This window comes from Bombina bombina, chromosome 3 (genome assembly GCF_027579735.1).
Source record: "Bombina bombina isolate aBomBom1 chromosome 3, aBomBom1.pri, whole genome shotgun sequence".
NCBI classification, from domain to species: domain Eukaryota; kingdom Metazoa; phylum Chordata; class Amphibia; order Anura; family Bombinatoridae; genus Bombina; species Bombina bombina.
In genome coordinates, this window is record NC_069501.1 from 428,624,939 (window position 1) to 428,769,117 (window position 144,179).

The window sequence follows — 144,179 nt, forward strand, 5'->3', positions numbered from 1 at the left end:
CCAAAGTGTGGGCTTGGCACAGAATGTGGTAATCAGACATAAGGTCTTTGTTGGTCTTATGTGTATGTTTGCTTGTATATTGGGGCAGCAGAGTCTCCTGCACATAACAACATAACAGCAGAATTTGGTATACTGGCATATATTCTGGTATACAGAATTTGGTATACTGTTCAATTTACCTCGAGTATTTTGGCATAGAATTGAGTGGACGGAGCTAAAAAAATCATCAGTGGAGATTGTCAGTATCAGCCTACCTGATTGCTCTGCTGCAAAGTGTCCCTGCAATTTATTTATTGTATTTTATTTCAATCAATGGCAACTACAATGTGGGACTGCAAACCCTTGTTTCCTATAATTTTCAGTGTGCTTACCCATTCTGAATATAAGAAAAATGGATGTAACAGATTTATTATATATGTAACATCACTGTTTTTAAATAATTACGGGGACAGTCACAATCTTTCCAAAATTTTCATCCACTATAGAGTTTTGAATTTCGTCCACAACTGTCAGCATGTTTTTCAAGTGTTCACAATCCCAAATTGCTTCTTGCTGATAGAAGTTCTCAGCCGCAAAATAATTTTCTACCGATAATCTCCTAAAAACTTGCTTTTAGTTCTTGTTAACGGGATCAAAAATGGAAATCCAAATGAAAAGACAAAAATGCAATGGACATTGGCAACACTAAAGATTCAAGCTGTTTGGATTGTTGCCTTTGTACGGAGTGCCGCTAGTAACAATTGACATGTTCCTAAACCTTAGCAATATTTGTTAATGAATAATAAAGTCATTTGAATAGAGGCATAATGGGTATAGTGTGCATGTGTCATGGATGATATTTCTATTTATAATGCAGTACAAGTGCTTATTATTAGGACCACTAAACGCAGTAGAATAGCAAAATCAATAAATGCATTATAAAAAGAAAATTCAAAAGCACTTTGTTTGAATTTCAAATGAGTCGATTTTTTTCTGACAAATTTCAAATTTCGCTAAATTTCCTTTCCCACTGCATCATGTGACAATCATCAGCCAATCACAAAATGCATATACGTATATTCTGTGAATTCTGGCACATGCTCAGCAGAAGTTGGTGCCTCAGAAAGTGTCAATATAAAAAGACTGTGGACATTTAGATAATGGAAGTGAATTGGAAAGTTGTTTAAAATTGTGTGCTCTATCGGAATCATTAAAATTAAATTTTGACTTGTTTCTTTAATATTTGTTGATTGAAAAGAAAGTGTTTTTTAGTTTTGCAGAATTTGTCTACAATCAAGAAGAACGGTGCTGAGAATGAATACCTTGCAGAATAAGAAGCACTACAATTTATAACAGCTTAAATAATGGGATTTACATAAAAGTTTTATGAGTTTTGCTCCTTACAAACAATGAAGCTGCTACATTGTCAACAAAAGTTTATATTCTCATTGTACAGAACAGGGTTTTACTTTGCAAAATAAAAGCATTTAAAAAAAAGAAAAGAAACAAAGGAATATTCCACCCAAAATTGGAATCCACACGGATGCATTTCAGTTTTGAATAAAAGCATTTTTGTAATATAGATGTACTAGTGTTAAAGCCTGTATACATGGGCCAAAAAGTCTCTCCTGCGTGCGGGGCCAGGTATGTATGTCTCGTCTCGCACAGTCTCTACTCACACTGATCTTTAAGGCCAGGCACGTGTCTCGTCTCACGCACCGTCTATTCACACTGACCCTTAAAGGGATAGTAAACCCAAAAACATTTTAAATATTTTTTTAAAACTTCATTATGCATATGAAATATTTCAAATAGGTACCTGTTAAATGTTTTCATTCGTTTTCTAGATATTGCTCATAAAAAATATTTATTGCGCCAAACCCATTTTTATCTCATTATGTGGACCCTATAATGATGTTCTACCTAGGTAGAAACATCATGGCGGCCCGCATACGCATATAATTATTTTAATAGTAACGCATGCGCATCTTGGCCCCTCAGTCCTAACGTCACTAATGCTTGCACAGGAAGCTAGGGCGGACTTCATGTTAGTGACATCAACGTTGGTGGGAGTGGCGCACCAGAGTGCTGAAGATTCATAGAGCTCAAACATGGGGAATCATCTGTATTACTTTGATCGAGGTAAGTATAACAAGTATCAATAAGTCTGAGAAGTGTGCGCAGAGCTAGTTTACCAAACTCCTAAAGATCCTAAGAGATCCCCTACAATTAGGAAATAAAGTAAAGAGCCAAGAAGTGTACTTAGGAGCGCTCAAAGGCTAAAGGTAAAGGTTAGTATTTACAGGATCTGTGTATTCTAAAAAAATTACGTATTTAAAAAATGATGGGATTACATTTATTAAACAAAATAAAATAAAGCAGCAATATTATAGCAGTTGTTACTTTGTATCTAAAATCACAGCAGTTGCAGAAAAGTAGACACTAAACAGAAATAGAGCAACAGTTATATGGCATTCGTTCACTAAACAGAAATAGAGCACCCCTAGGCGAATGAGCTAGTTGATTAGATCTCTACAGCTCTTGCGATTAATCTGTTGTAAGAACAAAACAACTTGCGTGTTAGTCTAGTGGTCAAAAAAAATTGCTGATTAGTCCCTCTATGTATTTTCTGCCTTATCATAAGAAAATAACATGCTCGTTTTTTCAGGGGTTAAAACAAATTATCGTTAGTCTAAGCAGGGAACTTCCTTTTACTTTGATCAAATCAACTAGCTCATTAGCCATTCTCATCTGGTCCGTGCATGCGATGGAGCATAATTTTAAATATGGCCTCTGAGGATTTTTGATAGTATTGCGCAGGCGTTTCCCTTACACAATCAGTGCGAATGCGAAGTTTCAATAAATGAAATGGGCAGAAACACTTGCCTATTGGATGAGGATGATTACTACATCTTGCATAAACTCTGCCTATTTTATGGGCAGTCATTACTGCTCGTTGTATGTGGATTTTAAAGATAAATTTAAAATATTTAAAAGCTTTGATTTTATTGTAAGTTGATTTTATTGTATATATATTTATAATTATAGTAATGTATTTTATTTTGGTACTATTTGGCAAAGATTTCTAACCCTCTAAGGCCAGACGCACAGTCTCAGGGCCAGGTATGTTTGTCTTGTGCAGTCTTTACTGTGCATGACTGCGTTGGACAAACATACCTGGCTTTTTATTATATAGGATTAGCAAAAATGCTTCTAATAGAAGCTGTAGCGGTTTCAAAAGTGTATTTAAGTATGCACCGTGCACCAGCATTTTAAACACAGCACTTCCTCAGAGAGCCTAAGGTGCTTGTACTATCTGGTAATGACTCAATTTGCTAATTGCTGACATGATTACAAGTCTCACTTGCACTATGAGCAGCTGCAGTATTTAAAATGCACAGAGGAATCTCTAGCTATGCTTCACATGCACATGCATAGAAAAATGCTAACACTAAAACAGTTATAAACTTTACTAGAAGCATGTTTCATGTATATTGCAAATAAGTTTCTTTTCAAAAATGTAATTCATCTATGTGCATTTAAATTTTGAGCGGAATGTTCCTTTAAAAAAAAAGTTATATCATGTATTTCACAATCATTTCTGTTTCTGTCACCAGATTGCAACTTCATAAGAAAACCATTGTCTTTTAAAAACATGATTTTTGAACTCAAAAATACCCACGCAAAAGATTTTGAATACCACAAAACAAAATGATACACCCAACAGGCACGTCAGCCTGAACAAGATGTTATTAGCACAAAATGCGCTCACATACTGTAACTTAATATTACAAAAATGTGACCATGAATTAAAGGGACATTATACACTAGATTTTTCTTTGCATAAATGTTTTGTAGATGATCCATTTATATAGCCCATACAGTTTGTTTGTTTTCTTCAAAAAGTATAGTTTTGCTTATTTTTAAATAACTTTTCAGACTCCTAGCCAAGCCCCAAAGTTTTAGGAGAATACTGATGTATACCTACTCCAGCTTTCATATGCAGAGGAAGAGGGAGGGGGGGTGTCTGCTTTTTCTGCTTTAAAAACACTTGCAGTGGGTGTCCCAGATAGCATTTTTAACAGAGCTAAACTGGGAGCTTTTAAGTAAGTTTTTAAACGGTTTTATACTGGATTTTTAAATCAGTACCTGTGCATATTCTTCTTTTTAGTAGTGTCTATTACATGCAGTTAAATTAAAATTGGTGAATATAGTCTTTATAAAAATAAACATTTTAAGAACACAATTGTCAAATGGTTTTTCTATATGTTACAGTTGAGATCTCTAGTTTCTTGTATTTCCAAGTACAAGATATCACATATGGCTACTAAATACATTTACATATGTAAGTTTCAGAAATGCAAATAGCAAACAAATAAACAAGATAGAGTAAAAAAACTGGTGCACGTACCCTCATAGTATATGCGAAAAACAGTATATTGCAAAAATGCTTCTATATCAAATTAAAATGCACCTATGCACGGGGCGTGTCCGTGCAGCGTTCTGATGAGGACGCATCTTCTGAATGCTCCGACAGAAAAACTGATAATCCGCCGATTATTGTTAATAGCAGCAGGATTAAGATCATATCACACTAAGGCATCACACTGTCACTGATTGTGACCCGGCATTTAATTTCCTGTTTGCTTTTATGAACTCGGAGACTCAGATCGGAAAAAGGAGGCCTAGGGCGGCGGCCCATTGTTAGGCATACACCTCCCCCCCTGAGAAGAAACAGGGTGTCAGCGCTGTCGGTAGACTCCGACTTGCTGAAATTTCTTCACCGCATACTAGAAACGGGAAAGCAACCTGTACTGGGGGACAGCAACATCAGCGCCCATTGAACAACTCTTTTTTCTCCCCTGCTACGCCCGGAAGACATCTGATATAATGGACGCAGCAGAATTGGGACATACGCAGCAACCTGACAGCCACCTACGGAAACTTGAGCAACTTATGCAAAACCTGATGGATAAGGCACCGTTTGACTTCCTGATACAGCGCATACAAATAAGCCCGTACAATCCTCCAGAAATGGAAACCATGCTTAATATAATGATGCAGACGCAAACAAGTACCTCCCAAAGCCAGCATGGCCACCCGCCATTACAGAGAACCTGCATGGAGTACAGCAACAATTTTCAAGGAGAACTGATTACGAAACCTCTCCCACAGCTCCTGCCTTCGTCTGCCAGCATTTCAAGGAAACACAGTGATCACACCTCCCAGCCTCAGGGGGTACCTCTGGCGGAGGCGCCGAGCCTTCGGGCAAGCAAGAAGAAGGTATCATACACTACGGCAGATGGGGAGACAGGAATGCGCAACTTATTAATGCTGGCTATGCAGATAACGGACCAAATAGCGAGGAGACCCGCAAACATATCTCATGCCAGTGTCTGGCAAAACGTCCCCTGCTCGCACATAAGCGGTTGTGCCCGGAGGAAGGGAGAGGGGTAGTCGGCAGATGCTCACCTCAATCGGCATGTGGCCGGTTTTGCCTTTAGTTGCAACATTTCCCTTCAGATAAAGCCACATGTAATGGACGCTGGTAACTTTAAAGCAGCCATGACTAACTTGCCTTTTATTGCTTTTCCTTTATGAACTGCTGAAAAGTTTGACGTTTAAGCCTTAGTTAATGATGTGCCACTTATTTATCCTCACTCTCCCTCTCTCTGTTCCGGGGATGCTTTAGCAGTAGTTTTATCATAAAAAGGCCTGCTTGTTACTTACATGGATGGGGTAAGCCAGCAAAGCCCTAGGGAATGAGGGTGAACGCATTTACCTAAAATTATAACACCTATGCTATTGTAGTATGCACATACTAGTGCCCCCTAACTGCACATTCACTCATCTAAGCAAGCGAACAGGATATATCATTTTAGTCCCCTGATCTCAGTCTTTATATAATATTCCCGCGATTAATTGTTAGTCACCCACTTTACTCCCTATACCCTACAATTAAGCTCCTACAAATACGTGAATCAGTATTGAAAAATGCATGCCTGATACAGCCTTAAAGCACATCAGTCCTGAGTTACCCCAATGTTCTGTTTTGGTTATATTATAATTGTTGATTTTCCTTTCCTCTCAGCTTATCCTCACATCTTTATATATACCCAATACGTTTTTTTTTTTATAAGTAATCATTTCGGACCCAAGGGTGGTCTGCATAACCAGATATAGGGGAACAGTTATAGCATACATTGAATTTAGAAGGTATCCTCAAGTGATGAAATGAATGTACATGACTATATCTCACACCTTTATACAGTTTTTATAATGGTTTATTGTGACAAAGCTTCCTAATGTTAAAGCTTAAATTTATGATGTGCACACTTAACCTATGACGTGTATGCTTAAAGTACCAAAATAAAGCTCTTTTGAAAATAAAAAAAAAAAAAAAAAAAAAAAAAAAATGCACCTATGCACATTTAATTTTTCATTTTACTATGCCTTTAACTATTAAAGAATAATAAACATGCATTAGCTTTTACTCCTCTGAAATCTGTGCTGAATTTTTTTCTTTTGGAAAATAAAATGCCACTTGTGTGTAGCTTCCATGAATTCAGAAGAAACTTACATCAATATAAATATCACCATAGATTACCATTGCATAACATTGCATCTTTCTTAAATCTTATTAATTAAAATGCATTATTATTAATATAGAGAGTCAATATACCTAATAATAATAATCTGCTTGCTTTAAAAATTTAAGCTAAAAACATTATGGGGCCTATTTATCAAGATGCGAGCAGACATGATCCGATATTGCGGATCATGTCCGCTGCACATCAATAAAAGCGGACAGCATACGCTGTCGGCCTTTATTATTGCACCAGCAGTTGTTGTGAACTGCTGGTGCAATACCGCCCCCTGCAGAGTTGCAGCCAATCGGTCGCTAGCAGGGGGTGTCAATCAACCCGGATCGTATTGGATCGGGTTGATTTTCGGCAATGTCTGTCCGCCGCCTCAGAGCAGCCGGACAGGTTATGGAGCAGCGGTCTTTAGACCGCTGCTTCATAACTGGTGTTTCTGGCGAGCCTTCGGACTCGCCAGAAACACGGGGCATCAAGCTCCATACGAAGTTTGATAAATAGGCCCCAAAGTAAGTAATAATGTAAAGGTCCTAATATAACTAAGTGGGGATAAGTTCATACAATATGGCATTTTCAGTGTGTATAGCCATAAATATCCGTTTCATTTCAATATGTCTGGTGATTCTCAAATAAGTTGAAAAGGCCAGTTTGACATTTTTAACAAGTACTTTTAGCTGTCAAATTCAATGGGGCCAATTTATTAAGTAGCGTATGCTGGACATTTGCCGGAATCAGGATTTAAGAAGCACATCTAAAAGGTGGCGGACTGCAATGATCCCGATCAGGTACGATCGAGATGATTGACACCCCCTGCTAGCGGTCAACTGGCCACAAATATGCAGGGGGCGGCATTGCACAAGCATTTCTTGTGCAATGATAAATGCCGATAGTGTATTGATGTCATTTGTATCAATGCCATTTGTTAAATCTACCCCATTAAAGGGACATTATACTGTCCATTAAAGGGACAGTATACTGTAAAATAGTTTTTCCCTTAATGTGTTTACAATTGCTTTTTTACCAACTGCAGAGTAAAAAATGTATGAAAATTAGCTTTTTAAGGTTTATTTGTGTATATTAAAGCTCTGATTTTGTGTTTTTGAAGCCACAACCTAATAAAATAGGTTGAGCTTGTAGGTATAATCAGATCGCATTACTGTATCACATTGTGCACATATACCTGCTTCTTTATATTATATCTGTCCTTAAAACAATCACCAATACTTTGAGAGAACAATGGAAAATCAACATTGTATTATCTTATCTCTGCTTTATCACACTGGGAGTGTAATTTCTTCTGCTGGCTGTGTTTACAAAGCTTATCTATAGCTGGTACGCGCGGCCACAAACTTTCTGAATAGGTGGGGATACCACATGCTAAATTAACAATTTCAAATGCCAATATAAGGGTAAAGGAGCTACTTGTAAACAATTTAATACACTCCAGCAGGTAAAGTGGATCATTGGGAACAAATTAAAGGGGAGAAAATGTTTGAGTAAACTGTCCCTTTAAGTTAAAAAATGCCTGAAAATCTGTTGAAAGGGATTAAGAAATTGTATTGTGATCTCCTTAAACAGGACTGTCCCATGTAATTAATAGTGCCTTTTATTGGTTCAGATAATGAGATTTTGGTGCAGGAAAAAAAAATTGTAATATGACTTATTGTGAGGGTCTTGAATTAAAAAAAGTGCTTATTGGTGTAAAAAAAAAAAACATACCAAAAAATATAGGACAATCAATTGTGATCAACTGCCAAATTAGACTGGTTGCTAATATATTTGAATATCATAGGGAAGAAAAAAGCCTCTGGAGATTTTAAACATCATATTGGGATGGGGGGCTTCAGAGAGGGACAACTTGGGAGCTATGGTTATTTATATTATCTTCACTGGCTAGCTGTATTATTACTAATACTGTATACAACTTGCAAAAATAAAGCACCTTACTCACATAACATTTACTGTAAAAAGGGTAAAGACAACCTTAAACAACAAAGAGGGGAGTTTTCACTTGCTTTTACAAAGGAAGAAAACCCAGCTATAGCATTTTACATGCATCACCTCTCACAAAAGCCTTAGTGTGATTGTCAGCCTTTCACACATGTTAAGTGGTCCCATTGACCTCCTAAACAGTGTAGGAACAAAGGGTTGTTTACATCCCCGAAGACATACATCTCATTGCCTTACTCTATTATCTGTGAATAAAAGCTTATCACTGATTTTGTACCCTAAAATTAGTAATAAAGTGTAAGACTTTTCTTTCCTGTAAAATTTCCCAGGTAACAATTGCCTAAAAATAGATTCCAGCCTTTAAGTTAAAGAAACCTCTATTGTTTCATTGCACCAAAACCCAAGGATATGATAAGAACAATATTTCAGACCAACTATTGGCCCTTAGTCATGTCTAAGGTCTAAAGGTTCTTTTAACTTAAAGGGACAGTATACTATAAAATTGTTTTTCCTTTAATGTGTTCCCAATTACTTTTTTTACCAGCTGCAGAGTATAAAATGTATAAGATTTGCTTTTTACTGTTTATTTGTGTATATTAATTAACTGATTTTGTGTTTTGAAGCCTCAACCTAATAAAATGGGTTAAGCTTGTAGTTATAATCAGATCACTTTACTTTATCACATTGTGTACATATACCTGCTTCTTTATCTTATATCTGACCATAAACCATTCACCAATACTTAGGGAGAACAATGGAAAATTAACATTGTATTACCTTATCTCTTCTATACCCCACTGGGAGTGTAATTTCTTCTACTGGCTGTGTTTATACAGCTTGGCCTTAAGGCCAAAAACTTTCAGAATAAGTGGGGATACCACAGGCTAAATCAGCTATTTCAAATGCCAATATAAGGGCAATGGAAATACTTGTAAACAATTTAATAGACTCCGGCAGGTAAAGTGGATCATTGGGAACAAACTAGAGGGGATAATTTTTTTGAGTAAACTGTCCTTTTAAAGGGACAGTGAACATATTGGAATTACATTTCGTTTATGTTGCTATAGAATAACACAGTAGTGGACCTACTCAATAGAGGGCCCTGGTGCACATTCTATTTTTGGCCCCCGAAAATAACTCCGGAGTAAACAATAGTAATAATATACATGATATGTATAATTTTAACTATATATTGATAGATAAGATGGACCTGCAAGTCTCCCCTGCATTAGGATTGTACACATTGCGCACACACCTACTGTATGTATAGACTGGCTGCTATGGGCCCCCAAGCACTTGGACCCTGGTGCCTGGAAAGACATATCAGGCAAGTCTTATGATTTATAAACAAATTTACATCCTTTTCACTGCAATTATTTTTCAATAGCCTTATTTGGAGGAGCTAATCTGGGCTTTAGTCCACAGACAACAAGTCTAGCCACTGTCATAAAGTTAGTATAAAATGCATTATTTTGCAGTTGTTAGCTAATAAAGCCGATTAGGAACAGATATGTAACAGATTTAACCTTGAGAATAGTCAGCAGGGTGCATTTTAAGTTCTGAGAATTTAAGTTCCAGAGCTAAAATTACATGAAAAGGGGACAAATTAAATCATGAAAACAATATTTCAAATTTGTTTCATTACATTTTATATAACAATCTCAAGGTGGTGTATGCTCCTGGATTCTGTGTATAAGCTTGATGTGGGTGTACTGTCTTCTCTATATTACACAAGTGCCTAAATACAATTATTTATAAGGGGAAATAACTATAGACAACAAAAATGAGATGTACTTATTGCCACTATATATATATATATATATATATATATATATATATATATATATATAGTTGTAGTGCAGTCTTAAAATAAATTAAAATAACAAAAAAATCCAAACTAATTACATTTGTTTATTAATATGTGACCTGAACATGAGTGAATACTTTAAAAAATCTCTGCAAATTATCAGGATATAGAAAAACTGTTTAAAAATATTTTTTGGGGTGGATTGTTATACAAATACTGACTTCAATCAAATCTGTTTATTAGAGGGACATAGTACCTAAACTTTTTTTCTATCGTATGTATGAAAGAGCAGCAGTTACAGATTTGTTAAAATATATTTTTACAAATAAAAAAGTTTATGTTGAAACTGTTTAAATTGAAAGTGAAACTAAAAGGAAGTGCAGGCTTGTATGCAACTGATACATATGTGTCTATTGCTCACTGGCTGTACTCTTACAGAAAATGTTGATTTATTCAGTATAGGAGCAAACAATAAATAAACATTGTAATAAATCTTAAAACATTATCTTTTAGATGTAATATTATTTTTAGTACAATGTCCCTTTAAAGGGACATAGAAATACATAAATGACATGCCCTAATTCATTAAAGTGTGTAATTTCTGCATAACTCACTGTTGGATTCTGCGTTTAACGTGATAAATTAACTTGCTCAGATTGGTAAAACACATACATAAATGAACTCATGCAAATAGGTTAAACACATAGATAAAGTAACTCTCCAGAGTCACAATTATTGCAGCTCCTGAGCACATATGGTGATTAGCAAGGTTGTGCAACTGCCAGTGTTGATTTGCTCACTGGCTGTTTCCTGTTCAAAACTAGCAATTTTCTGCAACTCCATAGCCAAACTGTATCTACATGTTAGAGATCCTAGGTGAGTAGTTCACAAATGACGTGCTCTAACAAGTCAGAGCATGAGCATGTTATGTTCCACTACAATGTCCCTTTAAGTTAACATGGTACAAAGCCATTGTAAAAATCCCACAATAGCTTGTTTACTTTTGTATTGGTGTGACGTCAAATATGAAAACTCTGCAAAAGGTTATGTGAGACACACAGATGTTTGGATTAATTAGAATACACTTCATCGTACAAAATTGTTTGTTTTTTTAAATAAGATATTATTATGGAATAGAGCCTTTTTATTTTAAACTAGACAGTCCCTTTAAGATAAAATCACTGCTCTGCAGTATTTTATTACTTATTTTAGACTGAAACAACAGGCTAATGCACTATGTATTGATTCCATTTTTATTAGATTAAAGGGACAGTCTACACCAGAATTTTTATTGTTTTAAAAGATAGATAATCCCTTTGTTACCCATTTCCCAGTTTTTCATAACCAACACAGTTATAATAATATACTTTTAACCTCTGTGATTATCTAGTATCTAAGCCTCTGCAAACTGCCCCTTTTTTCAGTTCTTTTGACAGACTTGCAGTCTAGCCAATCAGTGCCTGCCCCCAGATTACTTCACGTGCATGAGCACAGTGTTATCTATATGAAATATGTGAACTAACACCCTCTAGTGGTGAAAAACTGTTAAAATGCAATCTGAAAGAGGTGGGCTTCAAGGTCTAAGAAATTAGCATATGAACCTCCTAGGTTAAGCTTTCAACTAAGAATACCAAGAGAACAAAGCAATATTGGTGATAAAAGTAAATTGGAAAAGTGTTTAAAATTACATGCTCTATCTGAATCATGAAAGTTTATTTTGGCCTAGACTGTCCCTTTAACATTTCACACAGATTTCTCTCTTCTTCAAGTCTTGTGCAAAGCTGATAGCTTATTTCTAACCATAGAAAGATCATGAAACTTCACAACATTTTTACAGAAAAAAACCCTCACAAACTTTTTACATTACAAATAAACAGGGCTTTTTTTGTGGGGCTACTCACCGGTACTGAGTACCCCCACCTCTGCCATCTCATAACAGGTAATACTTGTAATCATCATGTAAATACTCTAGTTTTCACAAGAGGGGGCTGCAAAATACATCAAACATTGTAAATAATCTTGTCCCTTTGCTTTTGTCAAAGTCACTGAGCAGAATATATCAATCAAAAAAACAATGAGCATTGGCACCTTTCTTTTTTTTTTTTTTGAGTACCGGCAACTTTTCTTTTACAAAAAAAAGCACTGCAAATAAATATGCTTAAAATGACAAACACATTTTGATGAGTAAAAAAAAACCAATATATATATATATATATATATATATATATATATATATATATATATATATATATATATATATATATATATATATATATATATATATATATAATATACTAATGACTGGGCTGTTTTGTGAACATAAGCACGTTTCTTTAAATAATCTACCATGTGTTGAGGATCATATTACAAAGACACTGGGTACTTTCAAGACCATTTTTTTTTTTTAACAAATCCCGCTCAGTTACAGCTAATTTAGGAAAGCAGTGGGTGTGTCAAGAAACATTGATCAGTACATGTCAGGATATGACCTGCAAAACGGGGGCGAAGGAACACAGATGCCATGCCTTCTTGTGGCAAAATGCCAGTTTAGCAATAGTGCAGACAAGTGATTCAGGGACAGCTCATTAGAGTTCAAAAAAACATTTAATGAGACAGCACAATATGAGCCCTGCTTGTGAACAAGAGAGAACGGACTCATCCAAAAGACAAATTTATGATTTCACAGGACAATTATGTGCTGTGTTTAAAGGGATATTTTTAGTGCAAAAACCTGGCTATGAGACTGCCACTGCTGATTGACTCACTGGCCTCTAGTTATCAAGGTCTGGCGGACCTGATCCGACAGTGCGGATCAGGTCCGCCAGACCTCGCTGAATACGGCGAGCAATACGCTCGCCGTATTCAGCATTGCACCAGCAGCTCACAAGAGCTGCTGGTGCAACGCCACCCCCTGCAGACTCGCAGCCAATCGGCCGCCAGCAGGGGGTGTCAATCAACCCGATCGTACTCGATCAGGTTAATTTCCGGCGATGTCTGTCCGCCTGCTCAGAGCAGGCGGACAGGTTATGGAGCAGCGGTCTTTATGACCGCTGCTTCATAACTGCTGTTTCTGGCGAGCCTGCAGGCTCGCCAGAAACACGGGGCATCAAGCTCCATTCGGAGCTTGATACATATGCCCCACTGTACGTATCAGCTCGGGATCAGCAGTTCTCAGCAGCTCCCAAGTGATAATTTATCTATGTGTTTAACCCATTTGTAGTGGTTAAACATATTGGTTACGGGGTCAGTAATGCTAAAATGACACACTGTAACAAATTAGAGCATGCGATTTTTGCAGAACAGCATACCTTTAAAGTCATTTATAATTGACATTTTCTCTATTCCATATAGAAAGGGTATTTTGAAATATATTATAGTCGCTACTGCTTTTTAAAACTAATGTTCATGTGCAATTTTTTTTTCTGATTTGTATAGGCAGCTCCCTTTCCACCAATACATTTGTGGGGGGGTTGTAACATTTGATACCTTGGAATCAGTTGTGAACAAAGATGCATTTCCTGATTTAAATTAAACTTTCATGTGAAAAAATATGTTACATTGCTGCTTTTTCATATGCACAATGGAATATTATTTTAGAACAATGTCCCCTCAATAATTATTAAAAAGACAATATTTTTAATTAAAAAATGTAATAGTGTTTTAAATGATAAAATAATAAACACTAATTACATTTCATGCACCTCCCCCAAATCATGGGTGCTGCCATACTGGAACCTAGGTTACATTGTAGGTATCTGAAAGAGAGTTACTGCACATGTGCAAACAAGTCAGCACTAGAATTTAGTGAAAGATAGATTTCAACATGGTGTCAATATTATTCTTATAAAATGTATTAAGTTACAAGTCTTTTCTGTTGTGTTGCTATAGAATGACATATCAGCCAAGTCTAAACATATTGGCCTGCAGAAAACATGGCCAACCACAGTCACTCATAATGTTAGTATAAAGTATAAAGTTTTGAAGTTGTCATCAGTTAAAGCCAATTAGGGAAATATATGTAGCAGAGTTAGCCTTGGGAGGTCAACAGGGTGCATTTCAAATTCTGAGAATTATAAAATCCTCAATTTTCAGAGATAAATTAAATAAAAGGGGTACAATAAATAATGAAGTGCATTGCAAAGTCGTTTTATTATGCATAATATAAGGACACTAAAGTTGAAATTAAACGTTCATGATACAGATACAGCATGCAATTTTAAACAACTTTCCAATTTATTTCCATTAACAAAATGTGTACAGTATGTTTATATTTACACTTTTTGAGTCACCAGCTCCTACTGAGCATGTGCACAAATTCACAGCATATACGAATATGCATTTGTGATTGGCTGATGGCTGTCACATGATACAGGTGGGTGGAAATGTTGTCTTTTTATCATGCATTTGTTGATTATGCAAATCTACTGTATTTACTGGTCCTATAACAACATTTTATCTCAAGGTATTTACTTCCTTTTAAGTACAAATATATTATGATATATAGAAATAAAGATAATAAAACCATTCACATATAAAAAGTCAGGGGTTTGTATGTATGGTGAGAGGATGTGATATCTATGCTCAGTGGTCTAAGTTATAGAACTACCACAATTCTACATTGTTAGAAAGAATTGCCAGTTTGGAAAGAGTTTTTGTACTGAGCCTTCATGTGTTTATATCTTTTATAAGGAATATAAAGTCAAAATTAAACTGTCATAGATAGAGCAAACAATTTTAAACAACTTTCCAGTTCACTTCCATTATCAAAATGTGCACAATCTTGTTATAGGCACACTTGCCTACTGAGCATGTGCAAGAATTTACAGTATATATACGTACATGCATTTTGTTGATTGGCTAAGGACTGTCACATGATGCAGGGGGTAGGAAATATATTTATTACACATTTTGTTGATTATGCAATTGTACTGTATTTAATGTGCACAAAGAAAATGCTCTAATATGTTAGAACATTTTATTGTTACACTATAGCTTCCATATAACAATGGGGTCAATTCCAATTCTTTAGAAAAAGAAAGTAATGATTTTCTACATTATACACTCGATTTTTCTTTGCATAAATGTTTTGTAGATGATCCATGTAAATAGCCCATACAGTTTATTTTTAAATAACATTGCTCTGATTTTCAGACTCCTAACCAAGCCCCAAAGTTTTAGGAGAATACTGAGGTATACCTACTCCAGCTTGCTTTTGTTTGTGTAAAGTGTCTTTTTATATGCAGAGGAAGGGGGAGAATGTCTGTTATTTCCCACTTAAAGTGGGTATTCTAGCTACCTTTTTAACAGAGCTAAACAGGGAGCTTCTAAGTAAGTTTTTAAATGGTTTTATACAATATTTTTATATCAGTATCTGTGCATATTATTCTTTATAGTAGTATCTATTACATGCATTTATATGAAACTTGGTGTATACTGTCCCTTTAAAGTTTTAGGTGAATTTTGTAAATACATAATTTGATACATTTATCTAAAGGATTGTGATTGACCCCCATGTTTTTAACCCATGCAAAAGGATAAAACGCATGGATAAAGTCAGCTCCAAACTGTACTACTGGGAGTTAGCTGAACACATTTGGTGAACCAATAAAAAGAAGCAAATGTAGGTAGCCACTAATCACCAGCTCTCTTCCAGTAGTGGGCTGCTGCTGAGGATATGTACATATGCTTTAAAAAAAAAATACTAAGACAACAAAGTACATTTGATAAGTTTAGTTCAACGGCACGTGATGCACTTTTGAAAAAAAACTGCAGAGCAGAAAAGGACAGCGATGAAGATAAGATGATAAACTTTGGGGGTTAAATCTTTAATATTCTTTATTATTATTTTTTTACAGGTACCGCTAAGTTAATATTACATTATTCTGCTCACATAATAAGCATGTTTATTGTCCCTTTAAATATATTGATGTATTGGTGTTTCTGTGTGTCTGTCTGTGTTAGTGTCTCAGTGTGTATGTGTTAGTGTGTGTGCTAATGTTTCTGTGTGTTAGTGTTACTGTGTGTATATGTATTAGTGTCTCCATGTGTGTTACTGTTTCTGTGTGCGTGTCTGTCTGTGTTAGTGTGTTTGTCTATGTTTATTAGTGTCTCTCTGTATCTAGGTTGGTGTCTGTGTATATGTGTTTCTATTAGTCTCTCTGTCTGTGTTAGTGTGGGTCTGTGTGTGTCTATTTTTCTTAGTATCTCCCTGTATCTGTGTTGGTGTCTGTGTTTATGTGTTAGTGTGTGTTTCTGTTGGCCTCTGTGACTGTTAGTTTGGGTCTATGTCTGTGTTATTGTAAGTGTTACTGTGTGTCTGTGTGAGTGTTTCGTGTGTATTTCTGTATTTGTTTCTGTGCACACATTTAGTTACTTAGCCAAAAATTGTACGGGGGGGGGGGGGGGGGGGGTGATCAATGGTTTAATAAGGGGCCCCAAAATTTCAAGTGGCTGCCCTGCCAGAAAAGTAATTAATTATATCCACTTTCTTTTAAAGGATTTTTTTTACTCTAAGTAGTAAAATGCAAATAAAATAAATGTGTAGTTTCAATATCTGAAAAAAGTAACTCCTGATTTTCATATCCTAGCAGTGGGAAGGGTCTAGCTCAATTTAATAGAAGTAGTGATTGAAAATTATGACAAGCCTTAAATTACCTGACACCTGGCAAAGATGAGACTTTCAGAATAACGAAAACAGGATTATCTATCCCCCCCTTCTATTCTAATCTCTAATTCCCTTCTATTCTAATCTCTAAATGAATTCCCTTCTATTCTAATCTCTTATTTTGCATTCATAAGCACGTGGTGTGTATGTATTATAGTTAGAAAACATGCATTATCGTCAGTGGGAAAAAAATCCAGCATTCAAATTGCTCAGAAGTGCATTAAGTATTCACCTATAAATAATAATATGTATTCACAAAAAAACGTTATTAATGTACTGTCCAAAAACAAACCCCCAAGAACATACCTCTTTTCTTCATCACTTCCATAACACTGATTCCTTTATGTGTATAATTCAATTTAAAGTAAATATTTTATTTTTTGCTCTTTTTGTTATAATGTTAACATGTGGGAATCGTTAGATGCAATGTATATGTACTATATATATATATATATATATATATATATATATATATATATATATGTGTGTGTGTGTGTGTATAAAAACTATGTATATACATCAGTAGATACATAAAACGGTGGTGTTGAGGAAATAGTACTAGAACCCTGTAATAATGCCTAAGCCACTGAGCAGTACCCAATGCTGCGGTCTCCCTGACTCATGCTGGTAGTGATCAAGCAGACAGCCCTCTCCTGTAAGGTGTGTCCTGTTGCCTTCAGCCATGTGACGTCACGGTTACCTGCAGCAGGCAGGCAGGAAAGAGAAGGCAGACCCGAGCAATTAGTTAGCACAGGAATCGTTTGGAGGAGGCGTGCGAAGGGGGAAATCAAGGATCAGATTTTACAAATCCAACAAATAACCTACACATCGCGACATTAAGGATTCCATAAAGTGCTCCTGACATACAGCTGGATCCTAGGTGGAGAGGTAAGATCACAGGGATCCTTACGGGAAACTGGCAATCCTATTTCCTGGTTGTGAATGTTTGTGATCCCCAGGCTGGGTGTGCTCCTGTTATTATAGTTGACTGAGCCTGATGTCTTATTACAGCGGAGTGCTTGAGGTAATATAGCCCAGATCAGTATCATGCCTGCAAATACTGCTTATTTACTGTCCGCGTACTGCCCTATACTAAACACTAAGCTTTATCAGGTACCATCTGCACTCATGTAGGGACAGGTTCAGGCATTCCTGATCTGTATATTCCCACTATAAAGTTTCCCCTCGATAAAAGCATTTTGGAGTGGGAGTGGAAAACTAACCTTGTCCAAATATATAGGTCTGTTTAACCCATTGGTTAATAGATATGTGCTGATGCCCTTTTTTAGCGTCTATAGGGTTAACCATACAACCTCTATTTCTCCAGAAGCTAAATGTTTAAGACCTCTCTCCCTTTTTTAATACTGCAGACACTTTAGCCCAAAAGATCTTTTGTTACATGATGGCTGAGAGATTCAATACATACACAGTAGAATTGCATATGAATAGTTGTGGGGCTGGGTGGGAGTGTGCAGCTGACGTTTAAAAGGCGACTGGAGAGTCTACAAAGTGATTCAAAGTATAGGAAGGAAGTTGCAGACTTTCACAAAGCTTGCAATTAATATATACAATGGGTTAACAAAGGCATAATATACAGCCTACCTGGCCTAGGCATTTACACTAATATAAATATATATATATATATATATATATATATATATATCATCCTATTTTTACTATAGCATACAGTGCACACCTAAACTAACTGAAAGTTTGTATACAATGAACGTTTATCTGTTGCTTATCTAAAAGGTTTTTTTTTTACACTGTTAATGAGTCTTCATAGTGGCCCTTGCTAAGAAGTCTATTGAAATAGTATTAAATCAAATGAATTGTATTAAGCTTTGTAATCAGAAAGAAATGCCATTGTGAATTTGTGAAGTAAATCCAATCTCATTTGTGAATTGGTAAAGCAACTAGTCATTGTATATGCAAAACAGGTGTCTAGATGTAGCAATGTGTTTTTCTACTCAAAACTACAGTTGCAACACATTGTTATATTTATTGGTGTATACATGGGGTATTTATTTTTATTAAATTTATGTTCCTGAAAATCTCACCCAGTTGTCTAAAATAATTCCTACTTTAATTTTATTGTGTTTATTTTTATATTTGTATAATATTCAACAATGTTTCCTATCTGCTTATAATTTTAAGGCATCAGACATTCTGTATAAATTGGGTTATCACAGTTTTTTGGAAGATGTGCATTTATTATTATTATTATTCATCAGAACAGCAGCACTTGTATTTTAAGTATATGCTTGTGTAAGACACAGGGAAGTACAGTAGTAGAAAAAAAGTTCCCTTGGGGAGAAAGAGATTAACAACTAATCAAACATAGTTCAAGTTGAGGGTAACAGTGCTGTAGCCATAGATAACAACAAAGCAACTTTATTATAAGAAAATAAATGTGTATTTGTTTGGTCAGAAAATCCATGTTTTGATTTATTTTTTGTTATGAAAAAAGTGTGTGTGGGGGTGGGGGTCAAGGGTTTGATTATTTCTATTGTTTTTATATATATATATATATATATATTATATTATATTATATTATATTGTGTGTGTTTCCATGCAAGGTTAGGACTCTAGCATAACTTCTTAGAGCCTGAGTCACAAATGAATATAGGTATACAAGAAAGACTCTTCTCTCTTTTTTTCCATAGGGTTTTCAACATTTATTTAGAAAAACCTATGAAAAGGAGAGAAGAGTCTTTCTTGTGTATGTATGTATATAGTTTGGAGAAGGGATGGAACAAGTGTAAGCAAAAATATAATTTAGGCAATATTTACATGTCATAGTACAGCTTATACATGTAACCTAGCTCATAAAGATAGTACTGTAATCATAAAGGTATAGTTGTTTTAAATAAATATAAACTATTCATTGCATTTTAGAACTAAAAAAAAAAGAAAAAAAACAGTTGGAGAATATTGACTTACTGGCAGGGAAAATAGTAATTTCTCATAATATAAAAAATAACATAATAATTAAAAAGTTTGGAAGTTCAGAATAAATTTGGATTTGGGTGTGTGTATGTATGTATGTGTGTATATATATATATATATATATATATACAGTACAGTGTATATGTGTAAATATAAAATTTTAATGTTTGATAGTACATGCCATTTTAAAAGACTTTTCAATTTCCTTCAGTTATTACATTTCCTTTTTTTCTCTTGGTAAAATTTCTTAAGAAAAGCATACCTACGTAGGCGCAAGAATGCTTTGCTGCAGCTATCTGGTGATTAGTGGTGGTGAGACGTGTCTGCCTCTTGTCATTGCCTCACCAATTATGCTCAGCTATCTCCCAGCAGTGCATTGCTGCTCTGGAGCTGACTTTAATTATGTGTTTAACCCCATAAGCCCATAGTTAGAACTTTTCACTATTGCAATATTACTAGCATATAACACACTTTTCTTTTTTGTTTTTGCCCTTTTATGTCCCTTTTTAAGTGACATTCCACTCAAAAAGCCTTTCTTTGTTGTGACAAATTAGGAGAAAATATAATCAAGCTCCTGTACTGATCAAGCAGTCACTGTGTTATATGTTGTAGGTTGAAAGTTCAGAATATTGTAGGACCTACCATAGCCTTTCTGGGGTGAATGTGAAAAAAATTAAATACAATTATAGGTTAAAGTGAAGGTCCATTTTGATGAATTTGTGCCCGGTTTTTAATAAACCTATTAAAACAAGGGCACTTTAATTAATCAAAATTGAAATTTCACTGCTTTCTTCAAAACCTTACCTTTTTTATCCTTGCAGCAGCTCCAGCTATTCCCCCGGCTGTTGGAAGCCTCTGCACACGTCAGAAACGACGAATCAGGCTTCCTCCAATCATAGCTCCCCCCCCCCCCGGGGGAATCTTGGCCTGATGCAACGCTGTGATTGGGGGAAGCCTGATTCGTCATTTTGGACCCGAGAAGACTGCTTGTGACAGGTGGAGGAAGTGCTGGAGCGGCTGCCAAGATTAAAAGTTAAGTTTTTGAAGAAAACAGTGAAATGTCAATTTTGATGAATTAAAGTGCCCTTGTTTATTAAAAACCGGGACTAATTCATCAAAATGGACCTTCACTTTAAGGGGGAAATAAATAATGTAAGTGCATTGCAAAGTTTTATTTTATACATAATAGAAATACATATTAGTATCATTAATATGTCAGTTTCCTTTTAGTTTTCCTTTTGCATATAGGTATTGCAGGATATATTGCTTGCTATATAACCTTAATTGCAGAGAGTCAAATATTAATCTGTGAACTTTTGTACAGAATAAGGAAGTAACATGGAATTTAATTCCTCCTCAAAGCAACTCATGTTACGTTGTAAATATTGCGCGCACACTAACCATATGTCATACAAATATGTACTTTTATAAAATTGATAACAGAATCTGTCTTTACAATCTGTTCATCTTTTCATAGCAAAAAAAACCAGTAGGACCATGTGATATAAATATTTTAAAAACATACGCAGCATGTTGCGTAGAAAGTTCCATTTTAGTATATTGTGATGTAAAAGAGGGTAGTTATAATACTTAAAGTGAAGGTCAAGTCCGGGTGACTCGTTCACGCCGTTTTGCAGTTGATTTGAAATTAGTTAGACGCTCATTCATCATTTAGCTTACATTTTAATCATACCGTCTATTTTTTAGCTTTTATTTATGCTCCGTTTCCCTTTTTTTGTCCGCCCGCCATCTTCCCTACATTGGAAAATTGAATATCACATTTCTGTCAATCAATCTTCGTTTCCCTCCCGGGGCATTCAGCCCCTTTTCTCGCAACGTCATTAACTTATGCGCATGCATTACTCCCTCAAAAGCGTCATATAGCTATCGGACTCATTCGTGAGATGCATGCGTATTTCGCTTTCTGCTTCTTTATTGGATACATATCATAACTGAACAATCACAATACAAGTTATACGCAATTCCGTTGCAGATACGCATGCACAGTTTCTTGTAAATCTTGTGCACAAGTTTTTGACTGACGTAGCGAGTGTGTGGGAACGCTTGCTACGTCACTTATGCTGAATAAGGAAGTGGTGGAGGGGAGGAGTCGCAATGGAAACAGAAAGTATACTAATTTTTTTTTTAAAAAAAGTAAAATGTTTGGTGAAAAATAAAGTTAGCGACTAGAATTCGGGTACGTTATTGAATACATTTCAGTAGTCCATTGGCTGAAATTGACCTTCACTTTAAAGGGATATGAAAACCAAATTTTTTCTTTCATGGTTCAGATAGAGCATGCAATTTTAAGCAGCTTTCTAATTTACTCATATTATCCCTTTTTCTTCCTTCTTTTGGTATCTTTATTTGAAAAAGTAGGAATGTAAGCTTAGGAGTCGGTCCATTTTTAGTTTAGCACCCTGGATAGCGCTTGCTGATTGGTGGCTACATTTAATGTATTCGGTATAGAAGCAAATTCCAGATGTGGCCGCATGCAGTGCCATTCAGCTATTTTCATCTCCAGGTTTAATACTGTAAAAGCGCAGCACATGCTCGTGCGCATTCATGATATAATACTCTAGGTATACTTTTTATTAAAGGAACATGAAACCCACATTTTTTCTTTCGTGATTCAGATAGAGAATACAATTTTAAACAACATTCCAAAGTACTTCTATTATCTAATTTGTGTCATTCTTTAGATATCCTTTGTTGAAGAAATAGCAATGCACATAGGTGAACCAATCATAGGAGGCATCTATGTGCAGCCACCAATCAGCATCTACTGAGCCTATCTAGATATGCTTTTAAACAAAGGATATCAACAGAATGAATCAAATTAGATAAGAGAAGTAAATTGGAAAGTTGTTTCAAATTGTATGCTCTTTCTAAATCGTGAAATAAAAAATATGGGTTTCATGTCCCTTTTAATTCAATAGTAAACTATTACAATGACACATCTCAACAATTACAGTGGCATATCTCAAACATATAGACACATTTATTTTCTTTATTAAAGGTATAGGAAAGTCAAAATTAAACTTGCATGATTCAGATAGAGCATATATTTTTTTTAAACCTTTCCAACTTACTTCTATTATCAAATACACTTTGTTCTTTGGGTAACCTTTGTTAAAAAGATGATGTACATATCCTACACTACTGTGAGCTTGTCATTGGCTCACCAGATGTGTTCAGCTATTTTAATATATATATATATATATATATGGTGCCCTTAAGTTTGGTGTCTTACTTTAAAAATATACTGAATTGCTCCTTTATGTCCGAGGACTCTCGCAAATACTCTCAACCTGCCTTCATGACTGGAACAGTAAACAGTGAATTTGCTATAGTATAGCAGAAACATTGTTTGTTTACTTTTTTTTTTCATATCTCTTAATGCTAATTAGTCTTAAATGACCAGTAAATACAGCAGATTTTCATAATCAACAGATGCATGAAAAAAGACAATGCAATAGCACTTAGTCTGAACTTCAAATGAGTAGCATATTTTTTTTTTTATTTCCGACAAATTTCAGTTATGTCTATTTCCACTCCCCCTGTACCAAGTGACAGCCATCAGCCAATCACAAATGCATATACGTATATTATGTGAAGTCTTGCACATGCTCAGTAGGAGCTGGTGACTCAAAAGGTGCAAATATTAAGACTGTGTACATTTTGTTAATGGAAGTAAATTGGAAATTTGCATGCTCTATCTGAATCATGAACGTTCATTTTTGACTTGAGTGTCCCTTTAAAAAAGCTGCACAAACGTGCGCTACTGTTGAAATACATAGGGCATGTGGTGCCTCTGTTATTGGCTACACTGCGCAACCGTTAGTTAAAATAAAGAAAATGAACATGAGGCGGCCGGGTAAAGGATATGAGGTTTTATAAGAAAATGTCTTTACTAACTTTACTAAGAGGTCCTCTATCTGATACTAATATGTAGTAGCGTTGTATTTGTCATCACTTTAATAGATTTTTTTTTTAACTACCAAGTAGTAATGTAAACACTATCAAAGCATTATATGGTAATTGAAGGCAGTATTTCAATAAAGATAATTGACCAGTACATTTCCCTTTTATAAACTAATGAAGAGCAGCAAAGGCTACTACCAAAATTCCCTTGTCTAAGTAGATTCGGGATAGGTAGCTGATAATATTGCTAAGAGACTCCCTACCGCTAGGGATTGTGCCTAGTTATCTGATTTGCCCACTGGAATGCTTGATTGATACAAAGTGCTGTAGCAATAACCAGAAAAATAATGTGTTTGTTAATATCCTTCTGGTCTCAACTGTAGTAACAATAAAGTCACAATCTTAAAGGGACATTTATTAAAGCAGGTCATTTTAGCACCAGTGCAGTTGCAAGTCCATGTATTTAGCACCTGTAATGGTTAAACACACAGTTAAAGTATAACCGGACAACTGTCTTAAAAAAAAAAAAATTCTTTGTGTAATAATAAAAAAACGTTAACATGGCTTAACATTTCTGTTTAATATTGTAATATAAAACATTTTTAGTATAATGTGAACCCTTTACACCTCATGAGTCAGACCAAAGCTCCATTAACATAAAATCACATCTGGCACCTGCTGACAAGGAGACTGGTAAATTGGCATCCAGTTCAATTCTCTGCCACCAGGGTAAACCCACTGAGCATCTCACTGTGGCAATGCAAAGACAAAGCAACCCAAACACACTCATACACACTCTCTTATCCTGTTCCCAGTTAGGTCAAAACTCATTCCAGCAATGTTTCATTCTCTAAAAGGTCTTTTTCTCTATACATTCATTAGCATTCCACAAAGCAGCTGTGTCTGATGTTCTTTTCTTTTGCAGAACATGGCCTTGCACCCTCGCCGGGTACGATTAAAGCCATGGTTGGTGGCTCAGGTGGATAGTGGAATGTACCCGGGACTTATCTGGTTAAATCGAGAGGCAAAGCGGTTCCAGATCCCATGGAAACACGCCACTCGGCATAGTCCGCAGCAGGAGGAAGAAAACACAATTTTTAAGGTGAGTAAAAGGAAACTGTACTCTTGTGGTTATATGAAATTAATTTGAAAAAAAGATGTCATTTTTGTGTGTGAAAATTACAGATCAATCTAGAGGCAGCACACAGATGCTGAACATGAAGGGGTGGCTGTTCTACATACAGTAAACATATTTTCAAATAAGAATTAGCGCGTTGTGCCGTAATTTTTCCAATCGGCTTTGCACCCAGGCTTGTCTGGGGTTAATTGCCCGAGTCCCTGAAAGCTGTTCTGGTGAGCACCCAGGGCTGTGAGTTTTGCAAGGTCATGGAATGTGTACCTAGTCCAGTTTGAAAGAGCAGTCAATTTCTGTGTTTTATAGGTGTCTAGGGCCAGTGACACCCTTGTTTGGTTGAAGACCTGCATTGTGTGGCTGTAGGTTAGGGATATGGTTGCCACCTCAGTTATTTTTTCCTGGACACTTATGAGTTACACATGCTGCAGGGTATGCATGGAGGAACATGAATAGTGCTGTCCAGGATCACAATTCGTGTGCTGTCCAGTGGTGCAATTCATGTTCTCTGCATACTCTGCAGCATGTGTAACTCATAAGTGTCCAGGAAACATGGCCGAGGTGGCAACCCTAGTAAGGGACCCAGGAAGGAAGAGACCTTGACGCAATCCTGGGCCTATCACCATTTGGTTAAACATGCTGTAACATACTCTCTTCCAGTTAGCTTTTAATCTAGCTGTGTGCTTGCAAGAGAGTGCCAGACTTTCTATGTGGTGTGTGTATACCCAGTAAACAAAGTATATATGATTATAAAAGTGTCCTTTAAAGAAAATAGCTCTCTGTAGGTTTAAATAGTGTAAATGTTTATCACTCAAAAGCTAAAATTTCCTGACATAAATAGAATTTTTTAATATTCATGAGAGCAGTCAGGATATCATGGCAGCCAGTCATATGCAGGACAAGCACAATTACACAAAAAGTATTGAATTCAGTCAGACTCTTGACAGTATACTAGGTAGGTAGGGAGCTTATGTCGGGAGAACTATACAGAAGCCGTTTTGCAAGGAAGCTTGGGAGCAGGGTCGGCTCCAGAACAAATGAAATGGGGGGGCATTTTTTTTCACGAGGGGGCGCGCATTTACAAAGCTTGTATGAGAGTCAAAATAAGAGCAGACCTACATATTCTGCAGGAAAGTGTAGCTTCTGGCTGGCTTATCCTGCACTATTAACATTTGGAGAATATGTGCTAAATTACTAGGTAAAAGAATGAAGTCTAAATCCTATGCAGTGCACTAAAACAGAGCCAATAAACTTGAGACCCCCTGTGCATTAGCTCCTTAAGAACAATTCACCCCTTAATCACCATGATCCAAAACCCTTAAACTCATTCTCAAATCTCAATCATGTCCCCTAAACAGCCATGCACCCCAAACCCCCAATGCAATGAACCCCTTTGTTTGCAATAGCAGTGAGGATAGTAGGTTTTCAGGTACTGGTAATTTTGTAGATTAGATTTAGCTATACCTGTTTCGCAATAACTAACGGATATCAGGCTACTTAATACAACCTATGTACTGTGAACCTATAAGAATAAGATTGTATCCTATAAATATAAGTCTATAAATTGCTACTGGCTTCTATCAACGCCTCAAAAGTGCACTGTGATCTATGATACAATCATATTCTTATCATGGTCTATTGTTTAAGAAAATGAGTAACTCCAGATAGTTGTGTAAAAGGTTAAAGACAAGTCCAAAAAGTCTCAAATTAAAGGGACACTGAACCCAAATTTTTTCTTTAATGATTCAGTTAGAGCATGCAATTTTAAGCAACTTTCTAATTTCTTCCTATTATCAATTTTTCTTCATTCTCTTGCTATCTTTATTTGAAAAAGAAGACATCTAAGCTTTTTTTCTTGGTTTAGCACTCTGGACAGAACTTTTTTTTATTGGTGGATGAATTTATCCACCAATCAGCAAGGACAACCCAGGTTGTTCACCAAAAATGGGCCGGCATCTAAACTTACATTCTTGCATTTCAAATAAAGATACCAAGAGAATAAAGTAAATTTGATAATAGGAGTAAATTAGAAAGTTGCTTAAAATTTCATGCTCTATCTGAATCACAAAAGAAAAAGTTTGGGTTCAGTGTCCCTTTTAACTTCCAATTCCAAATAAGAGGTTAAGACATGGAGCTCCTTACAGATGTGTGATGCGACCTCACAGTTCGGCAGCTAACTCTTCCCCCAGCATGCAGCATTACATAATAATTCATTATTTTATTTATTATTTTTAAAGCGTATGATCATATCAATATTTTTTGAGGGGGCACAGCATTCCATTTGGGTGGGCATTGCCCCCCAATGCCCCCCCTTGGAGCCGACCCTGCTTGGGAGCACTAGATGGTAGCAGGATTTGCACAGTATATAACATTGTTAATAACATTCTTGCAAGACTGCTGCCATATGGTGCACCAGACATGTGCACACTCCTGAGCCTACTCACCTGCTTTTTAAACAAAGGATACCAAGATGATTACATTTATTTATTTTGTTTAAATTGTGTGCTCATTTTGAATTATGAAAGAAAAAATGTGGGTTTCATATCCCTTCTAAGTAAAATATGTTTTATCATTTTATCTCTCTCTCTAAATAAATTTAAAAAAAGAAAAAAACAGCCAAAACATTTTCCAAATTGTTTAATAAATTACACAACTATATAAAATAAAACCTCGGGGTGGTTTTCTTTCTATCCGCTCCAATTAGTTTGAGTGTTGTACAATTGTTTGCTCAGACAAAGCTTATCGTTTACACTTTCTCTGTTGGTGGATTAAGTGGGGGTAAAAGAGCTTGATTTGTCAAATAGTATAACAAACACTTGACAGACTATTGTTTAGGCGGCTCACACAACCTGAAGAAATCCAGTCTGTTTGTGCATTTTGTTTTTAATTGTAAGGAAACACTTTTGTAATTAACAGTAACAAGGTATGTGTACCCTTAAAGTGATATTAAACAGTCTGTTTCATTGTTGTAACAAAAAAAAAACAATAAACAGTGACTTATAATTGATAAATAATACATATTGCAATGATTTTACCTTTTAAATATATTTCTTTTGTAACACTTCCTGTCTTAGCCCCTCAAGGAGAGGAGGAGGCCTCAACAGGAAGGCACAGGTGTAGAGTTTCTTTTGAAGCGTCGATAGGAGACACCATAAAATAGCTCCAGGCAGTTTATTGTCCATGATCAATATAGGAATTTTGCTGCAAAAATCGTGTGACCTAAAACTTAAGTTTTGCCATGTCTGCTTCATTGTTTAGCTGTGGGCAGGGGCTAGACTGAGAATTTCTAAGTGCTCATTTTGCAAGAATACAAATAAGTGGTTTTGTGCTTTGAAACCACAACCTATTAAATGAGTTGAACTTGTAGGTAAACTCAGTTTTCTTTATTTAACACTTTGTGTACAGACACACACTTCCTTATCTTATATTTGTCTGTAAACCAAAGACCAATACTTGGAGAGAAAAATGAAAAAAATAAAATTTTATCACTTTTACACCACACTGGGGGTGTAATTTATTCTTCTAGTTGTGTATGCATAGATTGTCAATAGCCTATACTTAAAATGACAGTATACACCACTTTTCATATTACTGTATGTAATAAACACTAATATAAAGAATAATATGCATAGATACTGATCTAAAAATCCATTATTTAACCTTCTAACAATTTATTTATAAGCTTCCAGTTTAGCTCTGTTTAAAAGGTTACTGCAACACCCACTGCAAGTGGGAAATAGCAGACACTCCCCCTCCCCCTTCCTTTGCATATGAAAAGATCCTTTACAGAAACAGAAGCAAGTTGGAGTAGGTATACTTCGGTATTCTCCTAAAACTATGGGGCTTGGTTAGTAGTCTAAAAATCAGAGCAATGTTATTTAAAAATAAGCTAATCTATCCATTTAAAAAACAAAACAAAAAAAAAAAAACTGTATGGGCTATATAAATGGATCATCTACAAAACTTTTAGCTTCAAAAAATCTAGTGTATAATGTCCCTTTTAAGCATAGACATTTTTAGTATAGATGAGGATACCACATGTCAAAATAAGGGTAAAGGCACTACTTGCAAACTATTTAATACACTCCAACAGGTGAAATGGATGATTGGGAACACATTAAAGGGGTAATAAAGATTTTTTGGGTAAACTGCCCCTTTAATATAAATCATTGCAATATGTATTAGTCATCTATTTAAATGGATTTTACCTTTTTATTTTATTAAACTGTATTTGTGCAGTGTCCATTGTTTGCTCAATTAGTTTGTCCCTTATTGTTCTCCGCAGAAGAAATTAGATAAGGTAAACCTAGGTTTCAACATGACAGTGACAATTACTTTTTAGAAACTACAACTCTATACTTCTTCATTGTTTAACCCCTTAGTGACCAGAGCACTTTTCCATTTGTTGACCATTTGGGACCAAGGCTATTTTTACATTTCTGCAGTGTTTGTGTTTAGCTGTAATTTTCCTCTTACTCATTTACTGTACTCACAGATATTATATACCGTTTTTCTCGCCATTAAATGGACTTTCTAAAGATACCATTATTTTCATCATATCTTATAATTTACTATTAAAAAAATTATAAAATATGAGGAAAAAATGGAAAAAAACAATTTTTTCAAACTTTGACCCCCAAAATCTGTTGCACATCTACAACCACCAAAAAACACCCATGCTAAATAGTTTCTAAATTTTGTCCTGAGTTTAGAAATACCCAATGTTTACATGTTCTTTGCTTTTTTTGCAAGTTATAGGGCACTAAATAAAAGTAGCACTTTGCTATTTCCAAACCACTTTTTTTCAAAATTAGCGCTAGTTACATTGGGACACTGATATCTGTCAGGAATCCCTGAATATCCTTTAACATGTATATATATATTTTTAGAAGACAACCCAAAGTATTGATCTAGGCCCATTTTGGTATATTTCATGCCACCATTTCACCACCAAATGCGATCAAATAAAAAAAAATGTTCACTTTTTCACAAATTTTTTCACAAACTTTAGGTTTCTCACTGAAATTATTTACAAACAGCTTGTGCAATTATTGCACAAATGGTTTTAAATGCTTCTCTGGGATCCCCTTTGTTCAGAAATAGCAGACATATATTTACGTTGCTTTTTGGTAATTAGAAGGCCGCTAAATGCCACTGTGCACCACACGTGTATTATGCGCAGCAGTGAAGGGGTTAATTAGGGAGCATGTAGGGAGCTTGTAGGGTTAATTTTTGCTTTAGTGTAGTGTAGTAAACAACCCCAAGTATTGATCTAGGCCCATTTTGGTATATTTCATGCCACCATTTCACCGCCAAATTAAAAAAAACTTTAAATATTTCACAATTTTAGGTTTCTCACTGAAATTATTTACAAACAGCTTGTGCAATTATGGCACAAATTGTTGTAAATGCTTCTCTGGGATCCCCTTTGTTCAGAAATAGCAGACATATATGGCTTTGGCGTTGCTTTTTGGTAGTTAGAAGGTCGCTAAATGCTGCTGTGCATCACACGTATATTATGTCTAGCAGTGAAGGAGTTAATTAGGTAGCTTGTAGGGAGCTTGCAGGGTTAATTTTAGCTTTAGTGTAGAGATCAGCCTCCCACCTGACACATCCCACCCCCTGATCCCTCCCAAACAGCTCACTTCCCTCCCCCACCCCACAATTGTCCCGCCATCTTAAGTACTGGCAGAAAATCTTCCAGTACTAAAATAAAAGTTTTAGGTTTTTAAAAAAATAATAATAATAATTCTTCTGCTGTGTAAGACCCCCCTTAGCCCCCAACCTCCCTCATCCCCCCTCAAACAGCTCTTTAACCCCCCCCCCCTCTGCCTTTATTGGGCACCATATTGGGTACTGGCAGCTGTCTGCCAGTACCCAGTTTGAAAAATAATAATGTATTTTATTTTTTTAATTTTTTAAAATATTTTATTTATTTCTGTAGTGTAGCTGCCCCCCACCCTCTCCCTGATGCCTTGATTTCAAAATCCCACCCTCCCCAGTCCTCTCTCCCACCCTCCAGATCTACAGCATATTGATGCTGTTTTGATAGACATCACGTGCACGCGCGCGCCCGTGCACGCGCCCGTACCCGCACTAGATCCCTCCCCCCTCCTCCACCAATAACTGCCCACCCGCCTCCCTGGATGAGCTCCCACCCACCAACCATAACGGCCATCGGTAGCCGATGCAGAGAGGGCCACAGAGTGGCTCTCTCTGCATCGGATGGCTAAAAACAGTTATTGCAGGATGCCTCAATATTGAGGCATCACTGCAATAACATGAAAGCAGCTGGAAGCTATCAGGATCGCTTCCACTGCTTTCAAAGTCCAACGACGTATGGGGTACGTCCTTGGTCATTAACTGCATTTTTTTGCAGGACGTACCCCATACGTCGTTGGTCACTAAGGGGTTAAACAAATAAAAATAAAAAATAGATCTACATATTATTCTTGGGCTAATATTTGCTTTGAATGCATCATTATACTGTATCTAGCATTTGTATGCTATGAAATGTCCCTTTTTAAAGAGACATATTAATGACAAATATCACACATTTATTTGTTAAAGGGACATTATACACTCATTTTTTTTCTTTGCATAAATGTTTTGTAGATGATCTACTTATATAGCCCATAATTTTTTTTTTTTATTTTTTTTTTATTTTTTTTTTGTATTGCTTATTTTTTATATATATATAAAAAAAAAACCTGTTGAATTCTTGTGGAAGTCATTTAAAGGGACATTAAACCCAAATTTTTTCTTTCACGATTCAGATAGAGAATACCAATTTAAGCAACTTTCTAAATTACTTCTATTATCTAATTTGCTTCATTCTCTTGATATTCTTTCCTGAAAAGCATATCTAGATAGGCTCATTAGCTTCTGGTTGGTGGCTGCTCATATTTGCCTTATGTGATTGGCTCACCCATGTGCATTGCTATTTATTTAACGAAGGATATCTAAAGAATGAAGCAAATTAGATAATAGAAGTAAATTGGAATGTTGTTTAAAATTGTATTCTCTGTCTGAATCATGAAAGAAATTGTTTGGGTTTAATGTCACTTTAAAGTGAAATGAAACCTAAAATGTTTTTGTGATTCAGCCATATCTAGGTAGGTGTTTGGAGCAGTATATGACAGGAAACAGTGCTGACATCTAGTGCTCTAGACACATGCACGCCCCTAAGCTTACACCCCTGCTTTTCTTTAAAAGATACAAAATTTAAATTGTGGGAAAACGGCACCAAACGCTTCAGGCACTGAACTGAGGAGTAGCTACTTCCATATATATGAATAGAAAAATTGAAGAATTGGTTCCAGCCTTGAATATATTTAAAAAAGGACCTTTTATTATCACTGCATATCAGGGTCCGAAGTACAGAATAATTATAATTCTCTTGTACTTTGGACCCTGATATGCAGTCATAACAAAAGTCCCTTATTTAATATATTCAAGTTGGAACCAATTTTTATTTTTCTTTTTTTCATCAAAAGATACCAAGAGAACAAAGAAAAGGGGACAAAATGCAAACTCTATAATGTACAAATGCTGCTAATCAAAAAGCTGGTGTAGGCAATGTGCAACAGTTTGAAAACCCAAGTTACAGATTTTGCTTTTTGAGAACTCCTAGGGAGCGCGGGACAAAGCACAATTTTTACATAAAAAAAACAATGAATGTTTAATGTCCCTTTAATGGGTGATCAGCTAACCCACTGATGTTAGCGGATTGATATAAAAAGATATTGCCTTTTTGGTGGCTGCTACATTATTCTAGATACAGGGGAATATAGGTGGCCACTTTGTCTATTAATCAACAGAAACATTAATTATAACAAACAAATACAGTGTATTTGCATTAGTGCAACGACCTGAAACAACATACCTACAAATGAGGTTAAATCTTTATATATTATAAAGCTATATCTGAAAAGGGACTGGCTTTAGGGACAGATTATGTTCTAATGCAAAAGCTCTTGTTCTAGTATACTTTACTCATAGAAGCAGTACTGCAATAACAACATGTTCTAACTCCTGTAATAGGGTTAAACACATACTTAAAGTGATGGTATATTTAGGACTATAAGAATGTTGCAATGAAAAAGTGTGTTTGATATATATATATATATATATATATATATATCTCATACATACACATACACATACACACACACACACACACACACACACACATATATTGTCTGTTCCTTTGCTTTAAAGGGGCTGGACTTCAAGAATGTCATACGACACACATGTTAATTGGATGTTCACTGTAATAATCACTGAGTTCACCCAAGTGGGCCGGAATAACATTGCAATAGAAGCATTACTATATGAACTAATTTAACCATTTCACAGATGGATTAATAACAAAAAAAGGTACACATTATACTTTTTTTCAATGGCAAAGACTACATATATGGCATTTGATTAGTTAAAGTTTACCATCACTTTAAAGTCAGCTTCATAGCAACAATGCACTTCTGGGGACTAGCTGGACAAATCAGGTGAGCTAATGATGAGCTATATGTGTAGCCACCGATCACCAGCTAGCTGTCAGTAGTGCATTGCTGCCCCCTGAGCCCACCTAGGTATGCATTTAAAACCAACATTCATTTTTACATTCATGTCCTTTTTAAAGCTAAAAAAAAATCACAATTCCTTCTCCTTTTGATTATGTACCTCATCAGGCCTGGGCGGTGGAAACTGGGAAATACCAAGAAGGAAGTGATGAGCCAGATCCAGCTAAATGGAAGGCCCAATTGCGTTGTGCACTTAACAAAAGCCGGGAGTTTAAACTGATGTATGATGGTACTAAAGAAGTTCCAATGAATCCCATTAAAATCTATGAGGTTTGTGACATTTCACAGCCCCAGGGATCCATAATCAATCCAGGTTAGTGCTAAATGATCTTAACCATATCTTATTTTATTTATGTATTTTCATACTGTGTTTATGGATTGTGGCTTTTGTGCTTAAACGTTTACCGGTGTGTTTGTTTTTTTTTTGTTAAATGTGTATTCAGATTAGATATTCATTAACTTTTTTTATTGGTAAAATATGTTTGTTTGTTTTTTTATGAATAATTTGGGATTGAAAGAAACATTTAGCACATTTTATATGTTTACATACGCAGATTGTTCAAAGTCCTGCAATCTTTTAGTGATAACTGTGATGAATATTTAGACTTACTTCAAAGGTCTCTCCCTCTTTGGTTGTTTAACAACATAAACTGTTGTATTTTTTGTTAGGGGAATTTGTTAAAACAAAAACAAAACTAAGAATTTAATTCCTGTTCACTGGTTAAATACATAGGCAAAACCTTGTACCCTATGCCCACCTGCTCTGTTCCTGCTGTATTGACTGGAGAACATATACTGTATGTATGGTTCTCTGAGTGCAGCAGGGGTATTTGACCCCTTAACCAGGGGGTTAATGCTTAATTTTTCAACTGTTCTAGTATGGTATAACTTCTTTTAATACTATGTCCCTTAAAAAGGAGATTATAATGCAATAATAAAATGCTTTAATGGATTACAGCATTCTGCTGTTTCACACATGGTTGCTGAAAACTAACACCTGCAAAGGAATTCAACACAAAACTCTCTCGCACCACCCGGCTTACTGGTGAGCTGACATGGTTGATGATTGACAGCAATGTTCGTACGCTATTGCTGATTGGCTATCTCACCATGCTCTGCTCAAAAACAGCAATGCACTGTGGCTCTTGAGTTTACTTATCTGTGAGTAACCCATGTGTACTGCAAATATCAGCAAACATTGGTGCAATAACAACAAAAGGATTACAGCATTTTATTGCATTATTATGTCCCTTTAAAGTGGTGAAGAGCAACGTGCAAACATGGATAAATTACTGAACACTAAAAGGCATATTTTAAATGCCTTTACATTTTAAACGGACACTAGTATGGTGATTACAAATGCTAGCATATGAAATTATAAAGGGGATTTTTTTTTTAATAATGTGTATGTGTGTGTGTATATATATATATATATATATATATATATATATATATATATATATGTGTTCTTTCATGTAATTAGCAAGAGTCCATGAGCTAGTGACGTATGGGATATACATTCCTACCAGGAGGGGCAAAGTTTCCCAAACCTCAAAATGCCTATAAATACACCCCTCACCACACCCACAATTCAGTTTTACAAACTTTGCCTCCGATGGAGGTGGTGAAGTAAGTTTGTGCTAGATTCTACGTTGATATGCGCTCCGCAGCAAGTTGGAGCCCGGTTTTCCTCTCAGCGTGCAGTGAATGTCAGAGGGATGTGAGGAGAGTATTGCCTATTTGAATGCAGTGATCTCCTTCTACGGGGTCTATTTCATAGGTTCTCTGTTATCGGTCGTAGAGATTCATCTCTTACCTCCCTTTTCAGATCGACGATATACTCTTATATATACCATTACCTCTGCTGATTCTCGTTTCAGTACTGGTTTGGCTTTCTACAAACATGTAGATGAGTGTCCTGGGGTAAGTAAATCTTATTTTCTGTGACACTCCAAGCTATGGTTGGGCACTTTATTTATAAAGTTCTAAATATATGTATTCAAACATTTATTTGCCTTGACTCAGAATGTTCAACTTTCCTTATTTTCAGACAGTCAGTTTCATATTTGGGATAATGCATTTGATTTAATCATTTTTTCTTACCTTCAAAAATTTGACTCTTCCCTGTGGGCTGTTAGGCTCGCGGGGGCTGAAAATGCTTCATTTTATTGCGTCATTCTTGGCGCGGACTTTTTTGGCGCAAAAAATTTGTTTCCGTTTCCGGCGTCATACGTGTCGCCGGTAGTTGCGTCATTTTTTGACGTTATTTTGCGCCAAAAATGTCGGCGTTCCGGATGTGGCGTCATTTTGGCGCCAAAAAGCATTTAGGCGCCAAATAATGTGGGCGTCTTATTGGCGCGAAAAATATGGGCGTCGCTTTTGTCTCCACATTATTTAAGTCTCATTTTTCATTGCTTCTGGTTGCTAGAAGCTTGTTCTTTGGCATTTTTTCCCATTCCTGAAACTGTCATTTAAGGAATTTGATCAATTTTGCTTTATATATATGTTGTTTTTTCTCTTACATATTGCAAGATGTCTCACGTTGCATCTGAGCCAGAAGATACTACAGGAAAATCGCTGTCTAGTGCTGGATCTACCAAAGCTAAGTGTATCTGCTGTAAACTTTTGGTAGCTATTCCTCCAGCTGTTGTTTGTATTGATTGTCATGACAAACTTGTTAAAGCAGATAATATTTCCTTTAGTAAAGTACCATTGCCTGTTGCAGTTCCTTCAACATCTAAGGTGCAGAATGTTCCTGATAATATAAGAGATTTTGTTTCTGAATCCATAAAGAAGGCTATGTCTGTTATTTCTCCTTCTAGTAAACGTAAAAAATCTTTTAAAACTTCTCTCCCTACAGATGAATTTTTAAATGAACATCATCATTCTGATTCTGATGACTCTTCTGGTTCAGAGGATTCTGTCTCAGAGGTTGATGCTGATAAATCTTCATATTTATTTAAAATGGAATTTATTCGTTCTTTACTTAAAGAAGTACTAATTGCTTTAGAAATAGAGGATTCTGGTCCTCTTGATACTAATTCTAAACGTTTGGATAAGGTATTTAAAGCTCCTGTGGTTATTCCAGAAGTTTTTCCTGTTCCTAATGCTATTTCTGCAGTAATTTCCAAAGAATGGGATAAATTGGGTAATTAATTTACTCCTTCTAAACGTTTTAAGCGATTATATCCTGTGCCGTCTGACAGATTAGAATTTTGGGACAAAATCCCTAAAGTTGATGGGGCTATTTCTACCCTTGCTAAACGTACTACTATTCCTACGTCAGATGGTACTTCGTTTAAGGATCCTTTAGATAGGAAAATTGAATCCTTTCTAAGAAAAGCTTATCTGTGTTCAGGTAATCTTCTTAAACCTGCTATATCTTTGGCTGATGTTGCTGCAGCTTCAACTTTCTGGTTGGAAACTTTAGCGCAACAAGTAACACATCATGATTCTCATGATATTATTATTCTTCTACAGCATGCTAATAATTTTATCTGTGATGCCATTTTTGATATTATCAGAGTTGATGTCAGGTTTATGTCTCTAGCTATTTTAGCTAGAAGAGCTTTATGGCTTAAAACTTGGAATGCTGATATGGCTTCTAAATCTACTTTACTTTCCATTTCTTTCCAGGGTAACAAATTATTTGGTTCTCAGTTGGATTCCATTATTTCAACTGTTACTGGTGGGAAAGGAACTTTTTTACCACAGGATAAAAAATCTAAAGGTAAAAGCAGGGCTAATAATCGTTTTCGTTCCTTTCGTTTCAACAAAGAACAAAAGCCTGATCCTTCATCCTCAGGAGCAGTTTCAGTTTGGAAACCATCTCCAGTCTGGAATAAATCCAAGCCAGCTAGAAAGGCAAAGCCTGCTTCTAAGTCCACATGAAGGTGCGGCCCTCATTCCAGCTCAGCTGGTAGGGGGCAGGTTACGTTTTTTCAAGGAAATTTGGATCAATTCTGTTCACAATCTTTGGATTCAGAGCATTGTTTCAGAAGGGTACAGAATTGGTTTCAAGATGAGACCTCCTGCAAAGAGATTTTTTCTTTCCCGTGCCCCAGTAAATCCAGTAAAAGCTCAAGCATTTCTGAAATGTGTTTCAGATCTAGAGTTGACTGGAGTAATTATGCCGGTTCCAGTTCCGAAACAGGGGATGGGGTTTTATTCAAATCTCTTCATTGTACCAAAGAAGGAGAATTCCTTCAGACCAGTTCTGGATCTAAAAATATTGAATCGTTATGTAAGAATACCAACGTTCAAGATGGTAACTGTAAGGACTATCTTGCCTTTTGTTCAGCAAGGGAATTATATGTCCACAATAGATTTACAGGATGCATATCTGCATATTCCGATTCATCCAGATCATTATCAGTTCCTGAGATTCTCTTTTCTGGACAAGCATTACCAGTTTGTGGCTCTGCCGTTTGGCCTAGCTACAGCTCCAAGAATTTTTACAAAGGTTCTCGGTGCCCTTCTGTCTGTAATCAGAGAACAGAGTATTGTGGTATTTCCTTATTTGGACGATATCTTGGTACTTGCTCAGTCTTTACATTTAGCAGAATCTCATACGAATCGACTTGTGTTGTTTCTTCAAGATCATGGTTGGAGGATCAATTTACCAAAAAGTTCTTTGATTCCTCAGACAAGGGTAACCCTTCTGGGTTTCCAGATGGATTCAGTGTCCATGACTCTGTCTTTAACAGACAAGAGACGTCTAAAATTGATTGCAGCTTGTCGAAACCTTCAGTCACAATCATTCCCTTCGGTAGCCTTATGCATGGAAATTCTAGGTCTTATGACTGCTGCATCGGACGCGATCCCCTTTGCTCGTTTTCACATGCGACCTCTTCAGCTCTGTATACTGAAGCAATGGTGCAAGGATTACACGAAGATATCTCAATTAATATCTTTAAAACCGATTGTTCGACACTCTCTAACATGGTGGACAGATCACCATCGTTTAATTCAGGGGGCTTCTTTTGTGCTTCCGACCTGGACTGTAATTTCAACAGATGCAAGTCTCACAGGTTGGGGAGCTGTGTGGGGATCTCTGACGGCACAAGGAGTTTGGGAATCTCAGGAGGTGAGATTACCGATCAATATTTTGGAACTCCGTGCAATTTTCAGAGCTCTTCAGTTTTGGCCTCTTCTGAAGAGAGAATCGTTCATTTGTTTTCAAACAGACAATGTCACAACTGTGGCATACATCAATCATCAAGGAGGGACTCACAGTCCTCTGGCTATGAAAGAAGTATCTCGAATTTTGGTTTGGGCGGAATCCAGCTCCTGTCTAATCTCTGCGGTTCATATCCCAGGTATAGACAATTGGGAAGCGGATTATCTCAGTCGCCAAACGTTGCATCCGGGCGAATGGTCTCTTCACCCAGAGGTATTTCTTCAGATTGTTCAAATGTGGGAACTTCCAGAAATAGATCTGATGGCGTCCCATCTAAACAAGAAACTTCCCAGGTATCTGTCCAGATCCCGGGATCCTCAGGCGGAGGCAGTGGATGCATTATCACTTCCTTGGAAGTATCATCCTGCTTATATCTTTCCGCCTCTAGTTCTTCTTCCAAGAGTAATCTCCAAGATTCTGAAGGAATGCTCGTTTGTTCTGCTGGTAGCTCCGGCATGGCCTCACAGGTTTTGGTATGCGGATCTTGTCCGGATGGCCTCTTGCCAACCGTGGACTCTTCCGTTAAGACCAGACCTTCTGTCACAAGGTCCTTTTTTCCATCAGGATCTGAAATCCTTAAATTTAAAGGTATGGAGATTGAACGCTTGATTCTTGGTCAAAGAGGTTTCTCTGACTCTGTGATTAATACTATGTTACAGGCTCGTAAATCTGTATCTCGAGAGATATATTATAGAGTCTGGAAGACTTATATTTCTTGGTGTCTTTCTCATCATTTTTCTTGGCATTCTTTTAGAATACCGAGAATTTTACAGTTTCTTCAGGATGGTTTAGATAAGGGTTTGTCCGCAAGTTCTTTGAAAGGACAAATCTCTGCTCTTTCTGTTCTTTTTCACAGAAAGATTGCTATTCTTCCTGATATTCATTGTTTTGTACAAGCTTTGGTTCGTATAAAACCTGTTATTAAGTCAATTTCTCCTCCTTGGAGTTTGAATTTGGTTTTGGGAGCTCTTCAAGCTCCTCCGTTTGAACCTATGCATTCATTGGACATTAAATTACTTTCTTGGAAAGTTTTGTTCCTTTTGGCCATCTCTTCTGCCAGAAGAGTTTCTGAATTATCTGCTCTTTCTTGTGAGTCTCCTTTTCTGATTTTTCATCAGGATAAGGCGGTGTTGCGAACTTCTTTTGAATTTTTACCTAAAGTTGTGAATTCCAACAACATTAGTAGAGAAATTGTGGTTCCTTCATTATGTCCTAATCCTAAGAATTCTAAGGAGAAATCGTTGCATTCTTTGGATGTTGTTAGAGCTTTGAAATATTATGTTGAAGCTACGAAATCTTTCCGTAAGACTTCTAGTTTATTTGTTATCTTTTCCGGTTCTAGAAAAGGCCAGAAAGCTTCTGCCATTTCTTTGGCATCTTGGTTGAAATCTTTAATTCATCTTGCCTATGTTGAGTCGGGTAAAACTCCGCCTCAAAGAATTACAGCTCATTCTACTAGGTCAGTTTCTACTTCCTGGGCGTTTAGGAATGAAGCTTCGGTTGACCAGATTTGCAAAGCAGCAACTTGGTCCTCTTTGCATACTTTTACTAAATTCTACCATTTTGATGTATTTTCTTCTTCTGAAGCAGTTTTTGGTAGAAAAGTACTTCAGGCAGCGGTTTCAGTTTGAATCTTCTGCTTATGTTTTTCGTTAAACTTTATTTTTGGGTGTGGATTATTTTCAGCAGGAATTGGCTGTCTTTATTTTATCCCTCCCTCTCTAGTGACTCTTGTGTGGAAAGATCCACATCTTGGGTAGTCATTATCCCATACGTCACTAGCTCATGGACTCTTGCTAATTACATGAAAGAAAACATAATTTATGTAAGAACTTACCTGATAAATTCATTTCTTTCATATTAGCAAGAGTCCATGAGGCCCGCCCTTTTTTTGTGGTGGTTATGATTTTTGTATAAAGCACAATTATTCCAATTCCTTATTTTATATGCTTTCGCACTTTTTTATCACCCCACTTCTTGGCTATTCGTTAAACTGAATTGTGGGTGTGGTGAGGGGTGTATTTATAGGCATTTTGAGGTTTGGGAAACTTTGCCCCTCCTGGTAGGAATGTATATCCCATACGTCACTAGCTCATGGACTCTTGCTAATATGAAAGAAATGAATTTATCAGGTAAGTTCTTACATAAATTATGTTATATATATATATATATATATATATATATATATACACATACACACATGTATGTATGTGCTATAAAAGGGGACTATCTCCCCAAAACTTCACTTAAATTTCAAAACTCCTGTAAATTGGGAGCCTTTTTAATTTAATAATATTTTGGACTTGCCTTCTACCCTGGTGGATGATTCTTATGAGGTGAATTCTATACTGGATCCATATCTACTGCACTGTCAGTTGTGCTAAACATATATTATGTGTTTAATCTTTTTATAAATGATTATATGCAATTTAATATATTTAAATAAAATAATAATGCTCCTTTTTAAGTCACAGAAGTTGCTATTTTATGTGATTTTATTCTAGTTTTAAAGCAAGGTTGTCAAATTCTTTCCAACTGGGTCTTTCTTTTGTGTGAGAACTGGATATTTATATGTTTTCTTGGTCAGTGTGTGCATAAGGGAAAAAAAATAATTGAATTGTGTTCCCATATTTGGAAAGGTTTAACAATAGTTCTTATGTGAAGGTCATTTTCAAAGCCATCTATATTTAGTAGAAAGTTATGTGAAACTTATTTGTGTTTCTGCGTCATAAAACAAAGTTTGAACTTTGCAGCTGGAACTGTGGGAAAGAGAAATCCTGTAGCTACTGAGTGATAAGGATGTTTTTTTATTCTGCAAAACTCATTCAATGATACATTTAGGGACTCTCTATGTTCAAAAATAATTTCAAGCAACTGTCTTTAAACACGGTTTTGCAAATTTGAATCCCTAAATAAATATATAAGGCATTCCTTTGTTCTTTGCACCAGAAAAGCGGGTCATATTTAATATCTTATCAGCGTTTTCCACAGAAAATGTTGTCAGCCTGTGGCAGTAGACATGCGGGGGCAGAGTAATACTCTGCAATGTAATTCTATTTATAAATATTACTTAGAGGGACACCAAACCCAATTTTTTTTTCTTTCATGATTCAGATAGAGCATGCAATGTTAAACAACTTTCTAATTTACTCGTATTAACTTTTCTTTGTTCTCTTGCTATATTTATTTAAAAAGCAGGAATTTAAAGGAGTCAGCCCATTTTAGGTTCAGCACCATGGATAGTGCTTGCTTATTGGTGGCTACATTTAGCAAACCAATAAGCAAGCATAACCCAGGTACTGAACCAAAAATGGTCCAGCTCTTAAAGCTTACATTCCTGCTTTTTAAATAAAGATAGCAAGATAACAAAGAAAATTTGATAATAGGAGTAAATTAGAAAGTTGCTTACAATTGCATGTTCTATCTGAATCATGAAATAATACATTTGGGTTTTAGTGTCCATTTAAAGGGATAAAAACACCGGCAGAAAGTCTGCCAGTACTAAAATAAGTCTCTTCTTTCCTTTTCTTTCTTTTTCTTTTTCTTTTTCTTTTTCTTTTTCTTTTTCTTTTTCTTTTTCTTTTTCTTTTTCTTTTTCTTTTTCTTTTTCTTTTTCTTTTTCTTTTTCTTTTTCTTTTTCTTTTTCTTTTTCTTTTTCTTTTTCTTTTTCTTTTTCTTTTTCTTTTTCTTTTTCTTTTTCTTTTTCTTTTTCTTTTTCTTTTTCTTTTTCTTTTCCTTCTTTCTTTTCCTTCTTTTCCTTCTTTTCCTTCTTTTCCTTCCCTCTCTCCCGGAACTGCTCCAGCGATGGGCCATCCACCTGCCTCCCTGCTATGGCTCCCACCCACCAACAATCGGCACCATCGCTGGCTGATGCAGAGAGGGCCACAGAGTTGCTCCCTCTGCATTGTTGGTTAAAAAAGGGTATTGCAGGATGCCTCAATATCGAGGCATCACTGCAATACCCTGAAAGCATCTGCAAGCGATCACGATCGCTTCCAGCGCTTGAAACACCAGAGGATGGGCCAGGCACGTCTTTGGTCGTTAAAGGGACAGTCTAATCAAAATGACATTTTCATGATTCAGATAGGCCATGCAATTTTAAACAATTTTCGAATTTACTTTTATCATCAAATTTGCTTTGTTATTTTGATATTCTTTGTTGAAAGCTAAACCTTGGTAGGCTCATTTTCTAATTTCTAAGCCCTTGAAGGCCGCCTCTTATCTCAGTGCATTTTTACAGGTTTTCTATAACTAGACAGTGCTAGTTCACGTGTGCCATATAGATAACATTATGCTCACTCCTGTGGAGTTACCAAGGAGTCACCACTGATTGGCTAAAATGTCTGTCAAAAGAACTGAAATAAGGGTGCAGACTGCAGAGGCTTGCTTAGAAGGTATTAGGTAATCACAGAGGTAAAAATTATATTAATATAACAGTGTTGATTATACAAAACTGAGGAATGGATAATAAAGGGAATATCTAAAGTATTGCTCTAGGCCCATTTTGGTATATTTCATGCCACCATTTCACCGCCAAATGCGATCAAATTAGAAAAAGTAAAATTTTTCAATTTTAGGTTTCTCACTGAAATTATTTACAAACAGCATGTGTAATTATGGCACAAATTGTTGTAAATGCTTCTCTGGGATCCCCTTTGTTCAGAAATTGCAGACTTATATGGCTTTGGTGTTGCTTTTTGGTAATTAGAAGGCCGCTAAATGCCGCTGCGCACCACACATGTATTATGCCCAGCAGTGAAGGGGTTAATTAGGGAGCTTGTAGGGTTCATTTTAGCTGTAGTGTAGTAGACAACCCAAAGCATTGATCTAGGCCCATTTTGGTATATTTCATGCCACCATTTCACCGCCAAATGCGATCAAATGAAAAAAAGTTAAATTTTTCAATTTCAGGTTTCTCACTGAAATTATTTACAAACAGCTTGTGCAATTATGGCACAAATGGTTGTAAATGCTTCTCTGGGATACTCTTTGTTCAGAAATAGCAGACATAGAGTATATGGCTTTGGCATTGCTTTTTGGCAATTAGAAGGCCGCTAAATGCCGCTACACACCACACTTGTATTATGCCCAGCAGTGAATGGGGTTAATTAGGTAGCTGGTAGGGAGCTTGCAGGGTTAATTTTAGCTTTAGTGTAGAGATCAGCCTCCCACCTGACACATCCCACCCCCTGATCCCTCCCAAACAACACTCTTCACTCCCCCACCCCACAATTGTCCCCACCAATTTTTTTTTTTTTTAAATATCTATTCATCTTTGATGGACCCTCCTTAGCCCCCAACCTCCCTGATTCCCCCCCCCCCCCAAAAAAAAACCCAGCTCTCTAACCTTGGGTACTTTTTTTTTTTTTTTTAAAAACAATAGATTTTCCTGTAGTGCAGATGCCCCTCCCAGATCCTTTGATATATTTTTTTTTTACACTCTCCTCACTCTTTGCATTTCAATGATCATTGATGGCAGTGGTTGCTTCGCGAGCGCCCCCGCACGCTCCCGGCGTGCACATTGCACATACAGGAACCAGATGCCGGATAGCGATGGGCCGCCCACCTGTCTCCCTGCTAAGCTCCCACCAACGATCGGCACCATTGCTACTGGTGCAGAGAGGGCCACAGAGTGGCGCGCTCTGCATCGGATGCTTGAAAAAGGGTATTGCAGGATGCCTCAATATTGAGGCATCACTGCAATACCCTGAGAGCTGCTGGAAGCGACCGCAATCGCTTCAAGCACTCAATTAGACCAAGGACGTACCAGGTACGTCCATTGTCACTAGCTGACAGTTTTTGCAGGACGTACCTGGTATGTCCTTGGTCGTTAAGGGCAGGGCCGCCATCAGGGGGTGATAGGGGTGACTCCTGTCAGGGGCCCAATGGGCTAGGGGGGCCCATGAGGCAAGAACTAAAATAAAAAAAAAAATTATTTAAATTTTGGCAGCCACCAGTGGGTACTACAGCAGAGTGCTAATTGAGCATGGGAAATGTTATTACAAGGAGTAAAGTATTAGCATTTGAGAGTATTTCTGAGTGTGCACTAAACCACTATGCACAGTGTGAGACAGACTTGGCACTTTGTTTGTAGAGTGTGTGCCTGAGTCAGAACGGCTGATCACTTTCATTTGCAGAGGAGGTAGGAATTACTTAGCAAATGTTTTTTATTTCTTTGTGCAATTTAAGATTGTAACTTCAGTGTTGTAGTAGTTGTATGGTGGGGCCAGGGATCCATAAAAACACATTTTTTTTAGCAGCAGTGTATTTATGATTATTTGACAATGCTGTAGAAATTCTATATTTAAAACCATGCAGAAATGTTTCCTCCTCAATACACAAATGATATATATTACATTCCAGTTTACTGCCCCTTTATAAAAGGACTTTCCAGATACAAGGAGGCATTTTATCTAAGATTTTTACATCTGCATAACATGTTATACTCTCAGACTAAGATTGCTCAGTGTTGGAAATGAGACAGGTTAACTTAAAACTGTTCAGTTTACTCTACAGCTGACTTAATTTTGAAATGCATACCAACAAGCTTAAATCCTGCATTTAACCAGATCTAATGGTATGAGTACCACAGATTATGGTTCCATCATATAGAGTACAGCATTTTCAAATCCACAAGTACAGCTGACAGATGGGAACATTTGTACACTATATTTGAAGTGGTGCTCTTGGTTGGGGAAAATATCAAACAAACATATGTCAACCTTTTAAAAGTACGTTTCTTCATCTAGCCATCTACCCAGATCATTAATGTACAAGTTTGAATTCACAGAATTATTTTTGTTGGCACATTTACAAATATGATTCTTTAAAAAGTGATCTCTTAATTTCTGCATTTTTTTTTTTATCATGCATGTCACACACTGTTGATTTAGGGGATGCAAGGTGCATAAATGTTTCCTCCTGTGAGTGTTTTTGTGGGTGTCTGTGTTTATGTCTTTGTGCTTTGGTTTGTGTCTCTATGAGTGTGTATGTATTTTTTTTCTGTTGGTATCTTTGTGAGGGTGGGTGTGTATGTCTTTGTGCATTTTCTGTGGATGTCTGTGAGGGTGTGTGCATATGTCTTTAAGCTTCTTCTATGGGTGTCTCTGTGAGGGTGGGCGTGTGTTTGTCTTTGTGTATTTTCTCTGGATGCCTCTGTGAGGGTGTGTGTGTATGTCTGTGGTTTCTGTGGATGTCTCTGTGAGGGTGTGTGTGTGTTTTCTGTGGATGTCTCTGTGAGGGTGTGTGTGTGTTTTCTGTGGGTGTCTCTGTGAGGGTGTGTATTTTCTATGGGTGTCTCTGTGAGGGTGTGTATTTTCTATGGGTGTCTCTGTGAGGGTGTGTATTTTCTATGGGTGTCTCTGTGAGGGTGTGTATTTTCTGTGGATGTCTCAGTGAGGGTGTGTATGTATGTCTTTGTGTGTTTTCTGAGGCTGTCTCTGTTGGTGTTTTCTTGGGTGTATGTGCAAGTTTGAGTTTGTGTGTGTGTCCATTGTCTGTTCCTTTTTAGGACATTTTTGACCTTACTACTGATTATTCACATCTTTCTACAGACTTTGAGACTAATGAGACCTTTCCGGAAGTCACCAATCTACTATTTAACCTTTAAATTATTGTTTAGGCAGTTCAGGGCCTTTCCTTTCAGCCACTGCATGCTGTTGCCATCATTTAGTTGGCATCTTCCTTTACAAAAAGATAATCAGAACTCCATATTTTGTTTTCTAAATCGCCTTTTTTTACAAAACTGTAGTTTACCTCATTACTTGTCAGGTCAATGTAAACAAGTGCTAAGTGTCTGAGTTTGTTTGCTTGAGTGTCTATATGTGAATCCTTATGTGTGAGTGTGTTTCAGTGTATGTTACTACCTTTACAACATTTCCAAGTTTAAATAGACACTTAAGAATAAAGTGCATATATGTTTTAGTCACTTGGTCAAAAATTGCACATGTCAAAGGAGGGGGGGCCCTGATCAATGGTTAAGTCAGGGGCCCCAAAATTTCTAGTGGCGGCCCTGGTTAAGGGCTTAATGACAGAAGTCCTAAAGAAAACACTGTTTGGCTTCATGTTTGTATAGGTGTGTGTTTGTCCAACCATAGAGCTGTAAGGTTTGCCCTTGCCCAATGAGAAATCAATCCTTGAGTATTTTTATTTGTCGTCTTTTGCAAATATGTGCTTCTGTCTGGGAGCGCAACGTTAACGGTTTTATTGAACCCTTCTGCACAATTAAACAAACAGTAACCTTATATTTAATAATAAGCTCCTTTTAATGACTTAGATAATTGTATTATTATGTTAGTGTGTTCCTTAAACATCACAAGATGTTGTGCATTTATCATCCTGCGGGATTCATGAAGGATAAATCTGTTGCATTTAGGAATAAGGTATCTGACACTGCTTGTGTTGGCATCTGCTCTATTCGCTTGATAAAGCTATCTACTAATGAGATAATCCAACAAATGACTGGGAACTCAGGAAAATGAGCATAGACATCATTATAGAAAGTCGTTCCAGGTAACATCAATATTATAGGCTCATTTTAGTGTTAAAGGTACATTGTAGTCATTGTTTTCTTGGTTTTATCTTAGAGGATATTTCTAACTATATTCCATCCTTGTATGCATGTACCTGTCCTTTTTCTTGTTAGGCTTGCAGAGGCATATGCTCTCCACCAATAGAGCTGTGTGAATTGTCCTTATGAGATATAAAACCGTCTGTTTAATTGTTGTAATAAATAAACGCTAAGCAGTGGGTTATACTTAAATTCATGGTAAATCCTAGCATTTGTGAAATGCTAGGAGTTACCAGTGGAACAAAAAAGGGGACTTTCAGTCATGAAGTATAAAATACTTTATGCTGAAAGTTCCTTTATTTGTCTGAAGCGTGTGCCTTAGGCCGCTCACGGCAGAGCGCTATTTTGCTGTGAGGTGATATTAGCCAATAGTGTGCTAGCTATCCGGCATGGAGCCAGCTGGCCCACACAGCTTTTGGCTAAGAGGTGGAAACGTCACCTCACTGCAAAATAGCGTTCTGCCGTGGGCTGCATGAGGAGCTTAATGTGGCGAATGCTTCAGACAAATAAAGGAACTTTTAGCATGAAGTATTTTATACTTCATGACTGAAAGTCCCCTTTTTTGTTCCAATGGTAAATTCTAGCGTTTCACAAACACTAAGATTACTATCACTTTAATAGAAAGCATTGCAATATGTATAATTCTATCATTTTAAAAGTTTTTTTACCATTTTATTTCATTTTTTACTTAATTAATGCAGGTTGAATTACTTCCTGTCACAGCTCCACAAGGGGGTCTCTGGTCTCTACAGGAAAGCAAACAAGTGGTTGCTAGGAAACACGCGTACAAGCTCCAGACAGTTTCTTGCCCATGCTGCAAAAATCATGTGACATTAAAACTTGCATTTTATAATAGTAGCTCCCTTATCTCACTAATGACAGTGGCTACACTGAGAATTTCTAAATGCTCATTTAGCAAGAAAACAAGTTGTTTTTTTTTGCTGTTATTAACACAAGCTGTTTATTTTTATGCTCACTTTAACATATATATTTTTTTCATAAAAGAGCACTTTTTCAAATCTCTTTTTATCAGCAAGTGAACAATGGTAGGAAGTACACATCATACTGTTGAATTAGTTTTAGTTTAAATAAAATATTTCAGGCCAAATAACCCCTCCCCCACCCCCCGACAACCTGACAGTAGCTGAAGGATAACTATTCACAGAGCTATTACTGTTGTAAGGTGACACTTTTTGGTAAAATATCTTCCTTTTTTTACATTGAGCTGTTGAGTCATTAAAATTTACAATTGCACTTCTTTCTTTTTTTTTTTTTTACTTACCTTTTTGTTACTGTAAACTTACCGCCGATCCTCCGCCCGCATCTCCTTCAGTAATTAGCATATCGATGACGATCCGGCTTCCTCTAATCGTTGTGTGCCTTACGAGCTGGACGCCAAAGGGGGCACACAATGATTGGAGGAAGCCGGATCGTTATCAATATGCTAAATACTGAAGGAGATGCGGGCGTAGAATCAGCGGTAAGTATTTTAAAACAGAAGTGTAATTGTAAAGTTTTTAATGATTTAAAGAGACCATGTTTTTATGAGTATTTTTAAAAACTGGGCTTAGTCATTCAACTTTACAATCAATCTAACTGTCTCTCAGTTTGTGGATTTTTAGGACTTGGGAATTCTGTCCAGCTATCCCTGCCTGTTTCCCTAAAGACTGGCCACTTATGCCCAATTCTGTCATGGACCTAGATATTTCCTTGTGCTGCACGTTCTCTCCACAGACCCCCCTGACTATTTCTCTGGTATTTTAATAGTTGTGCGTAAACTTAATAATATAAAATTTGATAAAATAAGTAAATTAGAAAGTTGTTTAAAATTGTATGCTCTATCTGAATCATAAAAGAAAAAAAATTGATTTAATGTCTCTTTTAATGCACACCAGCAGGTAAAATTAATCTCTTTAAATGCCTTAAAAAGACATTAAAGACATCTTGTATTTATATAAAATAGTTCTTGTCCCACGCTCTGTAGTGAAGTCAAAAAGCTAATTCTCTAACATAAAAATGCTGCAAATCTATAGTTGTTTTAGGCAATAGTCATCATTTTGAAAACCTAGGTTACAAATTTTTGCTTAAAAAAAAAACACACAATCCCTGTAAAAAAAACTTTAAAAAGCAACCCTAAAAAGTATAATCCCAAAATATACTTAAAAACACAGAAAATAGAGTGCGCTAAAGAAAAGCTGCTGCGAGGTCAAATAATGTAGTGGATACTATACAAATATATGAATACAATATAAAATAATAAATACACTCTTATGAGATATGAGTCTATATACACAAATACTCAACAACAACAAAATAATAAAAATAAATAAAAGATGTTCAGAAAAAATGTCAGTTGTATATAAATGTTCAAAGAAAAAGTCCATAAAATATAAAAGTCTGTTTACCAGTTACTCTTTTAGGTTCAAAGCAACAGTCTATAAAATATAAAAAGGTCAATTTGCCAGTATGATGTAGTTGAAATATTGCTTTGGTATGAAGTTATAAGTGTTGTGCAGTGGAAAGTGCAACAGTGAACAAATGAGAAACCTCTTATTGTCTAGGTTTCTTCATTTCTCTTTGGCTCTTAGAATCAGCAGGTCTCGACCCTCCGATGGTACTTGTTATGTTACAAGCAAATACAGCGTTGTAGCGTGTACCTTGGAATGTGCACTCACGATTTCCGGGTCATGTGACAGGTTCTTAACCAATCTGGAAGCTGGATTACCGGGTGTTTAGGGTAGGAGTGAATCTCATGATTTCCTGGTTTCCTTGATTTCCTTAATACAGTGTGATGAGTGGAGATAATACAAAGTTGCAAAAACAGCACTTCCTTGCAAAATCACTTGTGTGAACTCCAAAGTGACACAGAGCGCTCTGTTTAGGGAGTTCTAGTATGGGGAATACTGAAACATAAACATAGTCCAACGCGTTTCAGCTGCCACAGCCTTTCTCAAGATGAGTTTTTTTTTTTTTTATCCCTCCTCACCATATTTTCTCTGTTACCTTGATTGTTACTCCTCCCATTTTTCTCAAAATCAGAGTGAATTTGCTTTAACGTTTATCTATAAATAAGACAATTGTCATCCTTTAAAAGGACATATAATGAAAGTCTGAGCAATAAAAAATAAAAATCGGAGCATCTAAAAAACTGAGCATCAAAAATGGCGAGTCTGTAAATAAAAATCTAGCCACATAAGAAGAATATAGTTATATGGTGTCCTAAATTGTTTATGAAATTCATCTTTAATTGTACCAACAACAATTGGTTAATAAAGATAAAATTCATATATGCAAAACTCATAACTATTGAGTGAAACCAAAATGATTAAATTAATAAAATTAATCAAATTGATGTTTAAATTATCTGTTCGTTACAGAATACGCAAAGAAAATATAAAATAAGCTTACTTATATTAGTGTGCATAGAAAATGTGTTTTAAATATTAAGTGGTAATAACGAAAAAGTGTCAATAGGGAGTATACACAAATGTATATTGGAGAATGTAAGATGTAAAAATGAACGTTATTTGTAAATCAAAATGTCATTTATAAAAAATTATGTTAAGGGAATAGATGAAACCCATTTGTAGTTTGTTTGCCAAAATGGACAAAAAATATCTACAATGCTATGGATATTTACAGAGGACATCAAACAAAAAAAGAGGAAAGAACAAATTGCTTGTGTCCCAGTGTCTTTTTTTTTTTATTGTTGGTTTTGTAATTTTATTTTCTATATTATTTTTATTTTTATGGCTGTTTTTTATGCTATGTTTTACTGAATCGTTTATTTATTATTCCATAATGGAATTGAGATCTAATTCAGCATTCAAACCTAATGTTTCTAATGTTTTGAAGTGAAAGATTAATTCTGCCTCTGTTAATAAAAGTTTTTTTTTAATTCAGATCACCACCTCTCCAGTCACCCATTATTTTTCTTAGGCCCCAATATTTTAGACCTTTTTGTATTCTGATTGTGGCATTCCTTAAAATGCCTTGACAGAAGATGTCCCATGAAGCCATGCTCAATGTTGAGCAGGTGCTCATGGATTCTATCTTTGTTCCATCCCTCCCCTGTATAGAGGTCCCACTAAACCTATTTGCATTCACACACACATTTTGTTTCATTCACAGTAACACATTTTTTTATATGGATATCTTCATTAGTAGAAAAACTATCTTATCTGACATTGAACAAATAGAAAATATAGAAATAACGAATATTTCATTTGATTACTCAGATATTAAAGAGATATGTGAGGATGTCGAAAAATGACAAAAGAATTAAAACTAAAACTTGAAGTCGGCTAATACAGAGATATCTTAATTTAAATATGGTTCCCAGAGGGTTAGGATTTATTAAAGATTGTACCTTCGAATTACAAGAACCCCTAATAAATGAATGGTACAATACCCTTAAGGATGCTTCTCTCAACCTAATGAGAATTAGAAGTCAAGAAATATTACTCTCAGGAGTTTGAAGACAAATTGAACTATCCCATTTCAGTGATGATGAAACTTTTAAATCCCTACAAAATGAAATAATTACACGTTTAAAAGGACGTATTAGAAGTGAAAAACAAAAAGATGAATAGCGACTTATCTGATTATAAAATTTCCAATTCAATAGAGAAAGAAAATAGATTTAATACCCATAGTAAATCTTCACTGGTTGCTGAGAAGCCCCCCAGTAAAAATGGAAATTGTTCTCTAAAAAAAGAAATGATAAAATTACGAACAATAAAAACAATTCGAGAGACTCAAGGTCCAATATGAATTACAAAAATAGTAATAATGGTAAAAATATTATAGAAGCATATAATGCACCTTATAATATAATGCGCCTTATACCAGTAATTGGAAACCACAACAGACTGAGAGAACAAATTGTAGCAATTGGAGACCACATTATAGGGAGAGACAAACGTACACCAAGGGGAATAATTACAAATCAAAAAATGATCAAAATAATTGAGATCGTAATGAAGATTTTAATTGAAGAAATTAGAAAAACTTCTGTTAAAGATCTGCAAGACAGACATTCATCTAGGGACAAGTGGTCTGAATATAATAACTGTCCAATCCAAAATAATTGGTCTAAACCAAGATATGAGTCTAATCATTGGAAAATGCAAACTCAAAACCATTACACCCCTTTAATAGATGAGCATAGCTATGACCAATGGCACAGTGAGACACCACATCAACCCTGGAGACAAAGGGGAATGCAAAATGAACCAGGCACTTCTAAGTCTTTTTTAGAGGAGGACCTACAAAATATAGAGAGATTAAAAATGAAAAAAATAATGAGAGGGGAAAGATTTGGGAGACCCCCAAAAACGAATGAGATAATAAAGGCATTTTTAATCTGAGTTCAATTGAATTAAAGGAGGATGAATGTAACATACTAAAAAGAGGAACAGCAAAACTTGATAAATTCAGTACTCTAATGTGAACAAGTTTATTAGGAGTGCCACCCAAAAGAGAGAATTTCTAAAAAATTCCATTACTAGGGAATAAATAAAAGTAATTTTCAACAAACCAATTTTAAAGTAAAATCTAATTTTTATCCCACCACTGAAAAAGGGAAGAATTTTTGAATTATTTCAGAAACTTTTGAAACAAGACATAAAATAAATATATGAATCTAAATAAAAAAGAATGGGAGACTTTAAAAAATCTAAAATCAAATAGAAATATAATTATAAAACAGGCAGATACAAAAGACTATAAAAAAGAAGCAATGAGATTGTTAGAGGATACCACCACATATCGTAAAATTTCATGCAACCCCATTAAGTCTCAGAAAAAAGAATTAGAAAAACTTCTAAAAAAAAAGCTCACAATACAGGCATAATAAATAGGAAAGGATATGAATTCCTTCTAGTAAACCATCCAGGAACACCCACTTTTTACTACTTGCCAAAAATCCATAAATGTTTTATCAACCCACCAGGGAGGCCAATTATCTCTGGAATTGATTCAGTAACAGATAATATACCATAATACATAGATTATTTTTTGCAACAATATGTAATAAGACTTCCATCATGCTTAAAAGATTCAACAGATTTTTTGAAGTCTTTAAAAACCATTAACTGGAAAGAAGGATACGCACTCATCACCTGCGATGTCTGCTCTCTTTATACAAGTATAAAACATAAACTGGGCCTACAAGCTATAGATTATCATTTAACCAAAGAAGGAGAACTATGCATTGAACAAATAGACTTTATCAAATCATGCATTAAGTTTATTCTTGAAAATAACTCCTTTGTCTTTGATGACCAGTTCTTCTTACAAATCTAGGGTATAGTGATGGGCACCAAGTTCATCCCAAGCTATGCAAATTTATTCATGGGACATCTTGAAGATACAATCATTCATGGCGGAACTTGGACAGCGAACTTGGTGCTCTATCGCAAATTTATTGACGATATCTTTTATAATTTGGGAGGGGGACCTTGAATTATTTGAATTATTCATTGACGATTTAAGCAGTAGTTACTTCAGTTTAAGTTTCACCTGTGAACAAAGTAAACAAACTCTGTTATCTTGATTTAAAAATTGAAATTTATCAACCAAGAAATTCATACAAAAACTCATTTTAAAACCGTAGAATCAAATAATTATGTACATAGCAAAAGTTGCCATTAATCAGTTCACTAGAATCAGAAAAAAATGCACGAGGGTAGAGGATTATGATGAGCAAGCTATACATTTAGAGAATAAGTTTCATCAAAAGGGTTATGATAGAAAGCTAATTGATAAAGCTAAACAGACAGCAAGATCTAAAAATAGAACAGATTTACTACAACGCAAAATAAACGTCATCCAACACAGAATCATTATGGCTACCATTTATTACAGATTATAATAATCATAACCAAATCAGGTCTATTCTAAACAAACACTGGTACATCCTGCAAAGAGATCCAATTTATTGGTGAATTGCTTCCTGAAAAACCAAGTGTGGTTTTCAAAAAAGCTAAAAACTTAAACATCTTAGCCCCAAGTACCTTCAGAGAAACAACAACAAAAAAAAAACAAACAGAGATCTCTTTAAGCAAAAACTTAAGGGATTCTACCCATGTATCAGTTGTAAAGCTTGTAGTTTCAGTAGGAAAACCAAAGTAGTAATTTCTAACACTACGAGAAAGGAATTAGAAATAAAGGACTGTATCAGATGCACCGACAAGAACGTGGTTTACTTAATACAATTCCCATGTAAGATGCAATATTTGGGGGAGACCTCCCGCCCCCTCAAAGATAGAATCCGCGAGCACCTGCTCAACATTGAGCATGGCTTCATGGGACATCCTCTGTCAAGGCATTTTAAGGAATGCCACAATCAGAATACAAAAGGTCTCAAATATTGGGGCCTAAGAATAATAATGGGTAACTGGAGAGGTGGTGATCTGAATAAAAAAACTTTAATGAACAGAGACAGAATGAATATTTCACTTCAAAACATTAGAACCATTAGGTTTGAATGCTGAATTAGATCTTAATTCCATTATGGAATAATAAATAAATGATTCAGTAAAAGGGATTCCCTTATAAAAAATAGCCATAAAAATAAAAATAATATAGAAAATAAATTACAAACTAACAATAAAAAAAGACACTGGGACACAAGCAATTTGTTCTTTCCTCTTTTTTTTGTTTGATGTCCTCTGTAAATATCCATAGCATTGTAGATATTTTTTGTCCATTTTGGCAAACAAACTACAAATGGGTTTCATCTATTCCTTTAACATAATTTTCTCTTGTTAAGTGTGTTCAGTCCACGGGTCATCCATTACTTATGGGATATATTCTCCTTCCCAACAGGAAGTTGCAAGAGGATCACCCAAACAGAGCTGATATATAGCTCCTCCCCTCACATGTCATACCCAGTCATTCTCTTGCAACCCTCAACAAAGAAGGAGGTCGCAAGAGGAGCTGGAGTTTTTACTTAACTATTAACTATTCTTCAATCAAAAGTTTGTTATTTTAAATGGCACCGGAGTGTGCTGTTTTTCTATCTCAGGCAGTATTTGGAAGAAGAAACTGCCTGCGTTTTTTATCTATGATCTTAGCAGGCGTAACTAAGATCCACTGGCTGTTCTCGACATTCTGAGGAGTGGGGTAACTTCAGACTGGGAATAGCATGCGGGGTCCTCCGCAAATGAGGTATGTACGGTACTTTATTTTCTGGGAATGGAATTGACTAAGAAATAATGACATTTTGATTTACAAATAACGTTCATTTTTACATCTTACATTCTCCAATATACATTTGTGTATACTCCCTATTGACACTTTTTTTTTCGTTATTACCACTTAATATTTAAAACACATTTTCTATGCACACTAAGATAAGTAAGTTTATTATTTTATATTTTTTTGCATATTCTGTAACAAACAGATAATTTAAAAATCAATTTGATTAATTTAATCTTTTTGGTTTCACTCAATAGTTATGAATTTTGCATATATGAATTTTATCTTTATTAACAAATTTTTGTATGTACAATTAAACTAAAAAGAGATTAATTTCATAAATAATTTAGGACACCATAGAACTATATTATGTGGCTAGATTTTTATTTACAGACTCGCCATTTTTGATGCTCCGATTTTTATTCTTATTTTTATTGCTCAGACTTTCATTATTTGTCCTTTAACGGATGACAATTGTCTTATTTATATATAAACGCTAAAGCAAATTCACTCCCCTTTTGAGGAAAAATGGGAGGAGTAACAATCAAGGTAACAGAGATAAAAGATAGTGTGAGGAGGGATCTAAAACTCATGTTGAGAAAGGCTGTGGCAGCTGAAATGCGTTGATGGACTATGTTTATGTTTCAGTATTCCCCATACTAGAACTCCCTAAACAGAGCGCTCTGTGTCACTTTGGAGTTCACACAAGTGATTTTGCAAGAAAGTGCTGTTTTTGCAACTTTGTATTATCTCCACTCGTCACACTGTATTAAGGAAATCAGGAGATTCACCCCTACCCCAAACACCTGGTAATCTAGCTTCTAGATTGGTTAAGAACCCGTCACATGACCCGGAAATCATGAGTGCACATTCCCAGGTGCACGCTACAACGCTGTATTTGCTTGTAACATAACAAGTACCATCGGAGGGTCGAGACATGCAGATTCTAAGAGCCAAAGAGAAATGGAGAAACCTAGACAATAAGAGGTTTCGCATTCCGGTTGAGTCATCATATTACAAGTTTCTCATTTGCTCACTGTTGCACTTTCCACTGCACAACACTTCTAAACTCCTACCAATGCATTATTTCAACTACATCATACTGGCGAATAGACTTTTTATATTTTACAGACTTTTTCTTTGAACATTAATGTATAATGGACATTTTTTCTGAGCATCTTTTATTTTTTTGAGTATTTGTGCATCTAGACGCAAAACGTACCACCGGTGGTCTTTTATTTGATGAACATAGATGATATATTTGTTAAATAAATTCATTTATTTATATATATATATATATATCTCATAAGAGTGTACAGTATTTATTTTATATTGTATTCACATATTTATATAGTATCCACTACATTATTTGACCTCTCTTAGTATCTTTTCTTTTGCGCACCCTATTTTCTGTGTTTACAAATTTTTGCTTGTTGGGCACTCTAGGGTGTGTGGTACAAAGCACATTTTTTTGCACAGAAACAAGAGGCGTTTAATTTCCAGTTAAAGGATAATGTTTAAGGTAGATTTTGTTTTGCATCAACAATCCTGATGAGTAAAATCATTGTATATTTATATTCAACCAATAGATTGAAATTAGAATCTGTTTGTTCAAATACTTGGTTATTAAAGGACCAATAAATTCAGTAGATTTGCATAAACAACAAATGCACGATAAGATAAGGCAATAGCATTTAGTCTGAACTTCAAATGAGTAGCAGATTTTTTTTTTCTTGCAAATTTCAGTTATGTCTAATTCCACTCCCCCTGTATCATGTGACAGCCATCAGCCAATCACAAATGCATATACGTTTATTCAGTAAATTCTTGCACATGCTCAGTAGGTGACTCAAAAGTGTAAATATAAAAAGACTGTGCACATTTTGTTAATGGAAGTAAATTGGAAAGTTGTTTAAAATTGCTGCCCTATCTGAATCATGAAGGTTTAATTTTGACTTGTGTCCCTTTTTAAAGGAAATGTCTAATCAAAATGAAACGTTCATAATTCCGATAGTGCATGCAATTTTAAACAACTTTCCAGTTTATTTTTAAAATCAAATTTGCGTTGTTCTTTTGATATCTTTTGTTGAAAGTTAAAGGGACAGTATACTATAAAATAGTTTTTCCCTTAATGTGTTTCCAATTACTTTTTTTTTTACCAGCTGCAGAGTATAAAATGTATGAGATTTGCTTTTTTAAGGCTAATTTGTGTATATGAATTAGCTGATATTTGTGTTTTGAAGCCACAACCTAATAAAATGGGTTGAGCTTGTAGGTATAATCAGATCTCATTACTTTATCACATTGTGTACATATATCTGCTTCTTTATTTTATATCTGTCCATAAACCAATCACCAATACTTGGAGAGAACAATGGGAAATTAACATTGTATTACTTATCTCTTCTTTAACCCACTGGGAGTGTAATGTCTTCTGGCTGTGTTAACACAGCTTGGCCTCAAGGCCAAAAACTTTCAGGATAGGTGGGGATACCACAGGCTAAATAAACTAATTTAAATGCTAATATAAGGTTAATGGAAATACTTGGAAACAATTTAATACACTCCAGCAGGTAAAGTGGATCATTGGGAACAAATTAAAGGGGAGAAAATGTTTGAGTAAACTGTCCCTTTAAACCTAGTTAGGCTTATATGCTAATTTCTAAGCCCTTGAAAGCCATCTCTTGTGCATTTTGACAGTTTTTCACAGCTAGACAACACTAGTACATGTGTGCCATATAGATAACATTGTGCTCACTTCTGTGAAGTTATTTGAGTCGGCACTGATTGGCTAAAATGCATGTCTGTCAAAAGAACTGAAATAAGGGGGCAGTCTGCAGAGACTTCGATACAAGGCAATCGCAGAGGTAAAAATTATATTAATATAACAGTGCTGGTTATGCAAAACTGGGAAATTCTTTATTTTCCATCTTTTTAAACAATAACAATTCTGGAGTAGACTGTCCCTTTAAGGGAAAACAATGAGGGTATGGGGGACTACCTTTTACCTGTTTCTTAAACTGCAGCAATGCACTACTGGCTGCTAAATACATCATGTAACCCAATGACAAGAGAGACACTGTGTAGCCAGCAATCACCAACTACCTCCCAGTATTGCATTTCTGCTCCTAAGCCTACCTAGATATGCTTTTAAAAAAAGCTCTAGCTGAATATTGAATGTTTAATTTTGATTTTACTGTCTGTTCTAAGTATACATTGTGGTTTTTTTTTTTGTTTTGTTTTTTTTTGTTGTTTTTAAAACAGAATGAACATATTTCAAGTATGAGCCCTTATACCTAAAATATTCACTATGTTAATGTATGATATTACATTTTCTGCCATAGGTTCTTCTGATTCTTCACCCTGGAATGATGATGATTATGACGATGATGATTTAAATCGTTCCCAACCTCATATTCCAATCCAAGAACCATTTACTTGTCTAAATATTAATGGTCAGTATATTTTTAATGTTAAGTGCTGTTTTAGAGAAAAAAAATCAGTTATATTAAAAGAAAAAGAAAAAGCGTTAGATGAAGAGGTTTATTTGAAAGTTCAGTTCCAAGTCTTTATGTATTTTTCTAGAGGTGTATATGGTTGTATGGTGGCAGACCCACTCATTTTTATGATTGTCACATAAGTTTATTGGCAAGTAGGGCAGTTGGGGCATACTCACTTCAATAGTAGGGATGGGCAAATGTGGTGAAAGTGCATTTAGCTTAGTAGAACGAATATTCCTGTGCACATTAGTTTTGGACAAAGGAATGTTGATAAAAAGAAAATCCTTTAAAATTCAGTAAACAAATGTTATTTCTTTCATGTAATTAGCAAGAGTCCATGAGCTAGTGACGTATGGGATATACATTCCTACCAGGAGGGGCAAAGTTTCACAAACCTCAAAATGCCTATAAATACACCCTCACCACACCCACAATTCAGTTTTACAAACTTTGCCTCCTATGGAGGTGGTGAAGTAAGTTTGTGCTAGATTCTACGTTGATATGCGCTCCGCAGCAGGTTGGAGCCCGGTTTTCCTCTCAGCGTGCAGTGAATGTCAGAGGGATGTGAGGAGAGTATTGCCTATTTTGAATGCAGTGATCTCCTTCTACGGGGTCTATTTCATAGGTTCTCTGTTATCGGTCGTAGAGATTCATCTCTTACCTCCCTTTTCAGATCGACGATATACTCTTATTTATATACCATTACCTCTGCTGATTTTCGTTTCAGTACTGGTTTGGCTTTCTACAAACATGTAGATGAGTGTCCTGGGGTAAGTAAGTCTTATTTTCTGTGACACTCTAAGCTATGGTTGGGCACTTTGTTTATAAAGTTCTAAATATATGTATTCAAACATTTATTTGCCTTGACTCAGGATGTTCAACATTCCTTATTTTCAGACAGTCAGTTTCATATTTGGGATAATGCATTTGAATCAATCATTTTTTCTTACCTTAAAAATTTTACTTTTTTTCCCTGTGGGCTGTTAGGCTCGCGGGGGCTGAAAATGCTTCATTTTATTGCGTCATTCTTGGCGCTGACTTTTTTGGCACAAAAAATCTTTTCTGTTTCCGGCGTCATACGTGTCGCCGGAAGTTGCGTCATTTTTGACGTCCTTTTGCGCCACAGATGTCGGCGTTCCGGATGTGGCGTCATTTTTGGCGCCAAAAAGCATTTAGGCGCCAAATAATGTGGGCGTCTTATTTGGCGCTAAAAAATATGGGCGTCGCTTTTGTCTCCACATTATTTCAGTCTCATTTTTTCTTTGCTTCTGGTTGCTAGAAGCTTGTTTATTGGCATTTTTTCCCATTCCTGAAACTGTCATTTAAGGAATTTGATCAATTTTGTTTTATATGTTGTTTTTTCTCTTACATATTGCAAGATGTCTCACGTTGCATCTGAGTCAGAAGATACTTCAGGAAAATCGCTGTCTAGTGCTGGAACTACCAAAGCTAAGTGTATCTGCTGTAAACTTTTGGTAGCTATTCCTCCAGCTGTTGTTTGTATTAATTGTCATGACAAACTTGTTAATGCAGATAATATTTCCTTTAGTAATGTACCATTGCCTGTTGCAGTTCCTTCAACATCTAAGGTGCAGAATGTTCCTGATAACATAAGAGATTTTGTTTCTGAATCCATCAAGAAGGCTATGTCTGTTATTCCTCCTTCTAGTAAACATAAAAAATCTTTTAAAACTTCTCTTTCTACAGATGAATTTTTAAATGAACATCATCATTCTGATTCTGATGACTCTTCTGGTTCAGAGGATTCTGTCTCAGAGATTGATGCTGATAAATCTTCATATTTATTTAAAATGGAATTTATTCGTTCTTTACTTAAAGAAGTACTAATTGCTTTAGAAATTGAGGATTCCGGTCCTCTTGATACTAATTCTAAACGTTTAGATAAGGTCTTTAAATCTCCTGTGGTTATTCCAGAAGTTTTTCCTGCTCCTAATGCTATTTCTGAAGTAATTTCCAGAGAATGGGATAAATTGGGTAATTCATTTTCTCCTTCTAAACGTTTTAAGCAATTATATCCTGTGCCGTCTGACAGATTAGAATTTTGGGACAAAATCCCTAGAGTTGATGGGGCTATTTCTACCCTTGCTAAACGTACTACTATTCCTACGTCAGATGGTACTTCGTTTAAGGATCCTTTAGATAGGAAAATTGAATCCTTTCTAAAAAAAGCTTATCTGTGTTCAGGTAATCTTCTTAGACCTGCTATATCATTGGCTGATGTTGCTGCAGCTTCAACTTTTTGGTTGGAAACTTTAGCGCAACAAGTAACAGATCATGATTCTCATAATATTATTATTCTTCTTCAACATGCTAATAATTTTATCTGTGATGCCATTTTTGATATTATCAGAGTTGATGTCAGGTTTATGTCTCTAGCTATTTTAGCTAGAAGAGCTTTATGGCTTAAGACTTGGAATGCTGATATGGCTTCTAAATCAACTCTACTTTCCATTTCTTTCCAGGGTAACAAATTATTTGGTTCTCAGTTGGATTCTATTATCTCAACTGTTACTGGTGGGAAAGGAACTTTTTTACCACAGGATAAAAAATCTAAGGGTAAAAACAGGGCTAATAATCGTTTTCGTTCCTTTCGTTTCAACAAAGAACAAAAGCCTGATCCTTCATCCTCAGGAGCAGTTTCAGTTTGGAAACCATCTCCAGTCTGGAATAAATCCAAGCCTTCTAGAAAGGCAAAGCCAGCTTCTAAGTCCACATGAAGGTGCGGCCCTCATTCCAGCTCAGCTGGTAGGGGGCAGGTTACGTTTTTTCAAAGAAATTTGGATCAATTCTGTTCACAATCTTTGGATTCAGAACATTGTTTCAGAAGGGTACATAATTGGTTTCAAGATGAGACCTCCTGCAAAGAGATTTTTTCTTTCCCGTGTCCCAGTAAATCCAGTGAAAGCTCAAGCATTTCTGAATTGTGTTTCAGATCTAGAGTTGGCTGGAGTAATTATGCCAGTTCCAGTTCTGGAACAGGGGATGGGGTTTTATTCAAATCTCTTCATTGTACCAAAGAAGGAGAATTCCTTCAGACCAGTTCTGGATCTAAAAATATTGAATCGTTATGTAAGGATACCAACGTTCAAAATGGTAACTGTAAGGACTATCTTGCCTTTTGTTCAGCAAGGGCATTATATGTCCACAATAGATTTACAGGATGCATATCTGCATATTCCGATTCATCCAGATCATTATCAGTTCCTGAGATTCTCTTTTCTGGACAAGCATTACCAGTTTGTGGCTCTGCCGTTTGGCCTAGCTACAGCTCCAAGAATTTTTACAAAGGTTCTCGGTGCCCTTCTGTCTGTAATCAGAGAACAGGGTATTGTGGTATTTCCTTATTTGGACGATATCTTGGTACTTGCTCAGTCTTTACATTTAGCAGAATCTCATACGAATCAACTTGTGTTGTTTCTTCAAGATCATGGTTGGAGAATCAATTCACCAAAAAGTTCATTGATTCCTCAGACAAGGGTAACCTTTCTGGGTTTCCAGATAGATTCAGTGTCCATGACTCTGTCTTTAACAGACAAGAGACGTCTAAAATTGATTTCAGCTTGTCAAAACCTTCTGTCACAATCATTCCCTTCGGTAGCCTTATGCATGGAAATTCTAGGTCTTATGACTGCTGCATCGGACGCGATCCCCTTTGCTCGTTTTCACATGCGACCTCTTCAGCTCTGTATGCTGAATCAATGGTGCAAGGATTACACAAAGATATCTCAATTAATATCTTTAAAACAGATTGTACGACACTCTCTAACATGGTGGACAGATCACCATCGTTTAATTCAGGGGGCTTCTTTTGTGCTTCCGACCTGGACTGTAATTTCAACAGATGCAAGTCTCACAGGTTGGGGAGCTGTGTGGGGATCTCTGACGGCACAAGGAGTTTGGGAATCTCAGGAGGTGAGATTACCGATCAATATTTTGGAACTCCGTGCAATTTTCAGAGCTCTTCAGTCTTGGCCTCTTCTGAAGAGAGAATCGTTCATTTGTTTTCAGACAGACAATGTCACAACTGTGGCATACATCAATCATCAAGGAGGGACTCACAGTCCTCTGGCTATGAAAGAAGTATCTCGAATTTTGGTTTGGGTGGAATCCAGCTCCTGTCTAATCTCTGCGGTTCATATCCCAGGTATAGACAATTGGGAAGCGGATTATCTCAGTCGCCAAACGTTGCATCCGGGCGAATGGTCTCTTCACCCAGAGGTATTTCTTCAGATTGTTCAAATGTGGGAGCTTCCAGAAATAGTTCTGATGGCGTCTCATCTAAACAAGAAACTTCCCAGGTATCTGTCCAGATCCCGGGATCCTCAGGCGGAAGCAGTGGATGCATTATCACTTCCTTGGAAGTATCATCCTGCCTATATCTTTCCGCCTCTAGTTCTTCTTCCAAGAGTAATCTCCAAGATTCTGAAGGAATGCTCGTTTGTTCTGCTGGTAGCTCCGGCATGGCCTCACAGGTTTTGGTATGCGGATCTTGTCCGGATGGCCTCTTGCCATCCGTTGACTCTTCCGCTAAGACAAGACCTTCTGTCGCAAGGTCCTTTTTTTCCATCAGGATCTCAAATCCTTAAATTTAAAGGTATGGAGATTGAACGCTTGATTCTTGGTCAAAGAGGTTTCTCTGACTCTGTGATTAATACTATGTTACAGGCTCGTAAATCTGTATCCAGAGAGATATATTATAGAGTCTGGAAGACTTATATTTCTTGGTGTCTTTCTCATCATTTTTCTTGGCATTCTTTTAGAATTCCGAGAATTTTACAGTTTCTTCAGGATGGTTTAGATAAAGGTTTATCCGCAAGTTCTTTGAAAGGACAAATCTCTGCTCTTTCTGTTCTTTTTCACAGAAAGATTGCTAATCTTCCTGATATTCATTGTTTTGTACAAGCTTTGGTTCGTATAAAACCTGTCATTAAGTCAATTTCTCCTCCTTGGAGTTTGAATTTGGTTCTGGGGGCTCTTCAAGCTCCTCCGTTTGAACCTATGCATTCATTGGACATTAAATTACTTTATTGGAAAGTTTTGTTCCTTTTGGCGATCTCTTCTCCCAGAAGAGTCTCTGAATTATCTGCTCTTTCTTGTGAGTCTCCTTTTCTGATTTTTCATCAGGATAAGGCGGTGTTGCGAACTTCTTTTGAATTTTTACCTAAAGTTGTGAATTCCAACAACATTAGTAGAGAAATTGTGGTTCCTTCATTATGTCCTAATCCTAAGAATTCTAAGGAGAAAGCGTTGCATTCTTTGGATGTTGTTAGAGCTTTGAAATATTATGTTGAAGCTACTAAGTCTTTCCGAAAGACTTCTAGTCTATTTGTTATCTTTTCCGGTTCTAGAAAAGGCCAGAAAGCTTCTGCCATTTCTTTGGCATCTTGGTTGAAATCTTTAATTCATCATGCCTATGTCGAGTCGGGTAAAACTCCGCCTCAAAGGATTACAGCTCATTCTACTAGGTCAGTTTCTACTTCCTGGGCGTTTAGGAATGAATCTTCGATTGTTCAGATTTGCAAAGCAGCAACTTGGTCCTCTTTGCATACTTTTACTAAATTCTACCATTTTGATGTATTTTCTTCTTCTGAAGCAGTTTTTGGTAGAAAAGTACTTCAGGCAGCGGTTTCAGTTTGAATCTTCTGTTTATGTTTTTCATTAAACTTTATTTTGGGTGTGGATTATTTTCAGCAGGAATTGGCTGTCTTTATTTTATCCCTCCCTCTCTAGTGACTCTTGCGTGGAAAGATCCACATCTTGGGTAATCATTATCCCATACGTCACTAGCTCATGGACTCTTGCTAATTACATGAAAGAAAACATAATTTATGTAAGAACTTACCTGATAAATTCATTTCTTTCATATTAGCAAGAGTCCATGAGGCCCGCCCTTTTTTGTGGTGGTTATGATTTTTTTGTATAAAGCACAATTATTCCAATTCCTTATTTTATATGCTTTCGCACTTTTTTCTTATCACCCCACTTCTTGGCTATTCGTTAAACTGAATTGTGGGTGTGGTGAGGGGTGTATTTATAGGCATTTTGAGGTTTGGGAAACTTTGCCCCTCCTGGTAGGAATGTATATCCCATACGTCACTAGCTCATGGACTCTTGCTAATATGAAAGAAATGAATTTATCAGGTAAGTTCTTACATAAATTATGTTTTCTATTTTTTGATAATTTTTATTTATGAATGTTCATAATTAGATTGAATTAGAAATATTACATTTAAAGATAGCATTAGAAATACTATCACATTAAACAATTGTTATAATATTGTACACACATTTGAAATTTAAAATGAACAAATGTGTTCAAATTTGTGATCCTGATACGAGTTAACTTGATGCTAATGATTAGTAATAATATAACACAGCTAGGTTTTAGGTCTATAATGTATAGTGGTGTTATATTAAATAAAATATATGAAAGTAAAAATGGTTTCACTATATATCACAATTAAGCACTACAGAATATTATAGGGACAGGGCTCTGGATCCTGCAGGATTCATTCTAGCCTCTGGGGCAGTGGAACAAAAACACAATGTTCAAAGCTAGTTTTAGTATTTTTTTTTTTCTTTATGGATAGTTATTTAACCCCTTAATGACAGCTGCGGGTCTTGGCGACAGAAGTGAGACCACCCTATTTCTGCATGCTCAAGACCATGCAGAAATGGCACAGCCTCGCTGCTGTCAGCAAGACCCATGATGTTAAAGCACTGAACACCCCTTGCAACATGTGATGTACAAAGGTATGTCGATGTTGTAAAACATTTTATGAGACCATTAAATATTGTTTATTGTTCCTTTCAAAAAATTTGTCATTAAATAGGGGCAGCATACTCTCTGTGTTGGTATTGACCTTGATTATACACCACAATTTTTAACAAATTAGAGTTTATTTTTACCCTAAAATGTCCCTTTTTAAATGTGCAAAAGAAAATGCTTTAATGTTTTAGAACATGTTTTTTGTAGAACTAGTGTTTGTATATAACTGTTTAACTCCAGCAAACACACACAGTGAGCAGATGACAAGAGGCATGTGTGTAGCCATCTATTACCAGCTAGCTCCCAGTAGTGCATTGCTGCTCCTGCGCATACCTAAGTATGTTTTTTTTAACAAAAGATACAAAGAGAAGGAATTAAAATTGATGGGAAGTACTTTTAAAAAGCATGCTCTGAGTCATGAAAATTTAAATTTGACTTGCATATCCCTTTAACTGACCTTCAAACATCCGGTCACACCAAGCCTAAAACCATTGAAAAGGCAAAATATTAACCTCCTACACTATGGTCATTAAAATTCCTATAAACTTAGAACTACTCATCTTGGGCAAATGTCAACATTTTAGAGTAAATCACAATGAAATATACTTAATGTCTGTGTAATAAGAAAAAAAATGAATCCCCAGCTGCAAAATCATTTTTCTATAGATACCAGAAGCTCTACCACAAATTAAAATAAAAGGGTCAGAATAAATGTCAGCACCTAATGCTGTTCCTGTCTTTCCCGCTTCTCTATGGTTCCGTTTTTACTGTCTACTGTTTGACTAGAGTTTAAATTCACCAAATATTACTGTGTTTAGAGTAAGGGACACTAAACACCTTGTTATTACATTGTTCTGTAGTCTCCCACTAGATTAACATATCAGCAGAGTCTGAATGTTCTTAGAATAGATTAACACCTTGTTTGCTGCAATTATTTTTCAGTGGTCAAACTCAACTTACTACTTTCCTTATTTGGATAAGCCATTCCGGACTTGAGTCTGGAGCTTGCCACTGGCTTTGTGTCAATAAAATCTTCATGATTTGGCATTATCAGAAAAAAATAACAAACTGCTAATTAAGGGACATGTGGCAAGGTAATGCTTGTGAAGTTGCCATTTGCTCTTTCCGTCTACAGGACTGGAAAAGCTGCAATTTTCAGACTTAAATTCCTAGAAAAGGGGGCAAAATAAATAATGAGAGCATATTCCTGTTATTTTACTGTGCATAATTAAAGGGACATTCCAGTCAAAATATAAATGTACATAGATTTATTGCATTTTTGAATAGAAACATATTTTCAATATACATGTATTGGCAAAAAAATGCTTCTATTAAGAGTTATCACTGTTTTAGTGTTAACATTTTTCTCTGCACGTGCATGTGAAGTATAGCTAGATATTTTCACTGCACCCACATTTTAAACAATGCAGCTGCTCAGATAATCAGTGGGGCTTGTATCATGTCAGCAGTTAACAAATTGAGTCATTACCAGATAGTACAAGCACCTTAGACTCTCCGAAACAAGTGTTGGGTTTAAAATGCTGGTGCACGGTGCATACTTAAATACACTTTTGAAACAGATATAGCTTTTATAAGAAGCCTTTTTGCTAATGCATTTATATTACAAAATTGCTTCTGTTCAATACCAAAATGCACCCATGTGGTTTCTAATTTTGGCTGGAATATCCCTTTTAAGCTTGTTATATTAGTCTTAGAGGGTTTTTGATCCTGATGTTTAATTACTTCCCCTTTAGCGATCTGCAATGCATTTTTTTGCACCTCTCCAAATATTATCAGTTATTTGTAGAGCGCCAATAGGTTCCGCAGCGCTAAATACAATTTGTATATTAGCCCAACAAAAGAAAAGGGGGCGCCCTTGAGAGTATCTATAAATGGTAATATGTAGTATATGAGGTAGCTTATATGTTACCAATAGAAATGCACTTTTCAGTATAAATGATGATACACTGATTCAGTAGTAACTAGTATATATGTTGTGGACAGAGTAAATAGATGTTAACCTATACAATTTGATAATCACAATGTTAATAGGACAGTTGTATCTCACTCAAAACTAGTATATACGTTGTGAACAGAGTAAATAGATGTTAGCCTAAACAATTTGATAATCACAATGTTAATAGGATAGTTATATCTCACTCAAAGATAGTGGTTAATGGGTGACAATGATCACTATATTGTCCTTTATAAAGGTCTTGATAGTAGAATACCAAGGCAGCAATCTGTAGTGGTCCAGACCAGGATCCAATTAAGCAATCTAAAATATCAAACAGAGACAGATGCGCCACATGGCCCAATATTGTAGTTTCCAAATTTATGTAGATTTTACTATATAGTTGAACTCACATGTATTGGAGCACCTCAATTGGTGCAAATGACACAGTCTGGGATCTATAACAGTCACCCAGCAGACCGGCCTCTCGAGTTGTTCAGGGTATTTGGTGAAGCATCCCCAATGATGCTATAGAGACAAGCTGGGATTAATTCAGTCACCCAACAGACTTAGCTCGTGGCATACAGCATGCAATAGTCCTCTCAGTGGTCTTTAGGTCAGTGATATCCTCAGATAAAAACCAGTTCATAGGCAGCAAGTGTTTATAGTAAAAGTTAAAATCACTTTAATAAAATAATATTAAATTGCGACGCGTTTCTCAGTCTCAGACTGTTTCCTCAGGCATAATCAAATATGCCTGAGGAAACAGTCTGAGACTGAGAAACGCGTCGCAATTTAATATTATTTTATTAAAGTGATTTTAACTTTTACTATAAACACTTGCTGCCTATGAACTGGTTTTTATCTGAGGATATCACTGACCTAAAGACCACTGAGAGGACTATTGCATGCTGTATGCCACGAGCTAAGTCTGTTGGGTGACTGAATTAATCCCAGCTTGTCTCTATAGCATCATTGGGGATGCTTCACCAAATACCCTGAACAACTCGAGAGGCCGGTCTGCTGGGTGACTGTTATAGATCCCAGACTGTGTCATTTGCACCAATTGAGGTGCTCCAATACATGTGAGTTCAACTATATAGTAAAATCTACATAAATTTGGAAACTACAATATTGGGCCATGTGGCGCATCTGTCTCTGTTTGATATTTTAGATTGTATATTAGCCATTGGTTATTTGCTTAATTACAGGAGTTACTTTTTTTAAGGGTCTTAATTATTTGCTTCTATATCCCACTGTCATAAATTAGTCATAGAGATATAAAAGGGACAGTACACCATAAGATATATAGATATATAGTGTCAAGGCTAACCATGCTACACATATGTTCCCAATTGGCTTTAGCTGATAACTGCAAATCAATTCAGTTTTATGCTAGATATGTGCATTCAGATGCTTCGTTAGAAATCTAGATCTTCGTATGTTGCGATTGCACAAGAAGGAACCCGGCTCTAAAAAGTGCAGAAGCCACGAACGGTCGTCTTCTTGTGCATTTGGATGCTAACGTAGCATCCGAATGCACGTATCTAATTTGTACTAATATAAAGTATTGGATAGCTTTGTTGTCTGCAGACTCAAGCCCAGCTTGGCTCCTCTAAATAAGGCAAATGGTAGATTGTTTGGATATTGAGAAACAATTGCAGCAAACAAGATATTTAAAAAAAAAAAATGATTTTTAGACTTGGTTGGCATACAATTCTACAGCAAGACAAAAGAAATGTCTTTAAATTGCAAGGTGTTTACTGTCCCTTTTAAATGTTAGTGTTACACTGGGGTATTCGGTATATTATGTTACTCCGATTCTGGCTATAGACTGATTGGATAGGCAAATAGGACCGAGGACCCAGCATGTAGGGAAGACCCACCAGAGGCACTTCCAAGGCTACTGGTATACTACCTACACTCACTGTCATAACTGAACTGCGCTTGTAGCTGTGACTGTTAGTGAGCGAGCGCAGCAGGCAGGCAAAATTTAGTACAGGCCTTCAGCTCTTCCCTACCCCTGATTAAAGATGGGTGGGCGGTAGATGATCAGGAGCACTGATGGCTGCGCTATCAGTAACTAAACAGATAAGTGTGGGCAATTGGGAGCCCTGGCTGGAATTAAAAATCTGTGCCTGGATGGGGGTTTGTTGCTTTGGGGGCTCTAGAGGGTGCAGTCTGGCCTTGAAGGTTGACGGCTCTATTCCTGGAGGTTGGGGGGCCCTGGAGGTGGGATGAAGCATAAAGAGCAGGGTGGGTGAGGCGGTAGATGTCCCATCCCTAATTTCTGCCCTGGGGCCCTGGTTGGTATCAGTCCACCCCTGCTAAAAGGTTTATCTTTGTGTTTTCTCATGTTGTTTCCCCCCACATGGCTTTGTAATTCCCTTATATGGCTCTTCTATACATTTCAGCCAGATGGTTTTGACATTGCATTAAATGATTTCATGCTCCCAAGGAAACTGTAGAGAAGCACTACAAGATTTGATTTGGTTTCATATGGTTCAGGCTTGTTTTTATCACAAGGTAGAATTTCAGTACAACCACAAGATCACAATCTATTAGTATTGAACAAAGCTGAATGATCAAGAAAGGGTTAAACAGGCATTCATGTGTTCTGTTTATTCAGTGCATACTCATGTAAGCTTTTTTGTTTACATGGTTGACTGTTGCTATGGGACTCGTGTAAATCTCTACGCAAGGCTCAACATATGAAGTATTACCTAAAGGAACAAGTAAATAACAAATCTTGCGTGACCAATGACCAGGCTAAAAAGAATCTAAGTTATGATGATTCCATTGCATTGCTATTGATGTGGTGTATATGGTAGAAAATTAAAATTCCTTTTGGGTGTTTGGTATAATTAACTGTCCTATTTATCTTGCTTATAATTAATAGTGGTATAATTAGGGAATGCACAGAGCAAACTATATTATTATTCATCCCTAATTCATTATATAAGAAGAGTTGTTTGCAAGCAAATGGTTGGCTAATTCTGCCAGCAAAATTATTAGCATTGTAATAACCATTGTTTTGTGTTTTTTTTTTTGTTTAAATTGTTTCTTTTTCCTCCCTCCAAATGTCGCATGTTTTATGATGCTATAGTGACAGAAAGCTTTGCAGCGTTTTGTTTTGCATGATGTTTGTTTTTATTTTGTTGACCCATAGCTTTTTTCAAAAAATAAAAATCGGTAAAAAAAATGCTACTAAGAGGGCCTATTCATATGGATATATATGAGGGAAAAAAAACAATTTTGGTTCAAATGCAATTTTAGATAGATATTTATATTGTGTATATTGTCCCCTTAAAAGAAAAAAAAGAGAGGGAACTTATTTTTCTACACAAAAGAAAAATAATATATATAAATAAAAAAAATTCTATTAACCCCTTAAGGACCGAGGACGTCCTCAAAAAAAAAAAATACACTTAACGACCGAGGACGTACGGCGTACGTCCTTGGTCTTGGAAAGAGGTGGACGCGATCCTGATCGCTTCCAGCCGCTTTCCGCTTATTGCAGTGCAATAACCCTGCTTGGCCATCCGATGCAGAGAGAGCCACTCTGAAATTTTTTGGTTAAGAAGTGGGAGAAAGGGGGGTGGGAGTTTGCCCTACATTATACCTTAGGGTACTTGGAGGGGGTGGGGGGTTGGTCTTTTGGGGGGGGGGAAGCTACACTACAGAGAAAAAAAAAAAAAGTTTTATTCTAAACTGGGTACTGGCAGACAGCTGCTAGTACCGAAGGTGGCGCCCATTAAGGTAGAGGGGGAGGGTTAGAGAGCTGTTTGGGGGGGGATCAGGGAGGTTGGAGGCTAAGGGGGGATTCTACACAGCAGCATATGTAAATATGCTTTAAAACCCCCCACAAAAAAAATCAATTTTTTCCCATTTTTTCCTCATATTTTATAAAAAAATGTATAGTAAATTATAAGATATGATGAAAATGGTATCTTTAGAAAGTCCATTTAATAGCGAGAAAACCGGTATATAATATGTGTGGGTACAGTAAATGAGTAAGAGGAAAATTACAGCTAAACACAAACACCACAGAAATGTAAAAATAGCCTTGGTCCCAAACAGACAGAAAATGGAAAAGTGTTGGGGTTAAAGGACAATCAAATACAGTTGATAATGCAAAGCCACTTACACTTATTTTCAAATGAGTAGTAGATTTTATTCTAACAAATTATACATTTACTTTAAATTTCCTCCCCCTTGTATCATGTGGCAGCCATCAGCCAATCACAAAATGCACGTGTATACTGTGAATTCTTGCACATGCTCAGTAGGAGCTGGTGCCTCAGAGTATGCATATAAAAATACATTTTGATAATCGAAGTAATTTGGAAAAGTCTCTTAAAACTGCATGCTCTATCCCATTGCTTTTTTAAACCTTTCCTAATGCCTCCCCAACAGGCCAGGTTTTGGGGATTTCTTTGAATGAGAGGAGGTAATATAACCATGTTTACCAAGCAACTGATTATTTCACCTGAGGTCCAGTTCAGATATCCTCAAAATGTGGCCAGTTAGGGAGGCCTTCAAGTTTTAAAACCAGTGCTCTATCTGAATCATTAAAGGTTTTAATTTTTACTTTAATGTTCCTTTAATAAAAGTAAAAAAAAATCAGTACATACTGAAAATAAAAAAATATCAGATATTTGGTGTGACCACCATTTATCTTAAAGGGACATTCCAGCCCAAACTGGAATCTGCATGGATGCTTTTCAGTATTGAATATTACAAACATTCTTCTATTCATGTATTCTAATAAAAGCTGTAGCTGTTTCAAGAGTAGTTCAGTATTCTAAACACAGCACATGCTCAGAGAGCATAAGGCATTTGTACCATCTGGTAATGACTCAATTTATGATTTGCTGACAATCATGATACAGGCCCCACTGGTGCGCTAGAAGCTGCAGTATTTAAAAATGCTTGTGCTTTAAGAATATCTAGCTATGCTTCAAATGCACGTGCAGAGAAAAATCCTAACACTAAAACAGTGATAACTTTAATAGAAGCATTTGTTTGCCAGTATACTGTATGTATAGTGCAAATGTTTATTTTTAAAGATGTAATTCATCTATGTGCATTTCAATTTTGACTAGAATGTCCCTTTGATGATTGCTTTAAAGGGACATTAAACCCACATTTTTTCTTTCATGATTCAGATAGAGAATACCATTTTAAACAGCTTTCTAATTTACTTCTATTATCTAATTTTCTTCATTCTCTTGATATTCTTTCCTGAAAAGCATATCTAGATAGGCTCAGTAGCTTCTGATTGGTGGCTGCACATAGATGCCTCCCGTGATTGGCTCACCCGTGTGCATTGCTATTTTGTAACAAAATATATCTAAAGAATGAAGTAAATTGGAATGCTGTTTAAAATTGTATTATCTGTCTGAATTATGAAAGAAAATTTTTGGGTTTAATGTCCCTTTAACTGTCTGCTATGGATTATGTATAATTTTATAATGCACTTCATTCCATCACTCCTTTAGAGAATGTCTAGATATATCAGTGTGTTTTATCCTTTCCCTTTTAAAATGTTTAAATATAAAAAGAGAGAGATGCACTCAGCTGAGACAGAACAAAAGCTGGAAAAACTCCCGTGCCTGTTCATTTTTGGGTGCCACTCAGGGTGCATACTCTTTTAGCACACTATGCCCCTTCACAGAGAAAAAATATCCTGTAGCATATCAGTCTGACCCTGCTCAATGACAGTCCAGCACCGAAATACCAGGCAATTCCTATCTGAACATGAGAAGCAACAACCCCAGACAATCGTTTCGGCCTTCTGTGGGCCTCGTCAGTGAGGTGCAGTCGCATCTCTCTAAGGGCATGTGTGCAAGGAGTCCACGTCTGGTTTCCCCTTTTATTCTTAGGGAGACCCAAGAGCAATTTGCATAAATATAAAAAGAGAGAGATGCACTCAACTGAGACAGAACAAAAGCTGGAAAAACTTCCGTGCCTGTTCATTTTTGGGTGCCACTCAGGGTGCATACTCTTTTAGCACACTATGCCCCTTCACAGAGAAAAAATATCCTGTAGCATATCAGTCTGACCCTGCCCAATGACAGTCCAGCACTGAAATACCAGGCAATTCCTCTCTGAACAAGAGAAACAACAACCCCAGACGATCATTTCGGCCTTCTGTGGGCCTCGTCAGTGAGGTGCAGTCGCATCTCTCTAAGGGCATGTGTGCAAGGAGTCCACGTCTGTTGTTTGTCTTGTTCAGAGAAGAATTTCCTGGTATTTCGGTGCTGGACTGTCATTGGGTAGGATCAGACTGATATGCTACAGGATATTTTTTCTCTGTGAAAAGGCATAGTGTGCAAAAAGAGACTGCACCCTGAGTGGCACTGGCCTTGTGGACAAGCACAGAAGTTTTTCTAGCTATTGTTCTGTCTCAGTGAGTGCGTCTCTCCATTTTCTTGATTTTATGTAAATTACTCTTAGGTCTCCCTAAGAGTAAAAGGGGGAAACCAGACGTTGGACTCCTTGCACACATGCCCTAGAGATATGCAACTGCACCTCACTGACGAGGCCCAAGAGAGGCCGAAACGTACGTCTGGGGTTTGTTGTTTGTCTTGTTCAGAGAAGAATTGCCTGGTATTTCGGTGCTGGACTGTCATTGGGCAGGATCAGACTGATATGCTACAGGATATTTTTTCTCTGTGAAAAGGCATAGTGTGCAAAAAGAGACTGCACCCTGAGTGTCACTGGCCTTGTGGACAAGCACAGAAGTTTTTCTAGCTATTGTTCTGTCTCAGTGAGTGCGTCTCTCCATTTTCTTGTTTCCTTTTAAAATGTTACCAGAGATGTTCAGTGGTGTTAAGGTCTAGTGATTGTGGAGGGAAATCTATTCTATCTATCTATCTATCTATCTATCTATCAGCACTCCTAGTACAAGTTTGATTGTTGTCCTGCTGGAAAATAAATCTTACACAAAACTTTAGGCCATAATTCTATAGAATAATTTCTCTTTGGTGAAAGTACTGTAGGACCTTCCTGGTTCAGGTGGTCTGGAATTGTTAATGCAGATGCTGTTTTTCCTGTTCCTCTGATGATGTTGTCGTTTTATGTCTGCCTGGTCTTGCTTTGGATAAAAATGGTTTCTCCAACATAGGTGTGTCCGGTCCACGGCGTCATCCTTACTTGTGGGAATATCTCTTCCCCAACAGGAAATGGCAAAGAGTCCCAGCAAAGCTGGCCATATAGTCCCTCCTAGGCTCCGCCCACCCCAGTCATTCTCTTTGCCGTTGCACAGGCAACATCTCCACGGAGATGGTTAAGAGTATGTGGTGTTTAGTTGTAGTTTTTTATTCTACTATCAAGAGTTTGTTATTTTAAAATAGTGCTGGTATGTACTATTTACTCTGAAACAGAAAAGGATGAAGATTTCTGTTTGTGAGAGGAAGATGATTTTAGCAGACAGTAACTAAAATCGATTGCTGTTTCCACATAGGACTGTTGAGATGAAGTAACTTCAGTTGGGGGAAATAGTTAGCAGACTTTTCTGCTTAAGGTATGACTAGCCATATTTCTAACAAGACTGTGTAATGCTGGAAGGCTGTCATTTCCCCTCATGGGGACCGGTAAGCCATTTTTCTTAGTTTCAAACAGAATAACAGGCTTAATATGGGCTATAAAACTGGTAGACACTTTTATGGGCTAAATCGATTGCTTTATTTGGACATTTTATTCATGTTTATGCTGATAATTCACACTTATAAACTTGGGGAACATTTTTTAACGGCAGGCACTGTGTTAGACACCTTTTCCAGTCAGGAAGGGCCTTCCCAGTTGTAGGCTGAGCCTCTTTTTCGCGCCATTACTGCGCAGTTGTTTTTGAGAGTAAGACATGCAGATGCATGTGTGAGGACCAGAAAGTTGTTGGAAAAGTGTCTGGAAGGCGTCATCGGTATCGTATTCCCCTCTGGGCTTGGTAAAGTCACAGCAAAGGCTGTAGCTGGGACTGTATAGGGGTTAAATTTGTAAACGGCTCCGGTTCCGTTATTTTAAGGGTTAAAGCTCTGAAAATTGGTATGCAATACTATTAAGGCTTTAAGACACTGTCGTGAAATTTTGGTAAATTTTGAACAATTCCTTCATACTTTTTCACATGTTCAGTAATAAAGTGTGCTCTGTTTTAAATTTAAAGAGACAGTAACGGTTTTGTTTTAAAACATTTTTTTGTGCTTTATTGACAAGTTTAAGTCTGTTTAACATGTCTGTGCCTTCGGATAAGCTATGTTCTATATGTGTGAAAGCCAATGTGTCTCCCCACTCAAAATTGTGTGATAATTGTGCCATAGCGTCCAAACAAAGTAAGGACAGTACTGCCACAGATAATGAAATTGCCCAAAATGATTCCTCAGATGAGGGGAGTAGACATGATACTACATCATCCCCTACTGTGTCTACACCAGTTTTGCCCACGCAGGAGGCCCCTAGTACATCTAGCGCGCCAATGCTTATTACCATGCAACAATTGACGGCTGTAATGGATAACTCCATAGCAAATATTTTATCCAAAATGCCTGCATATCAGAGAAAGCGCGATTGCTCTGTTTTAAACACTGAAGAGCAGGAGGGCGCTGATGATAATTGTTCTGTCATACCCTCACACCAATCTGAAGGGGCCATGAGGGAGGTTCTGTCAGATGGGGAAATTTCAGATTCAGGAAAAATTTCTCAACAAGCTGAACCTGATGTTGTGACATTTAAATTTAAATTGGAACATCTCCGCGCACTGCTTAAGGAGGTGTTATCTACTCTGGATGATTGTGACAACTTGGTCATCCCAGAGAAATTATGCAAGATGGACAAGTTTCTAGAGGTTCCGGTGCACCCAGACGCTTTTCCTATACCCAAGCGGGTGGCGGACATAGTGAATAAGGAGTGGGAGAAGCCAGGCATACCTTTTGTTCCCCCACCTATATTTAAGAAATTATTTCCTATGGTCGACCCCAGAAAGGACTTATGGCAGACAGTCCCTAAGGTCGAGGGGGCAGTTTCTACTCTAAACAAGCGCACTACTATCCCTATTGAGGATAGTTGTGCTTTCTAAGATCCTAAGGATAAAAAATTGGAAGGTTTGCTTAAAAAGATTTTTGTACAGCAGGGTTACCTTCTACAACCCATTTCGTGCATTGTTCCTGTCACTACAGCAGCGTGGTTCTGGTTCGAGGAACTAGAAAAGTCGCTCAGTAGAGAGACTCCGTATGAGGAGGTTATGGACAGAGTTCACGCACTTAAATTGGCTAACTCTTTAATTTTAGATGCCGCTTTGCAATTAGCTAGATTAGCGGCGAAAAATTCAGGGTTTGCAATTGTGGCGCGCAGAGCGCTTTGGCTAAAGTCTTGGTCAGCGGATGTATCATCCAAGACAAAATTGCTTAACATCCCTTTCAAAGGTAAAACTCTCTTTGGGCCAGAATTGAAAGAGATTATCGCCCTTCCACAAGATAGGCCTTTCAAGGCTAAGAATAAGTCTAATTTTCGTTCCTTTCGCAATTTCAGGAATGGACCGACCTCTAATTCCGCATCCTCTAAGCAAGAGGGTAATGCCTCACAGCCCAAACCAGCCTGGAAACCTATGCAAGGCTGGAACAAGGGTAAGCAGGCCAAGAAGCCTGCTGCTGCTAACAAAACAGCATGAAGGAGTAGCCCCCGATCCGGGACCGGATCTAGTAGGGGGCAGACTCTCTCTCTTTGCTCAGGCTTGGGCAAGAGATGTTCAGGATCCCTGGGCACTAGACATAGTTTCTCAGGGTTATCTTCTGGAATTCAAGGAACTACCCCCAAGGGGAAGGTTCCACATGTTTCACTTATCCTTAAACCAAATAAAGAGACAGGCGTTCTTACATTGTGTAGAAGACCTGTTAAAGATGGGAGTGATACACCCTGTTCCAATGACGGAACAAGGAATGGGATTTTACTCAAATCTGTTCGTAGTTCCCAAAAAAGAGGGAACCTTCAGACCAATTCTGGATTTAAAGATCCTAAACAAATTTCTCAGGGTACCATCATTCAAAATGGAAACCATTCGAACGATTCTACCCACTATCCAGGAAGGTCAATTTATGACTACCGTGGATCTAAAGGATGCGTACCTACATATTCCTATCCACAAAGAACATCATCAGTTCCTAAGGTTCGCCTTTCTGGACAAACATTACCAGTTTGTGGCTCTCCCATTCGGGTTAGCCACTGCTACAAGGATTTTCACAAAGGTACTCGGGTCCCTTCTAGCGGTTCTAAGACCAAGGGGCATTGCAGTAGTACCGTACTTGGACGACATTCTAATTCAAGCGTCGTCCCTTTCAAAAGCAAAGGCTCATACAGACATCGTTCTGGCCTTTCTCAGATCTCACGGATGGAAGGTGAACATAGAAAAGAGTTCTCTGTCTCCGTCAACAAGAGTTCCCTTCTTGGGAACAATAATAGATTCCTTAGAAATTAGGATTTTTCTGACAGATGTCAGAAAGTCAAAACTTCTAAGCGCTTGTCAAGTTCTTCACTCTGTTCCACGTCCTTCCATAGCTCAGTGCATGGAAGTGGTAGGGTTGATGGTTGCAGCAATGGACATAGTTCCTTTTGCACGAATTCATCTAAGACCATTACAACTGTGCATGCTCAAACAGTGGAATGGGGACTATACAGACTTGTCTCCAGTGATTCAAGTAGATCAGAAGACCAGAGAGTCACTCCGTTGGTGGCTGACCCTGGACCATCTATCCCAGGGAATGAGCTTCCGCAGACCAGAGTGGGTCATTGTCACGACCGACGCCAGTCTAGTGGGCTGGGGCGCGGTCTGGGAATCCCTGAAAGCTCAGGGACTATGGTCTCGGGAAGAGTCTCTTCTCCCGATAAACATTCTGGAACTAAGAGCGATATTCAATGCTCTCAGGGCTTAGCCTCAGCTTGCAAAGGCCAGATTCATAAGATTCCAATCAGACAACATAACGACTGTTGCGTATGTCAATAATCAGGGGGGAACAAGGTGTTCCCTAGCGATGAAAGAAGTGACCAAAATAATACAATGGGCGGAGGATCACTCCTGCCATCTATCTGCGATCCACATCCCAGGTGTGGAAAACTGGGAAGCAGATTATCTGAGTCGTCAGACTTTCCATCCGGGGGAGTGGGAACTCCACCCGGAGATCTTTGCCCAGTTGACTCAATTATGGGGCATTCCAGACATGGATCTGATGGCGTCTCGTCAGAACTTCAAGGTTCCTTGTTACGGGTCCAGATCCAGGGATCCCAAGGTGACTCTAGTGGATGCACTAGTAGCACCCTTGGACTTTCAACCTAGCTTATGTGTTCCCACCGTTTCCTCTCATTCCCAGGCTGGTAGCCAGGATCAAACAGGAGGGGGTCTCGGTGATCTTGATAGCTCCTGCGTGGCCACGCAGGACTTGGTATGCAGACCTGGTGAATATGGCATCGGTTCCACCATGGAAGCTACCTTTGAGACAGGACCTTCTTGTTCAGGGTCCATTTGAACATCCAAATCTGTTATCCCTCCAGCTGACGGCTTGGAGATTGAACGCTTGATTCTATCAAAGCGTGGGTTTTCAGATTCTGTGATAGATACTCTGGTTCAGGCCAGAAAACCGGTAACTAGAAAGATTTACCATAAAATATGGAAAAGATATATCTGTTGGTGTGAATCCAAGGGATTCCCATGGGATAAGATAAAAATTCCTAAGATTCTTTCCTTTCTGCAGGAAGGTTTGGATAAAGGATTATCTGCGAGTTCTCTAAAGGGACAGATTTCTGCTTTATCTGTCTTACTACACAAACGACTGGCAGCTGTGCCAGATGTTCAAGCATTTGTTCAGGCTCTGGTCAGGATCAAGCCTGTTTACAGACCTTTGACTCCTCCCTGGAGTCTAAATCTAGTTCTTTCAGTTCTTCAAGGGGTTCCGTTTGAACCTCTACATTCCATAGATATTAAGTTATTATCTTGGAAAGTTTTTTGTTTTTGGTTGCTATTTCTTCTGCTAGAAGAGTTTCAGAGTTATCTGCTCTGCAGTGTACTCCGCCCTATCTGGTGTTCCATTCAGATAAGGTTGTTTTGCGTACTAAGCCTGGTTTTCTTCCAAAGGTTGTTTCCAACAAGAATATTAACCAGGAGATAGTTGTACCTTCTTTGTGTCCGAAACCAGTTTCAAAGAAGGAACGTTTGCTACACAACTTAGATGTAGTCCGTGCTCTAAAGTTCTACTTAGAAGCTACAAAAGATTTCAGACAAACATCTTCTCTGTTTGTCGTTTATTCTGGTAAAAGGAGAGGTCAAAAAGCGACTTCTACCTCTCTTTCCTTTTGGCTTAAAAGCATCATCCGATTGGCTTACGAGACTGCCGGACGGCAGCCTCCTGAAAGAATCACAGCTCACTCCACTAGGGCTGTGGCTTCCACATGGGCCTTCAAGAACGAGGCTTCTGTTGATCAGATATGTAAGGCAGCGACTTGGTCTTCACTGCACACTTTTGCCAAATTTTACAAATTTGATACTTTTGCTTCTTCGGAGGCTATTTTTGGGAGAAAGGTTTTGCAAGCCGTGGTGCCTTCCGTTTAGGTGACCTGATTTGCTCCCTCCCTTCATCCGTGTCCTAAAGCTTTGGTATTGGTTCCCACAAGTAAGGATGACGCCGTGGACCGGACACACCTATGTTGGAGAAAACAGAATTTATGCTTACCTGATAAATTACTTTCTCCAACGGTGTGTCCGGTCCACGGCCCGCCCTGGTTTTTTAATCAGGTCTGATGAATTATTTTTTCTAACTACAGTCACCACGGTACCATATGGTTTCTCCTATATTTTTCCTCCTGTCCGTCGGTCGAATGACTGGGGTGGGCGGAGCCTAGGAGGGACTATATGGCCAGCTTTGCTGGGACTCTTTGCCATTTCCTGTTGGGGAAGAGATATTCCCACAAGTAAGGATGACGCTGTGGACCGGACACACCGTTGGAGAAAGTAATTTATCAGGTAAGCATAAATTCTGTTTTTGTTTCAGAAAATCAAGACAGTCAAGTCAAAATTAAACTTTCATGATTCAGATAGGGCATGCAATTTTAAACCACTTTCCAAATGACTTTTATCATTAAATTTGTGTTGTTCTTTTGATATTATTTGTTAAAAGCTAAACCTAGGTAGGCTCATGCTAATTGATAAGCCCTTGAAGGCTGCCTCTTAGCTCAGTGCATTTTGACAGTTTTTTTACAGCTTGACAGGGCTAGTTCATGTGTGCCATATATATACACATTGTGCTCACGCCCGTGGAGTTGCCTAGGAGTCAGCATTGGCTAAAATGCAAGTCTGTCAAAAGAACTGAGATAAGGGGGCAGTCTGTAGAGGCTTAGATACAAAATCAGAGGTAAAAGTGTATCACTATAATAGTGCTGGTTGTACAAAACTGGGGAATAAGTGGGTAGTAAAGGAATTATCTAGAAGTAGTATGTTCCTTTAATTGTGTATTGTACTGCCACCCTAATAAATAGTTAACTTTGCTGCAATTTGGTGGAGACATTTTTTCAGCATTAATGAGAACAACTAAACTTGCTTTGATAATAGGCTTTGACATGGTTACAAAAGGTACTAATATTTATAATAATCAGGCTAGACACCCTGGCATAGATACACCAAATATATGCATCTTGCAGTTCTGAAAAGATCTGTATGTGCCCAGGTGAATATTTTGAACAACTTAATACACAGTACCTTTTGTTACAGGCGGAAAGTTGAAAGCTAATATGTTTCTTTCATTGAACAGTAATGTGGCCCAGCCTGTCTGTCAAGGTTTAGGAATGAAGTCTTTAATGCTACAAATATGTGACCTGTATATAATCTTAATATAAAAATTTGAAATAACAGACTTATTCTCAGCTACCAGAATTAATTTTGTTTAAGAAGTTATATTATTTTAGAGTTGTGGTAATAAAGAAGGAAATGAATAAATAAATAAATTGGTATTTCTTTTGATAGTGCTGGAGCAACATTGGCTTAAGCTATGTAATTCATATGCAACACGCGTGTGTGTGTGTTATAGTGTGTGTGTGTTATAGTGTGTGTGTGTGTGTGTGTGTGTGTTAGCCTCTGAATTTATTTTCAAACTGCAGCTTAATCCAAGCAGGTTAATATGTGAGTTTGATTTAGATTGTCACTCTGAGGTAATAAATTCCAGATGGATGTTGTGTGTTTTTTTTAAGTGATGCCTTAACTTTACTGTCACTTTAATGGCTTTTAATATTTAGTACAACAGTATCATTTTTGTCAGAGGCATGAAACCCAAAATGATTTTCATAGAGCATGCAATTATTAAACAACTTCCTAAATTACTTCTATTATCAAATTGCCTTTGTTCTCTTGGTATGCTTTGTTGAAAAGCAGGGAGATATGCTAAGGAGCGTGCACGTGTATGCAGCATTATATGGAAGCAGCTTTGTAAGATTATAAATTAACAAGAGCACTAGATAGCAGCAATTTTCCCTGCCATGTAGTTCTCCATATATGAGCATGTTACCTACCTAGGTATCTCTTAAAGGGACATAAAACCCACATTTTTTTTTCTTTGATTCATGATTCAGATAGCACACAATTTTAATCTTACTTTCAAATTTACTTCTGTTATCAAATGTTCTTATCTTGTTATCCTTTGTTGAAAAGCAAGGATGTTAGCTCAGAAGTGTGCACGTGTCTGCAGCAGTTTTGCAACAGTGTTATACATTAGCAGGAGCACTAGATGGCAGCACTATTTCCTGTCATGGAGTGCTTCAGGCATGTGCACGCTACCTAGGTATCTCTTCATCAAAGAATATCATGAGAAGGAAGCCAATTTGATAATAGAAGTAAATTGGAAACTTTTTTTTTTTAAATTGTATTCTCTATCTGAATAATGAAATAAATATTTTGGGTTTAATGTCCCTTTAACAAAGAATACCATGAGAACAAAGCACATTTCATGATAGAAGTAAATTAAAAAGTTTTTTTTATAATTGTATTCTCTGTCTGAATCACAAAAGAAAATATTGGGTTTCATGTACCTTTTAAACCTTACCCTTTAGTTGGCTGTCCTTTCAAAATCTAATCCATCTTTTAATACTCTTATCCTAATCCAGCAGATTCTCCAATGGGTCCATCCAGTGTGGGTAGCTGCACTCCAGAACAGACATGGCCAAAATCCGAACCTCCGGACATGGAAGTGCGACCAGCATCTGGGCCTATTGAGATCTTTAGTTCTCCTGAGCTATGGATTAGCTCGCTACCTAGTAAGTGCAACGAATGCAGCACAATTAAACTGCTTTTCATTTTGAGTCTATTGACATCTTCTTCTGACCACAGGTGTCAAATATAAAACTGCAGTAATAAAACTGTGTAAACTGTGTTTTATAGAAAGAGGATATGACATTTCATGGTCTGCTTTTTTCATATAAAGGATGATGTTTGCGTTTATTTAAACTCATTTTATCTGATGCAATAGAATGTTTAGTAAATTATATGATCTTGCCTGAATTATTTAGTACAGTAGTCTAAAAAATATTGCCTAGCTGCTTTTCCTATCTTTTATCCTTTTATTGTTGCTACTTATTAAAAAGAGAACAGCAAAAAAACGTTACAATGTTTGCTGCCCTGTTAAAATTAAAAACACTTCAAAACTTTTGTTGAAAACAGATTATGCTTATAACAATACATGCAAATATTAGCCAGGGTTGCACTGGTTAATAACAATGTAATGTGGTGGGGTCAGGCTGATCACAATAAAGGGAAAGATAAGATATGTGTTTAGACAATAAGTTAAAGGGACAGTCAACCATAGAATTGTTATTGTTTTAAAAGATAGATAATCCCTTTATTACTCATTCCCCAGTTTTGCATAACCAACACAGTTATATTAATATACTTTTTACCTTTGTGATTACCTTGTATCTAAGAACCTTCTTCCAGCCCCCTGATCACATGACTGTGACTGTTTATTATCTATTGTCTTAAATTTAGCATTGTATTGTGCTAGATCTTAAATAACCCCCTGTGCCTGAACACAGTGTTATCTATATGGCCCACGTGTACTTTCTGTCTCTTTGTGTTGAAAAGAGATTTAAAAAGCATGTGATAAGAGGCAGCCCTCAAAGGCTTAGAAATTAGCATATGAGCCTACCTATGTTTAGTTTAAACTAAGAATACCAAGAGAAAAAAGCAAATTTGATGATAAAAGTAAATTGGAAAGTCAATTAAAATTAAAAGTCCTATCTGAATAATGAAAGTTTAATTTATACTTGACTGTCCCTTTAAAGAGTCTAGTAAGTCCAGTATAAAATAACAAGGTAATGTAATGGTGATTAGAATTGTATAGTAGTTTAGGGGTTATCTTCTTTGAAAGAGCGTGAGCACCTAGTATGGTGCTGCTGTTCTATTAAATAACTGTCCGCAGTGAAGATTTCTGCATGTTTAATCTAAAAACAAACATATACAAACATATATATACACACACACACACACACACACATCTATATATATATATATATATATATATATATATATATCTATATATATATATATATATATATATATATTATACACACACACACACACTTGATACATCACACATCATCTAATTGGTGTTTTTTTTATTTTTAGTGACTGATTTAGAAATCCAGTTTTTATATCGGGGGAAAGAAATGGTCCAGACGATGACTATCAGTAACCCTCAAGGTTGCCGACTATTCTATGGGGATCTTGGCCCTATGCCCAATCAGGAGGAGTTGTTTGGCCCCATCAGCCTTGCACAGGTTCGCTTCCCAGGAACAGAGCAAATCTTGAATGAAAAGCAGAAACTTTTTACTGGGCGACTGTTGGATGTCATGGACAGGGGTTTGATATTAGAAGTTAGCGGACATGCAATCTATGCAGTTAGGCTTTGCCAATGCAAGGTGTATTGGACTGGACCATGCTCCCCATCTTCAAACATGCCAAACCTTATCGAGAGGCAGAAGAGAGTTAAACTTTTCTGTCTGGAGAGCTTTTTAAGTGGTAAGTGTTTGTCATAAAACTGACGGTTTATTTTGTTGTTTATTAAAGTGATGTGATAACAAATCACTTGAAACTGATGCAGTATAACTGTAAAAAGCTGAATAGAAAATATCACATGAACATCTCTATGTAAAAAAGGAAGATATTTTACCTAATGCTGCATCACTTTCAAGTTATTTAGCATATGGGTAAGATGTTCCTTTAAAATTTATTTAAAGGGATATCAAAGTACAACCATTTTTCTATCATGGCTATAAGAAAGTAGCATATTTTTGCATGACGTTAAAGGGACAGTCTACTCCAGAATTTTTTAATTTTTACAAAGATAGAACATCCCTTTTATTACCCATTCCCCAGTTTTTCATAACCAACAGTTATATTAATACTTTTTACCTGTGTGATTACCTTGTATCTAAGCTCTGCAGACTGCCCCCTTATCTCAGTTCTTTTGACAGACTTGAGTTTTAGCCAGTCAGTGCTGACTCCTAGGTAACTCCACGGGAGTGAGAACAATGTTATCTATATGGCACACGTGAACTAGCACTGTTTAACTGTGAAAAACTGTCAAAATGCACTGAGATAAGAGGTGTTTTTTTAACCGTTTAGAAATCAGTTTGAGACTACCTAGGTTTAGCTTTCAGCAAAGAATACAAAGCAAATTTAATGATAAAAGTTATTTAAAATCTCATGCCCTATCAGAATCTTGAAAGTTTAATTTTGACTGGACTGTCCCGTTTAAAGTTGTATAAGTTAAAATTGGAACTAATAGGGATTGCATGCACTGCTCATACACAGTAGTGCTTATTGGGGGTTGTAATTCCTACAGTTGCACTGGTAGACAGTCACATTCTAGTTTTTGTTATGTTTTTAATTTATATATATTTCCTTTCTTTTTTGTACAGGTGTCTGTGAGGTGTAGAAACCCTTTACATCATAATATTTATTTAAAAAAAAAAAAAAAGTGTTATAGAAGTGTGCGCTTTAAAATTTGGAACAAAGAACCATGTTTTGACTGCATACTGTTCTGGATACTACTTCATAAAGAGATTTACATTTGTTTGTTTTTTCTGCTTTAGGTTCTTTTCCCTTTATGATTATTTTTTTTTATTTCCTGTTTTCAGACCTTATTTCTCACCAGAGAGGAGGTAATTCCAAACAGCCAGCTTATGAAATCTGCCTCTGCTTTGGGGAGGAATGGCCTGATGGCAAACCCAAGGAAAGGAAGCTTATCATTGTTCAGGTACGTACTACATATATGTGAATGCATATTAAAGGGACAGTGAACACCTTGTAATTACAAGACCATTCTATTGTTTTGCCGTAGAATAACATCAGCCAAGTCTAAACGTTTTAAAAACAAATTAACACCCTTTTTACTGCAATTGCTTTTTAATAGCTAAACTCCACCTAGCCGTTGCCTTATTTGGAGTCCAACAAGGATAGCCACAGTCCTAATGTTAGTATGAAGTACATTGTTTTGCAGTTATCAGTTAAAGGGACAGTACCCTGTAACGTTTTTTTCATATTAATACATTTTCAATGACTTGTTATATCAGCTGCAGAGAATAAAATCTATGAGAAATAGCATTTTCAGGTTTATTTGTCTATATGCAGTAGCTGGTTTTGTGCTTTTAAATCACAGCCTATTACAAAGGGGTTGAGTTTCAGGTAATATATCTCATTATGTTATCACTTTGTGTACACATACTTGTTTCCTTATCTTATATTTATATGGAAAACCATAGCTCAATACTTAGAGAGAACAATGGAAAATTATAATTTTATTACCTAACTATCCTGCACCCCACTGGCAGTGTAATTTTTTTTTCTGCTATCTGTGTTTTCTTAGGCTATTCAATAGCTGAGACTCCAGTATACAAACTCTTACTATAGGTTGGGATACCACAGGCTAAATCGCTATTTCAAATGCCAAAATAGGGGTAAAGGAGCTACTTGTAAAGAATTTATTACACTCCAGGAGGTAAAATGGATTATTGGGAACTATTTAAAGGGAGAAAAATTTGGGGTGAACTGTCCCTTTTAAGGCCAAATAAGGAAAGATATTAGCAGGGTTAGCCTTAAGAATTCAGCAGAGCCAATGATACATTTTGAGAATTAGAAAATCCTCAATTTTCAGAGCTAAACTTACATGAAAATGGGCAAAATAAATAATGAAAGTATATTGCAAATTTGTTTTACTATGCATAACTAATCATTTTACATAAACATCTCAAGGTGTTTACTGTCCCTTTTAGGTAACTGCAGTTGAACGTTCTTCAAACACATTTAATTATGAACAGTATAATTTGTTTTATTATTTATAAATGGGTTACTGGTAACCTTGCTGCTGCAGTAAACTATGAATGGTCACACTCATTTTATTCATAATCAATTCTAGTTTGCTTCTTCAAGGATATCAAAGATACAAAAACATCCACTCCAGATGTAATATGGATTAAAAAGCTCATTAATACTCAAACTATTTGGTTGGCTTTTCATACAAGGACCACTTTAGATCTAAAAACAAGATAATACAATTTATACGTTACCCCTTTAAAGTCAATGTCCTTAATTCTGCAAGTTTTATTTGCTTTATGGTTTTGATTCTTTAAAGTGAGATAATCAAAGAAGCCTCATCAGTACTGTGTGCTCCCTCAAGGAATTTTAGAATGACCAAGTTTAGCTTGATTGCTGTTTAGCTAAATGGAATTCTGTATGGGACTATTATTTTAAATGTTTTAAGTAGGTTTTCACAGTGCAATATTTAAAAATAAATAATAGGGATAGAGATCATGTTCCATTTGTAAATTTAAAGGGTCAGTAAACCTTAAAATTAATGTTATATAATTCTGCACATAGTGCAGAATTATATAACATTATATTAGCCAACCATTATTTAACATAATATTGCCTTTTTATTTTTAGCTCTGTCTGACAGCGGGAGCGAGCTGCACTTAGTCTTATGGCGAGGTCGGGCCGGGCTGTGACTATACAGCTGGCCCGATGCGCTGAGGAAAAAAAACAGACCCGCTCAGCAGAGCCCAGAGAGCGGGTCTGTAAAACAGCGTTTTTTGCTAAAAATAAAAAGGCAATATTATGTTAAATAATGGTTGGCTAATATAATGTTATATAATTCTGCACTATGTGCAGAATTATATAACATTAATTTTAAGGTTTACTGTCCCTTTAAAGGGGCACCAGATTATTATTTTTTTTGGATTCTGAATGCATTTAACATGTAATGTGTCCTGTGAAGAGAAAAAAACAAAAAAAACTTTTGTAAGTCTGTAAAGTGTCCTGGGAGATGTCTTATCAGGCAATGAACAATATATGCCTAGGGCTGCGTTGTTCACAAGCATGCACTTCCTGTTAGTTTCTAATCATTTTTCCCAGCTTTGATTTGACGTTTTTATTGCAAAACTATTGCTGCTTGTATACAAATGATAGACAGTGCCTTGTACCTTTTTAATAATTGGGACATGAAAGTTTTTAGCACTAGCGTCACTGCTGGTTTGAGGCACACACAGCTGCTGGGTTGTGCTTCTGCCACTGCTGATTGGCTTATTAGCTGTATTTAGCTGCTCATTGCTACCAATTCTCTGTAGCTCATGAACTGTACTTTAACTATGTTTAACCTATGTGCGGAGCTTAAACACATAGCATTGCAGGGTAGCTCTACCGAATAAGAGCATAGTAATGTTTGCACTTTAATGTCCCTTTCCTTAAATATCTGGTAGCCCCAAAAATCTAACTGGTTGTACCTGTAAAAACATTTTATTTATTACCATTGGAATGTGATGTGAGCCCTTGTGTTTTGCCAAATCTTTTTTAAAGAAAATAATGGTGTAATTTAGCTGTGGATATCTGAGGACTCTGGTGTTAAAGGGCTATGAAACCCAATTTTGTTTTCTTTCATGATTCAGATAGAACATGTGATTTTAAACCTCTTTCTAATTTACTTATATTATGATTTTTCTATTTTGTTTTCTTGGTATCTTTTTTGTTGAAAAGCAGGTGTGTACGCTTAGGAGCGAGGCAATTTCTGGATCACTGTATGGCAGAAACTTTGCAAGAGTACTAGATGGCAGCACCATTTCCTGCCATTATAGTTTTCCAGACACCTACCTGTGTGTGTCTCTTCAACCCAGAATATCATGCAAACAACACAAATTTGATTATAGAAGTAGATTGGAAACTTTTTTATAAAATGGTATTCTCTGTCTGAATCACAATATACATTTTTTGGGTTTCATGTCCCTTTTTATGCAGTTAATTATGCTATTTTACTATTAATATGTTTATTATTAAAAGAATATTAGAGTCATTGTTTTCTTTGTTGCATTTCAAAGAGGGAGTTTTAATATAAACTATATGGCCAAAAGCATGTGGACGCCTGACGATCAAACCTATATGCGCTTGTTGGACTTCCCATTCCAATAAATATACAGTTGGCCACCACTCTTCTAGGAAGTTTTTCTACAAGAATGTGGGGGGTGTCTGTGGGAATTTGTGCACATTTAGGTGAAAGAACAATTGTGAAGTCAGGCAATGATGTTGGACGAGAAGGTCTGGCTCACAATATACTTTACAGTTCATCCCAGAGGTGTTCTGTGGGGTTGAGGTCACGGTTCTGTGCAAGTCCATTTGAATTCCTTATCACCAAACTCGTCAAACCTCAAATCACATGGACCTCACTTTGTGCACAGGGGCCCAGTCTTGCAGGAACAGGAATGGGCCAAGCCCAAACTGTTTCCACAAAGTTGGAAGCACCCAATTGCCTAAAATGTCTTTGTATCCTGTAGCATTAAAATGACCCTTTACTTTGGAACTAAGGGGCCTGACCCAAAACCTTGAAAAGCAGCCCCAGACTATTATTTATTTTCCACCAACTTTACAGTAAACACTATGCATTCTGGTACATAGCGTTCTCCTGGCATCCACCACACCCAGATTCTTTCATCAGACTGCCCGATCGTAAAGTGTGATTCATTACTCCAGAGAACATGTTTCTACTGCACACCTGTACTCCATAATTACTGGGGGTGCCCACATATTTTGGTCATATAATGTATATTATTTATATATTTTCTTTAACCTATGCCAAATACAGTATGTTCTTACATTCACCCTTTTTATAGCAGTATTATACCATGCAAATTATAGTCTGTCTTGTAATATTATATTTAGCAAATCAAATTAATAATATACATATATTGTGCTTTATATCATTTCTATTTTTTTTTATATAGATTGTTCCAGTTGTAGCCCGTATGATCCTTGAGATGTTTTCTGGTGACTTCACACGCTCCTTTGACAGCAGCAGTGTGCGCCTACAAATTTCCGTACCAGACATCAAAGACAACATTGTTTCACACCTTAAGCAGCTGTACCGTCTTCTACAGAATAACCAAGGTCCTGGTCCAGACGCTTGGCCTGTGCTACACACAACAAACATGCACATATCTCAGGCATTGCCAGCACAGTGAAACAGAGACAAACTCTATGAACATTGTATTGTGACCAACTAAAAAGTGCAAGGATTGTTAACGTTTTTAAAAGTAGGAGCTGAATACTGGGATTCAAAAATGTCCAGCATTTAGAGTCTCTTAGACGTAGCAGCTTCTTGGAAATCAGAATAGACTATGAATCGAACTCTCTTGATCATTTCTTGGCCTGAGGTTTTTATGACTTTTTCTACAAGATTTTGGCAAGAGTAGTTTTGAGGTTATTATTATTTTTTAATATAACTGGATTCCCACAAATCTACTGGTTTTCTTTTCTGCTCTCAACTTAAACAAAGTCGCGGAATTTCCCTGCTCATAAAATTATCAACAATCGCCTCGAGGATCAATGACTTTTCTTCCTCTGCTTGCACAGCAATAATGGAACTTAATTTAAATATGGTTTTTACCACACTTGACCCCCCCGTGTTGCTAATTATTTAATTTTTTTTTTTTTTTAAGCATCAAAACTTCTCATTTTATTTGTCTATGAAATTAAGAATCCTCTAATAAAAAAAATAATTGGTATTGTAGATCAGGTTTTGAACTGCTAATATAATCAATATATCTGTTTTCAATACAGATATAATTGCCTTCCCTTTTTATTAAGCCGGACACTTTTTTTTTTCTTCTATTATGAAAGGGTATAAATGAACACTCATTGTACACTCTCTAGTTTTAAAAAAAAAAAAAAAAAAAATGAAAAAGCAAATTGTCTGTTTGTGATTATTTCCATCAAGCATTTCATTTGTCAGTTGATTTACACTTTGTATCATTTAAAAACATTTTTAACACATCTTCAGACGACTAGCCTGTGCATCCACTTTTTTTTTTCTATTATATTGTGTTGGTGTTGCTTGAAACATTTGGCTTTTGGAGGAGTGACCGTCACATTTTCATTGCACAAATGACACACACATTCATCCTAACGGAATATTGTAAAAATAGAAAACATAATTTATGTAAGAACTTACCTGATAAATTCATTTCTTTCATATTAGCAAGAGTCCATGAGCTAGTGACGTATGGGATATACATTCCTACCAGGAGGGGCAAAGTTTCCCAAACCTTAAAATGCCTATAAATACACCCCTCACCACACCCACAATTCAGTTTAACGAATAGCCAAGAAGTGGGGTGATAAAAAAGTGCGAAAGCATATAAAATAAGGAATTGGAATAATTGTGCTTTATACAAAAAAATCATAACCACCACAAAAAAAGGGCGGGCCTCATGGACTCTTGCTAATATGAAAGAAATGAATTTATCAGGTAAGTTCTTACATAAATTATGTTTTCTTTCATGTAATTAGCAAGAGTCCATGAGCTAGTGACGTATGGGATAATGACTACCCAAGATGTGGATCTTTCAGCCAATTCCTGCTGAAAATAATCCACACCCAAAATAAAGTTTAATGAAAAACATAAGCAGAAGATTCAAACTGAAACCGCTGCCTGAAGTACTTTTCTACCAAAAACTGCTTCAGAAGAAGAAAATACAACAAAATGGTAGAATTTGGTAAAAGTATGCAAAGAGGACCAAGTTGCCGCTTTGCAAATCTGATCAACCGAAGCTTCATTCCTAAACGCCCAGGAAGTAGAAACTGACCTAGTAGAATGAGCTGTAATCCTATGAGGCGGAGTCTTACCCGACTCAACATAGGCAAGATGAATTAAAGATTTCAACCAAGATGCCAAAGAAATGGCAGAAGTTTTCTGGCCTTTCTAAAACCGGAAAAGATAACAAATAAACTAGAAGTCTTTCGGAAAGACTTAGTAGCTTCAACATAATATTTCAAAGCTCTAATAACATCCAAAGAATGCAACGATTTCTCCTTAGAATTCTTAGGATTAAGACATAATGAAGGAACCACAATGTCTCTACTAATGTTGTTGGAATTCACAACTTAGGTAAAAATTCAAAAGAAGTTCGCAACACCGCCTTATCCTGATGAAAAATCAGAAAAGGAGACTCACAAGAAAGAGCAGATAATTCAGAAACTCTTCTGGCAGAAGAGATGGCCAAAAGGAACAAAACTTTCCAAGAAAGTAATTTAATATCCAATGAATGCATAGGTTCAAATGGAGGAGCTTGAAGAGCCCCCAGAACCAAATTCAAACTCCAAGGAGGAGAAATTGACTTAATGACAGGCTTTAAACGAACCAAAGCTTGTACAAAACAATGAATATCAGGAAGAATAGCAATCTTTCTGTGAAAAAGAACAGAAAGAGCAGAGATTTGACCTTTCAAGGAACTTGCGGACAAACCCTTATCTAAACCATCCTGAAGAAACTGTAATATTCTCGGTATTCTAAAAGAATGCCAAGAAAAATGATGAGAAAGACACCAAGAAATATAAGTCTTCCAGACTCTATAATATATCTCTCTGGATACAGATTTACGAGCCTGTAACATAGTATTAATCACAGAGTCAGAGAAACCTCTTTGACCAAGAATCAAGCGTTCAATCTCCATACCTTTAAATTTAAGGATTTCAGATCCTGATGGAAAAAAGGACCTTGAGACAAAAGGTCTGGTCTTAACGGAAGAGTCCACGGTTGGCAAGAGGCCATCCGGACAAGATCCGCATACCAAAACCTGTGAGGCCATGCCGGAGCTACCAGCAGAACAAACGAGCATTCCTTCAGAATCTTGGAGATTACTCTTGGAAGAAGAACTAGAGGCGGAAAGATATAGGCAGGATGATACTTCCAAGGAAGTGATAATGCATCCACTGCCTCCGCCTGAGGATCCCGGGATCTGGACAGATACCTGGGAAGTTTCTTGTTTAGATGAGAAGCCATCAGATCTATTTCTGGAAGTTCCCACATTTGAACAATCTGAAGAAATACCTCTGGGTGAAGAGACCATTCGCCCGGATGCAACGTTTGGCGACTGAGATAATCCGCTTTCCAATTGTCCATACCTGGGATATGAACCGCAGAGATTAGACAGGAGCTGGATTCCGCCCAAACCAAAATTCGAGATACTTCTTTCATAGCCAGAGGACTGTGAGTCCCTCCTTGATGATTGATGTATGCCACAGTTGTGACATTGTCTATCTGAAAACAAATGAACAACTCTCTCTTCAGAAGAGGCCAAGACTGAAGAGCTCTGAAAATTGCACGGAGTTCCAAAATATTGATCGGAAATCTCACCTCCTGAGATTCCCAAACCCCTTGTGCCGTCAGATACCCCCACACAGCTCCCCAACCTGTAAGACTTGCATCTGTTGAGATTATAGTCCAGGTCGGAAGAACAAAGAAGCCCCCTGAACTAAACGATGGTGATCTGTCCACCATGTCAGAGAGTGTTGTAAAATCGGTTTAAAGATATTAATTGAGATATCTTTGAGTAATCCCTGCACCATTGGTTCAGCATACAGAGCTGAAGAGGTCGCATGTGAAAACGAGCAAAGGAGATCGCATCTGATGCGGCAGTCCTAAGACCCAACATTTCCATGCATAAGGCTACCAAAGGGAATGATTGTGACTGAAGGTTTTGACAAGCTGATATCAATGTTAAACTTCTCTTGTCTGACAAGGACAGAGTCATAGACACTGAATTTATCTAGAAACCTAAAAAGGTTACCCTTGTCTGAGGAATCAATGAACTGAATGGTAAAATTGATCCTCCAACCATGAACTTGAAGAAACAACACAAGTCGATTCGTATGAGATTCTTCGAAAATGAGAAGACTGAGCAAGTACCAAGATATCGTCCAAATAAGGAAATACCAAAACCCTATTCTCTGATTACAGAAAGAAGGGCACCGAGAACCTTTGAAAAAAATTCTTGGAACTGAGGCTAGGCCAAACGGTAGAGCCACAAAACTGGTAATGCTTGTCTAAAAAGAGAATCTCAGACACTAAAAGTGATCTGGATGAATCTGAATATGCAGATACACATCCTGTAAATCTATTGTAGACATATAATGCCCTTGCTAAACAAAAGGCAGGATAGTCCTACAGTAACCATCTTGAATGTTGGTATCCTAACATAACGATTCAATAATGATAGATCCGGAACTGGTCTGAAGGAATTGACCTTCTTTGGTACAATGAAGAGATAAAATAAAACCCCAGCCCCTGTTCCAGAACTGGAACTGGCATAAATACTCCAGCCAACTCTAGATCTGAAACACATTTCAGAAATGCTGAGCCTTTGCTGTGTTAACTGGGACACGGGAAAGAAAAGAATCTCTTAGCAGGAGGCCTTAACTTGAAGCCAATTCTGTACCTTTCTGAAACAATGTTTCTGAAACCAGAGATTAAGAACGGAATTGATCCAAATTTCTTTGAAGAAAACGTAATCTGCCCCATACCAGCTGAGCTGGAATAAGGGCCGCACCTTCATAGGTACTTAGGAGCTGGCTATAGGTTTCTATAAGGCTTGGATATATTCCAAACTGGAAATAGTTTCCAAACTGATACCGCTCCTGAGGATGAAGGATCAGGCTTTTGTTCCTTGTGAGGAAAGGAACGAAAAATGATTATTTACCCTGGAAAGAAAGGGAAAGCAAAGTTGACTTAGAAGACATATCAGCATTCCAAGTTTAATCCATAAAGCTTTTCTAGCTAAAATAGCTAGAGACATATACCTGACATCAACTCTAATGATATCAAAAGATGGTATCACCAATAAAATTATTAGCATGTTATAGAATAATAATAATGCTATAAAATTATGATCTGTTACTTGTTGCACTAAAGCTTCTAACCAAAACGTTGAAGCTGCAGCAACATCCACTAAAAATATAGCAGGTCTAAGAAGATTACCTGAACATAAGTAAGCTTTTCTTAGAAAGGATTCAATTTTCCTATCTAAAGGATCCTTAAATGAAGTACTATCTGCCGTAGGAATAGTAGTACATTAGCAGGAGTAGAGACAGCCCCATAACCTTAGGGATTTTTGTCCCAAAAAACTCTAATCTGTCAGATGGCACAGGATATAATTTGCTTAAACGTCTAGAAGGAGTAAATAAATTACCCAAATTATTCCATTCCCTGGAAATTACTTCAGAAATAGCATCAGGGAGATAAAACACTTCTGGAATAACTACAGGAGATTTAAAAACCTTATTTAAACGTTTACATTTAGTATCAAGAGGACCAGAATCCTCTATTTCTAATGCAAATAACACTTCTTTAAGTAAAGAACGAATAAATTCCATCTTGAACAAATACAAAGATTTATCAGCATCAACCTCTGCGACAGAAACCTCTGAACCAGAAGAACCATTATCAGTATCAGAATGATGATGTTCATTTAAAAATTCATCTGAAAAAAGAGAAGTTTTAAAAGACTTTTATGTATACTAGAAGGAGAAATAACAGACATAGCCTTCTTAATGGATTTAAAAAATAAAATCTCTTATGTTATCAGGAACACTCTGAAAATTAGATGTTGACGGAACAGCAACAGGTAATGTAACAGTACTAAAGGAAATTGTATCTGCATTAATAAGTTTGACATGACATGCAATACAAATAACAGCTGGAGAAACAGATACCAAAAGTTTATAGCAGATACACTTAGCTTGGTAGCTCCAGCACTGTGCAGTGATTTTCCTGAAGTATCTTCTGACTCAGTTGCAACGTGGAACATCTTGCAATATGTAAAAGAAAAAAACAACATATAAAGCAAAATTGATCAAATTCCTTAAATGACAGTTTCAGGAATGGGAAAAAATGCCAAAGAACAAGCTTCTAGCAACCAGAAGCAATAAAAAATGAGACTTAAATAATGTGGAGACAAAAGTGACGCCCATATTTTTTCGCGCCAAATAAGACGCCCACATTATTTGGCGCAAAAAATGACGCCACATCCGGAACGCCGACATTTTTGGCGCAAAATAACGTCAAAGAATGACGCAACTTCCGGCGACACGTATGACGCCGGAATCGGAAATAGAATTTTTGCGCCAAAAAAGTCCGCGCCAAGAATGACGCAATAAAATGAAGCATTTTCAGCCCCCGCGAGCCTAACAGCCCACAGGGAAAAAGTCAAATTTTAAGGTAAAAAATGTTAAATTAAAATGCATTATCCCAAATATGAAACTGACTGTCTGAAAAAATAAGGAAAGTTGAACATTCTGAGTCAAGGCAAATAAATGTTTGAAAACATATATTTAGAACTTTATAAACAAAGTGCCCAACCATAGCTAGGAGTGTCACAGAAAATAAGACTTACTTACCCCAGGACACTCATCTACATATAGCAGATAGCCAAACCAGTACTGAAACGAGAATCAGCAGAGGTAATGGTATATATAAGAGTATATCGTCGATCTGAAAAGGGAGGTAAGAGATGAATCTCTACGACCGATAACAGAGAACCTATGAAATAGACCCCTTAGAAGGAGATCACTGCATTCAAATAGGCAATACTCTCCTCACATCCCTCTGACATTCACTGCACGCTGAGAGGAAAACCGGGCTCCAACTTGCTGCGGAGCGCATATCAACGTAGAATCTAGCACAAACTTACTTCACCACCTCCATCGGAGGCAAAGTTTGTAAAACTGAATTGTGGGTGTGGTGAGGGGTGTATTTATAGGCATTTTAAGGTTTGGGAAACTTTGCCCCTCCTGGTAGGAATGTATATCCCATACGTCACTAGCTCATGGACTCTTGCTAATTACATGAAAGAAATGTGTTTATCATTGACTACCATTGATTCATATCAGTTATATATGGAATACACAATTGTGCACCCTTTCACACCTTCACTGTCACTTTCATTAGTCACATATTTTAAATCTTTTTAAAGAAATGAATAATGCTACATAAAAATCCTACCATTATATTATACTCTAAACTTACTTTTTTATCTCCCCATAGAATGTTTATTTGAAGTTAAATAAAACAACTTTTATTATTATTATTGTGTGTGTGAAATACCTCTAAAAAAAGAGTGCTTTTTCAATTTCCTCCCAGCAGTTCTGGAGTGCCTGAAACTGAAATTTAAAGGGATATGAACCCCAAATTTTTCTTTCCAATATACAGCTATTATCAAATTTGCTTTGTTCTCTTGGTATCCTTTATTTCAAAAGAGCAGTACTGCACTAAATGAAGCTAGCCGAACACCTCAGCTGAATAAATTAAAGCGTATATGTGCAGCCACCAATCAGCAGCTAGCTCTAAGTAGTGCTTTGCTGCTCTTGAGCCTACCTAGGTATTCTTTTCAATTCTACACAGTGAGCGCATGCTAATTTATATCCGTCCCTAATTGGCACCAACAATATGGATTACATCAGGCATTTCCAGAGCTGGTTGGAAAACTTGTAAGTTGTAGTGCCAAAATAATAATATTAAAGGGAAGTAATGCGGTTAGGACTGTATGGAATGTCCTACCTTATGTTATCTCCTGCTGCCTCCCCCTTTGATGCAAGCAAGAATCGTACTGGGAGCGCCTAGCAGCGTATGCAGTCCCCTATGATCTGATCCTGGCCTTTAAATCACGTAATCGCATTGACAATCTCGTGGTTTAATCTATACAGCAAGTTCTTACATCTGAACTTTTTTTCCGAAGTTAACACTTTGATGCCGACACGAAGGGGTTATTCCTGCATGCTCAATTTCCCCCATTTAACCTTTGTTTTTCTAAATTATTCCCATCTTTAAAAGCTGTTTCCAGAGATGATACTTAAAGGGACACTGAACCCAATTTTTTTCTTTCATGATTCAGATAGAGCGTGCAATTTTCTAATTTACTCCTATTAATTTTTCTTTGTTCTCTTGGAATCTTTATTTGTAAAAGCAGGAATATAAGCTTACAAGCCGGCCCCTCTTTGGTTCAGATTGGTGGCTAAATGCAGCCACCAATCGGCAAGCGCTATCCAGGGTTCTGAACCAAAAATGGGCCGCCTCATAAACTTACATTCCTGCTTTTCCAAAAAAAGATACAAAAGGAACAAAGAAAATTTGATAATAGGAGTAAATTAGATCATGCAATTTTAAGCAACTTTCTATCTGATTCATGAAAGAAAAAAATGTGGGTTCAGTATCCCTTTAACACCAGCTTCAAATATTCATTTTACTCTGTTCACAATGTAAATGAGAATTCTTTTAAATCACATGTAAGTTTTATAAATATGTATATCTTAATAATTGAAGTAAAAAAAAACAATTGTAAAATAAAACCATTTCAAACAAACTTTTGGCACTGCATCATCAGTTTATACTTATACACTTGTAAGGTTCAAAAACGGGGACAAACTAGGAATGCCACCTCGGTCACGGTTTCCTGGATACTTATGAGTTACACATGCTGCAGTGTAAGCAGGGAGGAAGATGTACTGAGCCTCTGGACATCACATGAATAGTACTGATGAACAGCACAATGCATGTTCCGCCCTGCTTACCCTGCAGCATGTGTAACTCGTAAGTGTCCAGGAAAACATGGGTGTCTGCAAAATAAATAACAAAATAAAATTTATTGTGTTTGAGAAATAGAACATCCTAAACACAATGATATTGAAGCATACTGACAAATATTATCTTTATTTTATAACTTTAAAGCAATCTGCCATTTTTTGTTGTTGGTCGTGTGATGTTTAGAGTTTGACACTGTTAAATCAATTGTGTTTAAAAGCCAATATAATAGAGAAGCCAGATGGTTTCTGTAAAAGCTGGTCATCTTTTTTTTTAATTTAAAGGGACAGTCAACCATAGAATTGTTATTGTTTTAAAAGATAGATAATCCCTTTATTTCTCATTCCCCAGTTTTGCATAACCAACAGTTATATTAATATACTTTTTACCTCTGTGATTACCTTGTATCTAAGAACCTTCTTCCAGCCCCCTGATCACATGACTGTGACTGTTTATTATCTATTGTCTTAAATTTAGCATTGTAATGTGCTAAATCTTAAATAACCCCCTGTGCCTGAACACAGTGTTATCTATATGGCTCACGTGTACTTTCTGTCTCTTTGTGTTGAAAAGAGATTTAAAAAGCATGTGATAAGAGGCAGCCCTCAAAGGCTTAGAAATTAGCATATGAGCCTACCTATGTTTAGTTTAAACTAAGAATATCGAGAAAAAAGCACATTTGATGATAAAAGTAAATTGGAAAGTCAATTAAAATTAAAAGTCCTATCTGAATAATGAAAGTTTAATTTATACTTGACTGTCCCTTTAAAGTAAGTATATGTAGATTCAACAGTCTTAAAGGTACATACAAGTTCATCAAGAGAATGCTCTTGTGTGTTTATATATATACATATATATATATATATATATACACACACACACACAGTGGAAGAGCAAAGAACAATATTGTAGGCTGGTGTAATAAAAATAAAACGGTTCTTTATTTTATCCAAATAATGGTAAAAAGACCACAGGGGTCCGTACCAAAAATAGTTCACAACACACACAGCAGTGAGTATTGACAGGGCCGCCACTAGAAATTTTGGGGCCCCTGACTTAACCATTGATCTGGGCACCCCCCCTTGACATGTGCAATTTTTGACCAAGTGACTAAAACGTATATGCACTTTATTCTTAAGTGTCTATTTAAACTTGGAAATGTTGTAAAGGTAGTAACATAAAAACACACAGACACACTCATACACTGAAACAGACACTCACACATAAGGATTCACATATAGACACTCTAGCAGACACACAAAGAAACACACAAACACACTCAGACACCCACACAGACACTCAGAACTTGATTACATTGACCTGACAAGTAATGAGGTAGACTACAGTTTTGTAAAAAAAAAAAGAGTTTTAGAAAAAAATCAGAAAGACATGCATACACACACCCTCACTGAGACATCCACAGAAAACACACAAAGACATACACACACCCTCACAGAGACACCCACAGAAAACACACACCCTCACTGAGACATCCACAGAAAACACAGACATACATACACACACACACCCTGAAAGAGACATCCACAGAGAAAACAGACATACACACCCTCACAGAGGTATCCAGAGAAAATACACAAAGGCAAACATGCACACACCCTCGCAGAGACACCCATAGAAAAAGCTCAGACATACACACACACCCACCCTCCCTCACAGAGACACCCACATAAAACACACACCCTCACTGAGACATCCACAGAAAACACACAAAGACATAGACACACCTTCAAAGAGACACACACCCTCACAGAGACATTCACAGAACACACACACAGACAGACATACATACATACCCACACCCTCACAGCGACATCCACAGAAAATACAGACATACACACCCACCCTCACAGAGGCATCCAGAGAAAATACACAAAGGCAAACATACACACACCCTCGCAGAGACACCCATAGAAAAAGCTCAAAGACATACACAACCACCCTCACAGAGAGACCCACAGAAAAAAAATACATACACACTCATAGAGACACAAACCAAAGCACAAAGACATAAACATAGACACCCACAGAAACACTCACAGGAGGAAACATTTATGCACCTTGCATCCCCTAAATCAACAGTGTGTGACATGCATGATAAAAAAAATTGCAGAAATTAAGAGATCACTTTTTAAAGTATCATATTTGTAAATGTGTAAACAAAAATAATTCTGTGAATTCAAAATTGTACATTAATGATCTGGGTAGATGGCTAGATGAAGAAAGTACTTTTAAAAGGTTGACATATGTTTGTTTTTTCCCCATTTTCCCCAACCAAGAGCACCACTTCAAATATAATGTACAAATGTTTCCATCTGTCAGCTGTACTTATGGATTTTGAAAATGCTGTACTCTATATGGTCTTGGTGGAACCATAAGCTGTGTTACTCATACCATTAGATCTGGTTAAATGCAGGATTTAGGCTTGTTGGTATGCATTTCAAAATTAAGTCAGCTGTAAAAAGTAAACTGAACAGTTTTAAGTTAACTTGTCTGATTTCAAACACTGATCAATCTTAGTCTGAGAGTATAACATTTTATGCAGATGTAAAAATCTTAGATAAAATGCCTCCTTAGTCCTTGCATAAAGGGGCAGTAAACTGAAATGTAATATATATATATATATATATATATAAATTCATATCTGCCAAAAAGGCACCTACCATTGTGTATTGAGGAGGAAATATTTCTGCATGGTTTTAAATATGGCATTTCTACAGCATTGTCAAATAATCATAAATACACTGCTACTAAAAAAAATAGTTTTTATGGACCCCTGGCCCCACCATACAACTACTACCACACTGAAGTTACAATCCAAAATTGCACAAATAAATAAAAAACATTTGCTAAGTAAGTCCTACCTCCTCTGCAAATGAAAGTTATCTGCAGTCTGACTCAGGCACACGCTGAACAAACTTAAGTGCCAAGTCTGTCTCACACTGTGCATAGTGGTTTAGTACACATTCAGAAATCCTCTCAAATGCTAATACTTTACTCCTTGTAATAACATTTCCCATGCTTAATTAGCACTCTGCTGTAGTACCCACTGGTGGCTGCCAAAATTTAAAAAAAAAATTAATTTTTTTTTTTTTTTTAGTTCTTGCCTCATGGGGCCCCCCTGGCCCATTGGGCCCCCGACAGGAGTCACCCCTGTCACCCCCTGATGGCGGCCCTGAGTATTGAATTGCTGACATGTTTCGGGCCCTAATCGTAGCTATTTAATACACCTGCACAAAAAAATATTTAAAAAGAGAGGCAGCAGCAAGCAAGCATGGCTGCGTGAGTCCTATGCTCCTGAGACCTGATCTCTGGGCAATTATGGTGACTATTTGCTAATAAGGAGAGGTGAAGGAGAGAGAAGTAAAAGAAAGTAAAGGAGCTACTATCATGGCTACTATCATGGCTTCTAACACAGCTTCTGTATGGAGTAAAAAAAACGGAGTATAAGTAAAAGAGAGGACAGTAAAGAACACAGATTTTGACAGCAAACTGGGCAGATTGTAACAGATTGTAACAAACTGGGCAAAATTGTAACAACAAAATCGTAATAAAGGAGTGTGCATGTGGGGAGTAACTAACTATAACGACACCGACCGCACATCTACAATCATCTACACAATGCCCTCTATCACTTTACCTCTTTAAATGGACCGATACCACAAGAAAATAAGAAAGTGAAAAAAAAACTATTGGGAAGAGTGAACCGCAGTCTGTGGGTTATTGGATTGTCGGACCCTGCAGGCAAATCTGGGTTATTGCCGCTCAAGACCGGTGACCTGGTGACTTGGATAGATTTGGATAGACGTGCTGGGTTACGTGCTGGGTTACGTGCTGGGTTACCGTGAGAGGTGAGAAGTTACCATGAGAAGTGTTTTTCTGATTTTCTGGCTCCCACTGTGGGAGTTGCATCGGAGCTGTGGCGGAGCTGCATCAGGGAGACACCGGATGCCGGCCTGAGATTGTGGTGAGACGCCAGGGAGGCACGCAGAGATTTCGTGCGTGCTGGATATTGAGTGTTGGATATTGGATGCCGGGCTGGAGGGTGAATCCACGCAAAAGAAGTGTCGGGCAACCGTAGTAATTGGGGCAGTCGTGTTAACGGGCCAAAGAGCCAAGGAGGTAAGAACTGAGAAAAGATCTGTGGGAAAAGCTGTGAAGGCTGTAAGGTATGGGATACAACAGATACGATCAATAGGTCCAAAACACAGCACAGAAGCACAGAGACAAGCACAGATACAAGTACAGTATAAACAAATAAGACAAATGTAAATATAGACACTGGATAACTTGGGGAAAGAGAAGACACGAAAAAGAAGCGGACAGTGGCTAGGTGATTAGCTAAGCTGAAAGCTGATATGACTGACATGACTGATTAACCAGCTAAGCTAAGCTTGAGCACCACAATAGAAAGGTAAAGGACATACTATATATTGCTCACTCTGGTACTGGTGGGCATTAGATGATATTGGATCACATAGGGTGATAATAAGAGAGGTGTAAAAGTGTAAGAAAAAAAAATGGCGTCAAAGAAGGGTACTAAGATGGTAAAACAGTTAAAAAATACCGGCAATAAAGAGCAAACAGTAAGCACTTTTTTTACAGTAGCAGAGAATCAACCAATAATCAACCAGGATAAACAAGAAGTAAATATAAGTAATCCTGCTACTTCAGCACCCTCTGCATCTTCTTCTTTACTATCAGTGGATAATACTCAGCAGAATGTAAACCCTTTACCCTTATTAGCATCAACTAAGGATCTAACAGAAATACTCAGATCTTGTATTAGGGAAGAAATAGCGGACCTTCGTCAAGATATTCATTCTTTGGGCTTCAGGATAGAAGCACTGGAAGATAATGGGTCAGATATAAAAGAAGAAATATCTAAGATACACAAAACCACAGAACAACAAGCGGATATAATTTCTACTTTACAGGATAAAATAGAAGACCTAGAGAACAGGAGCAGGAGGGAAAATATAAGGATAAGAGGGGTCCCTGAGTCAGTGACACCAAAAGAACTTCCGAACTATCTAACAGCACTTTTTGCTTTTGTGCTAGGGGATCCTGCATTATCAAATATTAAATGGGAAAGAGCACACAGAGCATTGAGGTCAAGACCGTCAGATTCAGCTCCACCAAGGGATATAATTATAAAATTTAAAAGTTTTCTGAAGAAAGAGGAAATTATGACAGCCGCCAGGAAGAATCAACCGGTCAGATTTAGAGGTCTAGAATTACAATTTTATGCTGATTTATCCCCAAGAACTTTACAGAAAAGAAAAGAGTTTGCATCTCTCACTAAGCTGTTAAGATCAAAACAAATAAGCTACCGATGGGGATTACCGTTTCATATCTCAGTGATACATGAAGATAAGAGAGTTACTTGCTCTAAATTGGCGGAGATACAAGACTTTTGCAAAATTTTAGGAATAGAACAGCCAGAATTACCCTTAGACCCACAGGTTAAAAGCAATACTGACAATACTGACAATGGAAACATTAGGAGGAAATCACAAGAAGAATGGAAAAGGATTCCGATTAAGAAAAAGGGGACTACTCATGTTCCTATGAAGAGTCCAAATACTAAAGATGTGGGAGCCATATCATATGTGGAAAAAGATGGCTGTTTAAGAGATGAATAAGTTTATAGCTATGGAAAAATATAAATATTTCTTTTCTCCTCACCCTTTGCTCTTTTTCTTTTTCTAGTAAATAAGTATATAAGACAACGTCTTTATTTTTTTAGTATGATGATGATATATTAAATAAATAAAAATGTATGTTGGGATATTTGGAAAAGGTAGTGAACAAGTTATTATAGTCACTATACCTGCCTAGCTTAAGTTGATATATAATCTATAACATCTAAAAGGAAGATGGTCTCCAAGGTCCTTCCCAAAACTTCATTCTTGAAAAGATGAAGTTGTGGGTTGTTTCAGAGGTTTTTTATATTGTTTTATTTTGGTTATGTTTTGATTTTTACTGTTCTTATGGGTATAAATTGTATCATATATATAGTATTTGGATATTTGGAATCTCGATGAATAACAGGACAAATGAATATATTACATTTATAACAGCACAACTTATATACCTGTTCTTTCATAAATATAAAACTCTTCAGCAACATATAATTTAATATACCACAAAAGAGGAAGAAAGTTTTTTTGGATTTCAAGCTTAAAGGGGCAGATATTTTGCTACTTCAGGAGACACATTTTCGACCTAATAGAGAACCAAAATATATTGAAACAAATTTTGATGTTGGATATTACAGTTCATATAACTCAAGACAAAGAGGGGTTAGTATTATATTTAGAAAGGGGTTACCATTTTTATTACATAAGGTAGATAGGGATAAAGAGGGTAGGTATTTGGCAATAAAGGGATCAATGTATGGCAGCTTAGTAACAATTATAAATATATACGCACCTAACAACACTAATATTGACTTTTTCAAAAAATTATTTAATAGAATATTAGACTTTACACAAGGAATGCTAATTTTAGGAGGAGATCTAAATTTCCCTTTTGATCCAAAATTAGATACATCTACTTCAAAAACAGCAGTCTCACAAAAAATAATTAAAAATATCTGGTCTCAATTTTCTAATAGGCATATATATGATACATGGAGATATTTGAATCCTAATAAAAGAGATTACACCTTCTTTTCAAATCCAAATAAAACATATTCACGTCTGGACTATATATTTTTGGATCAGCAGGGTTTACAGTTTCTTAACGGAGTGTATATTAGCCATACCACATGGTCAGATCATTCTGCGATGACAATTTCTTTAGAATGGCCAACTAAACCAAGTAACACATTTTTATGGAGACTAGATGATTTTTTGTTATCAGATCCAGTTATCATACAAAAAATCTCAAGCTCACTCCAATTTTTTTTTATTATAAATAATTCGCAGGGAGTAACCCCATCAACCTTATGGGAAACACATAAATGTTATATTAGGGGAGATTTCATAAAAATGAATGCACACTTGAAAAAACAAAAAAGAGAAAAATATAATTTACTAACGGCGGATCTATCAAGATTAGATTATTTACATAAGCTCCACCCTAAGGATGAGAATATTTTAAAACAATTAACAGACGTTAGACAGTTAATACAAAGTCAATTAAATCAAGAAGCAAGTAAATCGGCATTTTTTTAAAGAGGAAATTTTATACTGAAGGTAATAAGTCAGGGAAATTGCTTGCAAGAACCCTTAAAAGGAAAAACCTGAAATCTTATATACATGAAATAAAAACTAAAGAGGGGAAGACTGTTAATTCTATTAAGGAGATAGGACATACTATTAGCAGTTATTACCAAGAACTGTATAATTTACATGATGATTACACCACAGAAGATTTTATAAATGAAAGTAAAGAATATATCCAAAAAGCAGATATACCACATCTTACAACAGAGATGAGAAATATTTTAGATCAACCAATCTCAGCTAAGGAAATAACAGATACTATCAAAAATTTAAAAGTTGGGAAAAGTCCTGGCCCAGATGGTTTAACTGCAAAATATTATAAAATCTTTCAGAATATAATCACTCCGCATTTATTAGTTGTTTTCCAACAAATAGACTCAGGAAAACCATTCCCATCTAACATGTTAGAAGCTAGAATTGCTGTTATACCAAAACCAGGGAAATTAATGGAAACGCCTAGTGATTATAGACCTATCTCTCTTTTAAATTTGGATATAAAAATATATGGTAAAATTCTGGCCACCAGGATAAATAGCTTCCTACCCTATCTTGTGCACATAAACCAAGTAGGCTTTGTCCCAGGAAGAGAGACACGCGATAATACTAATAAAGTTTTACAGATTTTAGAATATATAAAGAATAAGGGTATACCGTCTATTCTTCTGGCGATGGATGCTGAAAAAGCCTTTGATAGGCTGAATTGGAAATTCTTGCGTTTTACTTTGTATCATTTCGGCTTTAGTAAATTATTTATAGAACAAATTTTTTCTTTATATAATGCCCCCTATGCGACTGTTAAATTCAATAATTCTTTATCGGTACCATTTAAAATAAATAATGGAACACGGCAAGGATGCCCCTTATCACCAATATTATTTGCTTTAGCAATAGAAATTCTGGCAGCCAAAGTAAGGCAAAATGAGGAAATATATGGTATTAATATAGGTGATATTAGTTTTAAAATTTCATTATACGCAGGCGACGTTATATTCACACTTTCTGACCCGGTTCAATCTATCCCTGCAGTATTAAATACACTTAAGGATTATGGTAAATACTCTAACTTTTCCATTAATCAGTCAAAATCCGAATTGCTCAGTTTTGGGTTAGAAAGAAATAATTTACAGTTAATCAGACAAAACGTTAATTCAAAAAAAATTCAAATACGATAAAATATTTGGGGATCATGATAGCAACTAATCAGAAAGATTTAGTTATATTAAATTATGATAAATCGTTTAAAGAAACTCAAATAGAAATAAATAGATGGAAGAATAAAAATTTATCATGGCTTGGGAGAATTCAAGCGGTGAAGATGACTATTCTACCAAGATTGCTATACTTATTTCAGACATTACCAATTCCTTTACCAATTTCTTATGTTGATAAATTTCAATCTTTATTAAATAGATATATTTGGTACGGCACGACTGTGAGAGTATCTAGAGCAACTATGTATCTCCCTAAGGAAAAGGGAGGGCTAGGGGTGCCATGCTTAATAAAATATAGAAGAGCATCAATATTACAAAGGATTATAGATTGGTGTAAGAATATAGAATATATAATAATATAAAGAATGGGTACAATTGGAACATAATTTAATACAAAGTAAACAATTAGGAGGTAAGTGTTGGCTACCAATAAGAACCTGGCCGAAAGTAATGCAAGAATATCCTATTTTAAAAGAATTATTACGAACATGGAATATTATTCTTAAAATGGAAAAACCAATAACGACTATTCCATCCCCACTTACACCTATTATATTAAATGATTCTTTATCATTCTGTAAATATATAGGAGATATTAATATACGAACTTTGGATGATTTATCTCCAATTTATACACTTATGAATGGAAATATATTAAAATCTCAATCAGAATTAATTAATAGCGGAGTGCAGATTTTAAGGCCGTGGTTGAGGTATTTTCAGCTTAAATCATTTTTAATAACTCACCCAAAGAGAACAGAATTAATTAGACAAAGGTCTCCCTTTGAAATAATCTGTTCAGGAAAACAATTAGTAAAAGGGACAATATCCTTGATATATAAATTGTTAATTACAGCGACAACTTTAGAATTACCTACATATACTAAAGCTTGGTCACGTGAACTGGCAGTACCACCTACAACAAATGAATGGAGTATAATTTTTCAACGTCATGCAAAAGCTTCAAGATCAGCTAGTATACAGGAGACAAATTATAAATTACTGATGAGGTGGTATCTAACACCTAATAGGATTAAAACAATATTTCCTAATTCTTCAGGACAGTGTTGGAGAGAGTGCGGTGGAAAAGGCACACTGATACATATTTGGTGGTCATGCCCAATAATATTTAAATACTGGTCTTTAATAATTAGAGAAATAAATAAATTATTATCAATACAACTCACCTTAGATCCAACAATAGTTTTATTATACAAGCATGTTTTAAAATTGCCAATAGAATATGATAAAGCATTATATATACTCTTAAATAGTGCAAAGCAGATAATACCGAGATTATGGAAACAGAAAAGAGCACCAACAATGATAGAGTGGCAGTCGCAAATACAGTATTCCTTATCTATGGAAAAACTACATTATCAATTAGAGGATCAGTTGGATTTATATTATAACATAAAAAATCTTCTAAAAATGAAAATATGAGGAATATATTCATGTATTGTATCAAAATAAACTTTAGGAAAATATAAAATTTGAATAGGTTAAGAGAGAGAGGATACGAAAAGCAGTTTAAAAAATTATATGTTGCTGAAGATGAAGATGAAGATGTTATAAATAATAATGTAAGGTTATATCCATGAGAATAACTGTGGTTATCTCTTTTTCTTTTTTTTTTCTCTTTTTTCTTAGGCTTTATATACACTTTGTAATCTCAGCTTGCATTTCTGTTAAAGAAAATGATTTTGAGGATGACAAAAGACCCCAGGGAAATTGATGGGGGTCTTTTTACGGACTATTATGGACTTTAATTTAATATAATTATGAGAAAAGAACATATGAGGATCAAATGTGTTAAATATGATTTATTAAGTATGAAAAAAAAAAAATATATTTAAAAGCAGTACTCGTCTATTGGACAATACATAATCCAATCAGATACATCAAATGTGTGGGTGTGTAAGTGATCAATGGCATGTATAACATGATATAAAACCTCATTACTATACTCAAAGAGGCTCGTTACTAAACTTAGTAGTTATGCATAGTGTTGTTACTTATATATATATAAATATAAAATGGCAATAAGCTAATTGTGTTAAAGGAACTCTGTCCCCACAATGAAATCTAAAATTACAAGAGATCTATAAAGCTTATAATATACTACCATGTATGAGATAGGGTTAATGCAAAGACCCATTATAATAAAGTGTAGTGTTACATAGACATATATATACATACTAAACAATATTATTGTACTCTGACATATATATATATATATATATATATATATATATAAATATAATAATTGTAATTATGTATAACATTATATTAAAATTGTATTTAAACTAAAAGACTAGAACCTACATAATTACAATCAAACACTATAAAAATGTTTGGGATAGTATAGAAAGTCTATAATATAATTACATCCATACGTGAATAACGTCAGAACCAAAAGTATCACCGCTGCAATATTTCGAGGGTTAATAGTCACAATCACAAAAAAATAAACAAGGATCTAAATACACTAGCAGCAACACCAACTCCACACCATCAAACACAAATACAACAAACACTGCTGAGGATAAAAATGCCTTTGAACATATTTTTTACAACCCCCCAGAAAAGACAGGGATAGGTTTAGAGAAACAGGACAGATACCCATTGAGGGGACAGAAAGTGTCCTCCAAATATCAGTGAACAGCAATGTGATTAATTTGTCTAGCACCCAACTATCAGCAATCCACCTTAAAGTATTGAGCCTGGGTTTAAACTTTGCACCTACCTGCAGATTTGATCTGTTTAAAACAATGCTTGACATCAATAAATTGATTAGAAATATCACTTTACAAAAACATTATTACAAAAATGACACTGAGGGTATATGTTCTAGTGAACCCAGAGAACATGATATTACCCCTATATTAGGGACAACCCTTGATTTTAGAGAATTATGTGATATCCATACTTTAAATTCTCTGGTTACTCATAGTTCACAAGAACTAAGTCAATCTACTGTTAATTGTTTATATTTTTTTTGGAACAGCTCTGAGTTCTACCCGATACAGAGCAGAGGACCTATATTACAAACTTTTTATAAAAAAGTTGAAAAAGATCTTACAGAGCTAGTCACTGTACAGGACACTACCCACAATTTGACATATAATGAGAGACAGACAGTACATGAACTGAAGGCTAATAAAAATATACTGATACGTAAAGCAGACAAGGGGGGTTTAATAGTGGTACTTGATAGAAATGACTACGTTCAAGAGGCACTTAGACAACTAGAGAATGTTGATAACTATTTCCATCTATCCTCTGATCCGACAAGGATATATCAGAGAGAAATGAAATCCCTACTCGATGATGGTTTAGAAGAGGGGTTTGTTGATACAGCATCTCATGATTATCTGCTCATAGAACATCCAATGGTACTGATATTTCATTTATGTCCTAAGGTACATAAATCCATCACTAATGTACGTCCCATAGTGAGTGGCATTGGCTCCATTTCTGAACATCTCTCACAATGGTTGGACGCCATATTAAACCCCTTTGTCATATCATTGCAAAGTTATTTGAGAGACACCGAGTATGTTATTAATTTGATGGAATCTGTTACTTGGGAGAAAGAAAGCTACTTGTGGGTGACGGTGGATGTTGTCGCTTTATATTCATCAATCCTTCATGAAGAAGGATTGAAGGCTGTGGAATTTTTTATAGCTACATTTTCAAGCTACAGCAAGGAATTCAGGGATTTTGTATTGAAGGCGACGAGGTTCATGCTCACCCACAACTACTTCAAATTTGAGGGAGAGTTCTATCTCTAGAGATGTGGGACAGCAATGGGGACAAAATTTGCCCCCTCCTATGCCAACCTTTTTATGGGTTGGTGGGAGCTGTCCCACATCTATGGAGATGGGAACCCCTATAAAGAAAATATAGCTTTTTTCAAATGCTATATTGACGATTTGATACTCATATGGAAAGGTTCTGATGATGACCTTGATGTATTTCTAGAACTCCTGAATGACAATGATGTCTGATTAAGTTTTACTTCGGAAACTCATAGAGAACACATTAATTATCTGGACCTTACCCTTAAAATAAGTGATCAGGGGAGGATAATATGTGACATTTACAGGAAGCCAATCACCAAAAATACTCTTCTACACGCCAAAAGCTGTAACCTAAACACGTTCCCTTTGCAGTGGCGAAGGGTCAGTTGATTAGGGTAAAGAGGCATTTTACATTAGAATCTACATATAAAGCACAAAGTAAGGCAATAAGAACACACCTACAACAGAGAGGGTACCCTAGACACACTATTGACAGAGCACAGAAACAGGTGGATTTAATTGACAGAGGTACACTTCTTACTAATAAGAACAGAGAAGGTAAAGATTCCACGAAAGTAACTTTTGTAACTGACTTTACCTCAGATTATAATGCCATCTGCAATATTGTTAGGAAACATTTTAACCTCCTAGCAGCCGACACCAAGTTGGATCAATGTGTGAACAATGGTCTACGTTGTTCTTATAGGAAATGTAAAACAATAGGGAATCTTTTATCACCTTCCGAATTTCCTCCGGTAGTACCACCCAACAGGGGTTCCTGGCTATCTCATAAGGGTATGTACAGATGTGGGAGAGCAAAATGAAGACCCTGTGAATTCTGAATCTTTTCAGACAAGTTTGCTCATCAGTTACTGGTGAGACCTATCGAATTAATACATGTTTGAATTGTACATCTTCTTACATCATATATGTGATAACTTGCATAAAATGCCACCTACAATATGTAGGATTAACGACAAATGATGCTAATACCCGGATGAGAAACCATTTGTCAACAATTAAAAAAGGAGATGCAAGTACCCCCTTAGTTCAACACTTTAACAGGGCACACCAAAAGAGAAATGATACTCTTAGATGGCAAATAATAGAACAAATCAGACCACCCCCCAGAGGGTGGGATAGAGATAGGATTCTGGGAAAGAGAGAGATGTTTTGGATCTTTAAACAGGCCTAAATTCAGAATACAATCTGATTAACTATTGGAAATAGGTTAGGCCTGGACACTTTCTCTTTCCCAGATTATCCTTCCAATTTATGTATTTTTCCTTAAAATTCATTGTGATTAGATCACAATTTGTCATCATTTCATATGTATACTTTTACTACATGTCATATATATTTTCACTTATGGCAGTATGCAGCTTTAAGTTGGTGAGATATATACATATATTTATATACATAAATGCACATACAATATCTGTCCCATCTAATATGATTATGATTTTGTTTTCCATAAACTATATGAGAGTAATGGTAACCATCTATTCGTTTTATGTTAAAGGGAAATACTCGATGGTGACTATTAACCCTCGAAATATCACAGGGGTGATACTTTTGGTTCTGACGTTATTCACGTATGGATGTAATTATATTATAGACTTTCTCTAGTATCCCAAACACTTTTAGTGTTTGATTGTAATTATGTAGGTTTGTTCCTTTAAGCATTATATTTTAATATAATGTTATACATAATTACATTATCTTTATAAATATGTTGAGGTAATCTTACATATGTGGATATGTCAGAGTACAATAATATCGTTTTGTTTGTATATATATGTCTATGTAACACTACACTTTGTTATAATGGGTTTTTGCATTAACCTTATCTCATACATGTTAGTATATTATAAGCTTTATAGATGTCTTGTAATTTTAGATTTTATTGTGGGGACAGAGTTCCTTTAACACAATTAGCTTATTGCCATTTTATATTTATATATATAAGTAACAACACTATGCATAACTACTAAGTTTAGTAACGAGCCCCTTTGAGTACAGTAATGAGGTTTTATATCATGTTATACATCCCATTGATCACTTACACATCCGCACATTTGAAGTATCTGATTGGATTATGTATTGTCCAATAGACGATGAGTACTGCTTTTAAATATTTTTTGTGCAGGTGTATTGAATAGCTACGATTACGGCCCAAAACATGTCAGCAGTTCAATACTCACTGCTGTGTGTGTTGTGAACTATTTTTGCTACGAACCTCCTGTGGTCTTTTTACCATTATTTGGATAAAATAAAGAACCGTTTTATTTTTATTACACTAGCCTATGATATTGTTCTTTGCTCTTCCACTGAAAATATTATTTGACCAGGAATCGTTAGGCTGGCAGAGCTCCCACACAATTTCCTTGAGTGCTGAGAAGTACCGGTTTTCAAAGAGCCCGATAGGCTGAAAAGGTGCCATGTGATTAGACACAAATCCCCCCGCAGCAGAGTTTTAAGGCATACTGAAGCAAAGCAAGCCGACACGCTGATACACAGAGGAGAGGTGGAAAAGGAGAAAAAAAAAGTTGTTGTGGTAATTCTGAGGGTGCGACAGTACAGCACGCCATTCCCACAAGCCAACCCTCCCAGGTATTCAGATAGTTGACAGTGCAGTCATACGGAGGAAGGCGGTACAAGGTGGTGGTGAGTTGACGCAGCTACTAGCTGTAGAGCACAGGCTGCTCTCATTTTAAAAGCACTCCCGCTCCGGGCAATATCAAGTACTGAGGCATATGAAGGCTACGTAAGCTTCCCCTATCATTATATCCTACATATTGGGGGGTTTGAAATGTGTCTAGTCTGAAGTGTACCATTGTTCTGTTACGGTATTAAAGATATATATCCATTGCTGTACACATATGCATATGAATTGGAGATCATATGCACAAGCTTTCTCAAGGAACTGTTGATAGTGATGTTATCACTCACGAACTAATTGGTATAGCCACTAGTGTTTTTCACCTTGGTGACCCTCGGTTTACGACAGTTCAATTTGCGCCGTTTCAGAATAACGCCCTTTTTTTCAGTCATGTGACTGCTATTGAAAAGCACTGACAAGCAGTGCAATGATTAAAATAAGTGCAGGCGGGGGAGGAGCCAACTCTGAAGCTGATCGGTCGCACAGTCTAAAAGCTCCTGTTATATTATGATAAAACGCAAATTTAGCGACTGATCCAGCTCAAAAAAGTGGACATTCTCGTAGATCAGACACTCCAGATGACATACGCAATAAATTTCATGGTGAGCCAGGTGTGAGTGAGGAGATCTAAAAACCCTGGTGTGTTTGTGAATGAGGTCTGATACTTGGAGCAGCCATCTTGCGGCCTGTACAGTTTTAGAAAGGAAGAACAGGACCAGCTGAAATCTACTATTATATCCCCTGGATTAGGTGACTATTTCACTACTGCACTATGGAACCTCCGGAGGCCATTATGGTGGAAATATGCAATTTTTTGGATGGTTGCCGCGAGATGCTTGAACACTCATTTGAGCTAGCGCCCCGGCAAGTAGAAGCCGCAAATCACATGGAACAAGTTGCCTACATTTTTCTCACTCTAAACACGGCTGAGGTAGAGCCTGTGAAAGTGACAGCACCGTGCATAACGAAGTGGGATACCGCAGATCAAGCCAAGATGAATGCTCGAATATTGTCAGTGCTGCTCCCAGGGAACCGAATACAATGGACCGATGTACTGCAGCACGACACCTTGTGACCGCAGCACCCACGAAGAGGACATGGCCTCAATCAGAAGCGGAGCTACCTCACACCCATCATCGCTGTATGCCTGTGTTGGAAAGGGGAAACAAGGTTTTTGTGGCGGGACCCGAGATCAACATACCAGTAACTCCAACTTTTCAGCTTGGGGCCCCTATTATAGCGTTAGAGAAACCAGAGCTGGGGATTCTTCTTCTGCACCAGACTCCAGCAGAGAGGAAGGAGGAGACATACTGCCCTATCTTTGATCCTTTGGTCGTAACCCTCCTGAAATTTGCACTAATACCTGCAAAGCTTCGACCTTACAAGTGGACTTCCTCTCTGGTACTGTTTAACCTTAAGGCCGCTCTGACCCCGCTGTTAGCGTTACAACAGTACAAAGTTGGCGTTGGTTAGAGCATGTCTTGGACTGAGCCCTGCAGCGGAGGTACATTCTGGGGTAGCTTTCTTCGCACCTTGCCAAATTATTGTTTAGTTCAGTTTTGTATAACATGGTAATACCCATATGAATATAGTTTCTCTACCTTACTGTGTACCTGTTCATTACTGTGGGGTACCTTTTCACAATAATCGAAGGCAATGTGATGTTGATTTGTATGCATCCTCTCTCCCATACTGACTTGTGCATATGATCTCCAATTCATATGCATATGTGTACAGCAATGGATATATATCTTTAATACCGTAACAGAACAATGGTACACTTCAGACTAGACACACTTCAAACCCCCCAATATGTAGGATATAATGATAGGGGAAGCTTACATAGCCTTCATATGCCTCAGTACTTGATGTTGCCCGGAGTGGGAGTGCTTTTAAAATGAGAGCAGCCTGTGCTCTACAGCTAGTAGCTGCGTCAACTCACCACCACCTTGTACCGCCTTCCTCTGTATGACTGCACTGTCAACTATCTGAATACCTGGGAGGGTTGGCTTGTGGGAATGACGAGTTATATTCACACATATTCAATGGAGGGTTTAAGGTTCTCTACAGTTTTGTGGCACTATAATTAAATACTTATCAGTCATGTGTGAGTTCTTGGAAGCCCCTATTCCTAACCCTGGCATAAGACAAGGTTTCTATGAAGAATCCAAGCACAGATCAATTCAGCTGTTTAGTTTTGCTTTAAATATGCACCTGTTTCTCCTACATTGGTGTATCCGGTCCACGGCTTCATCCTTACTTGTGGGATATTCTCATCCCCTACAGGAAGTGGCAAAGAGAACACACAGCAGAGCTGTCCATATAGCTCCCCTTAGGCTCCGCCCCCCCAGTCATTCTCTTTGCCGCTCTAACTAGTAGCACCTCCACGGGGGTGGTAAAGAGTATGTGGTGTTAGTTGTAGTTTTTTGTTTCTTCTATCAAGAGTTTGTTATTTTAAAATAGTGCCGGCTTGTACTATTTACTCTGCAGCAGAAAGTGATGAAGATTTCTGCTAAGAGGAATATGATTTTAGCACCAGTAACTAAAATCCATGGCTGTTCCCATGCAGGACTGTTGAAACCAGAGAACATCAGTTGGGGGGAACAGTTTGCAGGCTTAACTGCTTCAGGTATGATCAGTCATTTTTCTAACAAGACCATGTAATGCTAGAAGACTGTCAGAATTTCCCTCTGGGATAGGTAAGCCATTTTTCTTAGACTCAGTATAAATTGATGGCTTATATTAAGGGCTCTATGCTGGTTGACACTAATTGTGGGCTTAATCGATTGCTTTTTAGCATATTTTTGGCTATAAATAAGGGTTTTTTTCAAACTTTAAAACACTTTTGGGTTTTAATTTGCGCCTGGCACTTAGTTAGACACCTATTCTAGTCAGAAAGGCCCCTCCACTCTGGAATGAAGAGGGAGGAGGCCTCATTTTCGCGCCTCAATTGCGCAGTGTTTTTTGACTAGGCAGTTCATGCAGCTTCACGTGGGGAGTCCAGAGGCTAAGAAAAGGACTCCAGAGAGGCTTATTTGCTACCAAAATTATCCCTAAGGAAGGTAAAGGCCACAGTGGAAGCTGTGGCAGGGGACTGTACTGTGTTAACCGGTTAATAACTGTTATTAGCTCCGGTTTGGGCATTGAGGGGTTAATTGGTCTGAAAACTTGTGTGCAATCTTTTCAAAGCATTAAGACACTGTGGTGAAAATTTCATTAAAATCGGATGTTTATTTGATGTTTTTTTTATGTTTCAGTAATAAAGTGTGCACTTTTATTATTTAAAGAGACAGTAACGTTTTTGTAAAAAATAATTTTTATTGCATTGAAGTTCTGTTTATGTCTGTCAAACATGTCTGATCCTTCAGATAGCCTATGTTCTGTATGCTCAAAGTCCAAGGTGGTTCTCCCATTAAATTTATGTGTGAAGTGTGCCATAGCGTCCAAGCAGCTTAAGGACCATACAATCACACTTAAAAATATAGCCCAAGATGATTCTTTAGCTGAAGGTAGTGAAGATAGCTCGCTATCCTCTCCTTCTGTATCAATACCAGCTATGCCCGCGCAAGCGTTGCCCAGTACATCTAGCGCACCAATAGTGATTACTATGCAACAGTTAGCCACAGTAATGGATAATTCTCTTTCAGCATTTTTATCTAAACTGCCAGCTTTTCCTAGGAAGCGTGATTGCTCAGTTTTAAACACAAAAAATGAGCAAGCTGACGCAGAGGATAATTTATCTGTAGTGCCCTCACATCAATCTGACTTGGCGGTGAGGGAGGGCCTGTCTGAGGGAGAAATTTCTGACACAGGAAAAGTTTCTCAGCAGGCAGAGCCTGATACCATAGCATTTAAATTTAAGCTAGAAAACCTCCGCGCCCTACTTAAGGAGGTCCTAGCTACACTTGATGATTGTGAACCTTTGGTGGTCCCATAAAAATTGTGTAAAATGGACAAATTTTTAGAGGTCCCAGTACACACTGATGCGTTTCCGATACCCAAGAGGGTGGCGGATATAGTGACTAGGGAGTGGGAGAGACCAGGTGTACCTTTTGTTCCCCCCCTATATTTAAGAAAATGTTCCCCATTGTTGACCCCAGAAAGGACGCGTGGCAGACGGTCCCTAAGGTAGAGGGGGCAGTTTCAACACTAGCTAAACGCACGACTATACCAATAGAAGATTGTTGCGCTTTCAAAGATCCTATGGATAAAAAATTAGGAGGTTTGCTTAAGAACATTTTTATTCAACAAGGTTTTCTTCTTCAACCAATTTCTTGCATTATTCCTGTAACCACGGCAGCATCCTTTTGGTTTGAGGAATTAGAAAACTCGCTCCAGAAGGAGACTTCTTATGATGAAGTCATGGACAGAATTCACGCTCTGAAGTTGGCTAATGCCTTCATTACAGATGCCGCTTTTCAGTTAGCTAAATTAGCGGCGAAAAATTCAAGTTTTGCAATCGTGGCGCGCAGAGCGCTTTGGCTAAAATCTTGGTCGGCAGATGTGTCGTCCAAAACAAAATTGCTTAGTATTCCTTTCAAGGGTAAGACCCTATTCGGGCCAGAGTTGAAAGAAATTATTTCGGATATCACTGGGGGAAAGGGCCATGCCCTCCCACAAGATAGACCTTTCAAAGCTAAAAATAAGTCTAATTTTCGTTCCTTTCGCAATTTCAGGAACGGACCAGCTGCTACCTCTTCAGCCACTAAGCAAGAGGGTAACGCATCCCAGCCCAAACCAGCATGGAAACCATTGCAAGGCTGGAACAAAGGTAAACAGGCCAAGAAGCCTGCTGCTGCTACCAAGACAGCATGAAAGATAAGCCCCCGATCCGGGACCGGATCTAGTAGGGGGCAGACTTTCTCTCTTTGCTCAGGCTTGGGCAAGAGATGTTCCGGACCCCTGGGCACTAGAAATTGTCTCTCAGGGGTACCTTCTAGAATTCAAGGACTTTCCTCCAAAGGGAAGGTTCCACATGTCTCGCTTATCTTTAGACCAGATAAAGAGACAGGCATTCTTACATTGCGTAGAAGACCTTTTAAAAATGGGAGTGATACACCCAGTTCCAACACCAGAACAAGGGCGAGATTTTTACTCAAACCTGTTTGTAGTTCCCAAAAAGGAAGGAACTTTCAGGCCAATTCTGGATTTAAAAATCCTAAACAAATTCCTCAGAGTTCCATCATTCAAAATGGAAACCATTCGGACAATTTTACCAATGATCCAGGAGGGTCAATATATGACTACCGTGGACTTAAAGGATGCGTACCTGCATATTCCTATCCACAAAGATCACCATCAGTTCCTAAGGTTCGCCTTTCTGGACAAGCATTACCAGTTCATGGCTCTTCCCTTCGGATTGGCCACTGCTCCCAGAATTTTCACAAAGGTGCTAGGGTCCCTTCTAGCGGTACTAAGGCCAAGGGGCATTGCAGTAGCACCTTATCTAGACGACATTTTAATACAAGCGTCGTCTTTTCACAAGACAAAGGCTCATACGGACATTGTTCTAGCCTTTCTAAGGTCTCACGGGTGGAAGGTGAACATAGAAAAGAGTTCTCTGTCCCCGTTCACAAGGGTTCCCTTCCTGGGAACAATAATAGACTCGGTAGAAATGAAAATCTTTCTGACGGAGGTCAGGAAGTTAAAACTTTTGAACACCTGTCAAGTTCTTCACTCCATTCCACAACCCTCCATAGCTCAGTGCATGGAGGCAATAGGACTAATGGTTGCGGCAATGGACGTGGTTCCCTTTGCTCGAATTCATTTAAGACCATTGCAACTGTGCATGCTCAAACAGTGGAATGGGGATTATGCAGATTTGTCTCCCCAGATACAAATGGACCAGAAAACCAGAGACTCACTCCTCTGGTGGTTGTCTCAGGATCACCTGTCTCAGGGAATGAGTTTCCGCAGACCGGAGTGGATCATTGTCACGACCGACGCCAGCCTCTTAGGCTGGGGTGCTGTCTGGAAGTCCCTGAAAGCTCAGGGTCTATGGTCTCGGGAAGAATCTCTTCTCCCGATAAACATTTTGGAATTGAGAGCGATATTCAATGCGCTCCAGGCATGGCCTCAACTAGCGGAGGTCAAATTCATCAGATTTCAGTCAGACAACATGACGACTGTAGCGTACATCAATCATCAGGGGGGAACAAAGAGTTCCCTGGCGATGAGGGAGGTATCCAAGATCATCAAATGGGCGGAGGATCCCTCCTGCCATCTATCAGCAATTCACATCCCAGGAGTGGACAACTGGGAAGCGGATTATCTGAGTCGTCAGACTTTCCATCCGGGGGAGTGGGAACTTCACCCGGAGGTTTTTGCCCAGTTAACTCAACTATGGGGCATTCCAGATCTGGATCTGATGGCGTCACGTCAGAACTCCAAAGTTCCACGTTACGGGTCCAGGTCCAGGGATCCCAAAGCGACATTAGTAGATGCCTTAGTGGCGCCTTGGTCGTTCAATCTACCTTATGTCTCTCCACCGTTTCCTCTTCTCCCCCGGCTAGTAGCCAGGATCAAACAGGAGAAGGCTTCGGTAATTCTGATAGCTCCTGCGTGGCCACGCATGACTTGGTATGCAGACCTGGTGAATATGTCATCGGTTCCACCATGGAAGCTACCTTTGAGGCAGGACCTTCTAATTCAAGGTCCATTCGAACATCCAAACCTAGTTTCTCTGCAACTGACTGCTTGGAGATTGAACGCTTGATTCTAGCGAAGCGTGGGTTTTCGGAATCAGTTATAGATACTCTGATCCAGGCTAGAAAGCCTGTCACCAGGAAGATTTACCATAAGATATGGCAGAAATATCTTTGCTGGTGTGAATCCAAGGATTACTCATGGAGTAAGATTAGGATTCCAAGGATACTATCTTTTCTCCAAGAAGGATTGGAGAAAGGTCTATCAGCTAGTTCTTTAAAAGGACAGATATCTGCCCTGTCTGTTTTGTTACACAAGCGTCTGGCAGCCGTGCCAGATGTTCAGGCGTTTGTACAGGCTTTAGTCAGAATCAAGCCTGTCTACAGACCTGTGGCTCCTCCATGGAGCCTATATTTAGTTCTTTCAGTTCTTCAGGGGGTTCCGTTTGAACCTCTACATTCCATAGATATTAAGTTACTATCTTGGAAAGTTTTGTTTTTGGTTGCTATTTCTTCTGCTAGAAGAGTGTCTGAATTGTCTGCTTTGCAGTGTAATTCACCTTATCTGGTGTTCCGTGCAGATAAGGTTGTTTTGCGTACCAAACCTGGTTTCCTTCCAAAAGTTGTTTCTAATAAGAATATTAACCAGGAAATTATTGTTCCTTCTCTGTGTCCTAATCCAGTTTCTAGGAAGGAACGACTGTTACACAATCTTGATGTGGTTCGTGCTTTAAAATTCTATTTACAAGCAACTAAAGATTTCAGACAAACATCATCCTTGTTTGTTGTCTATTCTGGTAAGAGGAGAGGTCAGAAAGCGACTGCTACCTCTCTTTCCTTCTGGCTGAAAAGCATCATCAGATTGGCTTATGAGACTGCTGGACAGCAGCCTCCTGAACGAATTACAGCTCATTCCACCAGAGCTGTGGCTTCCACATGGGCTTTCAAGAATGAGGCTTCTGTTGAACAGATTTGTAAGGCAGCGACTTGGTCTTCACTGCATACATTCACCAAATTTTACAAATTCGATACTTTTGCTTCTTCGGAGGCTATTTTTGGGAGAAAGGTTTTACAAGCAGTGGTGCCTTCCGTTTAGGTTACCTGACTTGTTCCCTCCCTTCATCCGTGTCCTAAAGCTTTGGTATTGGTTCCCACAGGTAAGGATGAAGCCGTGGACCGGATACACCAATGTAGGAGAAAACAGAATTTATGTTTACCTGATAAATTTCTTTCTCCTACGGTGTATCCGGTCCACGGCCCACCCTGGCATTTGGTCAGGTTTAAATTTATTTTTCCAAACTACAGTCACCACTGCACCCTATGGTTCTCCTTTTTCTCCTAACCGTCGGTCGAATGACTGGGGGGCGGAGCCTAAGGGGAGCTATATGGACAGCTCTGCTTTGTGTTCTCTTTGCCACTTCCTGTAGGGGATGAGAATATCCCACAAGTAAGGATGAAGCCGTGGACCGGATACACCGTAGGAGAAAGAAATTTATCAGGTAAACATAAATTCTTTTTTTTATCTTAATTGCAGGGGTTTGGAAGGCAAGTTCAAGCTGATATATTGGTTTGTATTCTCAAGGTCGACAGTATTTATATCCCTGAGATATATGTGCTTATAGTTTGCTAAACCTTCTTGCAGCACCTAACTCTTCCTAAATATTAATATCTATCAGTAGGCTACCTATTTTTTAGACCGTTAAATTATTCTACATACTAATTGACACTGAGTTAGGTAACTATATTTCTTAGCTGAGTAGTCTTAACCACGGAGGAAAATCTTTGCTTGCTGGTGTTCACCCAACAGACTGTTAGCATTTCATTTATGTATATAATGTTGGCAACTATGTTTTATCCACGCATTATTATGTTATAATCTGCTTATTTTGCTAGGCTCAGCTTGCAGGGTGTTGTGTAACTGCTGCGACCCTTTGATTTTTTTTTTTTATAATAATAGGCATTTGAGTGGTATCTATAGCAATCAAAGTTAGAGCAAGATGGCTCTTGAGTCTATTAGAGTGCCTAAGGTAGTAACCCCTCAAATTTGCCACTGGATTACACTTTCTCCCCTTTTTGCAGACTTCACAACAGGCTACTTGTGTAGATTAGATAGGCTGGCCTATCTTATTATAGTTAAGCCTGTTACTTTTATACTTACTTACCTCAGATATAGGCCCTTGGATATACAATTTGAGCTTAAATTTTATATTGTATCGATAATTCTATCATATACATAGAGTGTGTTCCCGTTTTTCAATTTTAATATATTAAGATAGGGTGTCACATGCACGTATTTAAATCTAAAGCCATAACAGGATCTAGTCTCCCATGTTCTCCTCTCCCCTAGTGATAGGTGTAAGTCTTAGTGGTATGACCTCTTTCATTTAGAGGGGGAATTTCCAATGGTTTAACTAAATATCCTTGCATTTACCTACTTATATTATGCCTTACACTTGTATAGCCTGCTTCATACCCTATTTCTGAGTGCTAATTGAAAAGTCACGTTGTGGGCGGGTGTCACCTTTAATCTGTTCATCCCGGGCATTTGACAGGCTGTATTTAGACTTACACATGTCTTGACTTGGTGTTGATTCTGTTGAACACACTGAACTATCCTCACCCCACAGTTGGAGGCTAAAGTATGTGTAGTTGGTTGCTCATATCATCTTACTAGTCAATTATGGCATAGCAAGCTGAAACCAGGCCTTTATGTTAAAAGATGATGGGAAAGTACTCGCACCTTTTTATTTGTTTCAACTGTGACCCTTCATATATATATATTATACCCTTGTACCCCTACAAGATCTCCAGAGACATCTTTTGCAAATTACCTCCTCCCCCCCCCCCACCCCCCCATATAATATATTTCCTTTATTAGGAGAGTTAAATATGCGGTTTATCTAGCCTATGTCGCACTTTCACTACCTGTGAACTCCATGTAACCCACCTGCATACTTCACTATATTACTTATTCATAAGTTAGAATGCCTCCTGTACTATACTTTAAACTTCTTTAGGATCCATGAGTGGTCCTCTGTATTTTAGGAGGAAATTGCACCTGTTAAAAAAGAGGTTCTAAACTCAATGCATTTGTTAACGTTTATGCTTTTATTATGTTTTCTCTCTTGTTAAGATATTTTCACAATGTAACAGTTAAGCAATATGTAACTCCTAATATTTGCTGTACATGATTATACTATTGTGATGTTGAAAACCTCAATAAAAAAAAAATATATATAAAAAAATAAAAAATAAATAAGTGCAGGCCAGTAGGTGGAGCTGTCTGCTTGTGTTGCAGCAAAGATATGCAAGCTAAGCAGGCTTAAATAAATCAGTGTAACCAGACCTGAGCTATCTAGCAGCCACTTTCCTTTCATCTTCTTGCCCAGACGCTTGAAAGTCAGGGTGCCTATAAATCAGTCCAGACTGTAATGCATAGAATAGCTGCAGACCTGATATTATCTAACATGCTAACAACTCTGTAGCATACACCAGATCAGCCCATATTACCATGGACACAGTTCCATAAACAACAAACTATAGCCAGCATCGGTCTGAATGGTCTGGAGATAACAATTAAACTTAAACAAGCTATTATCTACATATATTTAATAGTATACAAACAGGCTGCAAAAGATGTATGGCTTATGTACTCGTTCATAGTCTAATAACATTTTAAAGCACAAATTAATTATTACCATTAAATATATACTATTCTATGTAATTTGTTATAAAGAACTAGAACTGTTCTGGTAATTTATACATCACTGTATCAATACCAAATAATGCCAAAAACATCTAGATTATCAGCATATCAAAAGATTTCATGTCCCAGGAAGTAGGTAGAAACATATGCCTATAATAGCATAAAGGTACTGAGGACTCTGATACCCATAACAGTCCATATTATAGTGAAGCTTCAAAGTGTATTATAATCCAGAGTTAGTAAGGACATACTTCAGATCTTGATTGAAGAAACCACTCACACTGGCCTAGTGTGGTGTAACACTTAACTAACGATAGCAGCATGCATAGTCAACACTACTATTTAGTCCCCTTGGGGGCACAGTGTCCATAACAAAAATCCAGCGTGCTTCAAGCTTTAATAATGCTTTTGCTCTGTCTCCTCCACGTTTCAGGGGTGACAAATAATCAATTAGCATAGTCCTCAATGAGGATATTGAGTGTCCAGCTTAAAAATTAAAAAATAATGCGCAATATCTCCTAAACCAAACCGGCACAAACGTTCGTTTTTGCGGCACAAACCAGCACAAACGCAGCACAAACAAATGGTATATTTGTTTTTAAAATTGCATAACATGGGGTGCAAAGTGGGCGGGGTTCATAAAAATAACGCGCTATATCTCCGAAACCAAAATGGCACAAAAGTTCGTTTTTGCGGCACAAATCAGCACAAACGCAGCACAAACCAATGGTATATTTGTTTTTAAAATTGCATAATATGGGGTGCAAAGTAGGCGGAGTTTCAGCAAATATAATGCGCTATATCTCCGAAACCAAACCGGCACAAACATTCGTTTTTGCGGCACAAATCAGCACAAACGTAGCACAAACGAATGGTATATTTGTTTTTAAAATTGAATAACATGGGGTGCAAAGTGGGCGGGGTTTCATAAAAAATAATGCGCTATATCTCCGAAACCAAAACAGCACAAACGTTCATTTTTGCTGCACAAATCAGCACAAACGCAGCACAAACAAATGGTATATTTGTTTTTAAAATTGCATAACATGGGGTGCAAAGTGGGCGGAGTTTCAGCAAATATAATGCGCTATATCTCTGAAACCAAACCGGCACAAACGTTCGTTTTTGCGGCACAAACCAGCACAAAAGCAGCACAAACAAATGGTATATTTGTTTTTAAAATTGCATAACATGGGGTGCAAAGTGGGCGGAGTTTCAGCAAATATAATGCGCTATATCTCCGAAACCAAACCGGCACAAACATTCGTTTTTGCGGCACAAACCAGCACAAACGCAGCACAAACAAATGGTATATTTGTTTTTAAAATTGCATAACATGGGGTGCAAAGTGGGCGGGGTTTCATAAAAAAATAATGTGCAATATCTCCTAAACCAAACCGGCACAAACGTTGGTTTTTGCGGCACAAATCAGCACAAACGAATGGTATATTTTTATTCAGTTTTTACAAACATGGGGTGCCAACTTCACATAGGTACATTTAGCTTGTTCTCCGGGTACAGAATAAATAGGACAAAATCAGAAATTCTTTGGATACATAAAGCATCAGATAGTTATTCTACCCATCAATTAAGAGAAGTTAAATATATTAAATACCTTGGGATTAAAATAAGTAAGAACCCATTGGAATGGTATAATCGTAATTAGGCAGAATTTTTTCAAACCATATCAAATGAGTTGAATAAATGGTCATTATATGTTTTATTTCTCTCTGCAAAAATCATGATTTTAAAGACAATATTGTTTCCACGTTTATTATTTTTGTTACAGAATCTCAGTTTGTTTATACTAAAAAAAGACATTTGTAGATTCAATGCAGAATGCGCACGCTTTTTGTGGGGTAAAAAGAAGCCGAGGTTAGCTATGAATAGATTAATACAGCTTAAAAAATACGGTGGTTTTGCTCTACCGAGTATTGAATATTATAATTTGATATCCACGGCTAAATTCGCTATAGATTGGCTTACTGGAGAAAATTATGTAACAATTGTAAATATGGAACAAGAAATTCTAGCACCGTTCAACTTAAAAGCTTTGCTGCATTGTCCAGTTACTAAATTACCTAGTCCGGTCTCTAAATGATTAACTTATGTAAATGTTGTGAAGGCGTGGCAGAAACTCTGTGATTTAATGGGACATAATTTTAGATCATCGCAATATTTACCTATAGTAGGAAATCAGGATTTTCTGCCAGGCCTTCATAACAGCATATTTAAAGAATGGCAAATGAAGGGAATTGAGTATTTAGTGCAAATTAAACAAGATGATACAGAAACAATTCAATCTTATGAGAGTATTTCATTGAAATTTGCATTGCCAGCAAAGAATTTCTATGCATACCTTCAGTTGAGGAACTATTATAGACAGATACAACAGATGTATGGGTTTGGAAGGGGCAAGCAGGTGATACCTAATGGGCTTAAATTATACATGGCAGATGCGCACTCTATTTTTTTTTTTTTTTTTTATATAATGTTTTTTTTATTGTTATTAAAGGTCAAAAAAAAGAATATACAGAAATAAGAAAGAAAAGGCAAAGACAAAAAATTACATAATCAATGATACACTTATGTCATTTGGAACCAGAAAACATGGAACAGAGATACAGATAAGATATACATGAAAATAAAATCATAACCTTTTCAGATATTAAATATTTCACTTTTCTTCCTTTATCACATTAGTCATTAACACGGGATTTACCCTAGCTTCATTATTATAAACCTTAAAAAACAAAGAAAAAAAACAAAAACAAAAAAACAGGTCTTTACTGTGATATATAATAAGTTCGGGTAGTCCAGTGTAAATTTTAAATAATTTCAACCTTTAAATTATTGAGAAAGGTGGAGCCACCTGCAAATTAAATATCAAAATCCTGACCGGCTTCAAGGAAAAGTTTTAGCTTTTAAATTTCTCTAGGGGGGGGCAGAGGAGGGGGGAAGAGAAAAAAAAAAAAAAAAAAAAAAAACCCAAAAGGGGGAGGGAAAAGGGGGAAAAAAAGGGAAAAAAGAGGTTTGCGTCTTAACTTATATTCTCTAATGGTGATAATAACTGGTTCTGTAAATTAGTGTTTTTGTAGTGTTTAACAAAATCTAACCATTTTGAATTAAATCTATTATGCTGCTGTTCAGAGTTAATTGCGTTATCAAATTGTTCTATTGTATATTGTCTTTGTAATAAAAATGTTAAATTATTTATAGTCGGTGACTTTTTTTGGTGCCAGTTTTTAAGGATGAGATATCTTCCACCCAGAATTACCGTATTACAGAAAGCTCTGTTTACCAGTCTGTCTGATGTATCTAGTAGGAAAATTATGTGTTGTAATTCTAATATGTGATTTGTAGCTGTCACCTTATTTAACCAAAATTGTACCCGTTTCCAAAACTGCTTAATTTTTGGGCAACTCCAAAACATATGGGTTAAGTCAGCATCGGCTAAAGAGCAACGTGGGCATACCCTTAAACCTTGTGTCGACCATTTATTTATTTTAGCAGGCGTAAAGTATATTCTGTGTAAGAGTTTTATATGCATTTCTCGCCAGCTTGCCGCGAGTGTGGCCTCGTCCAAGAGAATTATACTTTGTTTTACTTGTTCCCTTTTTAGATCTACAATCGTTGTTTGCCATTTTGAACAGATCTGTACAATGTTTAGTTCCCCTGTCTTAGTAATAATCATATTATACCAGTATTTAATAGAACGTTTGCCTGCCTTAAATAATGCTAGCCCCATTTTCATTCCTGAGTGGGTCCATGGAAATTTATTATCTTCCATAGCTTTAAAGAACCAATGTCTCACTTGAAGGTATGCAAAAAAATCCACATTCTGTACATTATAAGACTCTTTAAGAGTCTCAAATGGTAATATACTCTGTAGATTGGGTTCTCTAAGTTGTGTTAAATAAATAAGTCCTGCTGTGGCCCATTTCCTAAATACTTGACTGCTAATACCAGGTGGAAAGCGTGGGTCACCTCTAATAGGAAGTAAATCTGAAAAATGAGGGTCACTATCTACTCTGCGTCGTATGTCTTGCCATGCAATTATAATATGATATAATGATTGTTTATTTTTAATACTTTTTGGAATTACTTTTTTAGGACAGTGCAGAAGCGCATTTAATGAAAGAGGGTATACTAAATTTTGTTCTGCTTCTGTAAATGCAATATAGTTCCCGCCCGTAATCCAGTCCATTGCAATTTTTGCAAGACTTACACTATTGTAAATAGCAAAATTGGGTAGTGCCAATCCACCATATTGCCTTAGTTGTGACAGTTTATATAATGATATTCGATTCGCACCCCTCCCCCATATAAATCGTCTCATTAGTTGGTCTAACTTGTTAAGATATTTTTTTGGTATGATTAGAGGGATATTTTGCATTAAATATAATATTTTAGGTAAGACGATCATCTTAACTACATTGATTCTTGCGGTAATTGAGAGTGGAAGATTATCCCATTTCATCATCTCAAATCTGATTTTTGCAAATAGGGGTGGGTAATTTAAACTAAACCATTCTTCTGCATTGGCACTGATCTGGATTCCTAAATATGTGATGTATTGCGGGGCTACTTTAAAAGGGGGTGTGTATTGATTTTGGTGATGCTTACTCAACCAGAGTAGTTCTGATTTGGATATATTAATTGTGTAACCTGAGAAAGAACCAAAATTTTTTATAATTTCCAAAATTTTGGGAATTTCGATCTGTGCCTCCTTTAAAAGTAAAATCAAGTCATCTGCGTAAAGTAGAAGTTTAACAGGGATTTTGCCTATCTTAATCCCCCCTAAATTATCCCTTAAAGTAACTGCAAGCGGTTCAATTGCTAAATTAAATAAAAGCGGTGAAATTGGACATCCCTGTCGTGTTCCAGATAGAATAGGGAAGGATGTAGTGTTTGAGCCATTAACCATCAAAATAGAAGTTGCATTGGAATATAAGGCACGAATACATTCAAGGAACTGATCTTTGAACCCAAAGTTCTTCATAGAGCAGAACAAATGGTCCCAGATAATGGAGTCAAATGCTTTATGGGCGTCAACTGCAAGAATGGCGGAGTTTTGTTCATTTTTATTTTTGACATCTGCTAAGAAGTCTATTAATAGAAAAATTTTGCGTATGTTTGCTGACAAGTTTCTCTTAGACATAAAGCCAACCTGATCTTGGTGTATTAACGGGCTCATAATTAACTTCAGTCTATCTGCCAAAATTGCAGTAAATAGTTTGTAATCGGAGTTTAATAGTGAAATTGGACGATAGGAGTCTATTGATTCAGGATCTTTCCCTTTTTTTAGGAGTAATATTATTTTTGAAACTGCAAAGTTAGGAGATGGAATCTTATAGTTAATTAAATAGTCATTAAATAGTTCCGTAAGTACACCTATTACTTCATTTTTGAGAATTTTATAAAATTCTGCTGGTAGAAGGTCAGGTCCGGCGGCTTTGTCCAACTTCAAATTATTTATTGCGTTTAGGACTTCCAATTCTTTAATTGGTGCATTGAGTTTCTCTAAATCTTCCGCCGAGAGCTTAGGTAATTTAATTTTTTCCCAAAAATCTTGTTTATTTTTTACATTAATATCCGCTACTGAGTATAGGTCCCTAAAGTATTTATAAAATTCTGCTTTGATTGTGTCAAGGTTCAATATTTTTTTGCCATCAATATTTAGTGACTTAATGTGATGCATCGGTTTCCTATCTTTTACAGATCTTGCTAACAATTTCCCTATTTTATTTCCAAATCTGTAAAATCTACTTTTGTTCTTCAGTTCTTGGATAGCAAATTTTTGTGATAGAAAAACTTCCCATTCTTGCTTAGCCTTCATGTAACTTTGCCAATTAGTCTGTGTGTGAGATGCAATATATGCGTTATATTTGTTTTTTAGATAGTTAGAAATTTCAGTCTCTCTTAAATATAGCTTTTTTTTAAACCTAATAGTGAATTTTTTAATTTCTCCTCTGGCTACTGCCTTAGCAGTTTCCCAGAAGATCTCTTTCTTGTGTATATAGTCTTTGTTCTGTTGAACATATTCGTGCCATATAGCAATGAGTCGGTTTCTAAATTCTAAATTGTTTGCTAAATAACGTAATTAGGCAGAATTTTTTCAAACCATATCAAATGAGTTGAATAAATGGTCATTATATGTTTTATTTCTCTCTGCAAAAATCATGATTTTAAAGACAATATTGTTTCCACGTTTATTATTTTTGTTACAGAATCTCAGTTTGTTTATACTAAAAAAAGACATTTGTAGATTCAATTCAGAATGCGCACGCTTTTTGTGGGGTAAAAAGAAGCCGAGGTTAGCTATGAATAGATTAATACAGCTTAAAAAATACGGTGGTTTTGCTCTACCGAGTATTGAATATTATAATTTGATATCCACGGCTAAATTCGCTATAGATTGGCTTACTGGAGAAAATTATGTAACAATTGTAAATATGGAACAAGAAATTCTAGCACCGTTCAACTTAAAAGCTTTGCTGCATTGTCCAGTTACTAAATTACCTAGTCCGGTCTCTAAATGATTAACTTATGTAAATGTTGTGAAGGTGTGGCAGAAACTCTGTGATTTAATGGGACATAATTTTAGATCATCGCAATATTTACCTATAGTAGGAAATCAGGATTTTCTGCCAGGCCTTCATAACAGCATATTTAAAGAATGGCAAATGAAGGGAATTGAGTATTTTGTGCAAATTAAACAAGATGATACAGAAACAATTCAATCTTATGAGAGTATTTCATTGAAATTTGCATTGCCAGCAAAGAATTTCTATGCATACCTTCAGTTGAGGAACTATTATAGACAGATACAACAGATGTATGGGTTTGGAAGGGGCAAGCAGGTGATACCTAATGGGCTTAAATTATACATGGCAGATGCGCACTCTATTTTTTTTTTATATAAATCTCTTCTTATACGGACAGGACAATTGTACATTAAAAAAAAATATGAAAAATTAATGAAATTCTTCCCAACGATAACAGAACAGGCTATTATGAAAAGTATTAGACTTGCTGAATTAGTCACGAAATCCGTGAGCTGGAGGGAATCACAATTTAAACGAATTAATTTTTATTTGACCCCTTATAGAATTTCAAAATGGTCTTAAAAACACCAGTATAATGTATGTTGTAAATGTAAAAGGGAGAGGGCAGATATTCTGCACTGCATGTGGTCATGCACGAAAATTAGACAACTCTGGTTCAAAGCTAATTATTGGCTAAATAGGTTTTTAGAGAAGAGGATAACGTTCTCAGATTATTTTTTTTTAAATACTTTTTATTGGGGTGCAAGAGAATACAAAAACATACAGTTTGCTCATGTAGCATACCAAGCTTACAGGTTACGAATATAATACACACATTAACCAGTCACAGTACGGCATAACCCACTCTTCAAAAAATTAAGAAGCAAACCTATGGACACCCCTCATTTTCACCCTGATTAACCTCCGAGGCCACTTATGGACCCTCTAAACTGAGGGACTTTAGACAACGCAAGCGACCTTTGGGCCTGCATCTCTGTGTAATATATGCAAGAGTTATAAAAGCTTAAGCAAAGAGCCAAAAACTCCCAAATATAACAGTTATAAAAGCTATAGAACTATAAATCGTAAGATAGAAATTATGAAGGACAGACACATTATGGTACCATGTTAAGAGGGATAATATTTAAATTATACAGGACACATTTGGGCCTCTAAAGCTATATAACAGTTGATATTGTGATTATGGGAGAGGTATCCCCCACACTAATTGAAGCCACTCTTGGACTTCAAGACATATTTTAACACCATAATAAGAGGGGTAGCATTTAAAGTATATAAGCCCCTTTTGGTCTTTTTTTTAACCCTCAGTGTCGTCTGGAACCACTCATGGACCCCAAAAGTGTATAGCTCTCTAAACTTAGGGTTTTTAGGCGATGCAAGCCACTCTTGGACCTGCGCCATCACTTAATATATGTGACACTTATAAAAGCCATAGAGCCATAAATAGTAAGGAAAACAATTATGGAAGAGATACCCTTCATACTAATTGAATCCACTTTTGGACTTCAGGACACAGTATGGCACCGTATTACGAGGGGCATTAGTTGACCTATACAGGCCACTTTTGGGCCCTTACAGCTTTACAATAATTAATGTTATAATTATGGAAGCAGTATCCCCTACACTAAATGAAGCCACTTGGACTTCAGGACATAGTTTGACACCATAATAAGAGGGATGATATTTAAGTTATATAGGCCACCTTTGGACCTCTAAAACATATGGAACAGTTATAAACGCCATACAGTTAATATTATAAAACTATTATGTATACTGCTATAGCTATATGGCTAAGCTGAAGAAAAATAAAATCACTCTTGGGCCTATTAGTCGCGCTCAGGCTCAGTAAATTCTATAAAAATAATTCTGAATTAGGTCTATAAAAACAAACTGATTAGCAAGAAACTACTGCAGTGTTTTGCATACATATCTCAGATCCACATGTACATTATCACATAGAGAAAATAGAAGGAATATGCTTACACTATGATAAAAATGCTAGTACTCCTACCTATGCAGACCACATGTACATTATCTCATAGAGAAAATAGAAGGAATACGCTTACACTATGATAACAATGCTAGTACTCCTACCTATGCAGACCACATATTGCTTCCACATGTTGCTTATGATAACATAGTTTTGGAACTCTTATGAGAACATAATACATTAGCACACAGGACATATATAGCACTGTAGAAGTTCTTTAAGGGCTGTGTTGAGCCACAGTTATATAATGATTATATCTCCATAATAGGGGATTAAATGTTAGGGCCACTATGTGTATATAGTCAAACTTAAAAGAGAGAGTTCTTCCCTATTACAGAATAATGGATGGAAGAACCTAAAAGGGATTTTCCATATACAAATACAGGCTGCAAAAACAGGCATCAGGCTTTAGGCCCTTCATAGCATATTACATTATATAGAGCAAAAGGTAATACTATAATACTGACAGGCAAGCAAACTTGTGAATAACTGGTGGCTGCAGCTCAGTACCATGGACACAGTCCCAAGTCTCAACCAATTCCCTGTCTACACTTCTCAGGTGTTAAGAATTGGTGTCCCTGGCTCTGTAAAACAGACTCACTGGGGCAACTAGAATAGGTACAGTTTTCTGTGTGTCTCACACGCTGAACTCGATCCTGGTGGAATAGCCATTCCTCAAAAAAGTCTAGCTGAGATGTCCAAGGGATCTGCACTCTGGCATTAACAGTCCGCCTCCATTTCTCTCCCCTTATGGCCCGTGAAGATTCCCCTTCCAGGCCTGGCAAAGAGCGGTGTTCAACTTGTAATCCGCCAAACAGAGATGACTTACTGGCCTCAATACGATCACCGCACCTATCCCACAGATGACTCCCTTCATTCCTCTGAAGGCTGGCCGCATCCCCCAGACTGGGAACCAGTGAAAGACAGAAGGGGCTTTCTCTTTCAGCCATGTATATTAGAGGGTTCCCTTCGCTCTCTCGTTCCACGGCTTTAGGAACAGATCGTGGAGTCGACTCCAAATGTTCAGCAGGCTCCTCTCTTTCCGCCATCACTACTCTAGGAGCATCATTATGCACACCCGTAGATTGAGCAATCTTAATCATGCAATCAAGTCTGTCAAGCCACGCTCTCTCATAGACGAAGAAGAGGGTTTGCAGTGTAGTATAGAAGTCTTCCATGATGAGATTGTACGGGTATAATCTATAAGGTGTAGAGATTCATATGTATACCTTGTAGGCAGCAGGTATCTTCCTTTATTATAAGCAGAGATGAACAACGCATCTACAGCGTTGGGATACGGCAGAGATCCGAAGGCTCTCTGCCGGGGGGTTAGTGGGAGACCTTAGCCTCAAAAATAGCTCCGGAGCCTTGATGTTAGCATCCACCTATACAGTATAGGTATCTATACAGGGAGTGCAGAATTATTAGGCAAGTTGTATTTTTGAGGATTCATTTTATTATTGAACAACAACCATGTTCTCAATGAACCCAAAAAACTCATTAATATCAAAGCTGAATAGTTTTGGAAGTAGTTTTTAGTTTGTTTTTAGTTATAGCTATTTTAGGGGGATATCTGTGTGTGCAGGTGACTATTACTGTGCATAATTATTAGGCAACTTAACAAAAAACAAATATATACCCATTTCAATTATTTATTTTTACCAGTGAAACCAATATAACATCTCAACATTCACAAATATACATTTCTGACATTCAAAAACAAAACAAAAACAAATCAGTGACCAATATAGCCACCTTTCTTTGCAAGGACACTCAAAAGCCTGCCATCCATGGATTCTGTCAGTGTTTTGATCTGTTCACCATCAACATTGCGTGCAGCAGCAACCACAGCCTCCCAGACACTGTTCAGAGAGGTGTACTGTTTTCCCTCCTTGTAAATCTCACATTTGATGATGGACCACAGGTTCTCAATGGGGTTCAGATCAGGGGAACAAGGAGGCCATGTCATTAGATTTTCTTCTTTTATACCCTTTCTTGCCAGCCACGCTGTGGAGTACTTGGACGCGTGTGATGGAGCATTGTCCTGCATGAAAATCATGTTTTTCTTGAAGGATGCAGACTTCTTCCTGTACCACTGCTTGAAGAAGGTGTCTTCCAGAAACTGGCAGTAGGACTGGGAGTTGAGCTTGACTCCATCCTCTACCCGAAAAGGCCCCACAAGCTCATCTTTGATGATACCAGCCCAAACCAGTACTCCTCCTCCACCTTGCTGGCGTCTGAGTCGGACTGGAGCTCTCTGCCCTTTACCAATCCAGCCACGGGCCCATCCATCTGGCCCATCAAGACTCACTCTCATTTCACCAGTCCATAAAACCTTAGAAAAATCAGTCTTGAGATATTTCTTGGCCCAGTCTTGACGTTTCAGCTTGTGTGTCTTGTTCAGTGGTGGTCGTCTTTCAGCCTTTCTTACCTTAGCCATGTCTCTGAGTATTGCACACCTTGTGCTTTTGGGCACTCCAGTGATGTTGCAGCTCTGAAATATGGCCAAACTGGTGGCAAGTGGCATCTTGGCAGCTGCACGCTTGACTTTTCTCAGTTCATGGGCAGTTATTTTGCGCCTTGGTTTTTCCACACGCTTCTTGCGACCCTGTTGACTATTTTGAATGAAACGCTTGATTGTTCGATGATCACGCTTCAGAAGCTTTGCAATTTTAAGAGTGCTGCATCCCTCTGCAAGATATCTCACTATTTTTGACTTTTCTGAGCCTGTCAAGTCCTTCTTTTGACCCATTTTACCAAAGGAAAGGAAGTTGCCTAATAATTATGCACACCTGATATAGGGTGTTGATGTCATTAGACCACACCCCTTCTCATTACAGAGATGCACATCACCTAATATGCTTAATTTGTAGTAGGCTTTCGAGTCTATACAGCTTGGAGTAAGACAACATGCATAAAGAGGATGATGTGGTCAAAATACTCATTTGCCTAATAATTCTGCACTCCCTGTAGATAGAGCCTTGTTAGCTAGTCCAAATTACATATAGATCAATCCTGGGTCGTTTCTTAATGTAGGGTTTTCAGACCACTAAAGTAATAAAGCTGGAGCAGCAAACAAAGCTGCGACCAGTCATGGCCGCCGCCCGGAAGTTCCCCCCTGTTTTTAAATGCAAAGTAAATGGTTTTGTATTGTCCCTTTTGTTATGGATTTTGATTATGCAATGGTCCTTTAAAACCCCTGCTTCCGAGCAGCAATGCGCTACTTGGACCTAGTTGATTGTATCTGGTTAGCCAATCAGGTTCTCAGATTTTTACTGTTTTTTTCTATACTATGATCAATCCCATCTTAATATTAGTGCCCAAAACTTAGTTAATACGGTCATTTTGGCTACGCGGATTCTTATACTAAGAAGCTGGAAGGAACCCAAGGCTTCTAGTATAGCTAAAATAGTCAACAAAATATATACACAAATGACTTTAGAGTTGAATGATATAAAATTGTTTTCAGAATTGCGCATGAAGGCATTTTTTTCAAAATGGAAGAAAATTATCTTAGCATGGCTAACTGCAGTGCAACTGGAATTTATTGCCCCTATCAGGAGATGGGAAACTTTTCTTACTTTGTTGTTGGCAGATTTTCTTCATCAAACATGGTCGTCAGACATTAGAAGAGGTACTTCATTTAACTAGGATAATTATTAGAGATAGGGACGTATACAGAGGTTGAGAGTGGTGGGGAGGGAGAGGAGAGAGAGGGGTGGCTCTTTTTTTTTGGTATGTTTTGTTTTCGCTTTGTTTATTCCTGTATCATGTGTTTTCGAGCCTGTAAGATAAATGGTTTTCATATTGTATACGTATATAGTTGAGTTTAAGGAAAGAATATAATTTCCTTGGTGATATTTCATTTGTGGAAACCATAATGTGAAAATTTTAATATTTTGTTTTTTTCTTTCTGCTATGGCACAAATATATATTATTTTATGTATTGTAAAGCAACTGAAAAAGATTAATAAAATCTAGTGTACCATTGTGTACACTGATGGCAAAAAAAAAACATACTAATCAATCAAGTACTTTTTTGTCAGCCAGCATCATATGTAAACAGAAGTGAATGCTCTCCCCACAGACCAAATTCACCAGCCACACATAACTAGATGTGATAAGTGTAATCAACCACAAACCATCCACAGAAACCACGTTCCAATACCCGTTCCGGCCTGTAAAACGCTTTTTCATGAAAAGTGACGGAACGGCACCTTACCAGCAAACCAGATACACCAAATTCACCAGTCACACATGACTAAATGTTATAAGTGTAATCAGCCACAAACCATCCACAGAAACCACATTTTGATATCTGTTCCGGCCTTTAATACACTTTTTTATAAAAAGCGACGGAACGGCACCTTCCCAGCAAAATATACAGACCAAATTCACCAGCCACACATAACTAGATGTGATAAGTGTAATCAACCACAAACCATCCACAGAAACCACGTTCCAATACCCGTTCCGGCCTGTAAAACGCTTTTTCATGAAAAGTGACGGAACAGCACCTTACCAGCAAACCAGATACACCAAATTCACCAGTCACACATGAGTAAATGTTATAAGTGTAATCAGCCACAAACCATCCACAGAAACCACATTATAATATCTGTTCCGGCCGTTAATACACTTTTTTTATAAAAAGTGATGGAAGGGCACCTTCCCAGCAAAATATACAGACCAAATTCACCAGCTACACATAACTAGATGTGATAAGTGTAATCAACCACAAATCATCCACAGAAACCACGTTCCAATACCCATTCCGGCCTGTAAAACGCTTTTTCATGAAAAATGACGGAATGGCGCCTTACCAGCAAACCAGATATACCAAATTCACCAGTCACACATAACTAAATGTTATAAGTGTAATCAGCCACAAACCATCCACAGAAACCACATTATGATATCTGTTCCGGCCTTTAATACACTTTTTTATAAAAAGTGACGGAACGGCACCTTCCCAGCAAAATATACAGACCAAATTCACCAGCCACACATAAATAGATGTGATAAGTGTAATCAACCACAAACCATCCACATAAACCACGTTCCAATACCCGTTCCAGCCTGTAAAACGCTTTTTCATGAAAAGTGACGGAACGGCACCTTACCAGCAAACCAGATACACCAAATTCCCCAGTCACACATGACTAAATGTTATAAGTGTAATCAGCCACAAACCATCCACAGAAACCACATTATGATATCTGTTCCGGCCTTTAATACACTTTTTTTATAAAAAGTGACGGAACGGCACCTTCCCAGCAAAATATACAGACCAAATTCACCAGCCACACATAACTAGATGTGATAAGTGTAATCAACCACAAACCATCCACATAAACCACATTCCAATACCCGTTCCGGCCTGTAAAACGCTTTTTCATGAAAAGTGACGGAACGGCACCTTACCAGCAAACCAGATACACCAAATTCACCAGTCACACATGACTAAATGTTATAACTGTAATCAGCCACAAACCATCCACAGAAACCACATTATGATATCTGTTCCGGCCTTTAATACACTTCTTTATAAAAAGTGACGGAACGGCACCTTCCCAGCAAAATATACAGACCAAATTCACCAGCCACACATAACTAGATGTGGTAAGTGTAATCAACCACAAACCATCCACAGAAACCACGTTCCAATACCCGTTCCGGCCTGTAAAATGCCTTTTCATGAAAAGTGATGGAACAGCACCTTACCAGCAAACCAGATACACCAAATTCACCAGTCACACATGACTAAATGTTATAAGTGTAATCAGCCACAAACCATCCACAGAAACCACATTTTGATATCTGTTCCGGCCTTTAATACACTTTTTTATAAAAAGTGACGGAACGGCACCTTCCCAGCAAAATATACAGACCAAATTCACCAGCCACACATAACTAGATGTGATAAGTGTAATCAACCACAAACCATCCCCAGAAACCACGTTCCAATACCCATTCTGGCCTGTAAAGCGCTTTTTCATGAAAAGTGACGGAACAGCACCTTCCCAGAAAACCAGATACACCAAATTCACAAGTCACACGTGACTAAATGTTATAAGTGTAATCAGCCACAAACCATCCACAGAAACCACATTATGATATCTGTTCCGGCCTTTAATGTACTTTATTATAAAAAGTGACGGAACGGCACCTTCCCAGCAAAATATACAGACTAAATTCACCAGCCACACATAACTAGATGTGGTAAGTGTAATCAACCACAAACCATCCACATAAACCACGTTCCAATACCCGTTCCGGCTTGTAAAACGATTTTTCATGAAAAGTAACGGAACGGCACCTTACCAGCAAACCAGATACACCAAATTCACCAGTAACACATAACTAAATGTTATAAGTGTAATCAGCCACAAACCATCCACAGAAACCACATTATGATATCTGTTCCGGCCTTTAATACACTTTTTTATAAAAAAAAGTGACGGAACGGCACCTTCCCAGCAAAATATAGAGACCAAATTCACCAGCCACACATAACTAGATGTGATAAGTGTAATCAACCACAAACCATCCACAGAAACCACGTTCCAATACCCGTTCCGGCCTGTAAAATGCGTTTTCATGAAAAGTGACGGAACAGCACCTTACCAGCAAACCAGATACACCAAATTCACCAGTCACACATGACTAAATGTTATAAGTGTAATCAGCCACAAACCATCCACAGAAACCACATTATGATATCTGTTCTGGCCTTTAATACACTTTTTTATAAAAAGTGACGGAACGGAACCTTCCCAGCAAAATATACAGACCAAATTCACCAGCCACACATAACTAGATGTGATAAGTGTAATCAACCACAAACCATCCACATAAACCACATTCCAATACCCGTTCCGGCCTGTAAAACGCTTTTTCATGAAAAGTGACGGAACGGCACCTTACCAGCAAACCAGATACACCAAATTCACCAGTCACACATAACTAAATATTATAAGTGTAATCAGCCACAAACCATCCACAGAAACCACATTATGATATCTGTTCCGGCCTTTAATACAATTTTTTATAAAAAGTGACGGAACGGCACCTTCCCAGCAAAATATACAGACCAAATTCACTAGCCACACATAACTAGATGTGGTAAGTGTAATCAACCACAAACCATCCACAGAAACCACGTTCCAATACCCGTTCCGGCTTGTAAAACGCTTTTTCATGAAAAGTGACGGAACAGCACCTTACCAGCAAACCAGATACACCAAATTCACCAGTCACACATGACTAAATGTTATAAGTGTAATCAGCCACAAACCATCCACAGAAACCACATTATGATATCTGTTCCGGCCTTTAATACAATTTTTTATAAAAAGTGATCGAGCGGCACCTTCCCAGCAAAATATACAGACCAAATTCACCAGCCACACATAAGTAGATGTGATAAGTGTAATCAACCACAAACCATCCACAGAAACCACGTTCCAATACCCGTTCCGGCCTGTAAAATGCTTTTTCATGAAAAGTGAGGGAACGGCACCTTACCAGCAAACCAGATACACCAAATTCACCAGTCACACATGACTAAATGTTATACGTGTAATCAGCCACAAACCATCCACAGAAACCACATTATAATATCTGTTCCAGCCTTTAATACACTTTTGTTTTATAAAAAGTGATGGAACGGCACCTTCCCAGCAAAATATACAGACCAAATTCACCAGCCACACATAACTAGATGTGATAAGTGTAATCAACCACAAACCATCCCCAGAAACCATGTTCCAATACCCGTCCCGGCCTGTAAAATGCTTTTTCATGAAAAGTGACGGAACGGCACCTTCCCAGCAAACCAGATACACCAAATTCACCAGTCACACATAACTATATGTGATAAGTGTAATCAACCACAAACCATCCAAAGAAACCACGTTCCAATACCCATTACGGCCTGTAACACACTATTTCATGAAAAGTGATGGAACGGCACCTTCCCAGCAACATATACAGACCAAAATTACCAGCCCCACTTTACTAGATGTGATAAGATTAATCAACCACAAACCATCCTCAGAAATCATGTTCCAAAACTCGTTATGGCCTGTAACACACTTTTTCATGAAAAGGGATGGAACGGCACCTTCCCAGCAACATGTAAAGACTAAATTCAACAACAAAACATAACTAGATGTGATAAGTGTAATCAACCACAAACCATCCACAGAAACCACATTCCAATACCTGTTCTGGCCTGTAATACGCTTTTTCATGAAAATTGACGGAACGGCACCTTATCAACAACATATACAGACCAAATTCACCAACCACATAAAACTAGATGTGATAAGTGTAATCAACCACAAACCATCCACAGAAACCATGTTTCAATACTTGTTCCGGCCTGTAATACGCTTTTTCATGAGAAGTGACGGAACGGCACCTTCCCAGCAACAGATACATCACATTCACCAGTCACACATTGACTAGATGAAATAAGTGTAATCAACCACAAACCATCCACAGAAACTACGTTCCAATACCCGTTCCGACCTGTAAAATGCTTTTTCATGAAAATTGATGAAACGGCACCTTATCAGCAAACCAGATACATCACATTCACCAGTCACACATGACTAAATGTATAAAGTGTAATGAGCCACAAACCATCCACAGAAACCACATTATGATATATGTTCCAGCCTGTAATACGCTTTTCATGAAAATTGATGGAACAGGACCTTCCCAGCAACATTTGCAGACCAAATTCACCAGCCACACATAACTAGATGTGATAAGTGTGATCAACCACAAATGATCCACAGAAACCACGTTCCAATACCCGTTCCGACCTGTAAAATGCTTTTTCATGAAAATTGACGGAACGGCACCTTATCAGCAAACCAGATACATCACATTCACCAGTCACACATGACTAAATGTATAAAGTGTAATGAGCCACAAACCATCCACAGAAACCACATTATGATATCTGTTCCAGCCTGTAATATGCTTTTCATGAAAATTGATGGAACAGCACCTTCCCAGCAACATATACAGACCAAATTCACCAGCCACACATAACTAGATGTGATAGGTGTAATCAACCACAAACCATCCCCAGAAACCACATTCCAATACCTGTTCCGGCCTGTGATACACTTTTTCATGTAAAGTGTTTGAACAGCACCTTCCCAGCAACATATACAGACCAAATTCACCAGCCACACATAACTAGATGTGATAAGTGTAATCAACCACAAACCATTCACAGAAACCACATTCCAATATCTATTCTGGCCGGTAATATGCTTTTTCATGAAAAGTGATGGAACGGCACCTTATCAACAACATATACAGACCAAATTTGGTCTGTATATGTTGCTGGGAAGGTGCCGTTCCATCACTTTTCATTAAAAAAGTGTGTTACAGGCCGGAACGGGTATTGGAACGTGGTTTCTGTGGATGGTTTGTGGTTGATTACACTTATCACATCTAGTTATGTGTGGCTGGTGAATTTGGTCTGTATATGTTGCTGGGAAGGTGCCGTTCCGTCACTTTTTATAAAAAAGCGTATTAAAGGCCAGAACAGATATAATAATGTGGTTTCTGTGGATGGTTTGTGGCTAATTACACTTATTAAATTTACTCATGTGTGACTGGTGAATTTGGTGTATCTGGTTTGCTGGGAAGGTGCCGTTCCGTCACTTTTCACGAAAAAGTGTTTTACGGGTATTGGAACGTGGTTTCTGAGGATGGTTTGTGGTTGATTACACTTATCACATCTAGTTATGTGTGGCTGGTGAATTTAGACTGTATATGTTGCTGGGAAGGTGCTGTTCCGTCACTTTTTATAAAAAAGCGTATTAAAGGCCAGAACAGATATCATAATGTGGTTTCTGTGGATGGTTTCTGGCTGATTACACTTATAACATTTAGTCATGTGTGACTGGTGAATTTGGTGTATCTGGTTTGCTGGTAAAGTGCTGTTCCATCACTTTTCATGAAAAAGCGTTTCACAGGCTGGAACGGGTATTGGAACGTGGTTTCTGTGGATGGTTTGTGGTTGATTACACTTACCACATCTAGTTATGTGTGGCTGGTGAATTTGGTCTGTATATTTTGCTGGGTAGGTGCCGTTCCGTCACTTTTTATAATAAAGTGTATTAAAGGCCAGAACAGATATCATAATGGGGTTTCTGTGGATGGTTTGTGGCTGATTACACTTATTACATTTAGTCACATGTGACTTGTGAATTTGGTGTATCTGGTTTGCTGGTAAGGTGCTGTTCCGTCACTTTTCATGAAAAAGCGCTTTACAGGCCGGAACGGGTATTGGAACGTGGTTTCTGGGGATGGTTTGTGGTTGATTACACTTATCACATCTAGTTATGTGTGGCTGGTGAATTTGGTCTGTATATTTTGCTGGGAAGGTGCCGTTCCGTCACTTTTTATAAAAAAGTGTATTAAAGGCCGGAACAGATATCATAATGTGGTTTCTGTGGATGGTTTGTGGCAGATTACACTTATAACATTTAGTTATGTGTAACTGGTGAATTTGGTGTATCTGGTTTGCTGGTAAGGTGCCGTTCCGTCACTTTTCACTAAAAAAGCGTTTTACAGGCCGGAACGGGTATTGGAACGTGGTTTCTGTGGATGGTTTGTGGTTGATTACACTTACCACATCTAGTTATGTGTGGCTGGTGAATTTGGTCTGTATATTTTGCTGGGTAGGTGCCGTTGCGTCACTTTTTATAAAAAAGTGTGTTAAAGGCCGGAACAGATATCATAATTTGGTTTCTGTGGATGGTTTGTGGCTGATTACACTTATTACATTCAGTCACATGTGACTTGTGAATTTGGTGTATCTGGTTTTCTGGGAAGGTGCTGTTCCGGGCTGTTATGTTTCCGGATACTATTTTGGTAGTTAAAGGGTTAATTAATTATTATATCACAAATATTCTTGTTCCTAAAATTGTTCTCAAGAGTCTCTAACACATCCCATTATATTTTAAATCAATTTCCTTCATAAAAGGCCTGTTCCGGCCTGTTCCGTCTTTTACACCGTTCCACTAAAAACTTCACGTATTTTTAAATTCAATATGTTTAAATGTGCTTAAAATAATAATTCTTAATAATAATAATAATAATAATAATAATAAACTCAAGCGGCTCCTTAAAATCTGTCTTCACATCACAATCCCACAAAGTAGTCTAGCTGCAGACTGGAGCTCCACCCTAGACAGGAAACATGTGACCTCCACTGACTCTAGACAGGACACATGTGACCTCCACTCAAAGCTTTTTTTTTAACTTTAATTAAGTTTTTTTGTTCTTAATGTTCATTCACAGTGGTTTATGCTGATTATCATTTATAAGGTAACTACTGTGACTGTCATTTATAAGGTAACCACTGTGAATGAACATTAAAGGGACACTGAACCCAAATTTTTTATTTTGTGATTCAGATAGAACATTCAATTTTAAGCAACTTTCTAATTTACTCCTATTATCATTTTTTCTTCGTTCTTTTGCTATCTTTAATTGAAAAAGAAGGCATATAAGCTTTTTTCTTAGTTCAGCACTCTGGAGAGCACTTTTCTATTGGTTAATGAATTTATCCACCAATCAGCAAGGACAACCCAGGTTGTTCACCAAAAATGGG

At 37.0% G+C, this 144,179-nt stretch overlaps 1 protein-coding gene across 2 annotated transcripts; it reads left to right on the plus strand.

Moving 5' to 3' along the window:
• The first annotated feature begins 17,691 nt into the window (after nucleotides 1–17,691).
• On the plus strand, nucleotides 17,692–91,124 carry IRF6 (interferon regulatory factor 6). 2 transcript variants are annotated; one of them, XM_053706641.1, is made up of 8 exons: nucleotides 17,692–17,887; nucleotides 24,798–24,974; nucleotides 33,695–33,899; nucleotides 58,881–58,991; nucleotides 82,913–83,062; nucleotides 84,429–84,821; nucleotides 85,943–86,061; nucleotides 90,071–91,124. In XM_053706641.1, exons 2-8 carry the CDS (start codon nucleotides 24,801–24,803, stop codon nucleotides 90,305–90,307), a joined length of 1,389 nt encoding a protein of 462 aa, XP_053562616.1. In that variant the 5' UTR covers nucleotides 17,692–17,887; nucleotides 24,798–24,800; the 3' UTR covers nucleotides 90,308–91,124. The 2 variants fall into 2 exon arrangements, with proteins under 2 accessions (XP_053562616.1, XP_053562617.1); XM_053706642.1 differs by having other exon boundaries at nucleotides 17,694–17,887; nucleotides 82,916–83,062.
• The last annotated feature ends 53,055 nt before the right edge of the window (nucleotides 91,125–144,179 follow it).

Bases quoted from the DNA above. Each gene is read 5' to 3' on its own strand.
- IRF6 (XM_053706641.1), top strand. From the start codon at position 24,801: ATGGCCTTGCACCCTCGCCGGGTACGATTAAAGCCATGGTTGGTGGCT. The intron at 33,900-58,880 runs GTTAGTGCTAAA...TTTCTGCCATAG, and splicing joins GGGATCCATAATCAATCCAG to GTTCTTCTGATTCTTCACCC. The intron at 84,822-85,942 runs GTAAGTGTTTGT...TCCTGTTTTCAG, and splicing joins TCTGGAGAGCTTTTTAAGTG to ACCTTATTTCTCACCAGAGA.